The following is a 144,179-nucleotide window of genomic DNA, read 5'->3' on the forward strand; positions in this document are numbered from 1 at the left end:
TAAAAACAATTTGACCCCCCCCTTGGGGAGTGACCCTTGCCTAAGGTGTCACTCACCATGTATCAATAATAACAAAACAACAACAAAATAATCCCTGGTGTCTAGAGGTTTCTGCCCCCCCCGGGGGCAGATCGGCTAATAACAATAGGCCGATCTGCTCCCTGGACGGGCAGAAAAGGCCTTAAAAAAAATGTGCCTCCTGGGGACGACCCATGCTCAAGGCGTCGCTCCCCTCATGTCAAATTCAAACAAAAACAAACATCTCTGGTGTCTAGTGGGCATTTCTGCAGCCCGATCACTTCACGAATGGCTGCTGAAATGCTCAAGGAGACATGAAAGTTAAGGCCTTTCCTTTCATGCCTCTGCCTGCCCCCACCCCTTGATTGGAAGAGATATGCTTTGCTGAGCTTCCAGCGCGATGGGAGGGGAACTCTGATGAGGTCAACAGATGTCACTTGGGTGGGAGGGTCGGGGTGGAAGAAGAAGTGATTCCCCTTCCATCCCTGCCCATGGGATGGGGTGGGAGGCCCTAGGGGGAGCGCTAGCACTCCCCGTGAGCCCGTGAGCCGGTCCTAGGACAAGGTGGTTACGTCCCTGGCGCCTGAGCGCCATGGCCGAAGACAAGACCACCTCGTCCTGGGCACCCAAGGGGTTAAGGATCAAATGCTAAGGGAGTGTATTGGGTGCTCAACTTTGGGTCTGTGACGGTAAGAATGACCCAAGTGAACGGAGGCAAAAAGCCCCTTTTCCGTTGTACTGTTTCCTCAAGCAGCATTTATTTTTGAGAGGGGTAAATTTGAAGTCCACACCCTTGCAGTTATTACATAGTGAGCCAGATTTCCTAAGGATTTGCATTGGGGCAAAATCACGGCAAGTAAAAAAAAGTGGGGTAAACTCTTGCAAGTGTATTTACTTTCCAGCACAAAAGGTATTCTGAACTAAAAAAAACATGCTACTTTCTCAGCATAAACAGCACTTTGCGTTGCTTCATCAACTTTGGTCTAAGACGGCTTTGGTTGGGTGTAACTTGGGTGGATCAGCACAAGCAGCCATACTTGTGAAGCAAAGCCAACTGGATGTTGAATCAAAATTTCATCTCCTTGAAGTAGGCACTAACAAGGCGAAATATTTTCATTTAATTTTTCCAAACATTACATACAGTACCAATGTGATGAACTATATAGCACAAAAACAATGTATGGAATGCTTCAGAATTTGTATAAGCATAGGTTTTTGTAATAGGTATACCCAAAGGAAAAAATAATTTACTAGACAGCACATACACACCTCTGCACTGTGGTGCAAAGTTTAAGCATGGACCTAGGCTGCATAGTTGTGCATCAAAGTTGGGGTACTGATCAGCAGCACACCATTTGATAGTAAATATGGCCATGTTGATTTATTTACCTTGCAGAATGCAGAGTAGCGATTTTGATAGCTCTGCTGTGTTGTACTAAAAAGTAACAAATGTGCCCTAGCGAGGGTTATGCAAGCACATGTTTAGTACTGCTAGTCTTTGGTGCCTACATTAAATAAAGACAGTTCGAGTAGAAAGAAACACTTTTCCAGATTAAAACAAGTGTGCAACTTGGATAACAGTTGCAGTAGCTCTGTTGTTGCTAAGGGCCAGATGTAGCCATTTCCGATTTTGCGAATCGCAATGGGGTCGCAAAGACCCACCTCATTAATATTAATGAGGTGGGTCGCATTTTGCGACCCCATAGCGATTCCCTGCACTCACAGGGATGGTGGCCTGCTGGAGACAGCAGACCTCCATGTCTGTGACTGCTTTTTAAATAAAGCAGTTTTTTTTTTTTGTATTGCAGCCCGTTTTCCTTAAAGGAAAACAAGTTGCAATACAAATAAAATAACGAAACCATTTGGTTTCGTTTTTTCAGAGTAGGCAGTGGTCCACTGGACCACTGCCTGCTCTGAAAAAACATTTCTGGCAACATTCACAAAGTGGAAGGGGTCCCATGGGGACACCTTCCCTTTTGCGAATGGGTTACCACCAGTGTGACACTGGTGGCAACTGCGAATTGCTTTGCGACCGCGTTCGCGGTCACAAAGCAATTTAGCATTGCGCTGCGAGCTGCAAATAGGAAGGGAACACCCCTTCCTATTTGCGAGTCGCATTCCCATTTTGCGAGTTTGCACCATGCAAAATGCTACATACATCTGACCCTATATGTTGTAAAAATAGAAGTAAAAACTATAAGGTGTTGCATATGAGAGGGATCAAATTTTATTAATAAATTAGTGACATAGAAGTTAGCATTGGTGATGAATCAACCTGCATTTAGAAGCCTAAGACAGAAAATAACATGAGTTGTGAGATGTGGACGTCTGAGTTATGGTGAGCCATGTGGCCACCATTTGTATTGTGCACCACGTTTTAACAAAAGAGTTTTGCATTTTAGTAAATAAAGGTATTAAACTGAGCTAACATTAAGAATGTTTTATTAAACTGAAGATTAATAATTGAAGTGTTAATTTTTTTTAAATTAATCGTACTTATATTTCAACAAATGGATTTCATTATTATAAATTATGTGTATGTAGAAAAATAACTGCACACTTAGATATGTTCTAATCTGTTTTGAATAATGTTTGCAATTAAAATAATTTTCTTTGCATATATGAATTGTAAGGTGCGCAGCAGGGTTATTAATGTATTAAATGTCTTAATGTGTATTAAGGCTTTCTTAACTTAACTAGGCCTGGAATATTCACTTTGAAGCAGTTATGGAAAATCACTTGTTTATTGTGTTCCCTCTGTCCTGAATTCTTTCCCTACGCTGCTAATGTGAATGTTGTGTGTCCCTTTGTATTGTAGGCAAAAGACATGTTTTAGATGCAGTAATGTAAAACTATTTGTTCTAGCTGTCGAGCAGGACAGGAAATCAGCAGTACCCATGTGAAATGAATTAGCTTAATTTATGGTGTGCTGTGTGAAAAGATCTCAAGTAACAAATAACTAGAGAATGTAATATTTTTAGTCACATGTAAAGTTACCCGATGAGAACACACTTTTGCTGAGAGGATATTTGAAAGTATCAGAATTTGTGGTACCATCTGCAATGATTGGATGCTGAAATTGACACCCAGAGTGTGCCTACCTGAAGGACCAATCAAATGGATTTGGTTATTTTAATTAGTGAGAAACTTTGAAGTTGAAGTCAGTCTTCCCTTAGTCCTATCTGTCTCTCAAAACTGTCCAGAACTCTGCCCACGTATGTTTTAATATAAGAAAAAATGTTTTGGTCCCTCTGGCCAAAGGATATGAATTAACCTCCACAACAGTGGTTGTACTATAAGGAACTTTCTGCCTATTTGAGACCTCATGCTTTTAACCACAGTTTGTTTTTAGTTTTCATGTAAATATATCCTTGCCCCAGAGGGACCGAAACATTTTTTCTTATATTATTCACTTACCCTGGTCCCAGGGAACTGGGTTGCCCCATTTTTTCAAAATAAACATGTGTGTTTTAAGTCTGCTCTCTCACACTCCTATTCTCTGTGTTCCCTGATGAGTTTTCTCATTGTAGTCTTAACTGCCCTATTCTATTATGTGGTTCAGTATTAATAAAGGAAACTAATTTTGAACTGCTGATTGTCCCATGTGCAGTCTGTGTTCTGCACTGTCGTGATGTGGCTGTCAACTGATGCCAGAAGAAAGTGATCATCCTGCCTGAAGAATCATCGCTGTATGCTGTCCCATGAGGAGAGGTATAACTAAAGGTGTTTTTTGTTTTCTTTAGTTAGTGACTTACACCAGCATATTTTTTTTTGTAAGTTGCCTTAGTTAGATGCTTTTACAAATTATTTTTGTCTTTCTTTTAATTTTGCTTTTGCCAGCATGTGTTAGCCCGTTCCCACACATTCAGGTTAGTGTTAGAAATGGCCCAGCTTTGAAATCTGAAATAAGAAATTAAATGTCAAATTGTATTTTGATGATTTACTGACGTCATGATCGGCTGCTTTGAACGTTAATAGTCATGCGCATTTTGTATAGTTGTTCATCTAAATTAATCTTTTAGAGTGTCTAAATGTATTGCTGTTTAGTAGGTTGAATCTTTTCAGATGTTTTATTCAGCCTATGGTTTCCATTTTATAAGTTTGTTTTGCGCACCATATATCTGACATTGATTTTGGGATTGTAATAAAGCTTTGAAACTTTATTCGGTTTCGGAGTTTGATCTAGTATTAAATTGTTTATGGTGTCTAGAATTGTGAATGGTATAATGTAATTGATTTGTTATTAAATGATTTTGACTACTACACTCTTTGCCAAGTCCAAAGATTCAGTCGACCTCAGTAGGTGAGATTAGTGATGGTGTCTCACCAGCGCAATGGTTGTTGTTGAACTGGAATCGGGGGTAAATTCTTCCCGGACCATTGCGTGTCAGCACATGGAAGCTGAGGCCTCACCAAGAGGTTGATTGAAGTCTTTATAAATTGCGCCTGTGTTAAGCCACATCTTGCAAATTGCAACATATCAGTATTTAGTATATTGTTTTCAGACGTACGATTGGAAGCATGTGTTAAACTACTTTTCACCAAAGTGCCAGTTTTCTAAGAGCTTTGCGACATGTTTATAAAAGTTTACTTGTTAGCTCTAAATCAGCAGTGTTTTAAGGGTCATCATAGGGAAGGATATTTTTTAATTACTTTTATCTCACCCAGTGAAATTTAGATCTCTATGGGTGTTGCAGACTACCAGACCCATGCCTTTACTTATAAATTGGAATGTGGTATATTCTTTACCTCTCAGATTAATGTTCACAAAACAATAATTACTCATTGCTTCATCATTTTATACTGTAGCAAGGAAAACGTTTATGCTGAAAGAGGATTTAATCATTACCATTCTGCAGTCTAGTTAATGTTGTAAGCTGGGATTTCTAAGTGTCATGGCGAGGAGGGCCAGCAAAGCCCTGCTAAAAACGATTACGTTGGTTTAACCTCGTTCCCAAATGACACAGTTTGTCAGTCTGTCCGGTGTCTTATAGGCCTACAGCTAGAGAACAAGTGGGATCCAAACATCGTTGACTTTAAACATAGCCCCTATGGACTCTGTATTACATTAACAGGTACTGTAGCATTTCTCTTTCACTGGATAATACTTTAAATGGGGTCAATGAATCTTTGGACCCAGATTAAGGGTGTTAGAAATTGGATCTCTAGTTGACAGCCAGTTTACACCCTGTCCAAGTAGGGGCCCTCACTCTAGTCAGTGCAAGGGAGTCACACACTTAAGATAACCCCTGCTCACCCCCTTAAGTAGTTTGGCACACGCAGAAAGGCTTATCTCAGAGGCAATGTGTTACGTATTTGTACAAACACACACAGTAACACAGTGAAAACACACAAAACACAAAAAGGATACCACAACAGTTTAGAAAAATAGCCAAAATTTATCTAAACCAAACAAGACCAAAAAGAACAAAAATCCAACATACACAAGTAAAGATATCAAATTTTAAAAGGAAAAAGAGTCTTAATCAATAGAAATCAATGGATGTATTGTTTTAGTACAAAGTGCATCAAAAATAAAGACACAGGGGTGAGCGTGCATCAGAAAAGCAAGCAATGTGCGGATTCCTTTCTCGCAAGTGGGGCCCTGCATTGATTCTTTCTCCACCGGGTAAGCAATGCGTGGATTCCTCGCAAGGAAGGGATGCGTCGATTTCCAGTCAAGCAGCCTCAGGTCCGTGCTGTGTTATTAATGATTTGATGCTCAGGGACGATGTGTAGAAAATCTGGATGCACGGTAACAATGAGGTCGTGCTGAGCTGGCGATGCTTTGATTTTTGAAGCTGCAAGGTGGGTGCTTTGTTGATTTTTCTGCTGCTCGTCTCCGGTGCTTGGATTTTCACTCTGGTTCTGCCAGCGTCTCCTTCCAGGGGCCCGGGGACTGGATGTGGCACCACTTGGCAAGTTATGGGTTCTCAGCAAGAGAGCCCAGGTGTTGGCAGATGAAGTCTTTGATGTCCCTGAGACTTCGTAACAGGAGGCAAGCTTGGTCCAAGCCCTTGGATAAACTTTACAAGCAGGATACACAGCAAAGTCCAGTCTTTGTCATCTCTAAGGCAGAAGCAGCAACTGCAGGCCAACCCAGCAAAGCACACACAACCAAGGGGCAATACTACTCTTCAGATCTTCTCCTTGGAAGAGGCTCCTCTTGATCCAAAAGTGTTCTGAAGTTGTGGGGTCAGAAGTTCAATACTTATACTCATTTCTACCTTTGAAGTAGGCAAACTTCAAAGGAGAGTCTTTGTATTGCAAAGTAGGCAAACTTTAAAGGAAAGTCTTTGTAATGCACAAGGCCCTGCCTCTCCCTGTCCTTGCCCCAAACACACCCTAGGGGGTTGGAGACTGTATTGTGTGAGGTCAAGAATAGCCCTTTCAGGTGCAGGTGTCAGCTCCTCCTTCCCACTCTAGCCCAGGAAGACTCATCAGGATATGCAGGACACACCTCAGCTCCCTTTGTGTGACTGTCTAGGGGGAATTCACAAACAAACAGACCAACTGTCAGTCTGACCCGGACATAGATTCAGTAGCCAAGCAGAGGCACCGAATTGTTAAGCAAGAAAATACCCACTTTCTAAAAATGGCATTTTCAAACTCACAATCTAAAAACTAACTTTACTAAAAGATCTATTTTGTGAGTTCAGAGACCCCAATTTCCATATTTCTATCTGCTCCCAATGGGATACTACACTTAATAGATATTAAAGGGCAATCCACATGTTAACCTATGGGGGGGATAGGCCTTTGCAATAGTGAAAACCAAATTTGGCAGTATTTCACTACCAGGACATGTAAGACACCCCAGCGCATGTCCTGCCTTTTAAATACACTGCACCCTGTCCATGGGGCTACCTATGGCCTACCTTAGGGATGACTTACATGTGGTAAAAGGGAAGGTTTGGGCCTGGCAAGTAGGTACACTTGTCAGGTCGAAGTGGCAGTTCCGACTGCCGACACAGACGGTGCAGTGGCAGGCCTGAGACATGTTTACAGGACTACTGAGTGGGTGGTACAATCAGTGCTGCCAGCCTATTAGTAGCATTTGTTTTACAGGCCGTTGGCACCTCTAGTGCACTTTTTGCTAGTAAATCAAATAGGCCAATCATGGATAAACCAATGACAAAAACAATTTAGACAGAGAGCACTTGCACTTTAGCACTGGTCAGCAGTGGTAAAGTGCCCAGAGTCCTAAAACCAAAAACATTTCAGAACAAATAGGAGGAAGAAGGCAAAAAGTTTGGGGATCCCTACAAAAAGGGTCGGGTCCAACAAAGGGTGTGGAGGAGAAGTCATTAAGTTTCACAACAAATCAATTCAAATAAAAGAGTATGATCAATGTGGCCACTTCTGAAATAAAGTTAAGGGGCTTTATCACAAACTCAAAGACATGTAGACACTTCTCAAAACAGAGTTAGAAAGATACAGAATCACCAAGTGTTGACCAAGATGATGAAAAAGCTTCAAACAAACTAGCATTAGCAGAACTAATCAATCAACAAAACCAATACAGAACATCAGATGAATCTGGTGTACAGAGAAGTGCTGTTCAGTTCTCACAAGCATTAAAACAATTTAAAATCATCTACATTAAGCTAGTTTGGGCAAGGGAAACCCTACAGATTAGCCATTCAAGGATTAACATATGCTGGGCTAAGTACATGCAAGCAAAAAGACAAAAAAGCATCAAAAGAAGAAAAAGAATTTTGAAAAAGGAAATCTAGGATAGCACATTACTAACTAAAGTGGGCAAAAAAGTAAGTAAAAAGGGAAGGTGTCAGAATTTCGGAAGCTCAGTCAAGAGTCTCCTTCTCTGGGTCAGGGGAAAAATCTCTACGTTTCAGAAAGGCATTTCACAGGGGCAAGGGTAGAGAGGTCTATGGGCCACATGTACAAAATTCAGGTTTTGCGACTCGCAATTTGCGAGTCACAAAACCTGATGCACAACAGTGTCAATGACACTGTATGCGATTCCCAATGGGGTCACAAATGACCTACCTCATGAATATTCATGAGGTAGGTATCAATTTACGACCCCGTTGGGAATGACCACCCTCACATGGATGGTGGCATGCTGGAGACAGCAGACCACCATATCTGTGACTGCTTTTAAATAAAGCATTTTGTTTTTTTGAAATGCAGCCCGTTTTCCTTAAAGGAAAATGAGATGCATTTCAAAAACAAAAGTGAAAAGCTTTCTTTTAATTTTTTCAGAGCTCTGAAAAAATATTTTTGCTGCCATTCACAAAGGGAAAGGGGTCCCATGCGGGTTTGAAACTGGTGCTAACTGCAATTGTTTTGGAACCGCATTCGCGGTCACAAAACAATCATACATACCATCTGGATTCGGTATTAGGAAGGGACGCCCTTGTCACGCCCCTTCCTAATACCAAATCGCAAAACCCAAACTGCGATTTGGTAACAAGTTACCGAATCGCAGTTTGGGCTTTGTACATCCCAAATAGCATTTTTCAAGTCAGAAACGGCAAGATTTTCCGATTGCTACTTGAAAAATGCTTTGTACATCTGGCCATATATCTCTCAAAATCCACGAGGTTCATCAAGTAATGAAGAATGGAAAGGATTCTGCTCTGTGGGGTCTGGAGTGGGACTCTGCTGCAAATTCATCTGAAGAATGGTATATTAACGTTCACAGGGCAAAATGATTCACCAATCCATCACCCCATATAACAAAGAAGATGTAACATCCAATAGACATCAATCATGCAACACAGACTGCAACATCGCCGAAGAATTCTCATTACCAACAAATAGAAAATATTTCATCTGGTCTCTTCCATGCAAGTTGAAACATTTGTATATGTTACCAGTTCCACAGTTCTGAATGTACTGAACTCAAGGCAAGGTTCCCAAACTCTCCGTGCATAAAACAATAGAATATCTATTACTAAGCTAGCTTTCTCATGAGAACGATGTCTGAAAGAAAGGTTCACATTAGCTAGAATGACTAAACGTTTTCTGCACAATCACAAAACAGGGCCTTGCGGGCCTCATTCAAGCTAATGCAACAGCACATTAATTTATGCATTTAATCACATTTAGCATCCTAAATCCTAAATCACTATTAGTAAGCTACCAGATGTGTTCATGTTACAACATATTCAAAACAAAAAAAGACTCTTTTTACCTTTCATGGGACTATTTAGTGAACACTATTAGTTTTCATCATGATTTAGAACATAATGACAAATGAACTCCTTAAACATTGAGTTAGCGCTATACCACATGCTTTTCGTCTACTGACCTAGGGTGAATGCACATCACCATGGCTTTTCAGTGCACCACTTTACAACTGAATTATAAGTACATTGATTAACACAATGCATAAACTGTCACTTATAGATGATCACTGTGCCATGAGGGACAGTGTTAAAATTTCTGCTACATCACTGGCCATGTGATTCCTATTCTATTGATACACATACTGATCACAATTTATCACTTGTGTGAATTATGTATAAGGGAACACAAAGTATGTTTCTGCACTAATAACCCACTTTGTGATAAGCTGGTGCAAACACCTTTTACCATAATGTGATGAAAGTATATTTCTACAGGTGGTAATGTGTGCCAAATGTGAATATTTCTTAGGTGGCATTGTGTAGTATGGGTGGTTTTTTTCCAATTTTTATTTTGCTATTTTGGATTTGTGCTGCATTATTGCAATGTGTTTAGTAATACTGTGGCTGTTGTGTTGTTTGCTGTTTTATTTTGTTGTGTCCTGTAATGTTTAAATTGTGCTATTATGTTGCTTAGTGTATTTAATTGTGTTGTGTTATATTGTGAACATTAAAAATGTCAACAAATGCTGCTACATTTTTAGCTTAAAAACAACACATGCGTTTACAGCTCCTGTGACAAACAACCATTTATCGCTTGCAAAAGTGGGAAATACTGCTTAAATTAGGACTTCCAGCGGTATCTTCATTTGATAGGGGCAAACACAGCTTAGGGGTGATTTGAAACTATCATTAGTCATAATGTAATCATCAGCAAGATTCTGGCAATTAAAGGCATGTGATATTTATATATTTATTTCATTGCACATTCCTTTTAGTAAATTTCCCAAGAGCTTCTTTGTGGCACTCTCCATAGGATGGGATTGGAGTCAGAAAGACTGCAGCTGCGAATTTACCATATTCAACCTCCAGCTTCTACCTCTATCCCACAAATATATTCCTCCTTTAGCCAATTTCAATTAAAATTTGACAGTAATAAATGTAATAGTTGTAGTTTAAATTGCCACTTCAGTTCCATCAATTGTGACTTCAATAATCACTGAATGAGGAAAAGCACCAATTAATCTGTGGAAGTACACATATGTATATTTGTAAACCATATGAGTAGCACATAGGAGAGTGCTTAAGTGAACAGAAAGAGAAAAAGTAATGGAGGTGCCTATTGAAATTATTGTACAGATACAATGTGGTATAGAAATTAGCTGAACCGTTTGATCAACAGCCTTAACAAGCACTGACAAAGCCAATAGGTCGCGGCAATGGCCGAGCTTTTGAGGTTGTCAATGTGAAAGTTTTTAACCTTATGTTTGTGAGGTTGCGGATGTGTGATGTGTGCCTGTGTTCAAATGTGTGTGTTATTACTTTTGAGAGGGTGCTTGTGGCTGTTTGTTAGGTGTGGCAAAGCCAATGGGTTTTGCCTATGCAAGCGCTATTGGCTTTGCCAATGTGTTTTAGCCACATGTAGTGTGGAGCGGCATGGCATAGAGTGGAGTTGCCTGGAGTGGAGTGGAGTGGCATTGCATTGAGTGGAATGGTGTTGCGTGGAGTGGTGTTGAGTGGAATGGAACTGCATAGAGTGTTGTATAGAGCAGAGTGGCATTGTGTGGAGTGGAGTGGTGTTGCGTAGAGTGGAGTGGTGTTGCATTGAATGGAGTGGAATGGTGTTGCGTGGAGTGGTGTTGAGTGGAATGGAACTGCATAGAGTGTTGTATAGAGCAGAGTGGCATTGTGTGGAGTGGAGTGGTGTTGCGTAGAGTGGAGTGGTGTTGCATTGAATGGAGTGGCTCTGTGCATAGTGACGTGTAGAGCAGAGTGGTGCTGCATGGCATTGCATGGAGTGGTGTGGTGTAGAGTGGCATGGTGTAGAGTGTAGTGCAATTGTGTGGAGTAGTATGACATTGTGTAAAGTGGAGTGGTGTTGCATAGAGTGGAGTGGCATTGTGAGGAGTGATGTTTTGCGGAGTGGTGTTGTGTAGGGTGGTGTTGGGTGAAGTGGTGTGGTGTAGAGTGGATTGGGGTAGAGTGGTATGGCATAAAGTGGCATGGTGTAGAGTGGAGTAGCATTGTGTAGAGTGGCATTGCATGGGGTAGCATTTTGTGGAGTGGAGTGGAGTGGTGTAGAGTGGCTTTGCATGGAGTGGTGTTGTGTTGCATGGAGTGGCATGGCATAGAGTGGATTGCAGTTGCATGGAGTTGTGTAGAGTGGAGTGGAGTGGCCTTGCATGAAGCAGAGTGGCTTTGCATAGATTGGAGTGTCATTGCCTAGAGCGAAGTGGTGTAGAGTACAGTGGTGTTGCGTAGAGTGGGGAGGCATAGAGTGGAGTGACATAGAGTGGAGTGGTGTGGCATTGCATAGAGTGGAGTGGCGTTGCGTGCAGTTGAGTTCCTTGGAGTGGTGTTTCATGAAGTGAAAGGCTGTTCCATGAACTGGAGTGTGTGTTGCCCAGAGTAGAGTGGTGTTGTGTGGAGTAGTGTTTGCATAGAGTGGAGTGATGTGGTGTGGCATAGAGTGGAGTGGTGTTGCATAGAGTGGAGTGCCGTTGTATGGAGTGCAGTTGAGTGGAGTGGTGTTGCGTAGAGTGGAGTGGCATTGTGTAGAGTGGAATGCAGTTCCATGCAGTGGCAGTGCATGGAGTGGAGTGGTGTTGCATAGAGTGCAGTAGTGTTGTGTAGAGTGGAGTGCAGTTGCATGGAGTGGCAATGTGTAGAATGGCATGGCATAGAGTGGTGTTGCATGGAGTAGCATTGCATGGAATGGTATTGCGTGGAGTGGTGTTGCATGGACTGACACGGCACAGAGTGAAGTGGTGTAGAGTAGGATTCAGTTGCTTGGAGTGGTGTTGCGTAGAATGGAGTGGCATTGCGTGGAGCAGAGTGGCAATGCATAGAGTGGAGTGGAGTGGCGTTGCATAGAGTAAAGTGGCATAGAGTGGAGTGGGGTGACATAGAGTGAAGTGGTGTAGAGTGACATGGCGTAGAGTGGAGTGGCCTAGAGTGAATAGTGTGGAGTTGTGTAGAGTGGAGTAGAGTGAAGTGGTGTTGCGTTAAGTGGCGTGCCGTTGCATGGAGTGGCGCTGCATGGACTGGCACGGCATCGAGTGGAGTGGTGTAGAGTGGGATTCAGTTGCTTGGAGTGGTGTTACATAGAATGGAGTGCACTGCATCGAGCAGAATGGCAATGCATAGAGTGGCATGGCGTTGCATAGAATGGAGTGGTGTAGAGTGGAGTGTGGTGACATAGAGTGGGGTGGCATAGAGTAAAGTGGCATAGAGTGGACTGGCCTATAGTGGAGTGGTATGGTGTTGGGTAGAGTGGAGTAGAGTGGAATGGTGTTGTGCTGAGTGGAGTGCCATTGCATGAAGTGCTTTGCATAGAGCGGAGTGGCATGGGGTAGAGTCGAGTGGCATTGAGTGGAGTGCAGTTGTGTGGAGTGCAGTTACATATAGTGGAGTAGCCTTGCATAGAATGGAGTGGCATTGCAAAGAGTCGAGTACAGTTGTGTGCGGTGGTGGTGCATAGAGTGAGTGGAGTGGTGTACAGTGGCATTGCGTATAGTGGAGTGGCGTTGTGTAGAGTGAAGTGGCATTGCGTGGAGTAGAGTGCGTTCCTTAGCACGTATTGTCCTGTTAGTTGCCATTAACTCATATTTGCCCATGTCATGTATTTGCTGTCCCTGGCTGTGATGGTTCCTGCAGTTCATTTAAATGTTGCCTTGTGCTAGAAAAAAACTCTCCATCTTTGAATGAACAGAAAATGTGACTTTACAGAAAGTGACAGAGACTGAGGTACCTTAGCAACAAGAGGAGGAAGGTAGGTTTCAGTAACAAGACATGAAGAAGCATGCAGATTGCTGCTGGGGTTTCTGGTGGGAATGTAAATGGGTGTGATTAGCATGGAGCCAATAGCCATATATTGTGAATGCATTAGGAAACACACAGTAGCATGGGCCAAAACCTGTGTCTGGGGAGCTGCCGAGCTCTTGCAAAAGAAACGAGGATGGCTGGGGGCATGAGTATTTTTGACAGCAGCAAACCCTGTGAGCAAGATTGAATAACAGCCACTTTGAAATGCCTGTAAAACCTGAGCTCCAAAATATTTTTGAATGTAGACTTAAAATGTGTCTTTCTAAAAAGGCATGGAAAATAGACCAACAGATATTTAATATTTTAAAAAACATTGGATGTTAGTTAAAATATTGCTCTTGGTTCTTTAGGAACAGCTTGATAGAACTAGATGATCTCAAACAAAACAAGCAACACCGGGACATTAAGTAAACATGTGCCCTCGGAAAACAGCATCTGACATTTGATCTCGGTCTTTGAATGCACAGCAAATGTGGTGAGATAAGAAATACATTTAAAGGCCTGCATTCAGAAAAGGAGCAAATCTTTGAGGGAGTGAAAATAGGACCGATTGAGTGGATTGCTTTTCAAAAAATAAAAAAGTAGTCTCTGAAACAGATGTTAAAATAGTGACCAGTGGATGGATATGGTACTTAATCCTTGCTCTCGGGGACAGCCAAACACAGCAAGAGGTACAACAAATTCCTGCCATTGGCAAATGGGGAGAAAGAATATGAGACCAATGATGGAATCAGCAAATGGGAAGCCTGTGGATGGGCTGAAGCCCACTAAGTATATACAACATGTCTCGAAAAGACAGTGCAAGCTCTGTCTAGCCGAGGCCTAAAAAGGGCACAGATGCTGCAAGACCACCAAGTCACAGTTTGGCTTCATATTATGTTCAGCGCGTCTGCTATACTGAAAATTGACTCCCAATGTCATCAATAAAAATTATCCTCACCAGACATCAATTAAGCAGTTGCTAAGCAAATAAACATTTAGCCTGACCATTAAGGCCTGCTGTTCAGCTTCCACAAGGCACAAACTGCTGGCAACCATTCTGTGTGCACTCTTCATTTCTTCCCTCATCTTCAACTTCTCTGATTCTGCATTATCAATAAACCGCTAATTAGTCATATTAATGTAAGTAATATAGTAATAAGTAATATTACTCCAATTAGGGCAATAACAAAAGAGACAACTATGATTATGGTCTGGCCTGATTGGCAGTTGTCACTAGAAAATTATATGAACACCACTAGAGAGGGGCTTTGACTCCATCTACACTTTGGGAGCCAGAAGTGCATGTTTGTTTGGGTAGAAGTTGTGTGCGTCCACAAAATAAGTGCTTGCCCCCCACACAGATGTGATAATTTTCTTTATATATCCAGCTGGCTGAGCTCGAACTTTCAGGGGGCTTAGACATAACATTGTAGTGCTATTGAACTGTCTTAGGTAATTACATAGTTTAAGGTGCTTTTCTCTGGCAGCGGCACAGAGGGAGGACAGTCATTAATCTACCTGGATGTTTACCTCTGGTTTGACAGTGCAACTATTACCTGACCTTTTAACCTACACCAACAGTTCTTTGCTTCCATGCAAAAAACATCCATTTCCATTCTACTTACTTTAATTACTGGTAGTGCTTCACATTGCCATACAACATTCTTTTAAAGACAGACCTTTTGCCAATGCTTGTTTTAAGTTCTGGAGGTACCTAAGGATCCCAACCAATGCCTTCTTCCATGGAAGCTACAGACAAACTATTAAGATAAAAATGCAGTGAGCTCTCTTCGTAAAAATTAGACTCAATTTGTTTAAGACAAGTGCTTTTCAGTGTATAAAAAAAGAGGTTTCACTGATAGATACTGACGTTGTCAGCCTCACACAGTAGACTAATCTGATAGAAAAGTGGCAGAACTGGAGCAAACAACTTCAAAAAACAAGCCCTTCAGAACTGACAATAGGAAAGATGGAAGACCTTCCTCTATGCGGGCATGGACATCATTTAGGGGCTGTTAGGGGTCATATCCCCTGCCACTGCCTTTGCTACCGCTGGCCCCAGAGGTGACCAAAGCAGTCCCAAGAGCAGAAACTAAAAAGTGACCTGATGAACTCTGTTTACTTTCTGCAGCTCAAACCGAGGTCCAAATCTATCAAATAAGTAAATTCAGCAGAATAATGTGCACGCTGTTGAATAAACACACATTGTTGAATAATGTTTCATAAAACAATTTATCTTTTTTCATTAGAAAGCATATGTGAAAGATTAGCTGAACAAAACATTCACCTATGTGGAGTGACAGTGCCTTTTATGTGATCATAAATTAAAACGTTCTAATAATGAAAAGAAATAGTGTAAACCAACACCAGTTAGGTGTGATAAAAATATCTGTTTTTAACAAAAACCTTAGAAATTCACTGAAGAAATCAAAGGTTAAAGTGACATGATAGTTATGTGAATAAGTCAGTGACAATATTAACACACAACACAACTCCCTTAGGTGTAGCAACACTGACCCTATACCATACATTTCACAGGTAACCTAGTATGCATTAACAATCAACCACATTTATATGGGAATCCTTTTTCCACACAGTGCTCAATGTGTATACAACTGTTCTGAGAAAGCCATATTTCTGAAGACACTCAAAATCAGTTTCAAAAGTAATGCCGTACTATAGATAGCTTTTATCTGTATCTGCAGGTGCATTTTTAAAGCTCCTGCCTCTGGGAGCAGACTTTGTGTTTGCTCCCATTGGTCAGAGTTTTAAAAATGCTCCAACCAGGATGGAGCAACCACGTTTCCTTGCCTGCATTGGCGCAGGCAGGTAAACTGCTATGTCCCACGGGTGGGCTCTCCGGGACACAGCAAGTGAGCTGGCCCCAGAGGATGGAGTCCCCAAGGCATTTTAAGGTCTTGGGCAGGGGCTGCCTCGCAGCCACCCTCCCCTCACAATATAAATTGGGCCCGTGGGGATGCGGTCTCCAGGCCTGAATACTGAGTGAGGAGAGGAGGGTCATGCATATCTCCACACACCTATTTATTTGGGCTCCAGGGAATGGGGTCCCTGGGCTCGAATGTGGCTCATGAGGTCCTCCCTAAATTAATAAATTGATTGCCAGAGGATGGGGTTCCAGAGGCCAAATATGGCTTAGGGAGTGAGGGCTACGCACCAACCTCCTCAAATTAATTATGTGGGGCCCTGGGAGGTGGGGTCCCCAAAGGTCAAAAACAGCATGGTGAGGGGTGCATGCCCATTCCCCATTAACTAAAGAATGCATTGGTGAAGTTGTCCTAACATCCTCATGAACACACAAGCAAAATTGATCGGACATGGACTCGGGTCCCTTTGGTAAATTGGTCTGTGCATCAGCCAGGAAAATGGTGGGAACAGTGTTTTTATTTTAAAGGTGAGGGGTGCTGGGTGAACCCCTCCCTTTGAGTCTATTTTGTTCCCAGGAACCCATTCTCTAAGGCCCGCATTATTTAAAGGTGGATGCCCTTATGCCCACCAGGAGCACACGCCCATTCGGCACCCTCCCTTTTTCAAAAAGAGATGGCCCCGGCAGATGCAGTCCCCAGGGCCTTTTAAAGGCTTGGGGATCGGGGAACGCATGGCTCCCCTCCCTTAAAAAATACATCGGGTCTTGGGGGTGAAGTCCCCAGGGCAGAATATGGATCAGGAAGGGGTTTTTCATTGCACTAAGCAATCCATTTCTTCTCTTTTTGGAAATATACCCTGTGGTGGTTTGCCTTTGGTGCAGGAGCTCTATCCCCTTGGTGTTGTATGCTACTCACTCTAGTGACTGTCTCAAGTTCTGTCTCAGGTTCAAGGATAGATTATATGGAAACCTCAAGTGGTGTTGATGGTGATTGTGTTGAGGGACCCATTCCATTCACAGCTGCCTCTTGCAGGAAACCCTCTTCAAAGTTTTGGAGAGCATGCCACACCACCTTTTGCATATTTCGTTGATGCTGCAACTGGCTATTCCCAACATATTTAAATCTTTCATAACTTTTTTACTAGATATGTCGATTTGTTGCCTCTGGCACAGTAAGGGAGGATTTGCCAAAGAGTGTGTAATTGTTTGCAACACACTCTTCAACTATGATCTCTTCCTCTGCCTCACTGAATTTCATTTTTTTCTTTTCCTGCTTTCTTCCACTTTGTAGCCCAACTCAGTGGTAATTTCCAAACTTTTCTAGTACTTTAAAGAAACAGAAGTATTGTCCAAACATTTCGTCTATGATCTTCTGTTGTACACATGGTTCAATTTCTACTTGTGCTGTCACTAAAGGGAACCACAGCCTAATTCACTGTTTCCAATGTGTGAATCAAAACTTTGTGACAAACCTAGATAAACAACTTGGTAATTGCAATTTGGATGTAGCAGCCATTTAAAAGCTGCAAAGTTAACAATTCTAAGGCACATACATCTCCATTTTTAAAGTGGTGTCTGCAAATTGCTACCATTCATATTCATAAACTTGCAAAAACATTTGTTGTAGATCGGACTCGAATTCCCCTACTTAATCATAGTTTTACCATTACAAGCTTGGCAAAAATGTTAGTAAAGTACTTTAAAGAGTGGCACAAGTTGGATTTCTCAAGAGATACCAAGCAAACAACAATTTAAGATAATGCTGCTAGACAATTCAGACAGAGAGACAGCCCAAAATTGGCTGCTGCACTAGCCCGTGCTGGAGACAAAGCATTGGTAAGGATTCCCAGGCTTCTGTTAGAAAGATAATGGAGTAGTTCAAGTCCTATGTACTGTTCAGTCACATGCTAGTGATCCTATAGAGGAACTCTAAGACTTCTGTTTCAATAAACAATATCACTTCTTCTTCTTTTGTTTACTCATCACTGACACTGATTCTTTTCATGAAGGGGGTAATAACAGATCTGAAAACCCTAGGTCATACCATCAAACAATGGAATATTCTAGAATCCCTATTGTTAGTAATGTAGGCCTGGGTAAAGAGAACTGTTTTTGTTCTGTAGTGGATGGCTCCTTTATCAGTGCTACAAATTTTGGCATATGCAATTTGACAAACACTAGCTGCAATATCTCTTGCAATCTACATAGCAGACTGCAGATACAAATGTTGAAATTGTTGCTGATACCAGGACCATACCACACCTTCAGGATAACATACAATGCAGTTCATATCAGAACTAAGATAATGGAAGAACACATTGGAAATCCAAACATTTCTTCAGAGGCCTACACAACACTTGTAGAAAACACTGCAATACACACCTGACAATTTTTTCATTATGGCACTTTACTTCATTTTACATTATGCAGCTATAAACATGGTAATCGATTTACAACTGACAAGTAAGATATCCATGACGTCGATGAGAAGGATGATAGCTAGCAACAGGAGGTGGCAAACAAAATATAAAAGTCATGAATCATGATATAATGATTAACGTTTTCAATGTACCACTCCTGTGGAATCTCTCACTCTCTTTCTCTTTCTCTCTCTCTCTCCCTCTCTCTCTCTCTCCCTCTACCTCAATCTCTCTCTCCCTCCATCCTTCCCTAAGTGACAGGGACCAGTTTGCATGTTTCTGCTCAGAGCCTTTCTCAGTTTGGTGGTTCCATGCTAGCTGTTGCTCTCATCACAATGCCCAGACCAGGCCTCTAGCCTGGTTAATGCACAAATATCAGAGATCTGTAATCTTTCCGAAAAGACAACCTAGAAAACTATTTTTTGTTAGTAAAAAGACAAGGATTTTGTTTTTTAGTTATTAAGGGCCAGACTTATGTGAAGTGACGCAAAGCTGCATTACGTCAAAAAGACTTGTGCTTTGGTGCACCACCACCTGTAACATGGATGCGCCATATCTATGGAACAGTGCACCATGTTGCAAGCCCTAAGCTGCGCCAAAAATGTTGATGCATGAAAAAAATGACTCAACAACTTGTAAGGCAACTGGTCCTCCTTACATGATGTAAAGCTGATTTGCATGTCGTGAACCACTTGGAAGTGCTGCAAATCTGAATTGCAACTCGTAGGAGTGCATTGCATCGTGGGGTGCGTAACAAAAAACACACATTTCAAACATTTGAACAGCTAACCACAACAAATGCAGAAAATGGAGACACTAGCATCTACCAGTTAGGAGGGCAACCGTCCCAAACCCAGCCAAGATGATCAGACAGCAAGCTGGGGGAGGAAGAAGAGGGAAATAAATTTAAGTGAGGAGAAGAAACAAATATTAATAGACAAGGTGACAAAAAATGAACACCTTCTCTTTGTCACCTTCAAATTGCCATTAGAGAAGAAGGAAGCCATTTGGCAGTTCATAGTGGGTAGGACCAGTAGTGTTGGCCAAGCAAAAAGGACAGTGATGGGGCTGAAAAAAAGTGGCATGACTATAAGTGTAGGGCCAAGGAGAAACTGGCCAAGAACCTGAAGGCAGCCACATGGACCAGAGCAGGAACAGAGGACCAGGAGGAGTTGGACCCACTGGAGGAGCAGGTGGCATCACTTATCCCAACTAAGTTGGTGGCAGGGGTTTCTGAACAGGACTGTGCTGTGGTTGAGGAGCAGGATGATATTCAAGGTATGAGTATTCAAGGAACAATATGGTTAAACATATCATGCAGTGTACTGCAGCAACACACTTTGCTGTGCTGCACTGCACTGTGTGCAAGGGAAAGGGCAGGATAGCCTAACATGTCAAACCATTCATCACATAAATGTTAGCTTTTTTTCCCAGCAACAATTTGTCCTTTCCAGTCCAGCTCAGCCACGTCTCCCATGTTCATGCATGATGTGCTGCCCTAGTCCAAGCTGTCATTTGAATACTGCAATTTGTGGGCATACCAGTCCCATAATACAAAGGAATTAAACCTGGACTGGAAAAGCACATCATGTACCAACATGAGAAACCTGCCCAACCTTACTGTGACAATAGAGGCCCCCTTGCACCATGAGGCAGATGTGTTTGTCTTGGGGCTACACAGCCCAAAGTGGAGTGTGAACTAATGGAATTGAATGGGGTTACCAGAGGATAGACATTTCATCTGAGAGGGGGTCCAGGAGCTGAGTATGAAGTTTTTCTCCAAGTTGGATCATGTGAAGAGCCATGTGTCTAGTCACTAGCTTGAAACCACATTGCAAGCAGCTGTGCTGGTGTGTTGGTTCAGATCTCACAAGTGTTGTCTGCCATGTTAGAGACCACACTACCTCCTGTCTTGTACAAAATAATATAGAGGGTAAGTATGAACTCAGGTGATACACACCAGAGATCCTTGAGGCTTTGCTGGAAGCATAGATGGTGTGTGTGCTTGGTGCGATCCTGGTAGTGTAGTGTCATGTAAGTGTGTCTGAGTACATTATAGTGGCAGTGTCTCATAATTGGGAACCTTTTGGATGTCAAGGAGGAGAGGGGTGATGTTTGTGCCTCAAGGTAGCCTGAGTGACAGTCACCCTCTGCTGATTTAGTGCACTACACTTGACATGTGATGTGGGCCTGGTAGAAGGTGTAGCAGATGTTAGGAGGAAGGCATAAGCAGAAAAGGGTGACTATGCTACATATGGATGAGTCTGGTTTCTAGGATGATGGGCAGGTGTTTGGCATTGTTGGAGAGTGATGCATCTGGGCCTAGTCATGTGGGCAACCAGAGTAGGTAAATGTTACAGATTATCATCACTACCCTCTTGTGAGATTCATCATGAGCCATAGCTCTCACATACAGGTAGGCATGTTGGGCCATTGTAAATTGTAACTAATGCAGGTTGTATCCATGTCTCCTGAGAGTCAATGTATGATCTGGGTGTCATAAGTGTCTGAGAATAAGCCCTAGCTGTGGGCCTAAATGATGATTAACAAAGGAATCTTGCACAGGTACAAGTGAGCAGGGCTGAGTGAAGAGATCTGTGGTACTTTGCAGAGGGCCAACTTGGGTAATGACAAAGTGTCAGTGTTTGCGTATTTACAAGTGTAACAGTGCTTATCCCCTTCAGAGATGGCTTACAGTGCCTATTGGTCTGGGCTCTGGAGGTGACTGTGTGTGCTAGGAAATCACAGGAGTACACCCAAATAAGTAAATCATGGACAGTACATGCTGTTACCCATTCCTGAAGTGAAGCAAGGCTGCTTACTGTGTTGAGTTGTGTGGAAGTATAAACCCTTGGCTACATGAATGTATAAATTGCATGCAATACAGCACTGCAAGGCATATTGGCGTGGTGTAATGTGTGAAAGGCAGGGTGATGGACCAAAAGTAATAGATGACCAAACTAACATCACTTTGTTATGACTATGGGCTAAGTAATGGCTAGATGGAATGCAGGCACCCCAGTGACATGGTGCAATATTCTCATTAGTAGTGTCAATAAGTGAAGCTTACATCAATATAGCCACACTATGAAAATAAGTCAAGCAACATGCTAAATGGGGCCTTTACATGCACTTACCCTTTTAGCCAGGAGAGGTCAGCAAGCTAACTGCCTTGCAGTGTGTGCTATGACACAACAAAGCCCGCCTTGTCACATAGTGGTTGAGGGAACAATGCACAGATATTAACATTTGCAAATCAAAAATTGTCTAACTTTGTTTCATTTACTCATAGTAAAACGTATTCATCACATCTATGTGCAACGTAAACTGAATTCGCAAAAAGTCTGTTTGTGACAGAATGTGAAATCATTGTCTATACATTGCTGTAATTTGTTCCTGCTATGCGCACATGGCAGTAGAGGTCAGATATTTGACAAAGTGGCACAGTGCAGCACAGCAAGTCACCTTGCTGTGCTGCACTGCATCACTAGCAAAGGGCAGGAATGCCATATGGTACATTCCTGTACTTTCACCATGCAGTAGCATACAATGGTCTGCCTAGTAGAAACACAGGCACACTTGTATTGCTATTATGTCATAGTCTCAACATGTTTGTTGGCATGTTGCATACTGATTAACTTACCAACATTCAAGGCCAATCCCCTATTGGCCATTCTGGAAGTGCTTGTTGATAATACTGAGCCGAAAGATGTAGGTATCATGAGCACTTCCAGGTACCTGGCCAGAACATTGGTGAATATCCCCAGATGATCCACAATGGCTTGGACGTTGATAGAGTACATATGTTTTCCATTCCAGAACATGTGAGCTGTTTCTGCTGGGGGAACGAATTGCACATGTGTGCAATCCATAGCACCCAAGACATGTGGAAGCCTTGCAATGGCAGAAGCCTTGCTTGGTCTCCAGCTGTTGTTGTTTCCTGGCGAAGAGGATGTACTGGGGTATGAGGCAAATGACGGTGTCCAGGACAGTGGGCAAGCAGGCAGAAAATGATACCTGGGATATTCCCACCCCTCTTGTTGTTGTGACCTGGAATGACCCAGAGGCCAGCATGTGGAATACAGCCATCAGTTTCACCTGGGGAAGAATGTTGTTGGGCCTAGCATTTGGTGGCAGCAGACTTGGCCCAATCTTGTGGAGCAATTCTATTATGGACTCCCTCCTGAGCCTATAGAATTTGATAGTCATATCCTCCCTGAGGTTGATGAGGGAGATGCTCTGCCGAAACACATGCTCCCTTCTTCTTCACTGCCTATGTGGTGGAGGTGGTTTCCTTGTGACTGAGTTGCAGGATCTCAACCTCCATGGCATAGTTGAGCTTGCCAAAGTGTTTTTGGATGTTCAGGTTTTTAAGCCACAGCCACTGTATCATTTCCTATGCCTAAGTTACTAATGTACAGAAATTCTGGGGCACTTCAGGCTTTGCGTGCTGCAGCCATATGATGCGTTATGTATCGTCAAAGCAATGAACACCACTGTTTTAGTTTTGTGTGATATTTGATGGGGAAACGCGTACCTTGCATATTTTAATTTCTGCATGGTGCAGCTGATTTAGGCATTGCTTTTGCCCGATGCAAGCCTTAAAAAACAACACATTTAGACAAATGCATCATCTCATAAATATGGAGTAGTGCTTGTGCCGCCATTGAGTCAACACCTTTGGCTCAACGGTATCGCAAGCCTCTCATAAATATGCCCCTGAGTGCCTTGTTGGCAAATTTATCTCCTTTTTGCAAGTTCTTGCACCAAATGTTTCAAAAGGAGGAAGGAATCTCATCTGTTAAGCTTTACTGGCTGACCTTTGCCTGTGACACTAATCTGAAAATGCCTCTTACACCTAGTAACATCAAAATATAGGGCCCGCAGACTAGGGCAATAGTGTTAGAAATGGGGACTATTGACAGTCAGGTTACCCCCTGTTCAAGCAAGGACCCTCACTCTAGTCAGGGTAAAAGAGAATCACCCTCAGCTAACCCCTGCTTACCCCCTTGGTAGCTTGGCAGAGCAGTAGGCTTAACTTCAGAGTGCTAGGTGTAAAGTATTTGTACCAACACACACAGTAACTCAATGAAAACACTACAAAATGACACCAGTTTCGAAAAATAGGAAATATTTATCTAAACAAAACAAGACCAAAACGACAAACATCCAACATACACAAGTCAAGTTATGAATTTTTAAAGATTAAACTCAAAAATAGCGCTTAGAAACAAAAATGCTTCGATGAGATGTTAACACGGCGTCGTGACGGAGTCGTTCCCAACAAGCCGACACCAGCAGCGCCGGACACGGAGTCGTGTAGACCCCCAAGTACAGTACCGTTGGTGAAGAGTGAAAACAAGCTGATGCGCGAAGTCGGGGATCGCGGCGTCTGGGCGAAATGTTGAATCCGTGCACTTCGGGCGGCGTCGGTCACGACGTAGTGCGGCGACTTCCACGGAGTCGTGGACTTCAGCGGGGCTGCAGCGGCATCGGGCCTGCAAAGAGCGTCGCATTCCAGCGAGGGTCACGGCGTCGGGTGCAGGCGGCGTTACCGGATTCAGCAGCGGCGTCGGTCCGGAGTCGTCCGAAGTCGGTTTCCTTGGATTTCCACCAGCTTTCCTTTCAAGGGCCCAGGGACTGGATAGGGCACCACTTGTCAGAGCAGGAGTCTCTCCAGAGACTCCAGGTGCTGGCAGAGAGAAGTCTTTGCTGTCCCTGAGACTTCAAACAACAGGAGGCAAGCTCTAACTCAAGCCCTTGGAGATTTCTTCACAAAATGGAAGGCACACAAAGTCCAGTCTTTGCCCTCTTACTCTGGCAGAAGCAGCACTGCAGGAAAGCTCCACAAAGCACAGTCACAGGCAGGGCAGCACTTCTTCCTCAGCTATCAGCTCTTCTCCAGGCAGAGGTTCCTCTTGGTTCCAGAAGTGTTTCTCAAGTCTGTGGATTTGGGTGCCCTTCTTATACCCATTTTAGTCTTTTTTTAGTTCTTCAAAGGGGACTCACACCTACTTGTGAAATCCTGCCTTGCCCAGGCAAGGCCTCAGACACACACCAGGGGGTCGGAGACTGCATTGTGTGAGGACAGGCACAACCCTTTCAGGTGTAAGTGACCACTCCTCCCCTCCCTCCTAGCACAGATGGCTCATCAGGAAATGCAGACTACACCCCAGCTCCCTTTGTGGCACTGTCTAGTGTGAGGTGCAACCAGCCCAACTGTCAAACTGACCCAGACAGGGAATCCACAAACAGGCAGAGTCACAGAAATGGTATAAGCAAGAAAATGCTCACTTTCTAAAAGTGCCATTTTCAAACGCACAATCTTAAAATCGACTTTACTAAAAGATGTATTTTTAAATTGTGAGCTCAGAGACCCCAAACTCCACATGTCCATCCGCTCCCAAAGGGAATCTACACTTTAATCAGATTTAAAGGTAGCCCCCATCTTAACCTATGAGAGGGACAGGCCTTGCAACAGTGAAAAACGAATTTAGCAATATTTCACTGTCAGGACATATAAAACACATTACTATATGTTCTACCTTAACCATACACTGCACCCTGCCCTTGGGGCTACCTAGGACCTACCTTAGGGGTGTCTGACATGTAAGAAAAGGGAAAGTTTAGGCCTGGCAAGTGGGTACACTTGCCAAGTTGAATTTACAGTTAAAACTGCACACACAGGCACTGCAGTGGCAGGTCTGAGACATGATTACAGAGCTACTTATGTGGGTGGCACAACCAGTGCTGCAGGTCCACTAGTAGCATTTGATTTACAGGCCCTGGCACCTCTAGTGCACTTTACTAGGGACTTACTAATAAATCAAATATGCCAATCATGGATAAACCAATCAACAATACAATTTACACAGAGAGCATATGCACTTTAGCACTGGTTAGCAGTAGTAAAGTGCTCAGAGTTCAAACACCAACAGCAACAGGTCAGAAAAAAAAGGAGGCAGGAGGCAAAATGATTGGGGATGACCCTGCATAAGCAAAAATGTCCCACAAATAGAATACCTCCTTTTTGGTATCTCCGTATAAGCAATGTTCTGCTTTTGATCTATCATCAAACACCTTCAGATAATGCCTCGCAGTGTCAGAAACGGAGTCCACTACTGATGTTACTGGATGCCAAAAGCGTTGCATTGTATCTACACCATGAAGCTTCTAACCATGTTTGGTCTCCATGATGTGTGGTCCTCTTTTTGCTCCTTTGAGTGGCCCTTGTAATTGAACTTCACCATATGAAGAGTTCCAGAACCTACTTGCTATAGGACAGCCAATCCTGTAAAAAAAATATTTAGGAAATATCACAGAAACATTTATTCAAGAGACAGATATGAGGAGAATAAGCTAGGCCTCCAAGTAACTTCGATTCCTTACTTCCCTTCATAATTTTAAATGAGTATGGAGGAACGTCATGTTGTTTTCTTCTTAGTCCATGCTACGGCCTGTTGAATAAAATGAAACATCAACTTTGCTCTCTCCAGTCTAGGATTTCCGGGCCGTACAGGACTTCCTGCTTAGCGAAAAAGAAAGTCACCGAATACTTGCTGATAATTTTCAAAGGCCACTCTAAATCTTATTTTGAGCACTACTAATGATCATTCACATGACCACTGTTCAGCTTAATGACATGTAAAGTCACCTCATAAATAACTGTGGAAATTCTGAATACCAAAGTACCCTTTCAATAAATGCTCCTTTTCCACGATTTAACTCTGAAAAATTATCAGCGGCTCAGATTAATTCGAGCATTCCGCCCATCACTTTCTGGTTTTCTTCAGTGAAACACCGAAAGTGTAATGAGTATGCACAGGCGTGGGTTAAGTGTGTACTGTGCCAAAGGACTCAAGATATATCTCACTAATGAGGCTTAAGTAGACTAAAACTGGTCTGTGATTGCTCGCGTTCCTGTTTGGAGGGCACTGGCTTGACAGTTTGTGCTGGACATTTCCTGTTAGAGCGGAACAAAGGCTGTTTTGCAAACGTCTGAGGTGGCATTGTGGGCAAAAGAACGATAGATTGGGATTGGTAATTACCAGTGAATGAAAATAATTGTATTCTACCCATTACTTTTTTGCTTTCCTTTTTTGCTTTTAAGCTCAGATTCAAGGTTATCCAATGCTCCAGGCGAAATGATATTTGCCATTTTACTGCTCACTTTCTCCTAATAAAAAAGCCATTTTAGGTCATTTTTTGCAACTTGGTATACTCTTTGGATGATTTGTGTTATCCTACAGTGGCATTACAGCAAAGCCTGCCCATCCCTATTCAATTTCACTTGAGTTCACTTTTATCCAATCAAGGACACAACTTATTGAAAGCAGACCACTATTGGGTGCTTAGCAATTGAGGCCTAAAAATGGAATTTCACAGAGACAACTCTGAGTGTAAAAACAATTAAATTAAATGTAGATCTCCAATCAAGCTATTTTCACCAATACTTTAATTGCCATGGAATTTGTTAGAAATTGAGTTTCTAGTTCACAGTCAGTTCACACCCTGTTCAAGTAGGGACCCTCACTCTAGTCAGTGTAAGGGAGTCACACTCCTAAGATAACCCCTGCTCATCCCCATGGTAGCTTGGCTCAAGTAGTCAGGCTTATCTCAGAGGCAAAGTGTTAAATATTTGCAACTACATAGAGTAACACAGTGAAAAGACCACAAGTGGACAACACACCGGTTTTGAAAAATAGCCAATATTTATCTAAATAAAACAAGACCAAAATGACAAAAATCCAACATCTACAAAGAGATTTCACTTTTTAAAGTTAAAGAGAGTCCAAATCCATTAAAGTCAATGGATGCGTTGTTTTCGCACAAATTACCTAGTATGCATCAAAAATATAGCAGGAGGAGAGGTGATGTGGCAGAAAAGCAAGCGTGTTGATTCCTTACTCACAAGTGAGGCCGTGCGTCGATTATTTCCCCACCGGGTAAAGCAATGCATCGATTCTTGCCCCGCAGGAGAACGATGTGTCAATTTCGAGACACACAACCTCAATTCATGCTGCAATCTTGAAGCTTTGACGCCCGGTGGTGATGAGTGAAAAATCCAGATGCACACCAACGATGGATCTGCACTGAAGCAGGTGATGCATTGATTTAGTAGCCGCAAGACAGGCACTGTGTCGATTTTTCAGCTGCTGTGCAGGTGCTGCATTGATTTTTCTACTGCAATGGCTCTGGCTTATGGATGTTTCACTCAAGTTAGCAGCTTCCACTTCCAAAGGCCCAGGTACTGGATTTGGCACCACTTGGCAAAGCAGCACATTCAACAGAAGAGCCCAGGGCGCTGGCAAATGTAGTCTTTGATGTCCCTGAGACTTCACAACAGGAGGCAAGCTCAGTTCAAACCCTTGGGGAAACTTCAAAAGCAGGATACACAGTAAAGTCCCATTTTTGTCCTCTCCAAAGCAGTATCAGCAACTGCAGACCAACCCAGCAAAGCACACACAGCAAAGGGGCCATACTCCTCCACACAGATCTTCAGCTCTTCTCCTTGACAGAGTCTCCTCTTGATTCAGAAGTGTTCTACAAATCTGGGGTTTTGTGTGGGCAAACTTCAAAGGAAAGCATGAGCACAAGACCCTGCCTTTCCTGCCCTCGTCCCAGACACACTGTAGGGGGTTGGAAACTGCATTGTGTGAGAACAGTCACAGTCCTATTCAAGTGCAGGTGTCAGGTCCTCCCATCACTCTATCCTAGGACAACCCATCAAGATATGCAGAACACACCTCCCCTCCCTTTGTGTGACTGTCTAGAGTGAAGCCCAACTGTCAGTCTGACCCAGACGTATATTCACCAGCCAGGCAGAGGCACAGAATGGCTAAGCAAGAAAATGCCCACTTTCTAAAAGTGGCATTTTCAAACTTACAATCTAAAAACCAACTTTACCAAAAGGTGTATTTTTAAATTGTGAGCTCAGAGACCCCAACCTCCACATCTCCATCTGCTCCCAATGGGAAATTGCACTTAAATATTTACCTATTTCAAGGCAATCCCCGTGTTAGCCCATGGGGGAGATAGGCCTTGTAATAGTGAAAAGCAAATTTAGCAGTATATCACTGTCGGAACATGTAAAACACACCAGTACATGTCCTACCTTTTAAATACACTGCACCATGCCAATGGGGCGGCCTACCTCATGGGTTACTTACATGTAGTAAAACTGAAGGATTGGGGTCGAACTGGTAGGTCAAAACTGCACATGCAGACACTGAGTGGCCGGTCTGAGACATGTTTACAGGGCTACTCATGTGGGTGGCACAAACAGTGCTGCAGGCCCACTAGTAGGTAGCATTTGATTTACAGGCCCAGGGCACCTCTAGTGCACTTTATTAGGGACGCAAGGTCTAACAGCAATATAATATGCCAGCCTGTAATACGCAACACAGATGCAGCATGGTTGCTGAAGAGCAGTGCAAATTTGCTCATAGATATCTTTAGGAGCATCCCCCTTATTGACACTCTAGCACTTGTGCAAAACCACCATAGATGTGGTTGTTTTTAGTTTGTATTACATCTTGGATGTGTTGTTTAAGGTGCACTTTTAAACCCGGTTTTAAACCTGGTTGGTGTCCATGATCAAGACCTTCCTTCTTTGGTACTGCACATCACATACAGATAGTTTGCAGTATGTACGCAAAGGGTATGTGGCAAACACACACTCAAGTATATTGAAAAGCACACTACACATAGGCAGAACTGTAACACACCTCCTAAAGTATAACCCCAGTGCAAATTGGATTTCAGGACTGCTTTTTTCCTTTTCAATAGCATACACACAAAAGGCGATGGGAAACTTGCTTGCAAATAGTTTAAACCACTGGCAATTGCTCTGGGTAGCATTCCAACCCACTACTTTTCACCCACCATGCCTCTCTCAACAGGGGCACCCAATATGTCATACAAATATCAGTGTCAACCCTGTACCCAATGGGAACAGTCCTCCTCAAAATCCTAGACGAGGCCCCCTCCAAATTGAAACACAAGCAACACCCCCCCACTGTTTTTAAACTCAATAAGGTATAACTTGTAACATGTGGCACAGTTGGCAAGGAACCCATGTCTTGGCATCTCCTTGGCCTCTTCGAGCCAGATTAACCAGCATTTGGCACAATGCAATGCAGCAAGACAACTTGCTGCACTGCATCAAATGGAGAGAGCAGGAATGTGCCAAATGTAAGGGGCATTCCTGCTCTCTCTCACTCTGCGCTGGCGCATTTATGGCTGCCAAGAGCCAATGCAGGCACCCTTGAGCCATAGTGCAAGGGTGCCTACACTATAGGAAGGTTTGTTTTTGTGCAGGAAGGGACGCCTTCCTGCACAAAAACAGTCTACAAAGGCATTTTCTTCTTTCCTTGTGTGTTTTTACCCACTGTTTCACTCCAGACAGAGGTCTGCCTCATTAAAAGCAGTACTGATCTTACTCCTCAAAGAAAGGGTCTGTCTTAAACTGCTAGGCAATGTCCCCTCTATTTCCTATGCTAATTTTTAACTCTGTCAAAGTGTAGGCATTGAGATAGATGTCGTCAAGAAGATTCTCACTGGGTATCCACTTTGGGAATTATAAAGGAGTATATAAGCTTATGTGCATTGATGGACTAACTTGCATGTTATCTACTTGTACACAGAAGGTATTTCATGCATATATTGTTTTCCACCACTCCTTTTAGTTGCTTTAACTTTCTGATCAATTTTACACTTTGCTAAAATCCACAAAGTTTGACTGATGATGGATGTGTTTTGGAACCTGTATTGGTGTTGTTAGTTCATGAGGTACTTGTGCTGATGAGGCAAAGCTTTAGGTATGATGGACCACAGGCATGCTCCAACTCACTCTTTCTCCTTCTCCTTCTCTTTCTTTCTCTTTCTCTCAACTTCTCTATCTCTCTCTTCTCTCTCTATTTCTCTCCTCTCTCACATACTCACTCATGCACACAAATGCATGGGTTTACATAGGTTCCATTGTTAGAATACTAGTCCCAACAACAGCATCAGCACTGCAATTAAAATTAAGTGAACCAGTTATTTTGTCTGGCCCATGTAGGATAAATTCATGTGTGCTCCCTGCTTGCTGTGTATTGCCCCAACCAGTTGTTGGATTACTACACCCATGCAAGGCCCATGGAACACCTCCCTTCCGCAGAGTAATTCAACGCAGCGATCTGCACTCCATTGCAGTACTCTAGATTATTGAAGCCATTCAAAGCCATGCAAAGTGGTTTTGTGTGATTTTGTACAGTTTCAAAAATCTGACTTAAGGTTTGCGTCGCACTTGCACCACATTGCGTGATGCAAGGTCATAAATATGGCCCTCACTGGGTTTGTCTAAACATAGGAAACTGTACTGGCTAAGTATACTTCATGTATACTTCCTGTATAAAAAACATGATAAACAGCTCACACTGCCCTCTGTGAGGCTGTGTGTCACGTGAGCCAGCCTCTACGAGCACCAGCACACGGTTTGACAGCAGCAGCAACATATCTTAATAGAGATGGAGATGTGTTTTTTTTTTGCTCCTTGCTCAATATAGCAGAGCAAATTTGAAAAATGTGTAACTCTGCCCCGGAATTTCGTAGCTTCACTTAACAAAGACACAGCAAAGTGTGCAGGGACACTGAGATAAGGGACATTTAGGCCCATATTTATACTCTGTTTGCGCCGGATTTGCGTCATTTCTTTTGACGCAAATCTGGCGCACACCTAACTCCATATTTATACTTTGGCGCTAGACCTGTCTAGCGCCAAAGTTATGGAGTTAGAGTCATTTTTTTACAGTGGCAACCTACCTTGCATCAATGAGATGCAAGGTAGGCATTCCCGGGCAAAAAATGACTCAAAGGCATGTGTGCCTTATTTATACTCCTGTGCAAAAATGACGCACGGGAGGAGGAGGGCCTTAAAAAAAGGCTCTAAGCCTGCTTAGAATCATTTTTTAACGCCTCGGTCAGGGCAGGCGTTAGAGGACCTGTGGGCTCATTTACATGGTCTCTGACCATGGAAGCAGTCCACAGGTGCCCTTCCCTGCACCCAGGGACACCCCCTGCCACCCTCGCCCACCCCTGGAGGACACCCATGGATGGGGGCCCATCTACGGTAAATACAGTTAAGTAGAGGTAAGTATTATTTTTTTTTAATGTGCATGGGGGGCCTAACTTGGGCCCCACCTACATGCCACAGTGCCCAATGGCCATGCCTAGCGTTATTTTTTTGACGCATAACCCCCATGGAAATGAACCCTGTCTTAGCAAAGACAGGAGTCATGCCCCCCTGCCCAATGGCCATGCCCAGGGGACACAGTGGGCATGGCCATTGGGCAGGGGGGCATGACTCCTGTCTTTGCTAAGACAGGGTTCATTTCCATGGGGGTTATGCGTCAAAAAAATAACGCTAGTCAGGTTAGAGTCAATATTTTTGACTCTAACCTGACTTGCACCATTCTTTGACGCACAATCCCCAGTATTCCCTACGCCTCCGCTGCCCGGTTAGCGTCAATTATTTTGGCGCTAACCAGGCCGCAGCGCCGGCTACTGTCATTCATTAAATATGACGCCCAGCTGGCGCGTTGGAATGGCGGTAGCCGGTGTTAAACTTTTTGATGCAAACCTGCGCAGATTTGCGTCAAAAAGTATAAATATGGGCCTGAGTGTTTTCTTTCTCAAATAGTGTTTAGCGCTTTTGAAAACTTGGTAAATATTGCTTTCTAACTGCACTAACTCTAATTTCCTTTGTGCAGGTTCTCCAAACAACAGAAATAACGTTAAGGGGTAGATTTACTAACTTTTCACTGTAGTGCAAGATTGTGTGCGTTCTGTTAAATATAGGTTTTGTACTGGAAGGGGCCCCTTCCAGAACACAAAGCTTATGTTTTAATATGTTTCCCACTTTGTAGTATGCTATAGATTGCGGAACAAATGCAAAGTTGGAAAAATGTGGAGATTTTTAAAGGTCACTCCACGGTTAAAACTGTCCTGAAGAGGCAAATTTTGGGGGCCAAATCCCCGTCTACAAATGTTAGTTGCTTGCTTGGGAACGCCCATTTAGCACCCATGTTACGTTTCCATTTTATATAAAGAAGCACAAAGTACTGCATAGCATTACTTTGAGTTACTTTAGGCAACTTTACATGATTTGCTTTGGAAAGTAAACATGACCACAACAGAGGATTAGCAAATCTGGCCCAGAGTTTCCAACAATGAAGATGGATATCGCTGAAGAAAATAATTGAACATTCCAATAGGTCTGCGACCACATATAATAAAAAGCAGTGAAGAAATAACAGTACAAAGATGCGTCACGCAACATTTCTGATTTTCTCTCCAAATACTTGCCAACCTATGATTTTCACAACTGGAAGTTTTTTGCTAAAATTAAGGGGCATATTTATACTCCGTTTGCGCCGAATTTGCGTCGTTTTTTTCGACGCAAATTCGACGCAAAACTAACTCCATATTTATACTTTGGCGTTAGACGCGTCTAGCGCCAAAGTTCATGGAGTTAGCGTCATTTTTTTGCGTGAACACCTTCCTTGCGTTAATGATATGCAAGGTAGGCGTTCCCGTCTTAAAAAATTACTGCGATGCATATGCGTCGTATTTATACTCCCGGGCAAAAATGACGCCCGGGAGTGGGCGGGTCTAAAAAACCCGCATTTGTGCCGGATTTTAGCGCCTGGGTCAGGGCAGGTGTTAAGGGACCTGTGGGCTCAGAATGAGCCCAGAGGTGCCCTCCCCTGCCCCCAGGGACACCCCCTGCCACCCTTGCCCACCCCAGGAGGACACCCAAGGATGGAGGGACCCACCCCAGGGACATTAAGGTAAGTCCAGGTAAGTATTTTTTTTTTTTTAAATTGCGGCATAGGGAGGCCTGATTTGTGCCCCCCTACATGCCACTATGCCCAATGACCATGCCCAGGGGACAGAAGTCCCCTGGGCATGGCCATTGGGCAAGGGGGCATGACTCCTGTCTTTGCTAAGACAGGAGTCATTTCAATGGGGGATGGGCGTCGTTAAAAAATGGCGCAAATCGGGTTGTGGCGATTTTTTTGCCTCAGCCTGACTTGCACCATTTGTGGACGCCCATACGCCATTTTCCCCCTACATCGGCGCTGCCTGGTGTACGTCGTTTTTTTTAACGCGAACCAGACAGCGCCGGCGGCTAACGCCGGCTAACGTCATTGAATAAATACGGCGCACGCATGGCGCTTCAGAATGGCGTTAGCCGGCGCTAATTTTTTTGACGCAAAACTGCATTGGCGCAGTTTTGCGTCAAAAAGTATAAATATGGGCCCCAGTGCGCGTGGAGTAAAAAAGTGTTTCCTAAGTAGCAGATTAGACACAGTATAGGAATGAAAGAATTGTATTTGACTTTAAATCATCTCTTGGTAAGGTGCACTGATAAATGCCTTTCTTGGGTTATACGGATGAAATGCCCTTCCAATATTCACTTAGCAAAAAAGCATAAAACATACAAAGGCAGCGCTTCCCTCTCACATTCTGAAATCAAAGAAGATATTTCTTATTCACCAACAAGGTTCTCAGGTGAGGAGACGAAAAGGAATCCGGGAATATAATGTTCCAAAAATGTTCACACTTCAGAGATAGCTGTAAATAGAAAGAATGCCACGTGGAAACGACTGAAACATTTTCTGGCTGTCTTTTTCAGCACAGTTCGGCCGTGACAAGCATAGGCAATAAAGCCAAGCATGCAGTTTAAAGTATTTGACGTGACAGCTAGCTATGTTTCTAATTAAAAGCTGTACTGCATTCAGACCCGATTCTCAGGCAAAGAATGCTAAGAAACTTCGTTCACGGTGTGCTTCTGCCATCTCTCGGTAAGTACGATTAAGTGCAGCTCAGACTTCTTTGCCTACTGCAGACTTACACGTTTTTAACCTACTAACTGATTCGCTTGTTGCATGAATAGACATACAAATACCTTTCAACTGTATCACTGTAGCCAACCAAGTTGTGAACCGTGGTCAGTTTACGAGTCATGTACTTAAAGTTTCCACGTAAGAAAGAGTGGACAACGTACAATGCACCTCTACTGGACCGTTAGCCCTTCGAATTTCATGTGTTCTCATCCTTAGCATCCTCTAAACAAAACATTCTCAGTGACTGAAACAGATTAACATATACACTTTAACTTTTTAATAAAAATTTTCTTTGCATTTGGATATATTGTAGAATCAAAGCACCGCAGTCTTGTTCATCGGTACGTTACAACAAAGTATCATCGGAAAAAACGAAAGGTATTGAATAAAGACGAAAAAGATAAGGGTTATAATTGGCTATGTGTATAAAATCTGTACAATATGTTACATTTCCGAATTCATTAAACAAGTTAGGGTCGTTAAACTTATAAAATGTATTGGAGAGTGAGTTCCAAAGCACAGTTCCAACTTTCAGGTACAACCCTACAACACTACGGTCCAGATGTGTGAATATGAAAGCTACAAAAACCTGTCGCAATTCGTGACCAGCATTTTTGCTTCCAGTGTGTAATTGTGTGAATCGACCTTTATACCAACAAGTTGTTCTAAAAATACCAAATCAGAGCAGGTTGTAATCTGACCTACCTCAGTAAAATTCATGAGGTAGGTTACCAAAATGCGTCTCAGTCTGATTGGCGACTTATCCTTATGTTTGTGCTTTTTAAAGGCTCTAGCTTTCCAGCGGTGTAACAAAAGTCCTTGCATCCCCCGCGGTGCGGGTGGGCCCACGAGCTCCAGCATGCCCCCTCTGGCACGGTGCACGGACGGCGGGCCTCTGGCTAAGTGCTTTTGACTGGGTCCGGAGCTTGGAGGTCCCCTTCCATGTATTTTGCAGAGGGGACCCCTCCCCCAAAATTTTGTTACACCATTGTACCTCTCTCATCATTATTCCCTGTACCAGTATCTTGCAATCACACATTTCTAGAAGGCTCTGATTGGCACGCTAAACATTCCATTTGACAAAGAGATGAGGATAAAGTACCCTCTGCTGTACATGGTAAGGGTATTGCAAGTCACCGAGAAGTTCCATACCATACAGAGAAATGAGGCTGAAGACTGGGTTCCTTTATAAGGTGATGGAACTCTGAGGTGACTTACAATATCCTCATCATGTATGCCGGGGGTACATTAGCCTGTATACTTTATGGTCACACCATCATCTTTCCCACTAACCACTGAAAACCTTGGTGTGTAGCACTTTCATATGAAAAAGTGAGCACGTTTGCAAACATGAGGAATACAAATAAATCCTCTAGTGCAAAATTCAACACATCAAAAACCTGTTAGATATTTTTTTCAGATATTAGAAACAGTTCAGTACAAGTCAGCAGTAGCTCATAATGTGTAGAAACAAGCAGAAAAATTCCAGCTTTTCTCTATCAACAAGAGCAAAAAATAAACATATTCTCTCTGCTTCTCATTGAAAGCTATTAAAATAGAACAGAAGAAACAGCTGCTTCAAATATGCTTCATTACTAGAGCTGCCCATCACATCGGCTGCTGGCTCTGGAAGCAGGCATTGTGACATAAGAACTCAATTGTAACAACCTTTTAATTGTCGAGTTCTGGCATCTTTTCATAATAATCGGTAACTGGGTGCATCAGGTGTTTACACAGGGATTGCAGAATCCTGTGTATTATAAAGAAGTTAGTGACTGCTGTTTGTACAGGGATTACAGAGTCCTATGTATTATTAATGTTGCACTAAAACATGAGCAACACAGGGAGATTTGTGTCTCTGGTAGGATGTAGCGAGGGATGTGCAATGTCCTTTAATGAACACGACTTGCTATGAACCACTTACCGGGAATTCTAACACATTAAATGCTGACTTTACTGTTGGCATCAATGTAGACCAAATAAAATGATTTATTCAAGACTGTTGGTCAATCACGAGACAGAACAGATGGTACTAAAAATATATGAATCAGTTTAAGGATTTGAAGAGAGCCAGTTCTTTATGGGTATTTTTGAAAAGTGCGTTTTTAGAATGGTGTTAGAATGTAAACAATGGGGAAATCATGGAGCCATTTTACTTAAAAGATTATTTTATAAATAAATTATGTTTTATATCATCTTTTCCCCCCTGTCTAAAATACTCATCATAGTTTGATAGGCTGTAGTAACATGTATTGCCCCTGACCTCTAGGCTTTATAGGGAGTAACCAGGGGGTTCAAAGGTAGATAGGGTAGACTTGCGCCAGATGTCCAGATGCCTGGCGTGGATGCCTTGCTTTCCATGATTCCAGAGACAGTGTGTCAGAAAATAAAGTCCATGAAGTGGTCATTGCTCAATCCACTATCATAGGAACGCTGAGAGGTAAAGTCATGCCCAGTATAAACTAAAAGAAAGAAAAGACTGCTGGATGGAAGCCAAATCCTTCGATAATGTCTGAAGGAAAGGCAGAATGCCTTATGCTGTTCTGGATTTAACAAGGGTAAGCCCACATGGGGGCACTTTTTAATTAAAGTCAAATAGCAGCATAGTGCAACTGTGTTTTTTTAATTCAGTCTTTTATAGCCTGGACCGAGTCCAAAACGGCAATAAAGTGCATTACTTAGGCCAGAGAGATCCAATTTGTGTTGAGATGTAAATGTTACTGATGAATTGACGGATAATTACAAAGTGAGCAGATAATGCATAAATGATTATGATCATAAAACATAATCATTCATGCGTATGGTGAGTAGTAACACTATTTGACCATTGTGGATTTGAATGGAGGCAGGCTAATGCACACCACTGTCTGTTGACTACTCAGAATCCCATGATGTATAGGGTTTGTTAAACTCCATCTACCGAAACATACCGGTGGTTGATTTACCACAAGGCTGCTTAAACTTAGCAGAGGGTGCTTGGACCCACATTGTCTAAACTGACTAGTCATTACTTTTACATGAGGCTGCTAAAACTTACTGGCTGTTGATTGACACATCGTTGGCTAAACTTCATGGTGGTTGACTAAACACCAGGCTACATAACCTGTTTTGGGGGCAACAGATCATCAGACTGCGTAGATGTTACTGGGGGGGTTTGTGCAGAAAACTGACACAAGTTACTCAAGGTTGTTTGAGCACAATTCTGTGTAAACTCTCCCAGGGTTGTCTGAGAACAAGGCAGTGTGAACTAAATGGTGAATATTTGTGAAGATGGACCCCTATTGAATGCACTTCCATAACTAATTTACAATGATGGCTTATTCGTTGTGCTTTCATCCAATTTAGCTGTATTGATTGTTTTAGTTTCCCTTTCAAGTTCTGCCCTCTGTGAAAAATCTATTTGTCTTTTGCTCTCCGTTGTTTGATCCATCCATCAAGAGATGTTTTGCCACCATGACCACTTTTCGTGTGTTTAACTACCACAGATTGTCAGCTACAGCTATCTATCTATTCCTTCTTCACACATTGGGCCATATTTATGAGGCTCATGTGCAGCCGCTGTGTCACTTTTTGTGATGCAGTGGCAGCGCAAACCTTTAAATCATAATTATGAGGCCACACAAAGCCACTTCTCTGCCAAAATCTCTGCCTTGCCTTACTCTGCTTTAGGGAGGTGTTCCCATGCAACACCCATAGATTTTGATGCATCCACATATTTACAAGTTCTTGCCTTCCCCTGGGGAGGTGCCAAAACCTTACACCTTCCCATGGGAGGCACAACATGGCAAAATATCACTATTTCTCCTAGTTCTTTTCTCTTTTGTATGTGTGTTGCACTCTTCAGCACACATAGAAAGAGGAAAAAGACTCCCAGGAATGTTTTTGTGCAGGAAGGTGCCCCTTCACTGCACAAAAGCAATCCTGCATGCAATGCAGGCACCCTTTCCCCAATGGTGCAAGGGTGCATGCATTGGTGCTAAGATGCCAAAATGGCACCAGCACAGGGCAAAAGAACAGGAATGCACCGTATGGCATAGATATGGCACCTTCCTGCCCTTCCCTCTGACACAGGGCAGCACAACAAGGTGACTTGCTGCACTGCCCTGCACCCCTAAATATGCCCCATTGTTTCCATTCACTTGCTAGTTCTATTATTTTGGAATTCTTGGAAAGTGGCTGCCAGCAGTGTCTGTTACTTTAAAGACTTTATGCCTCCATTGCTGCGTCCCTCTATAGGGTACATATTTCACTGTGATGCTCAAAATACTCTCTGTCAAATTGAATTTTTAGCCTGCCTGTCAGGCGTTCTAGCAATGTTACACTGCATGAGGCGGTTTTCTATCAGGTCATGAAATTCAATACTGGCATATCTTTTGACAATAAATCCATGTTAGAGGACTGTAATAAAAAAAAGATAGTGAATCAATCCGTAGACTAGCTAGCCATGGTATGCTGGTGGTGGCAATACCCAATCTTAAGAGTCTTTACTGACTGTGTGGCAGGGACGGGGCTTGCAAACAGATTACCTGACAATACCTTCAAGTACATAACAGACACTTAGGACCTGATTATGACCTTAGCAGATGGGATACTCTGTCACAAACGTGTTGGACATCCTGTCCGCCATATTACAAGTGGGATTCCTGGGGTGGGGCGGGGCAGGGTGGGGTGGTGCGCGGGGGGTAACAATGAACATTTAAAAAATAAATAAAAACTTACCTTTGCTCCTGAGCTGTGCTGCTCCACTGCTCTACGCAGGCACAGGCTCACAGGCTCCCAGCCTGCCCTGCAGCCAATCCTGATGCTGCTCAAAGCAGTGTCAGGATTGGCTGGGAGCACCCAGCAAGGCAGATCCCAGACAGACTGGGAGCTTGTGCAGGCTCTCTCCATCCTAGCAACTGTGTTGCTGGACTGGAGAGAGCCTTTGTGTGCATGTGTGTTTAGCAGGCCTGAGACGGACAGCCAAACACACATACGCTCTGAGGGGAGTGCACAGTGCACTTCCCTCTGCTCGTCACCCGAGGGCCCTGTCCCTTTGATAAGGAAAGGATAATAAACAGAGTTTATTATCCCTTCCTTGTGAAATGATTTACAAAGGTTACTGCTGGTGGGGGAGTGACGTTCCTCCGCCCTTATGGAGGACCCGCCCCTGATTCTACAGACCTTGTAAAATGGTGGGTGGGATATCTGTCACATTTGTGATGGAGTATCCCATCTGCCAAGGTCGTAATCAGGCCCTTAAGTCTACCTTGCCCTGGCCAAACCTTTTTAATCCATGTGTACCAAGTGAGATGCTGGAAGGGGACTATGGATCTTATCTTTAATGTACACCACTGAATACTAGATCTTTAAATGTGCACTGTTTGGATGAATGTAGTTCGATAGTCAAAATTATGGCTATTACTGAGACCTGGTTTCATAAGACAGAGGGTCGTGCCCTAGCAACAGCAGTATTTGAGGATTATTCTATTTTCAAAGCTGACAGACAAGATAACACAAATGATTTCAAGGCCTTTGCTTTACAGGTCAGATATAACAGCCTACAATGTAAATACATGATTTTATGCATCTGCTGCAGCGCCACATAAACCTAGCTATTATTTACACTGAATAGTGGATTCTGCGCTAGAGAACAATGGATTGAAGCGACATAGGTTTGAGGGGATATCATCAATGAGTAATGTGAGCATCAATATAATCAACATAATCAATTATATTAAACCTCAGTTAATAACCACACATGTTTATTAAGAAGAATTATAAAATGTATTTCCCTAGATTAACAATGCTAATGTTACGAAAATATCTCTCAAACACAAATGGTAAGCATATAGGATTAATAACGATTGATTAGAATGTCTTATATATCTCAATTTAATTTAGACAACCAAACAAATAATCTCCAAGAGAATTACACTTATTAGTAATATCAAGACTGGTAATAATGGCAAAGTATACATTAGTACAACACTCAAAAGATGTCAATATAAGTCATGAGCATTTCAAGTTAATTCCCTCACTAACCACAAAGTAGCATCAACATGTTGGCTTCATGTGAAAAGAATTTAGTACCACAAATTTAGAAAAAAACTTTAACTCAGGTTAATAAAAAAAGAATATTCATATGCAGCAATCAGATTATAAATTGCAGCTGGTACCTGGAAAGCAAAAGAGACACATATAACATTACATACTTTACCCCAAAAATCGAAAGCAACAAGCACTCTACTTAAGCTAGGGGACACCAACAGTTATGTCTTACGAAGAATTGGGCCTAACAACAGCGAAACCCACACTGCTATGGGAACACTGGAAACGGCAATCTCATCTTGACTCTAATCATCTGAACTCTGGTCATCTGCATGACATCACATCTGCCCTTCCTCTGACTCTACCTACGTTGTTAAACTAAGTTCTAAAAAGCTTATGATTGGTCAGTCTATGGGGTGGTTACTCTTCAGCCAATCAACAACTAAATTGATAACCTAAAATACGACAATACTACATTAACTAGAATCTTTTCCTCTTCTGCCTCGTCTGTAGCTCTATTGTTCCATCTCCGTCCAAACACCTCTCTTCAGGAAGAAACTTTTACAGTAGACTTTACTTCCATGCTCGGGATAGCTCTGGAAACATCTACTAAAGCTCAGAATGCACTTTTATTTAAGCATTGAATTATGGAAAATAACCACATTTAATTATAGTTTTGCTCAGGTAGGAACAGAAAATGAACTGTGGCAACCATTTTCAAAAGTCACCCATTTTACATGTTAATTCATAATACATTTAGTTACACCAAAATCATTAATAAACATATTAGAAAATTCATACTCTCACACATCCTTTCAGCAACTGAGCAGTAAAGTGCAGCTGACACACCTCCAGTCTCTCATGCTTATGCCATTCACTCAAAGGTCAGACCACCCGGGGAATTGAATGAATGAATAAGAACATTTATTTATGGCAACCCCCACACCAATAGAAGGGGTGAGAGAAATTCATGTAATTTATTTTTTGAGTAACCATGTAAAATTTCTGAAACAAAATGCACAATCATGTGAAATGCAAATATAGCCTTTTGTATTAAAAATAGTGCATACAAACAAATGCTACAAACAACAACCATGTTACATGACCATGTTCGGAGTTACCATTGTGACGCTACATATAGGTATTGGCCTATATGTAGTTCACGAGTGTAATGGTGTCCCCGCACTCACAAAGTCCGGGGAAATTGCCCTGAACAATGTGGGGGCACCTTGGCTAGTGCCAGGGTGCCCTCACACTAAGTAACTTTGCACCTAACCTTCACTAAGTGAGGGTTAGACATATAGGTGACTTATAAGTTACTTAAGTGCAGTGTAAAATGGCTGTGAATTTACGTGGACGTTATTTCACTCAGGCTGAAGTGGCAGTCCTGTGTAAGAATTGTCTGAGCTCCCTATGGGTGGCAAAAGAAATGCTGCAGCCCATAGGGATCTCCTGGAACCCCAACACCCTGGGTACCTAGGTACCATATACTAGGGAATTATAAGGGTGTTCCAGTGTGCCAATCAGAATTTGTAAAAATTAGTCACTAGCCTGCAGTGACAATTTTAAAAGCAGAGAGCACATAAACACTGAGGTTCTGGTTAGCAGAGCCTCAGTGATACAGTTAAGCACCACACAGGGAACACATATAGGCCACAAACCTATGAGCACTGGGGTCCTGGCTAGCAGGATCCCAGTGACACATATCAACCACACTGCCAACATAGGGGTTCCACTATGAGCACTGGGGCCCTGGCTAGCAGGATCCCAGTGAGACAGTAAAAACACCCTGACATATACTCACAAACAGGCCAAAAGTGGGGGTAACAAGGCAAGAAAGAGGCTACCTTCCTACTTTCAGGTTTCTCCCATCTTCAGTTTTGTTCAACATCTACATGGCCTTTATTTTTTATATTTTTTCTTGATGATACACATTTGTACCATGGCCAACAACTACATTGCCATGCACTATAGGATCTACTGACCAACATTAAAAAGGCAGGTCCAGTTAAACAGCACCAAAATTAGTTTATTATCTTTTTAAGCAGTTCCTTTGGACACCTGAGCTCCTTCTAATGCCAATATTGGGTGAATCTCTAAATCTTGCCAGCTCCGTAAAGAATCAGGGCTTCACTTTCAGCCATGGTAAGCCACTGAATACAGAAAATCAAAAGTCGATAGGTAACTGGCTTTTCCAGCTGACTAACCTGATTAAATATATGGTCCCCCTGATACCAAACACGCATAGATGACTTGTAGTAGGTGCCACAGTTAAATCTAAGCTACACTATATTAACAACCTTTATCTGTGCATAGCGCCCCTACACAATTTCCAGGTTACAAATGTTCCAAAAACCTGCAGACTGGGTTCCAGAGAATATGTATGTAAGGCCAGGCAACCTATTTATTGGTTTCTAGTCAAAGTCTGTATTAATTTTGAAATGGCTTATATTACCTCCAGCAATGTCCATGTGCTCTTAGTTGTTGTATCTCACATAAAAAGCCAGGCTGCACACTAAGAAGGCCAGATAAACAACTGTTCTCTATACCTAGATAAAGATGTACATCCACGAGCAGTAAAGCTGTATCTATTGGATATCCAACTTTGTGTAACTCCTTCCCTCTTGATAGAAGAGAGTTAGTCATTTTCACCCCTTAGCAGTAAAAACCTGGGTGTACTCTTCCTACGCTGTTAGTTTCATATACAAGTTAGACTTATGGTCTTTGAGAAGAAAATTAAGGGTTAATTGCCCATTTACTAGTCACAGGATGAGGGATTGGGCAAAACCATGCAATCGAAAATTAGTTAGGAAATTGACAGATCAGATTGCTGGGAAGACATCTTTTGCAGAGACGTGCCTTGCTAAAGCTGCGCTCAAAGTGTGGCCTATGTTGAAACTACAATTATTTGTGTAAACCCCACGTCATTCGGAGAAGCAAGGAGTAAAGATGTTAGCGAGTCAGAGTAAACTTCTAATAAAACATTGAAAACGACTAGAAATATCACTGTAGGGCAGTGTAATGTAGTGTCACAAAATCAAGAAGTTTGTTGATTGCGTTGATGTCCTGCCAAGTGGGCGATAGCATAGAATGAAGATCATAGTATATTCAGAGGAAACAAAATGGTCCTTGATCATGGATTCCCCAGTGGCTCCAGCTAGTTTATTGGAAGTGTGCTGATGGCCAAAGAGTGTTTGTAAATCACCACAACGCCTCTTCCTTGCGCTCTGTCCGAGTACAATGAAATAGCCGCAAGGGGTCATGCTGCAATAGCCTCACTGCTATGAACAGTACCCAGGACTATGTAAGGAACAGAAAATGTGGACTATGCTGGGCTATCAAATCATGGATTTGAAGTTTTTTTTAAAGTAAACCTATGTTTATTGAATTTGTCAGTTTGCAATTATTTGCCACAGCATTACGTTGTATATGCATACCTTACACCGACAGTGATGAAACAGAACTATATCACTTTTACACATTTCTGTTTTTTTTTTTAAACTGTAAATTTGTGCATTTTTCTCATTCTGGTGTTAGCATTTTGCTATCATTTATTTTTTTGTACTTTATTTATAGTGTTTTATAAAGTGCGGGCATGACGTTCATGGCATCAGAGCGTTGTACAGAGAGCTTAATGATGGTAGCAGTACAGAAAACACACCTGTCACTTAAGAGATGCTGTACATAGAGTCTGAATAACAAGGTATAAAACAAATGTGTGCAATATTGACTCAGATGAATGACAGATTCAGAAGGGTTCTCATGTATAGAGTTCGTGGAGCGAGGCATAAAAACAGTAGTATACAATATGGAATAGGATGACTAAAAGTTTCATAAGAATTCACTTATATAACACGTGTTTCCAGCAGTAAGGCTTTAACTTCCTTCTTGGAATGTCTGAATGAGGTATTTGCTTTCGTTGCAGGTGGTGGGGAGGCCCATATGTCTGGAGCAGTTCAGGCAAAAGTGCTGCCGTGGGGTTTCCTTTTTTGAGTCCGGCTGGTTCTAGTATGAGGGATTTAGCACTTCTAGAATGTTTTCAACATCGAAAAATTAACAAACAACTTAGGGCCGCATGTATCAAAGCTTTTTGCATTCGCAAACGGTGCGAATGCAAAAAGCCATTTCAGAATGTATCAAAGGCATTCTGAATGCAATTTTAAGGAATCGCTAAAATAGCGATTCCTTAAAATTGCGACCCTGTTTAGAGAGTCACAAATTGCGACTCTCTAAATAAGAAATCACAAATAAGGAGTCCTTATTTGCGATTTCTAAAGCACATGTAACAAGCAATTCCTTAATGCGAATTGGGCATTAAGGAATCACTATTTACCACCAATTTGAACTTGGTGGTACCCATGTGCAAATGTTAAAAATGCATTTAAAATGCATTTTTAAAATTTACATGTAAAGCACACATGCCCTTTTGTCATGTGTGCACCTTACATGTTGTAAAAAAATATTTTGGGGTGTGGCAGAGGGGGCCTAAGGCCCCCAGCACCCTGGACTTTGCATTTCCAAAAATTGCGAATTCCAGTTAGGAATTCGCAATTTTGGAAATGCAAAACAATTAGCAACTATGGGCCTACAGGTTCATAGGTGCGAATGGGGGCCAGTATCACAATTTGCGATTCGGTAATAGCATTTGCGATTTTTAAGAAATCGCTATTACCGAATCGCAAATGTGATACATTGCACTTTGCGAATCAGAAATAGCGATTTCTTAAAAATCGCTATTTCCGATTCACAAAGGCCTTATTCATACATCTGGCCCTTAGTAACTTAACAGAAACATTTTCCCACGGCCTATATAGTCTAGTAGGATAATTCTAAAACTATATCACTTTTATTTTCCACTTCGCGCATCTGTCTCAGGCAGGTTCTTTGTTTTCTAAGAAGGGACACAGTGTGACTGTGAATCATATTTCATATTTAATTCTGTGCTATCTCCCACCTCTGAGGGCGCTACAGGTATACTTCTGCTACACTTCTATACTTCCGCAGTTGTCCATTTTCCACACTCTGATTTCCATCATCATGGATTTGGAGTTGATATGCCTCTTCAGAGCAAGAATGTCATTCTCAGCAATACAGTTTAGAGGGGACTGTCTCAGTACCATTGATGATTTTACTTTTGGATAGAGTCTATCAGAGTGATATACCTAGAACCGTGGTAGACACCTGCATTTTTTCACTATGGTTGAAAGTGTGTCCGAAGACACAGAATAGCTAATATAATAAGCTTTGTGCCAGTGAAGTTTAAAAAAAACAGCTACGGAGAAGATGTGCCAGCAGCAAATTGCAGCAAATAGCAGTTAAATGCACCCTCTAAGTCTAGGGTCCCATCAAGTACAAATACATCTCCATGTTTGAACATCTCCATGTCCTGAACGGGGAAACAATGTTACTACTCTATGCTATTCCAGGCAACATGTTTTGCTCTGGTAACATGGGTCAGTTAGAAGGGGAGGATTGATAATATTCAATCTGTGGACCTAAATATACATCTAACTCGCTGCAGGCACCCTCTGTTCTTCCAGCATAACTTGTATTTAGGAGAGATTCCCCCTGATGTCACAGCTTTCCCAAATAGTTCAGTAGCAATGTGCCCCTTAACTAAAGAAACAATCTTTAAATTCTACTGAGCATTACCCCATCACCAGTCTCCCATTTCTACTAAAGACACTGGACAAGGCTCCAGGAGGTACATTTTCTATATTTGCAGGCTCGTGAAGTCTTAAATGATTTCCATCAAGACCAGGGAGCAGAGGCTTCTCTATTAAATGTTTCACCCTGTATGTGTAGATGGATGGGACATAGCGAAGATCATTTTGATGGAATTTTCAGCCACGTTTGACAGTCTGGTGTCCAGAATCTGAGAGACATTGTGGGTGTCAGTTGTATTGAGCAGCTTGTTTGCTGAGAAGGAGATAGTTTCAGGTAAGTGGGGCGTATTTCTTCTCCTCGAGCCACTGTTAGTTGGGGGATCCCATTTCGGTTTGCCTTTTTATCATTTGTGGACAATTACTCTCATATTTGCTAAAACACTAGGGCATGTCTTTTACAAGTCTGTTGATGACACAAAAGGCCTGATGATGAGCCAGGTGGAGAGGAATTACCCTGGTATTTCCAGGAGCACAAACATCGTACCTGATTTTACCAGCCACAAATTCTGACCAGTAAAAACACACAAGGTTTTGCCTGCAAAATTGGACTAGACTCCTTCTCTGGTCTCTGACAAACTTTTTCTTTGGAAAGGGAGAAGCATGCACTGGTCTTTTTTTTTCAAAATATGCCAGAATTATTTTCCCTCTCCCTACCCTCACAGCCCACATCCCTCTATCCCTACACCACCGGAAAGCCACTTCCCACATTTATTACCTACTCAGTGCAGGTGGTAAGAAGGAGTGTTAAACCCCTCGGAATAGGGGCTAACGGAATTCTGAATGGTATTTCCATGTTCGCATATGGGGCCAGATGTAGGAAAATCCAATTTTGCGACTTGCAAATTGCGAGTCTGACCAACTCGCAATTTGCAAGTCGCAAAATTGGATGCAGAATGGTGTCTCAGACACCTTCTGCGACTCGCTATGGGGTCGCAAAGACCCACCTCATCAATATTCATGAGGTGGGTCGCATTTTGCGACCCCATAGCGAGTCCCTGCACTCACAGGGATGGTGGCCTGCTGTAGTCAGCAGACCTCCATGTCTGTGACTGCTTTATAAATAAAGCAGTTTTTTTTTTTCATTGGGCAGCCCGTTTTCCTTAAAGGAAAACGAGTTGCAAAATGGAAAGTAAACCGAAACCATTTGTTTTTGTTTTTTTCAGAGTAGGCAGTGGTCCATAGGATCACTGCCTGCTCTGAAAAAATATTTTTTTCGACATTCACAAAGGGGAAGGGGTCCCATAGGGACCCCTTCCCTTTTGCGAATGAGTTACCACCAGTGTGACACTGGTGGTAACTGCGAGTTGGTTTGCGACCGCATTCGTGGTCACAAAGCAACTCTGAATTGCGATGCGAGTCGCAAATAGGAAGGGAACACCCCTTCCTATTTGAGAGTCGCATTCCCAAATTGCGAGTCGGTACCGACTCGCAATTTGGGAATGAGCATTGCGTTCGGCCGTTTGCATGCCGCAAACTGCGATTTTTGCAGTTTGCGAAATGCAAACGGCTTACTACATCTGGCCCTTAGTTATTCTCCATGCCGCGGGTCTTACTCTTAATAGGTGGCATTCCATGCAGAAGCTTTGATCGCTAATGTCGGTTTTGACATCTGGGAGTCTCTGCATGGAACTGAGCCTAAACTGTAATATTGGCCTGAGATTTTGTATCTCAACAAACAGTCCAGACCATTGATTTGTCTTTATACAGGGAGTTTTTAGGAGGTATAAGTATGAATCAAATTAATTTGATTAGGTCTAAATTACAATACCATTATATTTAAAAACATTATAGAAAATACAGCTATTACTTTTCCAGGATCCCAGCTAGAAAGCTGTTCCGAGTCATGGTTGACTCAATATGTCCACTCCCTATCGTCTTCCGTTATCCGCAAATGCATCTGGCCAATCCACTATGGGTGCCCCACACAGCCAATACTGGAAGAGTAATCAAACCTAATATGGCAATGCTACAATAAAAAAACTATCAAAATACTGTCAAAAAATAAACTGCAATTAATACAAGTCTTCGCAGCACCTGCCTAACACTCGTTCCTACGCTCAGAAGTGAACACTGGCCTCCTTTACAATCAAGAATGGAATTTAAAGCTTTCACGCTGGCTCAGCAGATTTTCTTATGATTAAACACCTTACTAGTATGAGAAAGTAAAACTAACTTTACACCTGGCAGCCACAGTGCGTGCTCAGAGGGAAGCTGCTCCTGATAATAGCAGGAATTAAACGTCTCCTTAAATCACTTTATCCTCTCCTTTGCTAACGTACGTGAGATGTCACTCTTCTGCTATTTAAATAGAAAGCACTGCTGGTCTAGCTCTCTATCTTTTGACTTTACAGAGCACTTTGATGCCCATTATTGCATTAGTAGAGTGCTATGTAAGAACCTGTTGATGATGATAGATATTTACTTAGTGCAACATGATGCACACTGATAGGAGTTTCACTAGCATTCAAAGTGTGAACATCAATGTTTAACGTGACTCTATACACAAATTAATTTTTGAGGTTTCCGAGTGTTCCTCTATGAGCCATTCTGACATCAAAGTCTAATTATGAGCTAAATCTCTGCATGTCCCTTGGACACTTACAGGTGAATATTGATCACTCTCCAATGCACAGCCATTAAGGACCGATGGATGTATCTAATGTATGGTGTTAACATTGGGAAACCACACATGTGCCAGTGAAGTGCATAAAACAGGATATGGTATCAAAGAGCATGCCCGGCATCTCTGTCTGCCTTGGAATTCAGGGCAGTTCTGTCCCTGAAGATGTTGTTACAGTGGGTGTTCTTGTGAATTTATTTGTTTGATTCAATGATTCAAAAAGGCAAGTGTTAGAAATGGGGTCTCTGGTTGGCAGTCAGTTTGCACTCTGTCCAAGCAAGGACCCTCACAGTAGTCAGGGAAATGGAGATACACACTCAAGATAACCCCTGCTCACCACTTGGTAGCTTGGCACAAGCAGTCAGGCTTATCTCAGAGGCAATGTGTAAAATATTTGTTCCAACACACAGTAATACAGTGAAAACACTACAAAATGGACACCACACCAGTTTAGAAAAATAGGTAATATTTATCTAAATCAAACAAGCCCAAAACGACAAAAACCAACATACACAAGTCAAGATATTAATTTTCAAAAGAATATGAGTCTTTCTCCATATAGAAAACAATGGAAACATTGATTTTACACAAAGTACTTGGCTTGCGTCAAAAATAAAACTGCACGGGCGAGCGTGCATCAGAAAAGTCAGCGATGCATCAATTCCTTACTTGCAAGTGAGGCCGTGCGTCCTTTCTTCTCTGGTCAGGTAGGCGATGCGTTGTTTTCCTCCCACGCAAGAGCAATGCGTCGATTTCCGGACATGGCACCCCAGATCCGCGCAGGTTCTCGATGACTTTGATGCCCAGCGACGATGCATGAGAAATCTGGTCGCACGGTGTTGGAAAACCGCACTGCATGGGGTTTGAATCACTATCAGTAGCCGCAAGCGGGTGTTGCGTCATTTCTCCAGCCACGATGCGTCGATCTCCCAGCCGCGAAGCAGGTGGCTCGTCATTTTTCAGCCGCGTTGCACATGGTGTGTCAAATATTTCCCCGCTCGGTGTTCTGTAGTCGATTTCAGTCCTTGTGCTGCCAACGTCACCTTTCGAGGGCCCAGGGACTGGATGGGGCACCACTTGGCAAGGCAGGAGTCTCAGCAGAGAGTCCTGGTACTGGCAGAGGAAGTCTTTGATGTCCCTGAGACTTCAGAATGGGGGGCAAGCTTAGTCCAAGCCCTTGGAGATTCTTCCCAAGCAGGAATCCACAACAAAGTCCAGTCTTTGTCCCCTTTCACAGCAGAAGCAGCATCTGCAGGATAGCCCAACAAAGCACAGTCACAGGCAAGGGCAACACTTCTCCTCACATGTTCATCTTTTCTCCTTGGCAGAGGTTCCTCTTGAATCCAGAAGTGATCTTGAAGTAATCTAAGGTATGGGGTTTTGGGTACAATACTTATACCACTTTCTGCCTCTATTGTTCACAAGATCCTTCCTTGCCCAGGCCTGGCCCACGACACACACCAGGGGGTAGGAGACTTCATTGTGTGGGGGCAGGGACAGCCCATTCAGGTTTAAGTGAACACTCCTCCCTCCACTCTAGCCCAGATGGCTCATCAGTATATGGAGGCTACACCCCAGCTCCCCTTATGTCACTGTCCAGTGGAGATTCACAAACAGCCCAACTGTCAGTCTGATCCAGACAGGGAACACACAAGCAGGCAGAGTCACAGAATGGTTTAAGCAAGAAAGTGCCCACTTTCTAAAAGTGGCATTTTCAAACAGACAATTTGAAAAACAACTTTACCAAAATATATATTTTAAAATTGTGAGTTCAGAGACCCCAAACTCCAGATTTCTATTCGCTCTCAAAGGGAAACTACACTTTGAGAATATTTAAAGGCATCCCCCATGTTAACCTATGAGACTTATACCTTATACTAGGTCCAGGTATCCCCCTCTTAGTGAAGTGTAGACAGTGTCTAGAAGCCAGGCTCTCTAGAGGTAGCTGTGGATGAGCAGCCAAGGCTTATCTTGGAGACATGCAAAATTCATGCAATACCACTGCAGTCACACATCACTTACACACATGAAAGAAACACTCATTTGTACAAAAATAAAGGCACTTTATTTTTGGAACAAATCACCACAAAATACTAGAAAGGTAACCCACCCTTAGGAAGTAAGTAATACACTAAATATATACACTATTAATCAGAAACAGGTATAGAAAAGGTTAGAAAACAGTACAAAGAGCAATAACCAATTTTGACCCTGGGGTGAGCACACACCATATACCAAAAAAATGGAATGCAAATAAGATACCCCCACCTAGGTAAGTAAAATGTGTAGAGGGGAGGTGGGAGTACTAGAAAACCACAGAGGTAAGTAACACAGAACCCCCCAGCGACCAGGAATGCAGGAGTAAAACACTGGGTTTTCCCCAAATGACCCAAAAGGAGGAAAAGAGGCAAAATAAGACACCCAGACAAGACTGCAATAAAATCAGCAGTGGATTCCTGAAGAAAGAAGACCTGTGGACAGAGGGGACTAAGTCCAAGCATGACAGTAGATTCCAGGAGGAGTAGGAGCTACTAGTCGGTCAACGGTGATGAAGAAGAGGTCAGCACTGCAGCCCTGGAGCCAGAGAAGATTTCCTGATGGATGCAGATGAAGTCCCATGCTGGAAGGAAGATTGCAGACGGGTGTCGGTGCAGGAATTCCACCAACAAGCCTTGGCAAACTTGCAGTTCGTAGAAAAGAGGTGCTGCCAGGGATCAGCAAGACCCTGGAGGGCTCAGTCCAGGAGGGGAAGTCACAGGGGACCCTCAGTGTCACAGAGAGTCCACAGGAGCAGAGGCAGCACCCACAGGAGTCCCACATGACGGGGACACAGGAGTTGCAGAAGAAGCCCATGCAGCACTACAAAAGAGGATCCCACGGTGCAGGAGAACCACGCAGGAGGCTGTGCTTTGCAGTATGGAGTGCTGGGGCTTGAGCTACACGTTGCCTGAAGATCCCTCAGAAGAGATGCAAACAAGCTTTGGCAGCTGCAAGAGACGTGGTGCATGGGAGTACTGTCCTGCGTGGGAGGGCAAGGGCTCACTTTCACCAAAATTGGATAGCTGGCAGAGAGGACAGATGGGACTACTCTGGACCACCACCTGTGGAGGATCCATGCACCTCAAGATGAGAGGAGATCCACGCAGCTGGTCATTGCTTGTTGTAGGTGCCTGCGGTTGCAGGGAAGTGACTCCTTCACTCCAAGGGAGACCCCTTCTTCTTCTTGTGCAGGCTCAAGAGTTGCAGTCTTCAGAGGATGCATGGCTGGGGAAATGTTGCAAAGCTGGCAGGAGACATGGAAACAAAGTTGCAGAAGAGTCTTCTTCATTGTAGCAGAGTTTGTCGGTTCCAGGATGGTCCAGTTGCGGTTCCAGTGGCAAGAAGTCAAAGCAGAAGTTGCAGAGGAGTCTTGCTGGAATCTTGCAAGCTGAATCTGAGGACTCACCCAAGAGAGAGACCCTAAATAGCCCTGAAAGGGGGATTGGTCACCTAGCCAGGTTATAACCTATCAGGAGGGGGCTCTGACGTCACCTGCCTGGCCTGGCCACTCAGATGCTCCCAGAGTTCCCTGCCAACCTTGGAAACAAGATGGCAGAACCCAGGGACCCTCTGGAGTAGCTCTGGGCACCAACCCTGGGGTGGTGATGGACAGGGGAGTGGTCACTCCCCTTTCAACTGTCCAGTTTCGCACCAGAGCAGGGACTGGGGGTCCCTGAACTGGTGTGGACTGGTTTATGGATGGAGGACACCAATTGTGCCCTTGAAAGCAAACCAGTGGCTTGAGGAGGCTACCCTTCCCAAGCCAATCACACCTATTTCCAAAGGTGAAGGGTGTTACCTCTCTCTCCCAAAGAAAATTCTTTGTTCTGCCTTCCTGGCAAGCAACAGGAGGGAAGATCATATCAAGCAGCAGGAGGGAAGAAACCTGTTTAAGGGGTGGCAGCAGCTGGGCTGCCCGGAAAACCCTGTAAGACTGGTGGGAGCAATGCTGAGGGTCCTCTAAGGAGCCCCCAGAGTGCATGGAATCATACTTCTAATACTTGCAACAGTATTGGAGTATACTAAACATGCCCAGGTTCAGAGTTACCATTATGTAGCTGGAAATAGGTAGAGACCTATGTCCAGTACACGCTTATAATGGCATCCCCGCACTCACAAAGTCCTGGAAAATTGATCTGGAGTTTGTGGGGGCACCTCTGCTAGTGCAGGGGTGCCCTCACACACAGTTACCTGCACCCTGCCCTTTGGGCTGAGAGGGCCTACCATAGGGGTGACTTATTGTGACCTGGTATAGTGACCTGTAGTAAAAACGGGTGCATGCACCTGTTTCACTGAGGCCACCCACACTAGTAGCCCTGTAAACATTGCTCAGACCTGCCACTCAGTGCTTAATTTGTGCTTGTTGTTTCTGGTGCTGAGCACCAGCACTTATTTTTGAGGGCCGGCGCTTAGACCCATATTTATACTTTTTTAGCATCACATTTGCGCCGCTTTTTGACGCAAAAACGGCGCAAACGTACAAAATACAATTGTATTTTGCAAGTTTGAGTCGCTTTGGTGTCAACAAATGACGCAAATGCGGCGCTAAAAAAGTATAAATATGGGCCTTAGTCTTTTGCCTCAAGCATTTGCTGCGAGCAAAAGACACGTTTGGAAAAGACGGAGGAAGAAAAAAATGAAAAAGCGTCACAATGAGAGAAAGCAGAAAGCTGCAAGAGTGAGCTGAAGGGGCCAGGGAGGGGCTTAAATGGATTGAAGAGGCCCGCGATGGCTTCAGGATTATGCTGCCTCACTATTCCGTGTTCGCACATTGAAATGCAGCAGCCGCATGTTTAAAAGGAGGGCTTTGGCCATCGGCACCTTTTTATTTACAAATTAAGCACTGCTGCCACTGCAGTGTATATGTGTGCAGTTTTAAACGACCAATTCGATTTGGCAAGTGTACCTACTTGCCAGGCCTAAACCTTCCCTTTTTATACATATAAGGCACCCCTTAAGAAGGCCCTAGCTAGCCCCATAGGCAGGGTGTGGTGTATGTTAAAGGTGAGACATGTACTGCTGTGTTTAACATGTCCTAACAGTGAAATACTGCTAAATTCAGTCTTCACTGTTACAAGTCCTAGCTCTTTCATAGGTTAACATGGGGGCTGCCATTAAATAACTTGCATAAAGTGCAGAGTCCCTTTGAGATCAGATAGAAATGTGAAGTTTAGGGTCTCTGAACTCACATTTTAAAAATGCATCTTTTAGTGAAGTTGGTTTTTTGATTGTTAGTTTGAAAATGCCACTTTTAGAAAGTAGGCATTTTCTTGTTTCAACCATTCTGTGACTCTACCTGTTTGTGGATTGCCTGTCTGGGCCAGTTTGACAGTTGGGCTATTTGTGAATCCCCTCTTTGGGACAAAAGAAGCTGGGATGTAGCCTGCATATCCTGCTGAGCCGTCTGTGCTAGAATGGAGTGAGGAGTGGTCACTTACACCTGAATGGGCTGTGCCTGCCCTCTCATAAGTCAGTCTCCAACCCCCTAGTGTGTGTCTGGGGCCTGGCCTGGGCAAGACAGGATCTTGTGAACAACAGAGACTTTCCTTCGAATTAGACCACTTCAAAGGCAGAAAGGGGTATAAGTATTGGACCCAAACCCCCTGAAAATTAGATCACATCTGGAACCAAGATTAACTTCTACTAAGGAGAGCTGAAGAGCTGAAGAGCTGAGGAGAAGTGCTGCCTCTGCCTGTGACTGTGCTTTTTTGGGCTATCCTGCAGCTGCGGTTTCTGCCTGTGAAAGGGGACAAATACTCAACTTTGTTGTGCATTCCTGCTTGAGAAGAATCTCCAGGGGCTTGAACTGAGCTTGTCTCCTGTTTTGAAGTCTCATGGCCATCAGAGACTTCCTCTGCTAACAACTGGACTCTCTGCTGGGACTCCTGCTCTGCCAAGTGATGACCTATCTAGTCCCTGTGCCCTGGAAATGTGAAGTTAGCAGACAACAGCTGAAAATCCATGCACATAACGACGTGGGGGGAAATTTTTGATGCACCATCTGCAACGCGGCTGATAAACAATGCATCACTACCCTCGCGGCTAAAATCGACGTTCCACCTGCATCACGGCTGGGAGATCAACGCATTGTGGCTGGAGAAATGATGCGCAACACCTGCTTGCGGCTGCTGATAATGACGCAAACCCACACAGCCCAGTTTTCTAACACCCTGTGACAGGATTTTTCACGCATCGTCTCTGGGCTTCAAAGTCAACCTGATTCTGCGCGGATCCAATGTGCCCCGTCCGGAAATCGACAGATCGCTTATGAGGAAAACAAACTATGAATCTCCGACCCGACCAGAGAAGAAACAATGCATGGCCTCCCTTGCGAGGAAGGAATTGACGCATCACTGCCTTTTCCAACGCACGCTTTCCCATGCAGCTTTATTTTTTACGCTAAACAGGTTCCATCGTTTCCATTGTTTTCTATGGAGTAAGACTCTTATTCTTTTGAAAATTCATATTTTAACTTGTGTATGTTGGATTTTTGTCATTTTGGTATTGGTTGACTTAGATAAATATTACCTATTTTTCTAAACTGGTGTGGTGTCCATTTTGTAGCTGTTCCCTGTATCACTGTGTGTGTTGGTAGAAATACTTTACACATTGCTTCTGAAGATAAGCCTGCCTGCTTGTGCCAAGCTACCATGGGGTGAGCGGGGGTTAACGGAGTGTGATTCTCCTTTACCCTGACTAGAGTGAGGGTCCTTGCTTGGGCAGGGGGTAAACTGACTGACAAGCAAAGTCCTCATTTTTAACAGACATGTAAAATACATTAGTACATGCCCCACCTTTAATATACACTGCACCCTGCCCACGAGGCTACCTAGGGCCTACGTTAGGGATGTCTTACATGTATAAAAAGGGAAGGTTTGGTCCTGGCAAGTGGGTATACTTGCCAGGTTGAATTGTCAGGTTAAAACTGCACACACAGACACTGCAGTGGCAGGTCTGAGCCATGTTTACAGGGCTACTCATGTGGGTGACACAACCAGGGCTGCAGGCCCACTAGTAGCATTTGATTTACAGGCCCTGGGCACCTCTAGTGCACTTTACTAGGGACTTACTAGTAAATCAAATATACCAAACACGGAAATGCCAATTACACATATAATTTACACAGGAGCACTTGCACTTTAGCACTGGTCAGCAGTGGTAAAGTGCCCAGAGAATGAAAAAAAAAGCAAACACAAAGTCCAGCACACAGTCAAGACATGGGAAGCAGAGGCAAAAAAAGACAGGGGAGACCACGCCAAGGATGCCAGGTCTAACAGGTGTTCCCCCATCTGAAAGTGAGGAGATCTACCCACCCTCATGGGAGTTATCATTAAGGTGGAAGAATCTGGACAGACCATCATCATTGGCGTGTTCTGTTCGAGGGCGGTGTTCCACTGTAAAATCCATTCCCTGTAGGGAGATGAACCAGAACCACCTCAACAGTTTTGGATTCTCACCCCTCATCTGCATTAACCATCTGAGGGGACTGTGGTTGGTCTGAACCCGGAAGTGAGTCCCAAACAAGTAGGGTCTTAGCTTCTTCAGCGCCCAGACAACAGAAAAAGATTCACGCTCAATTGCACTCCACCTACGGTCCCTGCAAAGTAACCTCCTAGTGATGAAGGCTACAGGTTTAGACCCTCTTCATTTAGCTGTGACAATACTGCTCCTACACCATGCTCTGAAGCTCTGAAGCATCAGTCTGCATGACAAATTCTTTAGAGAAGTCAGGTGCTTTCAGCATGGGTGCCGTGCACATGGCTGCCTTCAGGGCATCAAAAGCTTTCTGTCAAGCCTCTGTCCAGATCACCTTCTTTGGCTGCTTCTTAGAAGTTAACTCAGTCAAGGGAGCAACAATTGTGCCACACCCCTTGACAAAGCTCCTATAGTAGCCTGTGAGGCCTAAAAAGGCTCTGACCTCAGTCTTGGGAGGCTCCGAAGCCAGAATGGTGTCAATCTTTGGTTGTAGGGGTGCCACCTGGCCACTCCCCACCTGGTGTCCCAAGTACACCACAGACCCCTGCCCTTTTTGGCACTTGCTTGCCTTAATAGTGAGGCCTGCCTTCTGCAGGGCCTCCAACACTTTGCAGAGGTGCTGCAAGTGTTCCTCCCAAGTGGAGATGAACACAGCAATGTCATCCAGGTAGGCTGCACTGAAATCATCCAGTCCAGCCAACACCTGGTTAACCAGCCTCTGAAAGGTGGCAGGGGCATTCTTCATTCCAAAGAGCATGACCCTAAACTGGTAGTGTCCATCTGGGGAGAAAATGCAGACCTCTCCTTGGTCCCCTCAGTCAGAGCAATGTGTCAATATCTAGACGTTAAGTCAAACGTGCTGAGATATTTGGCAGCCCCTAACTGATCAAGGAACTCATCAGCTTGGGGGACGGGGCGTACATCAGTCTTAGTGACCGCATTGAGTCCGCGGTAATCCACACAAAACCTGAGTTCTGGAGTGGCGCCTCGAGCAGCAGCCTTTGGGACCAAGACCACAGGGCTGCCCCAAGGGCTACTGGAAAACTCAATAACCCTTAATGCCAACATCTTGGACACTTCATCCTTGATGTTAGCCTTGACCTTGTCAGTCACCCTGTAATCTTATGTTTTACAGACGGACTGTCCCTAGTGTCCACATCATGTGTACACAGAAGAGTGACCAAGGAGAATAGAGAGGCAAACTGTCCAATCACGTGGCGACAGTCCCTCTGTTGCTCTGGGGTCAGTGAGGAGGAGAGGTTCACACCCTTCACAGACCTATCTTTCTCCTTAGCAGACAGGAGGTCAAGAAGAGGCTCACTCTGTTCCTCCATCCCATCATCTGTTGCTAGGAGCACTGTCACCTCTTTCCTCTCCAAATGAGGCTTGAGGCAGTTCACATGTAGGACCCTCAAAGGGTTTCTAGGAGTCTGCAAGTTCACCAGATAGGTGACATCACTTTTGCTCTCCACTACCTCAAATGGCCCAGTTCACTTATACTGGAGAGCCTTAGGCTCCAGTGGGGCCATCACCCACACTTTCTGGCCAGGCTGAAACTCAACCAGAGTGGCATTCTGGTCATACCAGCGCTTCACATCTTCCTGGCTTGTTTCCCGTTTCTCTTGGGCGAGCTTCCTGAAGCGGGCTGTCTGGTTTCTATTGGTCAGCATGTAACTGAATACACCTGAGGGAAGAGGGGATACTGGAGGCTTTCTCCATGCCTTCCCTAACCAGACTCAAAGGTCCCCTGACAGGGTGGCCATACAGTAACTCAAAAGGGCTAAATCCAAGACCCTTTTGAGGCACCTCCCAGTAGGCGAACAGAAGGCATGGCAAGAGGACTTCCCACTTATGCCTCAAGGGCTCTGACAGGCCCATAATCATGCCCTTCAAGGTGCAGTTGAATCTCTCAACAGGTCAGTTACTTTGAAGGTGGTAAGGAGTGGTAAACGTTTATGTCACCCACACTCCTTCCACAGAGACTTCATTTAAGTTGATATGAAGTTACCACCTCCTTCGGGAACTCTATGCGGGTAAAAAAAAAACATCAATGCACATCCCACCACAGGGGAGGTGATTGACCTCAAACTAATGGCTTCTGGGTACCGGATGGCATGGTCCACCAAGACCAGTATAAACCTGTTGCACATGGCTGTCTTGGGATCCAGGGGCCCCACAATGTCAATACCAACCCTTTCAAAGGGGGTTCTGACCACAGGGAAAGGTTGGAGGGGAGCCTTACATTTCCCCCCACTCTTGTCACTTGCCTGAAAAGTTTGGCAAGACCTACAGTGTGCATCTGAGTGCCTGCACATTTGGGGCCAGCAGAAGTGGGTGACAAGCTGTTCAAAGGTCTTATCCTGCCCCAAATGTCCAGCTAAAGGCACATCATGAGCCAGACCCAGTAGGAAGGCTCTGAAGCACTGGGGTACCACCAACAAATGGGCTAACCCAGGCTCAGCAGCCTTAGGCTCACTGTATAGGAGGCCTTCGCCCCAGTAGATCAAGTGTGATCCAGATTCCTTGCCAGACACCTGGTCTGCAGCCTGCTGCCGCAAACCCTCCAGAGTAGGGTATATCTGTGCCTCACAGAATGCTTCCCTGGTCCCCCTTCCTGCTGCCACAGAGTCAGCTCAGGACTCTCCCCCAGTTCAGCCACCTGTTCCCCTATAGGCTCAGGGTCATCCCCCTCAGGTGCAGCCTCCTCCCGGAACGTGGGAACTTCTGGAGTGGGTTTCCCCTTGCCTTTCCTCCTTCTAACAGACACCTGGGCCACTCTTTTAGGCTCCAGGGTCTCCTGATAACCCTGAGGGGCTGCCATTGACCGGGTCGACATATACACCCACTCAGGCAGACCCAACATCTCCAAGTGAGACCTGTGTTCCACCTCCTTCCAAGGGGAATCCTACAGGTCACTGCCAAGCAGACAATATACAGGCATGGTTGGACTCACAGCTACTCTCAAGGTAATTGAGACCCCTCCCATTCAAAGAGAACCTGCACCATTCTGCACAGGCGCTCTGAGTTGTCTACCGCAACTACTTGATGAAGTACATGGGAATCTATCTGCTCTTCAGACACCAGGTGACTTCTCAAAGTAGTCACACTGCCTTCTGCGTCTCTCAGAGTCTCCACCCTCTGTCCATTGATGGTCACCCACTGCCTGTACTTTTTAGTGTTTTAAGGCACAAGGGTTCTCTGGACCATCTCACTGTCCCCCAGTAAGACATCTCAGATGGCTCCTACCCACCGAGAACCAACTCCTCCCCATGTGCTACACTGTCCACACCATGTGACTGAGCACCAGTGGGTGCCGTTGTCCACTTGGGATATTTGGGATCCCCCCTAACATGACCCACCTGGTCACATGCATAACACTTGTGGGTACTCCCCTGCAGGTTTCCCTTTAGAAAACCATGGCTTATTTTCAACTGGGGGCTGGGAATCCTTACCCTGGGAACTAGGTTGGGGCCCTTTAGAGGACTCCCCCTGTTTACCCGTACCCCCCCTATTCTTTGAGAGGGACCCTGCCCACCCTTGGCGTGGTCTCCCCCATACCTGCTTTGGACTCTGCTGCTCTCCTAACTGTTCGCTTCCTGCGCAAGATTCCTGGGGTAAGTCAGCTTGCTGTCAATCAGGTGCTGGCACAGCTCTGGAAAACAAAGACTGTACAAGTGCTCCCAAGCAATTAAGTTGTAAAGCCCGTTATAAGTTGTTACCTGACTGCCCTTCACCCAACCATCCAGTGACCTGCAGAAAGAGTCAACACATTCTAACCATGTTTGGGGTTTCTTCTTTTTGTAGGACCTAAACTTGACCTTGCACTGCTTAGGGGGGAGACCATACCTTGTGAGTAGGGTGTCCTTCATGATAGAGTATGTGAGTCCCTGAGGATCCCTGAAGGATGTCAGAGTATCCCTCCCCTCTACCTCGAAGTGCTTCCACAGACCCGCCCCCCCAATGTGCTTCAGGGACCAAGTTCATGTGGCGAGCAGACACATACCCCTTAAACCACAAGTATATGTCATCCTCCCTCTTGTAATCCTTAACTAGGTCCTTGTGAATGCGCACCCTCCATTCAGGCTGCACTGTGGTCCTGCTGCAACCATCTCTACTAGACTGGTTCCTCTGATCTCGTTCCCTCAAACTGAGCTCATTTGTCAAGAGCATCTTTTTCTTCTCAATGGCGATCCTCCTCTCTTCCATCGCCCTCTCCATCTTAAGCTTCTCTAATTCAAACAGGTGCCAGTCTGTCCTGCAACTCTTCAGGAGTCAGACCCTTAAAGGACACACTGCTACCCACCTTGGAGACCCTCCCCCAGGCAGTACAGGTACCCCTACTATGCCCTCCTGACTGTTTTGCACCTCCTCTCCCTCATTCTCCTCCTCTGGGTGCCCCCAACCCCCTTGCCTGTCACCCAGGCCCTCAGTGCCTTTTGCAGCTCCTCCTTCCTGACGGAGCTCCTAATGGGACAGACAAGATCCTTACTGAACTGTTTCAGTTGAGCAACTGTATAACTCTCCAGCTTCTCCAACTCAAAAACAGCTCCAGCTGGCACATCTCCAGATTGAGACATGATGGCAAGTCAAAACGTGCAAAGTTCCAAGGCAGAAAAAGGAGTTCTCAATGAGAAGTTCAAAAATCAAAGACGGAAGCAGGTGAAATCCTAAAAAAGAGAAAAAGCAAAATCACAAAAACAAGTGGTATGTGGTAACATAATGGTCTGCACTGAAAATAGTAGTGTACACTTAATCACTGTATGTCAAGTACAAATACAAGTCCAGTCCTCACCACTGACCACCAATGTTAGAAATAGGGTCTCTGATTGGCAGTGAGTTTGCACTCTGTCCAAGCAGGGACCTTCACTTTAGTCAGGGAAATGGAGATACACACTCAGGATAACCCCTGCTCACCCCCTTGGTAGCTTGGGAAAACTAGTCAGGCTTATCTCAGAGGCAATGTGTAAAGTACTTGCACCAACACACACAGTACTACAGTGATAACACTACAAAATGGACAACATACCAGTTTAGAAAAATAGGTAATATTTATCTAAATCAAACAAGACCGAAATGACAAAAATCCAACATACACAAGTCAAGATATTAATTTTCAAAAGAATTAGAGTCTTGCTCCATAGAAAACAATGGGAACATTGATTTTACACAAAGTACCTGGTTTGAGTAAAAAATAAAGCAGCATAGACGAGCGTGTATAGGAAAAGTCAGCGATGCATCAATTCCTTACTCGTAAGTGAGGCCGTGCGCTGTTTCTTGTCCGGCCAGGTAGGCAATGTATAGTTTTTCTCCCTACAAGAGAGATTTGCATCGATTTCCAGACAGGGCACCTCGGATTGGCGCAGGTTCTCGATGACTTTGACGCCCAGCGACAATGCTTGAGATATCTGGTCACACAGTGTTGGAAAACATAGCTGCATGAGGTTTGTGTCATTATCAGCAGCCACAAGCGGGTGTTGTGTCGTTTCTCCAGCCGCGATGCGTCGATGTCCCAGCCACGATGCAGGGGGGGCATCGGTTTTAGCCAATAAGCAGGTGGCCCATTGTTTGTCAGCTGCATTGCAGATGGTGTGTCGAATATTTTCCCGCACGGTGCTCTGTTTGTGGATTTCAGTCCTTGTTCCGCCAAATTCACCTTTCAAGGGCCCAGGGACTGGATGGGGCACCACTTGGCATGGCAGGAGTCTCAGCAGAGAGTCCAGGTGCAGGCAGGGAAGTCTTTGATGGCTCTGAGACTTCAGAACGGGGGCAAGCTCAGTCTAAGCCCTTGGAGATACTTCTCAAGCAAGAATGCACAACAAAGTCCAGTCTTTGTCCCCTTTCACAGACAGAAGCAGTAACTGCAGGATAGACCTGTTGTGTAGCCATTTTGGCTGTAATTTTATACATGTTATTTTAGCATACCAAGCCTGTTGCTGTGCACTTTAACCTAGGTATATTTTATTCAGCTTTGTTTTATTATTTTAACATTAGCCACATTTGTGGTCTTGTTTTATTTTTTCTATCTAGCTGTTCTTCACCTAGTCAGCACTGCAATCTAAAACAAGACATTTCTTTCACTCTGTGCTTTTCACAAGGCTGCAGTAAGATAGGTTGCTGGCAAAAGTGGTACACTTTGTCCCCAATGGTCACAGAAACATACACATTCTTACGTGAGGATCCTTTCTTGGAACATCAGATGTTTTATTATAAAAACACTACTTTGATCTATGTACGTTAGAGGGAGATTCCAGCCAGGTGACCACGACTGAATGCTGATTACCAATTGCTTTGCTACAGCTGCTTATGAAGACTACAGGCCTATTGCTCAGGTATGAGGGACAATGTCTTCCCATTGGGAACCTGAATGGCAGAATTAGAGCTTAACATGCTGTTCTTTAACATAGCTTAGGTAGGAACTATCTCTACAAACCTTAGTGACAGTATAGTAGCATTACTCTTGTGTTTACTCTTCTTGTCACAATTTTAATCTTATTGTGCTTCATCGTCCTAGTTATTGCAATTCATGCTTTAATATCTAAGATGCAGTTACTTCAATACAACCTCATTGAACTATACACTATCTCTGATTGTCCTTGCATATGTGAGACTAATGTAACCGAGAGAAACAGATGAGATCTGAGTGACCACGATTCCCCTGAGGAGTCTGTTATGCACCCGGTTGCCCCAATCATCCTGCTCTAGGGTGGAGATGAGGCACTGCTAGTTAGCCGGAACAAACCTGGATTAGGCCGACAGGTGTCACATGGTTCAGGATCAGACTCAGTCCCCGTCAGTATAGGTGATTCTGCCGCCTGAATCCAGTAGTCTCATTAGGATGATGAGAACCTACGCGACAGCTCAACAAAGCTCAGTCACAGGCAGGGCCAGAACCTCTCCTCAGCTCCTCAGCTCTTCTTCTCTTTTTCTTGGCAGAGGTTCTTCTTGAATCCAGAAGTGATCTTCAAGTAATCTCAAGTCTGGGGTTTCGGGTCCAATACTTATACCACTTTCTGCCTTGGAAGTAGGCAAACTTCCAAGGAAATTCTCTGTTGTTCACAAGATCCTGCCTTGCCCAGGCCTGGCCCCAGACACTCACCAGGGGGTTGGAGACTGCATTGTGTGGAGGCAGGCACAGCCCATTTAGGTGCAAGTGACCACTGCTCCCTCCTCTGTAGCCCAGATGGCTCATCAGGATATGGAGGCTACACCCCTGCTCCCTTTGTGTCACTGTCTAGTAGAGATTCACAAACAGCCCAACTTTCAGTCTGATCCAGACAGGGAATACAAAAGCAGGCAGAGTCACCGAATGGTTTGAGCAAGAAAGTGCCCACTTTCTAAAAGTGGCATTTTCAAACAGACAATTTGAAAACCAACTTTACCAAAAGACGTATTTTTAAATTGTGAGTTCAGAAACCCCAAACTCCACATTTCTATCTGCTCTCGAAGGGAAACTGTACTTTAAGAATATTTAAAGGAAGCTCCCATGTTAACCTATGAGAGAGCTAAGCCTTGCAACAGTGAATACCGAATTTGGCAGTATTTCACTGTTAGGACGTGTAAAACACATCAGTACATGTTCCACCTTTAACATACACTGCACCCTGCCCATGGGGCTAACTAGGGCCTAAGTAGGGGTGCCTTACATGTATAAAAAGGGAAGGTTTGGGGCTGGCAAGTGGGTACACTTGCCAGGTCAAATTGGCAGGTTAAAACTGCACACACAGACACTGCAGTGGCAGGTCTGATCCCATGTTTACAGGGCTACTCATCTGGGTGGCACAACCAAGGCTGCAGGCCCACTAGTAGCATTTGATTTACAGGCACTGGGAACTTCTAGTGCACTTTACTAGGGAGTTACTAGTAAGTCAAATATGCCAATCATGGAAAAGCCAATTACACTTATAATTTACACAGGAGCACTTGCACTTTAGCACTGGTCAGGAGTGGTAAACTTCCCAGAGTATCAAAAACAGCCAAAACAGAGTCCAGCACACAGTAAAAACATGGGAAGCAGAGGCCAAAAGGACAGGGGACACCATGCCAAGGATGCCAGGTCTAACAACAAGGAAGTAGCACACCAAGTAAATATAGTGAAGAAACGTACTGCTGCGTATATATGTTGTGTCTGCATTTCAGTTATGTCCTCCATCAGCAACAGCAGCTCGGCATCAGCTATGACAGCTTGTTAGATATCTTTAAGAGTTTATATTTTTTTGGAGGGCATCTGAGCCTAGGAAAGATGCAAACCCTTGAAGTGTGCAGGAACTTGTTAGATAAAATTATGATTTCGAAAAGAAGACTGTTCAAATGTTTCATGAAGGGGATTTTATCTCTAACAAATCGAAGTGAGAGCGGAACATAGTTCCACAGCTGAGCATCCTATATTATAAAAGATGTACTTTTAAGCGGGAAAGAAGCTGAACATCTCAATTTTCTAGAGGGGATGGAATACATGATTTATCATCTCAGAAAAGGACCTTCATTGTGGAATACTTTGTTGTTAATGGAGAAAATCGCACAATCAATCTTCTGCCCCAGCGGCACCTTCTGCCGATGTTTGATAAACAGTCTCCCATGACTTAATGATAGACCGATAAGAAAAGGCAAAAGCTGAGGAGGCCATGTGTGCAATGTTCCACAGTCTGCTTTTGGCCTCAGGTCATTCAAAATGGAGGTGATGGATCAATGTGTTAAAATGCCTCCACTACTTGGGGAATTCTGTCTGCTGCATATTCTCCTGCTTTGGATTATTGCGGTTCATGGAAGGATTAGGGAGGTGATGGAAAACACCCCGAACACCGGAGACAGTTATGTTTCATTCCTCAGACCAGTGGTGTAACAAAACTTGGACGGGGCCCTTTGCAAAGTACGTGTACGGGGCCTCCCACGCTCCAGAATGAGTCAGTATCTCTCAGGCCAGGGGTCCACCCTCCATGCATAGTGCCAGTGGGGGACTGCGGGGGCTAATCCTACACCACTGTCCCAGGCACACATGCATTGGAGATTTGTGTCTGTGAAAGCTGGCAGGGATCACTTGATTGGGTGGTATGTCCCCAGCTACACAGGCATAGGCATGTGCTTTTGGTCCACCAGCGGGCTGGTGGTCCACGTGCTCAATATTACCTACTTAGTCCAGTAGCAAGAAGGCAACGATAGCTATTAAACTTAATGAATTACTAAAGCTGTTTCACTGCAGATCTCTTCAGATTTTTTTAGCAAATAGAACAAAAGGAACAGCATCGGGCAATGGGGATCAGTGTTTGAGCTTAATGACATATTAGGGCTTAAATCAGTTTTGTAAGATGTCCAACAGGCTGACAATATTGTTAAGGGTCAGTTGATCTTTTAGAAAAACCTTCTCTCCTCCAGTACAAACTGATCAGCTATTGGCTAACCTGCAAGAAGGCAGGTATGCTGGCTTTTGTAATTTCTTAAAGTTCTCTTTCCACCATATACATTTTCCTTTCTTTATTTTCCTGTAGTAAGCATAACTTGTATTTTTTTCTTTTTATATGTATTCATTAGATAATTCTTGTCTAATTTATGGAATCATTTCGCTCATTGCCTAGCTCCTGACCAAAAGCAAGCCTATAGAAGGGTTCTAGGTCTGCCCACATCAACGATTATTTTATATGGATCAATCCACCATTGGACATTGCTTGAAAGAAGTGTAATTCCTTTTTTGGATCCGACCAGAGAATTATTTCAGTCTTTCCGTTAGCTATAACTAATACTTGTGTTAAACTACCTGCCAAAAGGGTACTCCCTATTGCAATGTACAAAGTTGTGAAGTGTTCATGCGCTTCAATGGTGAAGCATTTGTACTACAAGAAGTGTTTGCACAAGGGTAATTTTGCACCTAAACGTGTTTTTACTTCTGAAATTGATGCCACAATACTGTTTACTTTGAATCAAAGACGACTTTATACCAAAATGTGATGTGTTTTATTAAAGGTTTTAAACGCTCATGCTGGTGTTGAATAAAAGGCATTTTGCTACACACTTTGCTGTCTACCAAATGTGATGTTATAGTGATGTCTTACACCTAATGTTACATCTTACAGCTGTGCTTTCTGTTTGTGATAAGTGATTTTGCATCTAACTGTGATGCCATACTTCTCCTGCTTTTGAACCAAAGGGTGGTTTGCCCCAAGTGCTATTTTGTAAGTAAACATGATTTGAACGTAAATGTATATTTTACTCCTACAAGTTTTGCAAATGTATTTTGATGCTGCATCAATGATGATCTTGCACCTACATATGATTTGCAGTCCTAAAAGAGTTTCTAGATTCCTATTAAAAAACGTGCCTTGGCATTCACCAGAATGTGATTTTGCACTAAATGTGTTTTTCTTTCCAAATATGATTTGTGTTTCTAAATGTGTTTCAGGTATTGCAGTGATTGTAATTCTGCATCTTAATATGATTTGGAATCTTTATGTAATTTCATCCTAAATATGACACCACAATGTTTCTTACTTGCTCAAAGTGTGATTTTGCACCCCTGAATATGATTCTCCTAAATAATGCCATTCATGCACCTAGAGGTATTTTATATTTTTACTGATGTTGCAGCAAAGGTGATATTGCATCCCAATGTGCTGTAAACCAAAGGTGATATACTGGTGCACACATTTTACACGTGGCATCTTACTACCATTTATTCTCTCTGTACTAAGTGATGTTGCACATAACTGTGATATCACAAAGGTTCTGGCGTTGTATTAGTTGTGATTTTGCACCTACCTGTGTAAATACTGATTTTTGCTAGTAACCAAAGTCCTATTGATGTTGTACCACGGGTGATTCCCAAGCTTGCAGGGATGTTGGTTTTTACTCCATAAACCTGCATTGATGGCTCTGTGCAGCACAGGGAAATACAATATGGGGCACAGATGTGTGGAAACACAGAAACAGGCAGGTTGCACAGGGACAAATGGTTTGTGCGCATTTTCACATCCTGTGTTTTTATGCGATATCACATTAAGGCCAGGCTATTTTGTCAATTTTTGTTTTATTTAGTTTATACAAACTACATGCTATGCCTGTGGCTGTCATGCCAGCTATCATGAAGGAACCTGAGTGGAAGACGAAGCAGAATGCACTGGAAAGCTGATATTGAAAGCTGGATGTGAACTGCAGGAGGGTCACTCAGTATGAAGAACTGATTATTCTAACACCTGACGCTGTAATGGACGCTGCCATTATTCTTAGTAATGTGACGAGTGCTGGATTTAGTGGCAGTGTCCAGGTGCATTGCCAGTGAATTGTATTCACTGGTTATAGGTCTGGCCCACTGGCACTTGTTGCTTCTTATTAGACTTTGATTCAGGGCACAAAAGAGAAAAACACAAAAGGGGAAAGAAGAAAGAAGAGAAAGACAGAAAAACAGTGACAAAGAAAGCAAGGATGAAAAAACCTTAAGAGTGAGATAAAGGGGCAGAGAGTGTCTGCTGATGGTGAAAGCAGCATGAGGTGGAACCTAGATTATGGAGCCCTAGAATTGGATAACACAGACCGCGGTCTTCTGAGCAAAACCTTGGGCACCAGCACTTATTCTTTTACAAATTAAGCACTTTAGCACTATTAGTATAAAAACAACTCTGACGTGTTATTGATTACTAAATTGCAGGTGTACATAACTATGCACATTACTTTCTTATCCTTTATCAACAAGGGGAAGGTTTACTAAAAGTTCAAACAAGGCAAGTTGCTGCGCTGCATTGTGTGAATGGGAGAGAGCTAAACAGGGCCACGTTTACAATTTAATTGTAAACTTTTGCCTTATTTAGATTCCCAGTGGCGCAGGGCAGTGCAGCAAGTGATCTTGCAAGATATGTGCATTTTTGTTCTCTCCCCCTAAGCTGGCACACTATGGGCTGCCTAGCGCCGAGGCAGTCACCCTTGCACCAAGGATGCCTGGGTCCCAAACAGGATTGTTTCTGTGCAGGAAGGGACACCTTCCTGCACAAAAAGAATCCATGCAGAATGCAACACATAGAGAAAGAGGAAAAAGCAAGGAGAAATAAAAACAGCGTAAGGTAATGCAGCAACTTAAACTGAGTTGCCTTACACCATATCTACAAAGCCATGAAAAGCCAAGTAAAGTGGCTTTGTGTGGCCTTGTAGATATGGGTCTGCACAATGTGCCACGGGTGCATCACAAAATGGGACTCGCCGGTGGCACTTGGGGCTAGTAAATAAGCCCCTTCTAACTTTGTGGCTGCCTAGAGCCAATGCAGCTTCCTTGCTCCAAAGTGCAAGGGTGTCTGCATTCTCAGTAGGATTAGGACCTTCCTATACAAAAACAATCTTAGGAGGTTTATTCCTCCTTGTATATGTGCTGCAGAAGGCAACACAAAGGCAAAGAGGACGTTACGAGGAGAAATAAAGATATTTCCCCTCGTTTCGCCGCTCTTGAATAGACTCACCATTTTGTTACAAATGCAGATTTGGTGCTTTTAGTAAATCTTGGTGCGCGTCAAAATACATGAGTGGATGAATGAAGAATGCCCATGCTCCACCCGGGTAACGCTTACCGGATTCAGTGTAATGGAACGCAGCACAGGATCCTAGATTGTTGGAATCCTGGGTCCAGGAATATTTTGTGAAGACTAGTGAAAAAGGATGTATTTTCGAATGCAAAAAAAAATAAAATTATAATATTCAGCCTTTTCGCTCGGGCTTGAATATATTTTTTAATGCAATCGGAGCTAATATTTTACACCACAGTTTTTCTGTGAACCAGATATCATTAGAATTGCACATGGTCTTCCTTTCAGTTGCCTTGCTAATTCAGGGTTCAGTTCTCTTGCTACTTTGGGACTCTCATTGACTAAAGAGATTCCCGAAGTTGGCCTGTAGAAATTCATAATTTCTCAAATTAACGATCTTTCAGCTACTGCATCCCTGCATCAATTAATCTCCAGACAGCAGTGTGCAGCCTGAAACGAACGCGCATTGCAAACGTGAGAGTAAATATTTGCCGTCAATGGAAGACGTTCCTTTGAACTATTACTTTCTTGTCAGCTAAAAGATCGGACGACTATCCTTGTCTTTTACTGCCCTCTAGTGGTACTGCTACGAATCAGTGTTCAGATCACATCTGGACCCGGACGAGCCCGAGACAATCTCTGTTCACACCTTTCAGTCTAGCACATGTATTTCAGGAAAGGCACATTTTTAGTGTCGAATTTCTGATTGGTTGTCGTTGAAACTCCTGTTAGTTGGACTCATAGAATGAACGAAAACATATTTTCAATTCTGTCCTGAAGTAAGAAAACCCCACAGCACTAGAAATCTAGAAGTTCTTAATAACAATTTTATCTCTTAAAAAGATGTTTTTTCACATTTCAGTGGAGCACAGGCTAAAATGTTGTTAAATATTGGTCTACAAACTTTCGCAGAGACTCTCTGTATTAGATGAAGCACGGTATAACTATTCTATGTTGGCCGTTCCAGGAAACACGTTATGTTATGGCAACATGAATAAGGTGGGAGGAGAGAACTGATAAATGTTGCAATTTACGCTTAAAATAAGTAATTTATTGGAGCAATTACTTTTATTACGATTTTCTGCTACCATAAGTATCTCAAAGGTAAGTAGGCTGGCTAGTTTAGTGCAATTATTCAGTGGTGACTACAGGTGATTGTTAGACCTGTCAACCTTAAGGTGGTCTTCCCCCAAACCTTTTGCCTACTTGCTTCAATCTTTTCTGTATTATTGCTTCTGTTGGCCTTAGGGCTCTATGCAGTTTACTTTGTTAACCAGTGCTAAAGTGCTTGTGCTCGCTCCCTTAAATGTGATTTTGTGAGCATATGCCTACTTAACATCTTGAATTGACTTGTAAGTCACCTGTAAAGTCGCATACAATATACTCAGGGCCAGTAAATTAAATACTAGCAGTGGACCTGAAGCACCTATTATGCCACCCACTTAGATAGCATTTCAAAACAAGTCCCAGGCCTGGCATCGCAGCCTGAATGCTGTGTTACACTGCCATGTCAACCTGGGATTTAAGGCCACTTGCCGATGCTTAAACTCCCCTTATATTACATATAAGTCACCTCTAAGATAGACTCTAAGTACCCTATTGTGCAGGGTACTGTATAATTAAAAGGTAGGACATGTACTTTTAGGTTTTACATGTCCTGGTAGTGAAAAACTCCCAAATTCGTTTTTCACTACTGTGCGGCCTACTCCTCCCTTAGGATAACATTGGTGATTCCCTATTACATTTATTAAGCTGTAATTCCTAAATGCGCAGAGGTAGATTTGCCATGTTTGGTACCTATGAAATTGTAATGGTAAACCCTTTTTAATGGTAAAGTTGGATTTATTATTACAATTTTGAAAATGCCACTTTCATAAAGTTTGGCATTTTCCAGCATTAACCCTTTGTGCCTGCAGCCTGTCTTGGGCCACATGACTGGGTGTAGCTGACAGTTAGACTTTGCAAATTCCTTCCAGAAAGTCTCACAATAGTGGGATTAGGTGTGCCTCAATGGACCACAACTTGATTGGGGGGTGGATCTAAGCAGAGACGCACTTGCTCCTGAATAAGGTGTGCCCTGTCTCCATACAATAAGCCTAACGACCCTGTATTACTACTGCAGCCAACTTGAAACCAGGGTAGGAGAGTGAGGAATTCCAACACCTTCAAGGAGCCTTTTCAGAAACTTCTCCCACCTTCTAGGAGCAGGGCACCAGATTATAAAAATAGGGCTCTCAGACCTACACTTCATGTAACTACCTGACCTGCGGAAGGACTCTCAGAGGATTGCCTGCTTTTGTGACCTGCTGTATACTCTGCCAGACCACTGTGGTACCAGGAAGAACTCTGCCTTGGGCCTGCCTTAAAACCTCAGAGGTCAACCCTGCTGTTGAGCCCTTCTTCTACACTTGCACCCAGGACTCCCAAAAGTGACTCCAAGGGATAGTTTGGTGACCTCCTGTTTGGAGCCACAGGGACACAACAGGCTTCACCATCTTGAAGCCACACACGGACCCAGCCTGACTGAGTCCTGAGCCCCAAAGAGGTCTCTATATACTTCTGGACCCTTGGTTGTGGTGCTAAATGTGACCAGATGTCTGTGGTTGGTACTGTTATCTTTTAGGCACTATTTTGAACTTTAAACTTTACAAATTCATAACTCCAGTTCTACTGGTTGAATTGTTGTCATTTTGCTGTCAAATAATTTACTAAAATGTATTCTATTTTTCTCAATTGGCTTGGGAATTTTCTTGTGTTGTGTTTTCACTTTATTACTGTTTGCGTGCTGCATAAATACTTTATACATTGCCTCTAAGTTAAGCCTGACTGCTTTATGTGCCAGGATACCTAGGGTTAAGGATAGGTTAGTTTAGTGACTATTTTGTAGTTCATCCTGCAAGGGATTGTGCCTGTTGTTTGGCCGGACTCACATCCCAGTCAACCAACAACCCACTTTCTGACAGTGATCAGAAAGGCCACTGTGGAACTGCTTTATGCTTCCATGAAGCTAGGCTTTTTAAAAGCTTTTGTGGGGCACAGCTCACATATGTAATGCAGAGACCCTTCTCTGGTTTTACGGTGACAATTAGGTGGTCATTACAACCCTGGCGGACGGTGTTAAAGCGCCGATAAGACCGCCAACAGGCTGGTGGTAAAAAAATGTGAATTACGACCGTGGCAGAAACCGCCAACAAAGACAGCCACTTTAACACTCCGACCGCCACGGCGGTACAAACAAACAGCGCAGCGGTCACCGCCAACAGACAGGCGGAGGACAAAGTACCACCCACAGTATCACAACCTACCAATCCGCCACCTTTTCCGGGGTGGATTCACCGCGGACAAAAACACGGCGGAAACAGGACTTCGAAGGGAAAACGCTCACCTCTACTCACCCCACGAGGAATCCGGACGCCATGGAACCAGAGCTGCAGATCCTGCCAGCCCTTATCTTCTTGCTCCTCTACCAGGAGCACGAACGCCGGCGGCGAAGACAACGGTGAGTACTGCACCTACGACACAGGGGAGGGAAAAAACAGGGACACACACACGCAACACGCAACACCCACACCCCCACCCTCACCCACTACAACACACACACCAATACAGCATGATACATTACAGTTACACTCCCCAACCCCCCGGAAGAATGCAAAGACAAAAGGAAATGAGTGTAACCATTGTAATATATTAAAATCAAGTACGCAAAAATATATATATATACACTATAAACAAAATATACACCAAGCTTAGTACTCCAGGTAGTGCTCCAATGAAGTCCATGGAACACTGGGCCCACACGGTATGGGCGAGGCCCACACAAGATCCCCGACCATGACGGAGAGAACACTGCAGGGACATCAGAGAGCAATAAAACAGGCACCTCAGGGGGAGGGAAAGGGGGGGCACCTCAGCCGGTTGAGTGCACAATGCCAAATCCATGAGAGGGCCACATGCCCACTGTTCTATCCTGGGGAGTGCAAAGCCACAGTCTCTCAAGTCTCTACAGTGGGTGGGTTGCCCACTGTTCCATCCTGGGGAGTGCAAAGCCACAGTCTCTCAAGTCTCTACAGTGGGTGGGTTGCCCACTGTTCCATCCTGGGGAGTGCAAAGCCACAGTCTCTCAAGTCTCACAAGTGGGTGGGTTGCCCACTGTTCCATCCGGGGGAGTGCAAAGCCACAGTCTCTCAAGTCTCTACAGTGGGTGGGTTGCCCACTGTTCCATCCTGGGGAGTGCAAAGCCACAGTCTCTCAAGTCTCTACAGTGGGTGGGTTGCCCACTGTTCCATCCTGGGGAGTGCAAAGCCACAGTCTCTCAAGTCTCTACAGTGGGTGGGTTGCCCACTGTTCCATCCTGGGGAGTGCAAAGCCACAGTCTCTCAAGTCTCACAAGTGGGTGGGTTGCCCACTGTTCCATCCGGGGGAGTGCAAAGCCACAGTCTCTCAAGTCTCTACAGTGGGTGGGTTGCCCACTGTTCCATCCCGAGGAGTGCAAAGCCACAGTCTCTCAAGTCTCTACAGTGGGTGGGTTGCCCACTGTTCCATCCTGGGGAGTGCAAAGCCACAGTCTCTCAAGTCTCACAAGTGGGTGGGTTGCCCACTGTTCCATCCTGGGGAGTGCAAAGCCACAGTCTCTCAAGCATCTACAGTGGGTGGGTTGCCCACTGTTCCATCCTGGGGAGTGCAAAGCCACAGTCTCTCAAGTCTCTACAGTGGGTGGGTTGCCCACTGTTCCATCCTGCGGAGTGCAAAGCCACAGTCTCTCAAGTCTCACAAGTGGGTGGGTTGCCCACTGTTCCATCCTGGGGAGTGCAAAGCCACAGTCTCTCAAGTCTCTACAGTGGGTGGGTTGCCCACTGTTCCATCCTAGGGAGTGCAAAGCCACAGTCTCTCAAGTCTCACAAGTGGGTGGGTTGCCCACTGTTCCATCCGGGGGAGTGCAAAGCCACAGTCTCTCAAGTCTCTACAGTGGGTGGGTTGCCCACTGTTCCATCCTGAGGAGTGCAAAGCCACAGTCTCTCAAGTCTCTACAGTGGGTGGGTTGCCCACTGTTCCATCCTGGGGAGTGCAAAGCCACAGTCTCTCAAGTCTCACAAGTGGGTGGGTTGCCCACTGTTCCATCCTGGGGAGTGCAAAGCCGCAGTCTCTCAAGCCTCTACAGTGGGTGGGTTGCCCACTGTTCCATCCTGGGGAGTGCAAAGCCACAGTCTCTCAAGTCTCTACAGTGGGTGGGTTGCCCACTGTTCCATCCTGCGGAGTGCAAAGCCACAGTCTCTCAAGTCTCACAAGTGGGTGGGTTGCCCACTGTTCCATCCTGGGGAGTGCAAAGCCACAGTCTCTCAAGTCTCACAAGTGGGTGGGTTGCCCACTGTTCCATCCTGGGGAGTGCAAAGCCACAGTCTCTCAAGTCTCTACAGTGGGTGGGTTGCCCACTGTTCCATCCTGCGGAGTGCAAAGCCACAGTCTCTCAAGTCTATACAGTGGGTGGGTTGCCCACTGTTCCATCCTGGGGAGTGCAAAGCCACAGTCTCTCAAGTGGATAACAGTCTCCACTGGTTCTGGAGGGGGCATGGTGCCCAGAGTGCTTCATCCTGCTAAGGACAGAGGTAGTGGATGACAGTCTCCACTGGTTCTGGAGGGGGCCTTGTGCCCAGAGTGCTTCATCCTGCTAAGGACAGAGATAGTGGATGACAGTCTCCACTGGTTCTGGAGGGGGCATGGTGCCCAGAGTGCTTCATCCTGCTAAGGACAGGGTTAGTGGATGACAGTCTCCACTGGTTTTGGAGTGGGCTGTGTGCCCAGAGCGCTTCATCCTGCTCGTGACGGACTCGGTAGCGTCAGTGCCCTTGGTGCTCATGGGCCAGCGGTGCTTGTGGCGGCGGTACCCTGTTCAGCGGTGCTTGAGGCGGTGGTGCCCTGTTCAGCGGTGCTTGTAGCGGAGGTGCCCTGTTCAGCGGTGCTTGTAGCGGCGGTGCCCTGTTCAGCAGTGCTTGTAGCAGCGGTGCCCTGTTCAGCAGTGCTTGTAGGACGGTACCATGTTCAGCGGTGCTTGAGGCGGCGGTGCCCTGTTCAGCGGTGCTTGTGGCGGCGGGCTCCTTTGCAGTGACTCAGCTGCTGGCGGTCCTCTCTAGCTCAGCGGGGCTTGTGCTGGCGGTCCTCTCTAGCCCAACGGGGCTTGTGCTGGCGGTCCTCTCTAGCTCAGCGGGGCTTGTGCTGGCGGTCCTCTGTAGCCCAGCGGGGCTTGTGCTGGCGGTCCTCTCTAGCTCAGCAGGGCTTGTGCTGGTGGTCCTCTCTAGCCCAGCGGGGCTTGTGCTGGCGGTGGCCACCTGGGCAGCGGGGATGATGGCGGTGGCCTCCTGGGCAGCGGGGATGATGGCGGTGGCCTCTTGGACAGCAAGGCAGGTGCTGGCAGTGGCCTCCTGGGCAGCGGGGATGATGGCGGTGGCCTCCTGGGCAGCGGGGATGATGGCGGTGGCCTCTTGGGCAGCAGGGCAGGTGCTGGCCTCCTGGGCAGCGGGGATGATGGTGGTCTTCTCCGCCGTGCTGCTCTTCCCAGACTTGCCGGGTTTCTTGTGGCCCTTCCCCACCTTGGAAGGTGTCGTAGCTGACTCCACACTTCCACCGGGACCCCTGGGAGTGGCTTTGGTGGCTGGAGTCTTCCCCCTCTCCCGCCGGGCACTGGCCAACTTTTGATTCTTGACAGGTGGGGGACTGTCCGTGCTGTAGCTCCGTGCCACACTGGCTGCCCTGGTGGCCGGGGCACTCCAGAGGACACAGGGGACGTGTGAATGGTAGTGGGGGTGGTGACTGCACGTGAGCGGGGTGTGGTGGTGTGTGTGCTGGTGATGGCAGTAGTGGCTGTAGATGTAGTGCATGCAGGTGTGAGTGTAGACGAGACTGGGAGGGAGGAGGGAGATGAGGAGGAGGGGGACACAGTGGAGGCAGTGGATGTTGGTGTGTCTGCATGTGTGTGATGCTTGCGTGAGTGCCTGTGGGATGTGTGGTGCTTATGTTTGCCTGAGCTTCCCTTGTGTGTTGACGTGTGTGCATGCTGGTCCTAAGGTGTGCTTGGGATAGGCTGGGGTACAGGGGATTGGGTCTGGGTGGAGGAAGTTGGAGGGGGGAGGATAGAGACGGGGACAATGGCTGCCATCAGTGCTGAGGCCAGAGTCTGAAAAGCTCACTGAAGGGCCGCCTGACCAGAATGAATGCCCTCCAGGAATGCATTGGTTTGTTGCAACTGCCTTTCTACACCCTGGATGACATTCGAAATGGTAGACTGCCCAACAGTGAGGGACCTGAGGAGGTCAATGGCCTCCTCACTGAGGGCAGCAGGGGTGACTGGGGCAGGGCCTGAGGTGCCTGGGGCGAAGGTGATGTCCACCCTCCTGGGTGAGCGAGCGCGGGGCAAAGGCTGAGAGGCTGCTGGGAGGGTGGTGCTGGTAGGGGGGTGGCGGCTGTACCTGTAGATGCGGGGGGCATAGATGTTGCCGCCACCACAAGGGAGCTCCCATCAGAGGACAAGTCCGTGTCACTGGTGTCAGCTCCTGTCCCCGCTGTGGAGCTCCCCTCGCCCTCCGTCCCACTGGTGAACTCCGAGTCCGTAGTGTCGCCCTCCAGGGCCATGTGGGATGCAGCTCCCTCCTGCTCCGGTGCCACTGCTCCTCCGCCTGATGATGCTAATGCACACAAGAACAGGGAGACCACAAAAAGGGGGGGGGGCGACAGAAGAAAGACATGTTGAGTGCATGCATTACCGCTACTGTTGGCGGACAGACACAGAAGCCCCCTGCACTACGCCGCGCTCTTGGGCTCCACTGTTCAATCCCTGGGACATGGCCTACAAGGCTATGGACGACATCTGCACACATGGATGACACAGGGGCATGACTAGGTGTACTTGGCACTCTACAGAGGTGGGGTGGGGTGCCACATGGCCTGCCTTATGGAGGGACCTTGCCTACTAAACTCGCCCTGGCCTAGGGAAACCCACAGCCCACCTCCCCCACCCAGACACCTCCACTGCGCACAAAATCAGCGGGATGAGAGTGTACTCACCCCCTTGTGGCTGCTGTGATGCCCTTAAGCGCCCATCCAACTCCGGGTACGCCACCGCCAGGATCCTGAACATCAGGGGGGTATTGGTGCGACGGGCACCCCTCCCACATTGGGAGGCCATCCCCAGCTCAGCCTCCACCGTCTTCTTGCTCCAGCGGCGAATGTCCTCCCATCTTTTCCGGCAGTGGGTGCTCCGTCTGTGGTAGACCCCCAGGGTCCGGACGTCCTTGGCGATGGCACGCCAAATATATTTTTTCTGGTGGTCGCTGACCTACATGAATTGTATAGGGGGAAGAGAAATTTTATTACCAACTGCACTGTCACAGTCATTGGCCCCCATCCCTACCCTTGCCATGTGGCACATGCATTCATCGTCGTTTCATGCACGCCTCAATCCCCCCCCCTATCTTTCATCCACCCCACTCCACACAGAGACACACGGAGACATAACCCATACAGCGTGATCGCAGTGCACTTACCTGCTTGTCTGGAGGACCGTAGAGTAACGTGTACTGGGGGAGGACCCCATCCACGAGTTTCTCCAACTCCTCCGATGTGAAGGCAGGGGCCCTTTCCCCAGACACACAAGCCATTGTCTTTTCCAGACCGAGGTCACAGCAGCACTTGCAGTGTAGGTCCTCTCCTGTCGAAGATCAGGTATCGAGTGATTGAACAGATAGAAAATGGCGGTCACGTCCGCGGCGGTGCATACCGTCAACGTCGGTGTACATCGTCGTTGGCTCCTGGGACCCATAGGGTCCAATGTTAACCAATGCAGCATTGCGCTGCGGTCTTCGACCGCCTACCGCTGTCGTGTGGGCTCTCATTATCCTAAATGAGACTACTGGATTTCTAGGCAGCAGGATCGATAACGGTGTGGGGGACTGAGTCTGACCCACGTGTAAGGAACTCTGTCACCCTAAATCCGTTTTTTGCTCCGGCTAACTAGCAGTGCCTCATTTCTCCCACGGGGAAGAAATGATTAGGCAGCCGAGCGCATGACATCTTTGGAACTTCTCAGGGACGTCGTGGTCACTCAGATCCAAACCAACTCTCTCATTTACAATATGATCTCATATACAAATGACAAAGACAGTATAAGTTTTATATAATGTTTTAATAAAACAACTGTATTTTAGATAATAAGGCGTGAGCCGCAATAACCAGAACAATACAACACAGTAGGATTGAAATAGTCACCAGGAGAGTAAAACATAAGAACAAAGCTATCATAGTGCCTAACAGTTTCTACTCTCCCTCTGCTTGTTCTATTTAGAGCAGAGCATGTTAAGCTTCTAGCTTGCCTTTCCAAATCACCGGGGAGACATAAGCCCTCATACCTGAGCAAAGGCCTGTGATCTGGTTCAGCATCTGCATCGAGGCAGTCAGCGTCTAGCTGTGGGTCTCTGGTCGGAATCTCCCTCTTGCATCTATTGGGACAAGGAAGTGATTTTATAATTAACATGTCATCGTGATCACAAAATGTCCCTACGCAGGAATGCCAAATCTAAACTCCTACCACGTCTATCGGCAATGTACCAGACTGTATCCTTGACTGAAGAACAGAGTGAATATGTTATGAAGAACTCCAGTGCTGAAGTAGGCAAAACAGTGTGATATGAATAAAAAACACCGTAGAACTGGCTATTTGAAAAATAACAGTACGAAGCCTAAAAAAAAGCATTTAGAGCAAAGTGCACAGAGGCTCTATGCTGTCAGCAAATGAATAAAATACATTCAGGGCAAAGTGCACAAAGGCCTAAAGCCTGAAGCTAATGCGCAAAGTATACGTAAAACTAACCACACTACACCCTCCCCTTGTCGGTAGCAAGTGGTTCCAATAACATAAAAACATGCCCCAAACATAAACAAAATATTTTGACAAGGTAAGAAGACAACAAAGTCATAAATTTAGGAAACATGTGACGATAAAGCCAAATTCAATATAGTGTCAATTTTGCCGAAGAAAAAAATCCAATTGTCAGACAGAAGCAATAGAACGTAGGAGCTCCTCCACTTCGATATATGTTAATATCGGAAGATCCACGCCACAAAGTACCATGGAGCAGGTGTGTTCCAAAGCCCCAAAACCATTCAGGGCGGCACCCCGTGCAGGGCCAATAAAAGAGACAATACCATCTTCCTCCAGGAAGGGAATCTCATAAACCGCCTCACGAAGCAAACGCAACCGTAGTGCACAAGTCTGGGAATGAGCCCTAATCGAGAACATCAACAGATCAGGATCGACCACTGGAGGGCGCTGCAGTGAGAGACAGAAAGCCAGTGCATGTTCAAATGAGCACCAAAGGCACCGAAACACGGGTTGCACACAATCCAAAACTGGTCTGAATGACAGAGACCAGTCACACTCCAAATGGCCCAGGAGTGTAGCTCCAAAATGCTGCATCATGCGTTCACGACACAGCTGCGCTGACGGGAGCAGCAATATAGGATCTCGTTGTGGCGGGACAGCCATTGCGAAAAAATAGCAACAATAGCAAGACTCCAGCCAACAAAGCCAAAGTAATCGGGAAACCCCCAAAAATGCTTCAGAAAATAGAGTGTATAGCCGAAGGTATCAAACCGAATATGGAAGAGAAGGTGTGAGCGAAACCAACACCAACGGCTTTGAAAAAATGAGCAATACCAGCAGTGCTGGATGCATTAAATATACGTCCCACAAGTTCACCGAAGTGACTTGGAAAGTTAGTATTCAAAAGGGACTGTATCTCCGCCGATGACCTTGCCACCTGAAGTGCGTAGGTCTCGCTAGCAGATGTAAGGGCCACATGCTTTTGAAACAATAAAGCTTTCAGCCGACTCAACTTGTCGAAATCAACCTTGGAAGTAGCAATATGAGGCCAGATGTCCGCTACCTCCCTAATTTGAGTGGGGGGAAACAACACATTCCCGCAGCACGTAACGGCCTTGTTGACAACGACAACGTAAACTATTCCGGCACGCATGCCACAGCAGCGTTCGCTGTTAAGAACAACGTAACTGCCGTTAGAAAGCACCTGGAAAGTGTTTTTAATAACCGGGACTGGAACACCCTTTAAATAACAATCTAAGTTAGCAATCGAAGCGTTACACGCTCCGTGCAAGGACAGCTGTTTACAAACCATGGAATGGTTGACAGAAGCTTCGCATTCGCTACCGCTAAGAAAAACCTCCCTCAAACCATTAACACATCTGTATTGAAAGGGAAGCTCCCACACCTCGTGTATGTAACTGTCTCCCAATAGTTCATATCTACCCACCGGAATGTGCTTCAAACAAGAAGTAAATTGCAGAGTGGAGATAGGCAAATTAATAACCCCATGAATCAACCACTCAGCTGACGGAATCTCAGCCACTGTGAAAGGCAGTTTCTCCAATTTCTCAATATTCAACATAACATATGTCGCTTCCTTTTTAGCCATCAACTGTTGTTGACGAGTCAAATTAAAGGAGATAAAGAGCTCTCTGGCACGAATGTGCTGCCATGGAACGCGACCCGCCTTCAAGGTCTGAAGAGTCCAACCCAGCTGCATGATGGACCGTGTCTGACTCTGCCCATGATATAAAGAAGACATGTCCGATTTAATAATGTCAATAGCAGAGGAAACAATGCTGTCAATCGTGTAAACACGGTCAGAAAGGGTATGCATGCCATTATCAACAACAGACAAAGGTGGTCATTCTAACCCTGGCGGTAAAAACCGCCAGGGCGAATGACCACGGGAGCACCGCCAACAGCCTGGCGGTGCCCCTTAGGGCATTCTGACCGCGGCGCTTTGGCCGCGGTCAGTGCAGGAAAACCGGCGGTCTCCCGCCAGTTTTCCGCTGCCCGTCAGAATCCTCCAAGGCGGCGCAGCATGCTGCGCCGCCTTGGGGATTCTGACACCCCCTACCGCCATCCTGTTCCTGGCGGTTCGCCCGCCAGGAACAGGATGGCGGTAGGGGGTGTCGCGGGGCCCCTGGGGGCCCCTGCAGTGCCCATGCCATTGGCATGGGCACTGCAGGGGCCCCCGTAAGAGGGCCCCGCTAGTATTTCACTGTCTGCATAGCAGACAGTGAAATACGCGACGGGTGCAGTAGCACCCGTCGCACCTTCCCACTCCGCCGGCTCGATTACGAGCCGGCTTCATGGTGGGAAGGTCGTTTTCCCCTGGGCTGGCGGGCGGCCTTTCGGCGGCCGCCCGCCAGCCCAGGGGAAAACTCAAAATACCCACTGCGGTCTTCCGACCGCGGTACGGTATTTTGGCGGCTCCCGCCGGGCGCGCGGTGACCGCGTCCGGCGGGAGTCAGAATGACCCCCAAAGTCTGCAGCAGATTTTCCTGATCAATCTGCCTCAACCGGGCTGCAGCCTCCTGTTGTGAAAGTTTCCAAATCTCATTATAAACTTCATATAAAAACCTTTTCTTCCGTGGTACCTTGGGACCTGACAAAAAATCTTGTAAATCAGTACCATTAGTCAGTAACTTGAGACGTGACTTAACTGCATCCAGCGTGGATGACTTCAACCATTGTTGACAAAGCTTCCCCACGCTGTACGTAGTTATAATATCAGCATGTTCTGGTGAAATGTAACGAGGGTCTGCCCTACTAATCCTGAACCCCCCTGAAGAGGTGACAAAACGTTGATGACACTGATTAGTGTCTACGGGCCATAATAACCACCCGCCCGGATGTAACGATGAAGTGTTAAGCGTACCATTCTGGACCCAATGCGTAAATTCACTAAAAGTAGCATTCACATAGTGCTGCCAGTTGTTTAATTTGGAAGGGACAGGTATACTAGGCAAATTCAACTCTCTAATCGTCGCCAAGCCCAAACAGCTAGTCTGTTGTACAGTGTCATTGAGGAAAATCATCTGCACAGGGATAAGACATGCTCTTAATAATGTATCCCTGCCTTGCATCTGCCAATTTTTCGTACCCCAAACACTTTTCAAGTCAACAGTCTTTAACCAGTATTCATACCCCTCGACCGAAAGTTTAGATACAAACAAATTTGAATATAGTAATTTAGTATCGGTCAATAAAATGTGCTTATTAGAATACGGTGCAACTTTAAAATAGTAAGACTTAGCATTCCGCTGATCATGCCCAGAAAAATATGCAAATTTATCATTAAACGTTTTCGAACTCCCTTGTGGAGGAGTCGAGCAATGTTCCCATTGCACATAATTAAATATGACTTAGGGCTACTAGCTTTATGAATAAAGTGGTGTCCATAATAGTTATAGCAAAACATGTCACCATGATTATCTCTAAATTGGTAAGCATCTTCATCGTCATAGACATTATAATATTGCAAATCCGTTAGCATAGAATCTACTGTCTTCACATCCCAATCATCAGAAACAATGCCTGGTATAACAATATCATTCATTGATAACTTGAGGACATACGGTATTTGAATCAATTTAGTGGGACCATATATATCAAACATTACTTTATCCCACACAATCCCATCCGGAATCGGTATTGCAGAAATGTTCACATTGGACAAGTCTCTTCGAACCATATGAGACGAAAAATGTGGTCTCAACACAGTCTCCACGTGCTCAATGTCAGATCGATCAGGAAGAAAATGACCATGTATTACTAGAAAAAAAGTAACTACAAATCCCAACCATAAAAAAAGAGTCATTACAGCCATAAAAAGCCACAAATAGTTCCAAGGAAAAATAAAATATGTACGTTTAAGCCAACTCAGCAGCTTACGTGGACCTTGGACAGAAGACATCGAGGACGAAGAGATGGACACTGCTTCATCAGCGTCGTTGAAGCAGCCAGAGGCAGTTCTTGCAAAAGGTGCAATTGTGAACAAAGAAGCAGATGGAGGCTCTCTCCTAGGCACGCTATAAACCACATGTTCAGAAACATCAGTAGAACGTACAGCAACTTGATCAAAAGATTCCATATTAATCGTTGTCTGTGGAACAATCGCAAGATCATCTTCCACCCTCCCCAAGCTCGGAGAGGAAACAGCGTCGGTGTAAATCACCTGCAGCTGGACTTCTTCCCCAGTAGTGAGAGGGATGCCGGAACTACTGGGTGTCCCTCTTGGTCTGCTGTGCAGAATCGGCCACATGTTGTAACTTGACATTATCAATAGAAACAAAGCGATTTCCTTTGGCCCCTTGCAGCGGCGGTAAAATCACAGTTCTCGTGCCGCTCACCCCTAACACAGGGACAGGTGCTCGATAAGAAGGACCAAATTCTTTCTTTACTTTGACCTTTTCACGCACTAGATCCCCAATCCTGGGAATCCAACCAGTAGGTGTTACTGGCTCATTCCTAATTCCTGAGGAGGCAGCACTTGCAGAAGAGTTATCTTCACGGAATTGTTGTAAATCCTGCAAAACAGTGACACGATCATTTATGTCAAAGGGCGTAACTGCCGCCTCCACACCAGGACCATCTAGATCAGGAACATACATTCGTGTTCCAAACAGGCACTCATATGAAGTACGACCCCCCAGTGACCGTCTAGGCAAGTTATTAAGTGCTCTCTGTACTCCATATAGGTGGGCTAACCAACTACGACCCGTACCTATAACTCTGGCCGTTAAGGATTGCTTTAAATCACGATTTAAACGCTCCACGACAGAATTTCCCTCGGGATGAAATGGAGACGGGAATTGGAGTTGGACCCCCAACGAACCCATGGTGTCCCTGAATGCCTTTAAGGCAAAAACAGGGCCCTGGTCCGAATGAAAAGCCGCAAATGCAAATGTATCGACAAAGATGCGCAAATCTTTAATAACAGTCCGAGCGTCAGCCGAGCGTTGTTCCCATACCCACACAAATCTGGAGCACGAATCTACAGCAACCAATATATATTTGTATGCACTATCTGGTGTCAGCGGACCACAATGATCCAAGTACACACACTGTAACGGTTTGTTTGAAATCAGAAGGGGCGTCTGCTGCGGGCGTCTAGCCGACGATGCTTTAATTTGTTGACAGACGTCACAACAAAGGACATACTGCTTCGTCTCTTTATAGAGACCAGGCCACCAGTAACGAGCCTGTAAAAGTGAAATCGTGGCAACCACACCAGCATGTGCAGATGCCACCCCCTCATGTGATGCAGAAATTAATCGAGGTCTCTCAATTCTATTGGGTAGTTCACGTACACCAAAGCCTGGAATATTAACAACAGCATTTAGCGCACTACTCAAGCAGTAACTATATTTAGAAGGAAATCCTTTAGGAAACGGCGTGCCATCAGCCGTAGCTTTTATGGCAGCCGAAATCTCTGTGTCTGGTTTGGAACTCGAACGAGTCACTGCGGCCACAGTGGCTACAGCCACTGCTGACTTTGCGGCTTCATCAGCCAAAGTATTTCCAGCAACGTGTATTCCAACACGCTGGTGTCCAAGTGTATGCACAACATGGACCTTAGGAAGCGTTTCTTTCAGATCCGCAACCTTACCCCACAACAATTTATGTTTAATGGTGTTGCCTTTAGAATCTCTGAACCCATTCAACTTCCAATAGTGCAGATATTCATTGAAAGACTGAACACAGTAGTAGGAGTCACAGACCAGCAAGGTCAAAGTCGCCGGATCCGCGTGCTCCAACGCTAACAATAGAGCTTTGAGCTCAGCCAGCTGTGCCGTGCAATCTCCCAAGGTTTTAGTATAAGTATGTCGGGGGCAGAACACTTCCCCCTCCATAGTGCCACTCACCACCGCACATGCAGCAGAATACTGTTGTTTAGTCCCAACCGCTGGTTGCGCAGAGCCATCGGTATACATGACCACATGATATTGGTCAATAGGCAATGTGCCAGCAGGAACTGGGTACTCTATTTCATATTGAAGAAATTCTTGAGTCTGCAGTTTAGGGTCAAATATGTAATCTACATCAGTGGCTGTCAAAGACGTAGCCCATTGTATCCATTGCGGGTGTAAAGCTTTCGAATTAGGAACGCTCGCTTTTGTAACAGCCTCTAAGGCCGAAATCGGGGAAACGACAATGATGCGTTGGCCCTGGGCAAGCAGTCTTTCTTTGATCACAGCCATCTGTACTGCAGTGAGTATTTTCTCAGTCTGTGCAAATCGTTGTTCTGCAGCAGAATACAAGTGGGACTTGTATGCAATCGGGACTGTCTCACCCTCATTAAAGGTGACATACGTAAACCCAACAGCCCCAGGTATCACCCTGATGACTAAATGTGTCTTATTGTCCCGTGTGTATAAGTGTTTAACTGCTAAGAGATCAGTCTGTAACTCTCGCAGTATGTGTGTATGCTCAATCGTCCAAAATCTACTCAAAAAATTCGGGCGAATCAGTTCGTATAAGGGTTTTATACGCGTAGCATAGTCAGGAATGTAAGTTCTGCCAAAATTCAGAAACCCCAACAATGACTGGAGCTTCCGAACCGTATTAGGAGGCTGCAATAAAGCACATTTCTCCCAAAAAATGTGGTGCTAGGCTCTTGCCCTCACTCGATAACTCATATCCCAGGAAAATGACGCTGAGGAAGGCAATCTTTGATTTCTTAAAATTAAACTTATAGCCAATATCAGCAAATCCCACAACAATGCGCGATACGCGCCTTAGATGTTGCAGAATCTCATTGTCTGTCAAATATATGTCATCAACATATGATAACGCTTCAGGGTCCAACTCGTGCAGCATTTCAGTCACACGAGCCGAAAACAGTCCTGGGCTATTCTTATACCCCTGAGGCAAACGACAAAAAAATTTCTGAGAGCCAAACGCACTGAAACTGGTATAGTCCCGACTTTCGGGCGCTATATTTTGGCAGAAAAATCCATTCGAGATATCCAACGTTGTTTTGTATTTTTTACGCACTATATTGTTCATAAGCGCTGCGCTATGTGAATTCTGTATTGCATATGTGCGTGTGTGACTATTCAAATGTCTGTAATCCACCACTATCCTATATGAATGGTCCGGTTTAGCAACCGGAAATAAGGGATTATTCATCGGCGAGACACAGGGCTCAATTACACCCTGGTACTCCAATTGTGTAAGAATTTTCCGAACCGATGCCCTTGCCTCAAATTTAATAGGATACTGCGGCTGTGGCTGAGGTGTACCCTTTATTGGAATTACATGATAAGGTGATTGTCTATCCCACCCCACATTATTTCTATATAGGGCGGGAGCCTGTGCTAGAGCCCATGTTTTACCATAGGATTCCGCTAGCTCTCTCGGAACAAGTGGTGAGAAGGAAGGTACTATAACATCCTCCCCAACCGGACAGTAGCGAACAAAGTCAGGTGGCCAATCCTGTTCGTCCAACAGAACATCATATGATTTTACCACATGGTCCCAAAAGATGGCGTGTATAATGCGGTCAATGTCCCCTTCTAATCGTAGAGTCACTTGATATACTCTATCAGGATCAGAGACTCGCATATCCGCCGTTTCGACTTGTATGAAGTCATCAGTTGCTTTCACCTCCAGATGCTCTTGAAGACTCCGGCGAAGTATTGTGACCTCTGCCGCGCTGTCTAACAGTGCTAATGCCCATGTCTTGTTCGTCAAGAGAACTCTCTTCTTGAGAGGCATGTCTAACTGAGACTGCTGCCACTTTTTTCTTTTTAAATTGCTGTTTTTGTTGCAGCGGTTTCTCTTCTTGTTTAACAGAAACCTCCGCTGAGCGTTGTGAATCCTGTCTCGGTTTCACGTACTCCGTCCTCCGCTCTGACCGCCCACCTCTCTCACTTCTCTTCTCTGAGGAGTCCTGAAAGGAACGAGATTGGCGTGTATCAGTATATTGATATCTATCAGGCGTCTTCAAATTATCCCTATTCCTGAGATTATACCTATTCTGCGGGGTCTCCGGTTGCGGAGACTGTCCCCCATCTTTTTTAGGTGTTTGCTGTTTCTTTTCCCAGCGCTTTTTTGTACTCTCAGGTTGCTGTTGCTTAGCATTATCTTTATTATTTTTACCCTGCAATTGGGGTTTCTGCGGTCTAGCCCCTAGGCTATAGCGACCAATACTTGAATATGTCTCAGCTATTATTCGCGGAAGTTCCCGCTCTTGATTAATCTGCGGAACATCCCGAAGACGCATTCGCACAGCTAGTGCTACTGCCTCTCCCTTGAGATTACTCAAAATAATAGAAGAAACTGCGGCAAAATTGCCCATTAACTGCATGCCCAAATCTAAGGCAGGGGCAGCCCCATATTCATCTTGAATTTGTTTAAGCACTTCCAGTAAATTAGCTAAAGTCGGCGTACCGTGTGCTGTAGTGTAGAGCGCGGCAAACACCGTGCCCCAGGTATTACAAAGGTCCACCGGAAGAACCATCCCATACGGCAAACACATCGTCAAAATTCTATGTTTATCCTGAGTTCCCGTATGGGGAAATACTGCTTCCAGCGTATTCATTTTTTGCGCCAGCCAAAATGGAGTTTCCTCACGTTTAGACGGTACCTTGCCCATAACTGAGTGTACAGTGGCCGGATTGATTCCCGGAACCACTGCTTGTGGGTGCGCCAGAGCAGCATGCACTGCATTAGTATTTAATGTCTGCATCACAAACTGAACCAGTCTTCTGTATGTTGTAGCTAAGTCTATATATAAACGACGCACATCAGCCACTGCCAAATTTGCAACCGCAGGATATGGTGTGTAAGTAGCCAATAAAGGCCAGGTCGGACCATCATTACTCAATGGACCTAACCTCACTTGTGCTACTGTATGTGGGAGGGCGCCATCAAGCCAATTATGGTGTTCTTGATAAGATAGAGGTATCTCTAAGTAAGCGTAAGCCCGGTATTGTCCAGGGACATTCGCAACAGTGTATTCGTGAAAAGTATTTGTACCCCCATCAGCTGCTGGAAATATGACCCAAGAATAAAAAAGTTCTGTTCTATAGGCTGCATAGGCGTCCACCACAAAAGTGACTGGACCCCCCTGGACTGTCAGTCCATGTGATATCAGATGTCCTGTGAGCGGGTGACGCATATTGATTGCTATATTCACTACATTAGGATTCGCCATTTGTAAAAAATAGCTCTAGGTCAGAGAAGGCACACCAATATCGGGGTTTTTCCTTTCAAAGTTCAAGCTTGAACAACCAACCACTAAGCAATAGGACGTACCTATCCCGTGGTGGCGGAAACCCTCAGCCCCACGGACGTCTCCGCGTACGGAACCGAGGAGTCAAAATATATATGAGACCGAGAGAGTCAGTCGGACCTAAACATTAGAGCCAGACCAATCGTTGGCGGCGCCATGTTGCGTGGGCTCTCATTATCCTAAATGAGACTACTGGATTTCTAGGCAGCAGGATCGATAACGGTGTGGGGGACTGAGTCTGACCCACGTGTAAGGAACTCTGTCACCCTAAATCCGGTTTTTGCTCCGGCTAACTAGCAGTGCCTCATTTCTCCCACGGGGAAGAAATGATTAGGCAGCCGAGCGCATGACATCTTTGGAACTTCTCAAGGAAGTCGTGGTCACTCAGATCCAAACCAACTCTCTCATTTACAATATGATCTCATATACAAATGACAAAGACAGTATAAGTTTTATATAATGTTTTAATAAAACGACTGTATTTTAGATAATAAGACGTGAGCCGCAATAACCAGAACAATACAACACAGTAGGATTGAAATAGTCACCAGGAGAGTAAAACATAAGAACAAAGCTATCATAGTGCCTAACAGTTTCTACTCTCCCTCTGCTTGTTCTATTTAGAGCAGAGCATGTTAAGCTTCTAGCTTGCCTTTCCAAATCACCGGGGAGACATAAGCCCTCATACCTGAGCAAAGGCCTGTGATCTGGTTCAGCATCTGCAACGAGGCAGTCAGCGTCTAGCTGTGGGTCTCTGGTCGGAATCTCCCTCTTGCATGTATTGGGACAAGGAAGTGATTTTATAACTAACATGTCATTGTGATCACAAAATGTCCCTACGCAGGAATGCCAAATCTAAACTCCTACCAGTCTATCGACAATGTACCAGACTGTATCCTTGACTGAAGAACAGAGTGAATATGTTATGAAGAACTCCAGTGCTGAAGTAGGCAAAACAGTGTGATATGAATAAAAAACAACAAGGTAGAACTGGCTATTTGAAAAATAACAGTACGAAGCCTAATAAAAAGCATTTAGAGCAAAGTGCACAGAGGCTCTATGCTGTCAGCAAATGAATAAAATACATTCAGGGCAAAGTGCACAAAGGCCTAAAGCCTGAAGCTAATGCGCAAAGTATACGTAAAAGTAACCACCCTACACCACAATGGTGTACAACGCCAGCGCAGTTACCTCACATCCCATTGTCCCACCTTAGAGGTCAGGCAGCCGCCATTTCAGGGGCCCACATGGCTTAATTTTTAACTGCGTCACACATACCTAGGCCTAGACTCAACACACATACAGGCCACTTTTCGGATTAGGATTCGTGTTCTGTGAAAGCTGTGGGTACGTACCTCTGAGTTGGTTGACTCTGTGCTCGCTGTTGTCCTTCATAGGCACCGTCCACTGGGACATGTGAGGAGATGGCGGCATCCTCCGGTGTACAGACCGCTGGTGGACCTGTCGACAATGGAGGAAAGACATGTGATCATCACCTACAGGCTTCACCGTGCCACAATCCATGAAGTGTGTACCCAGCTGGAGCCAGACCTGAAGTCAGCTATCCGCCATCCCACTGGAATCCCCCCTCAAGTGCAGGTGCTGTCAGTACTCCATTTCCTTGCAAGTGGGTCATTTCAAACAACAGTGGCCAAAGCATCAGGGATTCCCAGCCTATGTTTTCCAACGTGTTGTTCGGAGTGTTGTCTGCCCTGCTGAAACACATGCGGAGCTACATCGTTTTCCCTCAGGTGGTGGATTTGTCGACAGTGAAAGGTGATTTCTATGCCCTGGGACATATTCCCAACATCATAGGTGCCATTGATGGGACACATGTGGCTTTGGCCCCCCCCGCAGGAGTGAACAGGTGTACAGAAACCAGAAGAGTTATCATTCGATGAATGTGCAGATGGTGTGTTTGGCAGACCAGTACATCTCCCATGTGAATGCCAAGTTCCCTGGCTCAGTGCATGACGCCTACATCCTGCGGAATAGCAGCATCCCTTATGTGATGGGTCAACTCCAGAGGCACCGTGTGTGGCTATTAGGTGAGCACCTGGAAGCAAGACAGTGGGAATGGTTGTCTGGGTCTGGGGATATCCCTACATGTTAGTGTGTGTCTAACAGTTGTCCCTCGCCATTTGCAGGTGACTCTGGTTACCCCAACCTGTCACGGCCACTGACCCCAATGAGGAATCCCAGGACAAGGGCAGAGGAATGCTACAATGAGGCCCATGGGCGAACTCAGCGGATTATAGAACGGACCTTCGGCCTCCTGAAGGCCAGGTTCAGGTGCCTCCATATGACAGGTGGATCCCTATTCTACTCACCAAAGAAAGTGTGCCAGATCATCGTGGCCTGCTGAATGCTTCACAACTTAGCTTTGCGACGACAGGTGCCTTTTCTGCAGGAGGATGGTCCAGATGGTGGTGTTGTTGCAGCTGTGGAGCCTGTGGACAGTGAAGATGAGGAAGCAGAAGAAGAGGACATGGACAACAGGAACTCGGTGATCCTGCAATATTTCCAGTGAGACACAGGTAAGAGTACAGACCTGCCTATTACATGCACTTTAACACTACTACCTCTCTACTGTCTGTCGTTTTCACCCAGTGTATGGTCACTGAGTTGTCACTTTCCCTTACGATTTCACAGATGTGGGTCCCACTGTGTGACATCTGCTTTGTTTCCTCATGGACTAGAGCTGTGTGACATAGGTATGTTGACATTACAATTGAAAGAGCATTTTGTCACTGTAATTGCTAATACACAATTTCGAAATCACAGACTGACTCCAGATTGTTTTGTGCTTCAAGGGTGTTTATTTAAGTGCTAAATATTGGAGGGTGTGGTAAAATGGTCAGGGGTGATGGTGGAGGAATGTCCATGGCAGAGTCCAGTCTATTAGTCTCACAGGTGCAATGCCCAAATGGGCATAGGAAGTGGAGCTGGGGCAGTTTGAGGATGGACAAGGTGACAAAGTGGGACTGAAAGATGACATTCAGGGTGGTCTCATTTTTTGGCGGGGGTCTTGGCACCGTTCTTTGTCTTTGTCCTGGATCTCAGGGACCGTTTGCGGGGTGTTTCTCCCTCTGCAGGGGGTGGGGTGCTGGTGTGGTGGTCCTGTTGTGGGGCGTCCTGTCCGCTAGTGCGGGCGGAGGTGGTGGGCAGTTCATCGTCCATGCTAGTGTGAGGGGCCCCTTGTAGTGCCACAGTGTCCCTCCTGGTGTTCACGAGTTCCTTCAGCACCCCTATGATGGTGCCCAGGGTGGAATTGATGGTTCTGAGTTCCTCCCTGAAGCCCAAATACTGTTCCTCCTGCAGGCGCTGGGTCTCCTGAAACTTGGCCAGTACCGTTGCCATCGTCTCCTGGAGTGGTGGTAGGCTCCCATGATGGAGGAGAGGGCCTCGTGGAGAGTGGGTTCCTTTGGCCTGTCCTCCCCCTGTCGCACAGCAGCCCTCCCAGTTCCCCTGTGTTCCTGGGCCTCCGTCCCCTGGACCGTGTGCCTACTACCACTGCCCCCAGGTCCCTGTTGTTGTTGGGGTGGTGGGTTAGCCTGGGTTCCCTGTAGTGGAGGACACACTGCTGCTTGACATGTCCTGGGGACAGAGGTATGGGCCCGCTGGGTGGGTTCCCTGTAGTGGAGGACACACTGCTGCTTGACGTGTCCTGGGGACAGAGGTATGGGCCCGCTGGGTGGGTGCTGTGCTGGTGTTTCCAGAGGGAGGAAGCTCTGTAGTGGCCTGTGACTGTGTGAGGGGAACCGACTGTCCAGAGGTCCCCGATGGGTCAGGCTGGTCATCTAGATCCAGTTGGACAGAGGTGCTGTCATCACTGTGGGCCTCTTCTGTTGGTGGTGTGGACATGTGTGGACCCTCCTGTCCGGTGACGTTGGGTAGGGGTCCTGCAGGGGTATAAAAGGATGTTTATTACATCTGTGTGTGGCATGGTGTGCAATGGGTGGGTGACTGTGTACCCCAGTGCTTGCATTCCTGTGTGGGACCTTGTGTGATGATGGTTTAGGGGGGTGTATGGGTATGTGCAGTGGCCATGCTTCGGTGATGGGTGTCCATGCTTTGAGGTTGAATGCAGGGCTTTGTGTTGGGATGGGTGGTTTGTGATATTGGGACATTTGTGAGGAGTTGGAGTGATGGGGGTGAGGGTGAGGGTGGGGGTATGTGATGGCATGCAGGTAGGGTGGGGGATGTAATAGTAAAGATTTGACTTACCAGTGGTTGTGGGTAATGTGGGTGTGTGTTTTATATTGTATTGGGTGTGTGGGAGTGGTGTGTGTATGTGTATCAGGTGTGTGTATTTTGAATTGTCCAATGTGGCTGTGGTTTGTACATGTGTGTGTATTTTGAGCGCGGCGGTGTGTACCGCCAATGGAATACCGCGGTTGAAAGACCGCCACGTGGATTCGTATGTCGTGATAGTGTGGGCGTATTTCTGTTGGCATGACGGTTTTGTTTTCGCCAGTTTATCACTGACCTTTGGTGTTGCGGACCTGTGTGGGTGTCTGAATTTTGGCGGATTCCGTGCTGTTGGTCATAATAGCTGTGGTGGATTTCCGCGGCCGCGGTGGTGTGTTGGCGGTCTTCTGCACGGCGGTAAGTGGCTTTTACCGCCAATGTTGTAATGAGGGCCTTCGTGCCATCTGAGGTTGCACAGTCCTATTGAAAATATATGTCAAAAGAATGATTTTTCCAGATTTTTTTTTATCAATCTCAGCTCTACTCTGGAAAATTGTGGAGTGATCCATCACACGGGGGCTGTGAAAAAGGGATGGGGTTCCATTACACTTTTTTCCCCTTATAATATTTCCATAGAGAATATTGAAAACCAATACAGAGAAAATAGCTGAACAGAATTACACAAAATTTAGCAAAAAAAACTAAATATTTGCCCAGAAAGTATGCTTTTTATGATTTAGATTAAACCTGTTCAGCTGTTTTAGAGAAATTAAGCTTTAAAAACAGAGATATTTGTTGCCACAGGACTTGCTGGAAAAAGTGATAAAAACCAAGTTCTGATTGGGTGGTTCAGCAAGAGTCCTGCATGATAGCGATATGTGATTGGCAGGCCACACACAGCATGAAGAAAAATATTGCAGCCATGATTACAGGATTCAGGGACTCAGTCCATGTGTCCTGCAAAATGATTAAAAGAAGTTCAAAGGTTAGGGACACCTGACCCCCTAATTAAAAAAATAAGGGAACAGGTATGTGGCAACTCCAGACATACCTGCACCTCTTCTCTTACCAGTCAAAGGCCTTTCGCACCTGATCATTTTGCCTTCAACTTCTCCACCTGTGTGCTGCTGCTCTCTCTTATTTCTCTTTTTGCTCTGCTCTTAGGACAACTTTCCCTCTTCTCCTTCCCTACTCTTGTTCCATTTTTCCCCTGTTTTTATCCTCATTCTGTCTTGATTTTTATACTTTTAGTGCCCATTTCATTCTTCTCTCTCGCACTCACCCCCCAATTTTTACCCTATTGTGCCACTGTCTTTCTTTGCTCTATCTCATTCTATGTGTACTTGCTCTCCGTTTTCCGCCTATTTGCATTATTTTCTTTCTTCGCTCTTTTTCACTCTTTGTGCCTTTCTCTCCCAATTTTTGCCTCTTACTCCCACTCTCTTTACTTGTGCTCTCTCTCACTCTTTGTGCCTTTCTCCTATGTTCTTAACCTCTCTGTGACACCTTTTGTGCTGTTCCTCAGTCTCTTTCTGCTGCTTTCCGTCTGCCTTATTTGCTGCTTGTGCTGCCACACCCATTTTCCGCTTTGCACCCTGTTCTCCACTCTTGCCTGGGTCCCAATTCCAGCATCCTCCCTCACCCATCTCCCACCTTCCCCTCTCTCAGTGAAGAGGGGAAGGTGGGAAGAACCATGAGACGGGCGAGGGAGGATGCAAGGAGTGGGAGCCAAGCACAAGTGAAGAATAGGGTACGAAGCAGAAAACAGTTTTTTTCCTTCTTGCCTCTCTTACTGCGCTGCTAGCCCCGCCTACCACCACTACCCCACCAAGCTTCTCCTCCTCCCAGGATGTACATAAGGGCAGCTGCAGTGCATCAGCGCAGCACCCAACATCACCATGGCTACCATTATGGGTTACAAGATCACACAACAGGACTGCCTCCTCAAGCTAGGAGAAGAACTCATAATCATCCACACTATCAAATGCACTGCATCCATAGACATCAACATCCCCTTCATGCAACACATGCATTTCAGAATTCAAATAGAACAACAGCTTCACCCTTAAAGACACCCTTGCATATCGATGACCGGGACCACAAACCAACTTCAGGAACCTCATCATAGATTTCATTGCTCCCTTCACAATCAACTCAAAGGACTTCTACTACTCAGTGACCTCAACTTCCACCTCAAGGTCCCAACAGATCCCTGCTCCATACCCCTCCTCAAAAGCATGGCCAATATCGCCTTGCTCAGCTTGTCACAGACTCTACACACATCGCAGGATACACCTTGGAACCATTCTTCTCCACCAGCAAAAGGATCATCATACACTTCCAAATCACCACTTACAAGCACCAACCTACCAAGACATAGTTGGAGCAAAGTAACAGAGGCAGATGGTTCAACACCCTCAAAATGGACCAATTCAACACCACTTCACAACACTATCTCAACAAGGACGTAGCCATCTTCAACTAATGGAATAAGAAATGTGCAGACTGCCTTGCAACCATCAAATGAAACAAACAAAGAAGAACCAACAAACAAGCCAGACAAACAAGACGACCTTCAGAAATCTAAGTGCTTCTGAAAACAGCTAGAGAGAAAATGGAGAAACTGATACAGTGGAAGTCTGACCAGGCCACATGTTGGACTTTTTCCCTTTTGTAGGGTCATCTCCATTGTTTTTGCTTTCTCCCTCCTATTTTTTCTGACCTGGTTTTGTTGTCTTTAGGACTCTGCTTAACAGTGCTAAAGTGCATATGTTCTTTGTGTAAATTGTATTGTTGATTGGCTTTCTATGATTGACATATTTGTTTTACTAGTAAGTCCCTAGTGAAGTGCACTAGAGGTGCCTAGGGCATGTAAATCAAATGCTACTAGTGGGCCTGCAGCACTGGTTGTGCCACCCACATTAGTAGTCCTGTAAACATGCTTCAAACTGGCCACTGCAGTGTCTGTGAGTGCAGTTTTAAACTTCCAATTCGACTTGGCAAGTGTACCCGCTTGCAAGGCCTAAACCTTCCCTTTTTATACATGTAAGGCACCCCTAAGGTAGGTCCTAGGTAGCCCCTTGGGCAGGGTGTAGTGTATGTTAAAGGTGGGGTATATACTTATGTGTTTTACATGTCCTGACAGTGAAATACTGCCAAATTCGTTTTTTACTGTTGCAAGGCCTATCTCTCTCATAGGGTAACATGGGGGCTGCCTTTAAATGTTATTAAAGCACAGATTCCCTTTGGGAGCAGACAGATGTGGAGTTTGGGGTCTCTGAATTCACAATTTTAAAATACATCTTTTAGGAAAGTTGGTTCTTAGATTGTGTGTTTAAAAATGCCACCTTTAGAAAGTAGGCATATTCCTGCTTAAACCATTCTGTGACTCTGCTTGTTTGTGGATTCCCTGTCTGCGTCAGTTTGACAGTTAGTCTGTTGACACCTCTCCTCTAGACAGTGACACAAAGGGGCCATCTGGGCTGAGAGGAGGTGAGGAGTGGTCACTAACACCTAAAAGGGCTATGTCTTCCCTCACACAATACAGTCTCCGACCCCCTGGTGTGTGACTGGGGCCTGGCCTGGGCAAGGCAAGATCTTACATACGAGAGAGACTTTTCCTTGAAGTTTGCCTACTTCAAAGGCAGAAAGGAGTATAGGAAGAGGACCCAAACTCCCTGAAAATTAGAACACTTCTGGAATCAAGAGGAACCTCTGCCAAGGAGAAGAGCTGAGGAGAAGTGCTGCCCCTGCCTATGACTGTGCTTTGTTGGGCCATCCTGCAGTTGCTGCTTCTGCCTGTGAAAGGGGACAAAGACTCGACTTTGTTGTGCATTCCTGTTTGAGAAGAAGCTCCAAGGGCTTGAACTGAGCTTGCCTCCTGTTGTTGAAGTCTCAGGGCCATCAAAGACTTCCCCTGCCAGTACCTGGACTCTCTACTGAAACTCCTGCCCTGCCAGGTGATGCCCTATCCAGTCCCTGGGCGTTTGAGAGGTGAAGATGGCATCTAAGAACTGAAAATCCACGCACAGACTGTCATGCGAGGAAATTATCGACGCACCTTCCGTGACGTGGCTGATAAACGCCGCCCCACCGTTTTCGAGGCTGAAATCAATCTTCCACCTCCATAATGGCTGGAAGATCTACGCAACACAGCTTGGGAAACAATGCAACACCCGCTAACAGAGGCTGAGAATGACTCGAACACCATGCAGCATTGTTTTGTGATACAGTGCGACCAGATTTTCAACTAAACATCACTGGATGCGGAAAAACAATGCAAAACCTGCCGGACCTGAGGTGCCCGTCCAGATCGATGCATCGCTCTCTTGCGGGAGAGAAGAAACGAGGCACGCTGACACGACCGAAGGAGGAACGCTTACGAGTGAGAAATCCACACGCCGCTTTCCGACGCACACTCGCCCGTGCAGTGCTATTTTGACGCTACCCAGGCACTTTTGTGCGCTAACAGCGTTCTTAATTTTTTCTAAGGATTAAGATTTTTGTTCTTTGAAAATTCATATCTTGACTTGTGTATGTTGGATTTCATTTTGGTCTTGTTTTGTTTAGATAAATATTCCCTATTTTTCTAAATCTGTGTTGTGTCATTTTGTATTGTTTTTCCTGAGTTACTGTGTGTGTTTGTACAAATACTTTACACATTGCTTCTGAAGTTAAGCCTGCTTGCTCGTAGGCCTGCTCGTGCCAAGCTACCCAGGGTGTGAGCGGGGGTTAGCTGAGGGTGATTCTCCTTTAGCCTGACTAGAGTGAGGGTCCTAGCTTGGACAGGGGGTAACCTGACTGCCAACCAAAGTCCCCATTTCTAGCACCACACTACATAGCCACACTCTGATGGTGCCACCAACGTCTGAAACTCCAAAAAGGGCTCTAACTGAACCCATAGAGGCAAGATCCAACAGTTGCAAGGTGATCTTCTCAATCATCAAAGAATTCACTACCCCTGGGGCCAGAGCCAACACCTTCACCCCATCACAGGAACTATGTGACAACTTATCAAACTTCTTCCACAGTTAAAGAGAAAAGATCTACAGTAACTTTAAACAACAACCAGACCCCAAAGATCTCATCACCAACCTGAGTGCCACCAACCGAAATACACATCTGACTGAATGGAAAGCTCTCAATAAAGAAGACACTGCAGCAATTATGAAAAAGGTACACTCCGGGCCCCGAACAGACCCATGCCTTCACCACATCTACAACATGGGAGGACAACCAATTAGCAACACTCTGACTCACATCATGAGCACCTCCATCAAATATGCCACCTTACCAGAAGATTAAAAACATGCAGCAGTCCACGGCCTCCTCACAAAACATTGGCAGACTTGAGGGAACTGAGCAACTTCAATCCCATCTCTCTGCTCCCATACCCAGCCAAAGTAATGAAGAAGGCCATCAACAGACAACTCACCAGCCACCTCAACACCGCAACCCTCTGAATCATACACAATCAAAATTCTGGAGCAACCACAGCACAGAAACAACACTAATCGGGGCCATAGAAGACATCACACTATATTGGACCGCAGAGAAACCACAGCCCTCATCTTATGCAACCTGCAGCCTTCGACACGGCCTCCCAACACACCCTTGTCAGAAGACTGCATGATATAGGCATCCAAGGACTGGCCCTCAAACGAATAGGTACCTTCCTCACAGGAAGAACACAGCAAGTCAGACTACCACAGTGAACATCGGAATTAGGGGTGGGTGGAACTCACTGCGTTTTGCGATGCAGCATTCTGCAGAGTGACCAAAACACTCCATGAACTCCACCTAACACTGTGAACTGGCGGAGTTGTGTTCAGCTACCCACTCACGTTGGTTGGTGTGAGTAGCATGCTCCACCTTCTGAAGTGTGCGTGAACGGCACCATGCAGTCGACTGCAAGCGTGGCCATCTTGTTTTTTCTATTCTGTGCCTGGTGCTGGACCTACTTTTTAATCCACTCTATCTTTTCAATCCTAACTTCATCGTACTCATCCTCCCCTGTTTTACATTTCTTTTATTACTGTGTGTAAATTTGTGTGTGTGTGTTTTATGTTTTTGCCTCTTTTTATTAATTTTCTGTGACTTTTTTCCTTTTTTCATTTTTCCCTTATTTCCTAATTTTTTCCTCTCTATTGCTTCTGTTTTCTGTCTTTTTTTTATTCCCACCCAGAGCCATGGCAGGGCACAGGAAAGGGGGCACCAGTGGAGGTGGTGAGGCTAATCACACACCCTGTAAGTGCCAGCGCCGCCAGGGGTGCACCCTGTGCCATTTTCAGTGAGGAGGAGGTTGCCACACTGTTTTGTTTTGTGCAGCACCATCTCCCCTTCATGCTGGCAGCAGGCCGCAGGCCCAGAAGTTGGTACGACCTGTGGGAGCATCTGCTGCTATAGGGGTGGGTGCACCATTATGTGTGCAGGCTTACTGTGGTTCAGTGCACCCAGGCGAAGCTGATGCATTGCTGGGCCGACATTCTCAATCTGGAGCAGGATCTGCTCAACCTGCTGGGTGTCCAGGTTATGGGACTTGGTGAGTACTAGTAACTATAAATAATGTTGTTGTGTCCAACAATGAAATTTTTCTAAAATGCTATGCTACTCACACTCAAGGGTAAGTTAAGTTCATGTTACAAATATTATGTGATCAAATCTGAGCAAGTTAGGTGCTTGGTGCTACCTAGTTCTGCTAGTTGTTGTAGGTGCACACTTGGGCTGATTATTTAAGAAGTCATGATGACTCCTCTGTCCTCCTTTCACTAACATAGTGGTACTATGATAGTAGTAGTAATATCAATGAGTTAGCACTTTCTGTGTCTTTCTTTTTATGTAGCTCGTACAGTCCCAAGTAATCTCCCAGTGATGCGTAGTATGCATTTATGCACTGAAATGGGAAACTGACTGAGTTGGCCCATCAAAGAAGGTTGCGTTTTGTGAAGAAAAGATCATTTGTTGCAGGGCATTAGTATTTCCAAATACAGTTTAGGAAATTTGGAATATGGCTTGGGTAAGGATTCAGAAATTAGGAATAGGTCAACTCGCTAATATAAGTGATCTGATTTAGAAAACTACAATGTCAATATACTACTGCATTTGCCTGTCAAAATATTTTCTAGGAGATTAACTGTACCACTAATCTATTTTTGTTATCTTCTTTATTTCATACATCAACACCCAGAGGCAAGAAGAGAGAATCAGAGGGTCGGGCCTTGGAGGGCGTCACCACCAGTGCTGCAGTGGGTGGTAGTACCACCACCACCACCAGCATCGTGGCCACGGCTAACGCCTCTGCTGGCCCCAGTAAGTTCTCCTTCATATTATTTGTTTCTTGAACTTTTACCTCTCCCCTTTAGAATAATTTTTCCTCCTTTCTCTTATACTGTGACTTTTTTCCCAAATCATCTTCATTTTTATTCTTGTTATCTCTCCCTGCATTATCCTTTTTTCTATATTTATTGTTCATGTAGCTAACTTCCTCCTGTCTGTACGAATCTGAAGCTTAAGCTTTCTTCTGCGTGTTTATTAAGCTCTCTCGATCCTCTAACTTGTATATCCTGTGGTCTGGTACTTTATGACTAAGACAATAGATTAGGTAGTCTACTGAGAAGATAGCAGAGTTTGCAGACCCAAGCAAGCTATTCCACACTTGTTTGTAGAGAAGACTTTCTTTTTCTTGCTCATGCTCAAATGATAAGAGAGTTGCCATGGTTATGGTGACCCCATCTAATGTTGTGTTGTATTGTATGTATTATTCACTATCCCAGCAGTTTCGGTGGCAGTGCAGTATGGCAGCAAAGTAGTATAAGGATGGTTCCATTGCATTTTCCAACCAAAACCATATGTTCTTCATTGACGAATTCATTCTACCCCTTCATTGCGCTTTAAATGACTTACAGTCATCATCATACATCTGCCTCTTCATTACAGTTGGCTTGACTACTGACGTTTCTAAATTGTCAACCAATAAAATGCCCAAAGTGATATTTTAGATGGGAGAGAAGATACTGTTAACTGAACTGTATTCAGGTATTAAGTTTGTATTTTGGTTAAAAAAAAAAGAGGGAGGTGCTGCAGCAGCAGAAGGGGGAGTCTCTGTGGTGGCAGGGAAGGGCCATGGTAAGTCACATTGCTTGGTTGTTAACCATTACTAGCATATCCACTATATTTGTTACCCCGACCATCATCCATGACCTCCCTGTCCATGTCATTTCAAAACCCATGGGCCATGACCCCACCTAACTGCATGGTTCAATTTGGCAGTGCAGTGTTGGCTATGCAGTGTGTGTGTGCTTCTGTTAATGTGGCATTTACAAAGCTTTCAATGGATTTCAAACCAAAATGAAAGTAAGGTGTCTTTCCCTTCCCTCCCAGTGCCTACACAGTCACCTCCTAATACTGCATTCCTTTATTCGTTCCTAAGTTCTGTCCCAGCCTACCAAAAACATTTTTTAAAAAAAATCTGGCATGTGCCACATGTTACGGGACAAGTGGTTCATATGGCTTCCATAATCGTTGTGTGCCTGTTAAAATGTTTTATATTTAACATTCATCAGCTTTCAGTTTCAACTACAGTGACTGACTAAGCCTAAGCTTAGTCACATCATCAGTGACTCCGCCTACAATTCTATAGCAAAACCTCTACTGTACCTATCCGGCCTTTTCTCTGTATATTACCCTGCTGCAGCAGACTATGTCAAGTTTCCTTCCCTTACTGCCAAGCGAATGTGTTTGATCAAAATAATTTTGTTTGAGAGTGAGGTCAGGAAGCTACGTGGGATTAAGTGTCTGTGTTTTTGTGGTTTTTTTTTTGTTTTGCCTGTGTCATGCTCTGTGACGCACATGTCTCATAAAATCTATATATCCTGCTCCTTTCCCCGTACTGCAGTGTATCGTTTTCCCCAAAGTCTAGTTATGGCAGACAGGATGTCTATTATGTGCATATCATACATGATGTGTGTGATGTATTATTCATCTGCCTCTGTGGAGTCAGGGTAAAATTGAAAGACATTTGGAGAAGAAAAGGGCCATTGGAATCAAAGATAATTTTTGTCCATTGCAGCTGCCCCAGCTGTGGACTGCAGAGAGTAGCAAATATGTACCCGATGCACTAGCTAGCATGTCTCCATTTGGCTCAACAAGAAAAAAATCCTTGTACTCCATAGTGGATGATGCCTTACTCATTAATCAGAGTTATTTTTCTTTTTTCCACACAAAGTGTCTGTGTGGTTTACTGTTTCCTATACAAGAAAAAAAATCACTAAATTTTTAAAATCTTATGCTGCCTCCTTTCAGTCAGTCAGTGCTTTTAATGTGAGCCATGTGCTAGTAAAATCATGTCCCTTTGACTTTCCTAATAACATAAAAAATTCCAATGGCCCTAGGGGACCAGCAATGTACTTATACTGTGTCAATATATAATTTAAAACAAGTTTTGACACAGAGCATTCTTTACAATTTGTCTTTTTTCTTTTTTTCTTTCTTGATATAGCTTCTCCTGCTGGTCTACCATCGACCTGGCAGGAGATAGCAGCCTGGCTCTGGGAGCAGAGGTTGGAGGCCACCAGGGCCCAGTACCAATGGCTGGTGGATAAGGAGGGAGAGGCACATACCCATGCCCCTGCTCTGTGTTCCACCAGGGAACTGTCTGCGCCTCTTACCCAAATCAGCACCAGTGTCGCTGACAGCTTGGTGCTGCCTCTCCCTGACCCCGTACCACCATTGCTGCTACTCCATGCACAAGTGCTGAGGGAGCTGGTGCACTTGGGATGTACGATGGCACACCTCAAGGCTAGATGCAACACTTAAAGGCCTTCATCCTAAATGCCCTCTTCTAGCCCTTTTTTAAATATTTTGTTTTGATGGGAGGGAGTTTTGTTGTGGGTGGAGAGGGTGAGAATTAGGGCAGAGCTTTTGATGGTTTTGAACAGTTGGGCATTTATATTTATTTTGGACATTGGTTGGGGTTCGGGAGAGATGTGAGAGAGGGGTGGGCCTGTTGCAGGGTGCGAGAGTGGGTTTAGTTTCTCATGTTTTAGTAGAGGAAAACACTTTCTAATCTGTCTAAATAATTTTGTATGTGTTTTACTTTAACTTTGCACTGATGCCTTTTCACACAGCCTGTCTACTATCTACTTCTCAAAGTGTATGCCAGTTAGGAAAGTGTGCTGCCATTCCCTATATTGCCCACAGGAACCTACATAAATAATTACTTATCTCATCTGCAGTAGAAGTTAGTTACATACTAATTAAACTAGTTCACTACACCCCATAGTTCTCTTACCTGAATAGCTGAAGTGATAGCTGTTGGCTGTTCCCTCTGTCAATATTCCAACACCATACTGGAGGGTTTCCCAAGGTTCCTTCTTTACTGTGGTGGTAATGTGCTAACAGGGAAGGCATCACAACAAGCAAGGTCCCACTCCCACCTAGGAGATCTCCAACTGTAGGATTAATCAAAAGGATTATCCATCACGGGCAACTAAATTGAAAGAAAAACACAGAGTTAGTGGGGGTTACATATACATTTATGTTATAGCTTTAGAAAGACTGATGACTGTCTACTACCACAATGCCACATGGAAGAAGAGCATAGCACATATTATAACAAAAACTAGCAATAGTAAATTATTGTGAGCAATGGCGAGAATGCAATTTAATGAAAAGCAAAGATATGAAGTCCTCATGTCATGGAAAGTGTACTCTGTAGTCAACAAGGTTAAGCATTTATTTATCCATAACAAAGGCTTGAATGATGATGATGATGTTGAGGAATGACGTTCATATGCATGGGTGGGAAGGTGGGGCTGGTGTGGGCTATTGCTCAGGTAATAGAAGATCCAGCAGTGAGTTGGTGCCGCATTTAACCGCATTCGCCCCACCAACTGTGTGATCTATTTGGTGTAAAATGAGACACACCACAAAAAATCACACAGTCCAGGGGAAGAGGGTTAGGGGTTTGGTGAATGGATGGAAAAGAGGATTTGGGGAAAGGTGTGACAAAGACAAACACAAGAACAATATTCATCAGGGCAATGAGCAGCACATCATCATCAATCTGTCATGGAAGGAAACAAAGGAATGAGTGTGACGCAAAACACCTAAATGCATTACAAACAGTCCTTCTGCCCCAGAGACCCAAGGCACTAGACATCTAAATGTTCTGTCATCTAGGTTTGAAAAAAATTAATTATGGAGAAGTCGATTAAACCCACCCAGGTCTATAAAATGTGATTGTTAAAAGAAAAATGATAATGTATTACCGAATTGGGCAGTGCATCTGTATTTATCTCGGGAATGTCCATCACTTTTGAGTGCCTGTCTGAACTGGTCCAGTAGGTCAGCTTTCGCCTTTCATTCGTGCAGGAGAGAAGAAGGCCTGTGCATTGTAAAACAGAAACTGTATTGTAGAGTCAAAGAGAAGGACAGAAGGAAGGTACATTTCATGAGGAGTGTACCAAGAAAACTCAGAGGTAGAGCAAAATCAATAGGAGTTTTGCGTTTGCCACCAGAGCAACACACACACTCAGCAGCATTTCCCAAATCAACGCACCTTATGCAGATACTCCTGGAACATCCTCCGAATGGTCATTGGGGCTGCCACTTGCTCGACCTCTTTTGCCTTTGCCTCTGCACTGAACTTAAGACCTGCCTCTTGCAATCAATGAGAGTTAAAGGCGGCACCTCCGAACGGTGGAGTGGGGCTCTAACTTCTAGCCTTTCTTATTCCAGGTCATGGGCTTGCTCAACAATCCACCTCTTGCATTTTGAAACATCCCCTTCAGAAAAAGGAATGAAAGCGGGCAGAATTTTTTTGAAGCTTGGATCAAGTAGTGTGGCACAGATGTTATCTTTTGACAACATGATGTCATTTTGCAGCCTTGCATTACAAGTCTAGCGGAAATAAGTTCTCAACCAAGGAATGTGCTTCTGAGTTTTCATTCACACCTGTGACTGTGAACCTTTCAGATGCCTTCTTTAGCTGCTCCTGTAGCAGATGGAACAACGGGAAAGCTTGACCCATCATACTGTCCTCATTGCTAACTTCCCATTGAAAACCTCAAAAGGGAGTAGCATTAGTGTCAGGCATTTGACTAGGCCCCATTTGTCTGCATCCATGGTCATAGATTTCCAAAATACACCCCCTCCTCTTTGAAAGAAATAGTCATTGATCTGTCTATACTGCTCAAACAGATGTTACAACATGTAAAGGGTTGAGTTGCAAAGTGTCGGCACATCCTGAATCAGGGCTTCAATTTGTTCTATTTTTGCATGAATAATCCGCAACTGTTTCTGGGCTTTAAAAGAATGGCTGAAATGAGTGCAGATTCTTCTGTAGGTGGTCAGTATGTTGCTGACAATGTCTTTTTTTTTTAGAAACTCTTACACAACCAGGTTGATGCAATTGCCATCGTCTGCCATAGCCTGGACTATATGACTGCCTCTGTCCATAGCAACAAGTCCTATTTGGAGACCCCTGTGTTGCAGCCATTCAGACACATTGCTGTTAAATTCATCCAAAATGTTGCAGCTATATGTGATTTCTCCATGGCAAATATAGCTACTGTTGCATGCCGCTGAATGCTCTTAAAACATTTTTCAGGGTACAGATAGCTGTTGCCTTACCCCTACAAAAGGGGTCCAGTGTGCAGTGATGCACCTGTAATAAGACACCTGACAACTGGTTCACATGTCTGTCATCAGGTGAATAGTTTGAAAAGCACATTGCTGTAATGCTTGACCAACTGATTGCAGCACATGATGCAGTGCTGGAACAGCAATTCCGGCAAAATAGGCCCAATTTGGAACCTTTCATTTTGGACAGATGGCCACAAATGATAAAAGTTCCACTACTTCCACAAAAGAAAATTGGAGGAGATCCAGTTCTAACATTTTTTCCAGCTTCCTATTGTACAAACATGCTGTTGGGTGGTTGTGATCGTAGGACCCTCCTTACTAAACATGCCTGTAATAGTAGCATGGATTTTCTTCTTTTCTGGGGCCACTGTCACAGGAGATGTTTAAGAAGTAGGTGGTAGCAGACTCAATGTGCGTCTTGGGGCAGTCACTGTATGCCGTGGTATGTCCACTCATAGTCTTGTGCCTTCTTAGGTTATTGAGGTGGGTGATTCTGGTGCACTGCAGAGGATAGGGCTTCTTTGCATAAAGATGTCACCCTCTTCTTCCTCATGACCTCCCACCATGATTGAATTTATAGCTGATGTTTCCCGGCTCTCTTCACCTTCACCACAACCACCCTCACCAATTTTTTTAAGGAGCTCCTCTCAGCAGATTGTATGATGTTTTTTCATATGCGTTGTTTGGCCTCCAGGACCATAATGTGAACCAGGCTTACCTCAACGAACACTCGCCTGGGAAATGGGGCATATTACAATGTTCTCCTCCTGGTTGCTAAGTGTAAAAATGTCCCAAGATGGGGAGGAGTACTTTCTTAGTGGGCCACTGGCAATGCCTTAAGAAGAACTGGAGGTAGGTGGGTGTGTCATCGATTGCCTCTCTGCAGTGAATACTTTTACTGAGGTAGGGGGTTGGTGCAGGTCTCTGCTGGCCCTCTGCAAATATGGGAGCTGGTGGTGCTACCAGTGCCACATCCCTCGGAGCAGGTTGAATAAGAGGAGTAATGTCAGACTCCTCTGTGCCAGGTTCCACAATCGCTGGCTCATTGTCTTCATCCTCCTCCTCATCCCCTCAATAATTCTAAGGCATTCAGGAAATTGTATTTTCCCTTGCATCTACTGGCATCTCTATGACTCTGCTGGGGTTCATTCCATGCCCACATCATCATCAGAAGTGGTGCTTGAAGAAGATGGTGGAGTGTCTTTCTTTTTTCTTGCTGGAGATCTAGAAGCCAATGAATTTAAAGAGAAGGTTCTTGCTCGGAAGGAAGCTCAACCTCCTGTTCTGTTCCAGCTTTAGGAAGATCTGCTATTGCTGGATGTGACTGCTGTCGATTTGTGCTCTGTTTCCTGAAACAATTGGATACTTTTTTGGAAAAGGGACCATTCCAATTCAATGTCAAAACTCGTCTGCATCACCATGATTGCAGTGGCTGCCTCGCTGACAGATATGGGCTTGGGCTTATGTTGGGGTGGTGCTATTGATGCAGGAGTGCTGCTCTAGGTTCCTCCCCAGGCGCCAGTGCAGCAGGCACATGTCTTCTGAAAAAGGTTGTGGTTGGCTCACCAGTGGCGGAAAGCTACTTGATCTTACTACCACTTTCTTGGCACCACCTTTATTTGAAGCCATCTTAAAGCTCTTAATTTGCAGTGCCAGTAACTGCATAAATGGAAGAGATTGGAGGACTGATGTCACGTGTTTTATACTGGCTTTCTGTTTGGCAATACTATGGGTGATGTCTCTTCTTCTCTTGTGCACTTAAAAGTAAACAAGCAAGAAAATCATTTGGTGAAATGTGGCATTAAGCAGTTTGAATTAGCACAGACAAAATCAATATAGCTTAGTGAGGGTGGTTACTTAGGTACTAATAAACAACAATTTATCCAATCATTATGAAAGTCAAGCCACACCACCATACAGTAAAATGTAATTTCCAATCAGGAGAACACAACATACAGGTATATTTTTTAGCTTTATGTGCATCCATTCCAAAGGAGACACCTGTGACAGTTAGGGAGGTGCATTGGTAAATAGAATAGTCCTAAAAAAATGAAGGTTAATGTGCGCCTATGGTACGCAATGTGGTTTAGGGGGAAATGGAATAATCATTAAAAAAAATGAAAAACATTGATGTGTCTGTAGTGCTCTTATTTTATGGCAGGAAGGGTGTCCAGGAGGAAATGGAATTATAGCTAAGAAAATTAGGTGGTCATTACAACCCTGGCGGACGGTGTTAAAGCTGCGGTAATACCGCAAACAGGCCGGCGGACAAAAAAATTGAATTAAGACCCTGGCGGAAACCGCCAACAATGACAGCCACTTTAACACATCGCCCGCCAGGGCGGTACAGACAAACAGCGCGCGGTCACCGCCAACAGACAGGAGGAAGACAATGTACCGCCCACACTATCACAACACACCAATCCGCCACCTTTTCCGGGGCGGATTCACCGTGGATAAAAACACGGCGGAAACAGCTTTTGCAATGGGAAAACGCTCACCTCAACACATCCCACGAGGAACGAGGACTCCATGGACCCGGAACTACAAATCTTACCTGCCCTTGCATTCCTGCTCATCTACGACCAACAGCGACGTAGGTGCAGAACATACCGGTGAGTACTGCACCTATGACACGGGGAGGCAAAAGTTACGGGGACACCCACCAAACACCCCCACCCTCGCATATTAAAACATACACACCAATGCAGTCACAAAAATCACAGTAACAACCCACAACCCCCCCGGAAGAATGCAATGACAAAGCGAATAGCGCCCAAACTTTGTATTTAGCCAATATACAACTCATTCAAAAATATACGGATATATATCACAAAATCTGTCAAAAATAAATATACAAAACAAGAAGTACTGCAGATATGTACACAACAATGTCCGTGTACCAACAGTCCAAAAATGCATGGGCGACGCCCACAATAGATACCTGACCAAAATCCGAGAGAACACTGCCGGGGCATCAGCTAGAAACACTACAGGCACCTCAGGGGGAAGGGAAGGGGGGGCACCTCAGCCACATGAATGCGAAACCAGATCCACGACGGGGCTCCATGCCCATTGATGTATCCTGGGGAGTGCAAAGCCACAGTCTCTCAAGTCTCTACAGTGGGTGGGTTGCCCACTGTGCCATCCTGGGGAGTGCAAAGCCACAGTCTCTCAAGTCACTACAGTGGGTGGTTTGCCCACTGTGCCATCCTGGGGAGTGCAAAGCCACAGTCTCTCAAGTCACTACAGTGGGTGGTTTGCCCACTGTGCCATCATGGGGAGTGCAAAGCCACAGTCTCTCAAGTCTCTACAGTGGGTGGGTTGCCCACTGTGCCATCCTGGGGAGTGCAAAGCCACAGTCTCTCAAGTCTCTACAGTGGGTGGATTGCCCACTGGATTTATCCTGGGGAGTGCAAAGCCACAGTCTCTCAGGTAGATGCAGGTCTCCACTGGTTCTGGAGGGGGACTGGTGCCCAGACTGGATGAGTCTCCCTGTGAAAGTACCTGTCCTGTCACTGTCCCAGCTGCACATGGGAGAACGATGCCTGATGTGCCGGACTATTCATACGCACACGGTCTTTGCCCTGTTCAGCGGTCTTCACCATGGCGGTCTTGGCCTTGTTCAGCGGTGCTTTGCCATGGCTGCCTATGGACTGTTCAGCGGTGCTTTGCCATGGCTGCCTATGGACTGTTCAGCGGTGCTTTGCCATGGCGGTCTTTGACCTGTTCAGCAGTCTTCACCATGGCGGCCTTGGCCTTGTTCAGCGGTGCTTTGCCATGGCTGCCTATGGACTGTTCAGCGGTGCTTTGCCATGGCTGCCTCTGGACTGTTCAGCGGTGCTTTGCCATGGCGGTCTTTGCCCTGTTCAGCGGTCTTCACCATGGCGGTCTTGGCCTTGTTCAGCGGTGCTTTGCCATGGCTGCCTATGGACTGTTCAGCAGTAGCCTAAGATGGCGGTTCAGATACTGACATTGGTGTGTGGCATGACGTTCCATCATTGCCCAGCGGGCTGTGAGATTCTGGACCCTCCTGGGCTGTGACTCCGGCGGTTGCGGTGGTCTCCTGACCAGTAACGATACTTGAGCCCTCCTGGGCTATGACTCTGGCGGTGGTCTCCTGACCAGTAACGAGGGTTCTGGCGGTTGTGTCTGGACCGCCGGAAATGATGGCGTACTTCTCCGCTGTGACACTCACAACAGGTTGGGGAGACTTCCTCAGGACCTTCCCCACCTTCTTTTGAGTTACAGATGACTCACCAATCGCCTTGGATCCCATTTCACTGTTTGTACCACCAGGAGTCTTGACACGGTCCCGTCGTCCAATCTCCAATTTCGGAGCCTTCACAGGGGGTGGGCTGACAGTGCCTTGGCTCCGGGTCCTACTGCCTGCCCTGGTGGACGGGGCACTCCTAAAACCTGGAACACGCACCACTGGTACTGGAGGCATTTTGGCTGAGGCGCTACGACGGGACTGATGAATTGGAGGGGGGGAGGTGGGGGCAAAAAGGTCAATTTTACATAGGGACAGTTTCTGACGTACACTGGGATGGGTAGTTGGAGGGGCTCTGGGAGTGGAGGAAGAGGAGGTGGTTGTAGGAGGTGTCACTTTAGGTGTTTTGGGTGCAGGTGCAGGTACTGGAGGCTGTCGTGAGGTGGATGGATGTTGAGTGAGTGATTGCCGGCGTTTGTGTACTTTGGAAGGGGGCGTCACAGACACACTGGGAGAGGACACAGGGGACGTGTATATGGCAGTGGAGGTGGTGAGTGCAGGTGAGCGGCTTGTGGTGCTGGGTGTCCTGGTGCGAGTCCTAGTGCCTGTAGATGTGGTGCATGTAGGTGTGTGTGTAGACGAGACTGGGAGGGAGGAGGGAGAAGAGGAGGAGGGGGACACAGTGGAGACAGTGGATGTTGCTGTGGTGAGTGTGGTGCCTATGTTTGCTTGAGGTACTTTTGGGTGTTGACTTGTGTGCATGCTGGTCTGTAGGTGTGATTGGGATGGGCTGGGGTACAGGAGATTGGGTCTGGGTGGAGGAAGTTGGAAGGGGGAGGCTGGACACAGGGACAATGGCTGCCATCAGTGCTGAGGCCAGAGATTGCAGGGTTCGCTGAAGGACAGCCTGACCAGAATGAATGCCTTCCAGGAATGCATTACCGTGTTTCAACTCTCGTTCTACACCCTGGATGGCATTCACAATGGTAGACTGCCCAACAGTGAGTGACCTGAGGAGGTCAATGGCCTCCTCACTGAGGGCAGCAGGGGTGACAGGGGCAGGGCCTGAGGTGCCTGGGGCGAAGGTGATGCCCATCCTCCTGGGTGAGCGGGCACGGGGCGAACGCTGAGGGGCTGCTGGGAGGGCGGTGCTGGTAGGGGAGGTGGCAGCTGTACCTGTAGAAGTGGGGCGCACAGATGGTGCCACCACCACAGGGGAGCTCCCATCGGGGGACGAGTCCGTATCGCTGTTTGGTGATGCTGTGGCCGACGTGAAGCTCCCCTCGTCCTCCGTCCCACTGGTGAAATCAGAGTCTGTGGTGTGGCCCTCCATGGCCATGTGGGATGCAGCTCCCTCGTGCTCCGGTGCCACTGTACCTCCGCCTGATGATGCTGATGTACAGAAGGACAGGGAGAGCAGAAAAAGGGTGGAGACAGAAGAAAGAGAGTTTTAGTGCATGGCATACCGCTACCGTTGGCGGACAAGACAAACGCAGCAGCCCCCTGCATTACGCCGTGCTCCTGCCCTCTGCACATGCAATTCCTGGGAAATGGCCTACATGGCAATGGTAGACATCTGCCCACATGGATGGCAAAGGGGCAACTATACATCAATTTGCCTTTTTTTTTAGTTGGGGTAGAGTGCCACATGGCCTACATAACGGAGGGGCCTTGCCTACCTAACTCGCCCTGGCCTAGGGACACCCACAGCCCACCACCCCCACCCAGACAGCTCCACAGCACGCAAAGTCCATTGCATGAGGTTGAACTCACCCCCTTGTGTCTGCTGTGATGTCCCTAAGCGCCCATCCAACTCCGGGTAGGCCACCGCCAGGATCCGGAACATCAGGGGGGTCATGGTGCGACAGGCAGCCCTCCCACGTTGGGAGGCCATCCCCAGCTGAGCCTCCGCTGTCTTCTTGCTGCAGCAGCGAATGTCCTCCCATCTCTTACGGCAGTGGGTGCCCCGTCTCTGGTGGGCCCAGGGGGCCGGACCTCCTTGGCTATGGCATGCCAAATGTCCCTCTTCTGGTGGGCGCTGACATACATGACATGCACAAGGAAAGAGGAACAGTCATTACCTACTGCACCGTCGTTGTAATTGGCCCCCTCCCAACTCTATCCCTGTGGCCCATTTATCCCCATGCATGACTGTTCTATGTACTCTGCCCCCTTCCCTCATCCACCCAGCCCTCTCCACCCAGGCCTAGCCCATACAACGTGCTCCCTGTGTACTAACCTGTTGGTCTGGAGGACCATAGAGTAGCGTGTACTGGGGGAGGACCCCATCCACAAGTTTCTCCAACTCCTGTGCAGTGAAGGCAGGGGCCCTTTCCCCAGATGCAGCAGCCATCGTCGCTTCCAGACCGAGGTCACAGCAGCACTAGCAGTGTAGGTCCTCTCCTGTCGAAGGTCAGGTATCAAGTGATTGAACAGATAGAAAATGGTGGTGACGTCCGCGGCGGTGACGTCCGCGGCAGTGCGCATCATCACCGCCAGCGCACCTGTTCATTGGCTCCTGGGACCCATAGGGTCCAATGTTAACCAATGCAGCATTGCGCCGCGGTCTACGACCGCCTACTGCGACGGTGTGCAACGCCAGCGCAGTTACCCCACAATTCCATTATCCCATTTTAGAGGTCAGGCAGCCGCCATTTCAGGGTCCCACATGGCTTAATTCACTACTGCGTCACACATACCGAGGCCTACACTCAAAACCTTTCCCGGATGGGTTAATTGTCTGGTGTAGTCTTGTGCATGACTGTGGGTACATACCTGGAGGAATGCTGACAGTTTTTTCGCTGCTGTCCTTCTCAGGCACCGTCAGTTGGGGCATATTGAAGATGGCGGAATCCGCCGGTGTACCGACCGCTGGTGGACCTGTTGACAATGGAAGAGCGACATGTCATCGTGACCTACCGATTTGACCGTGCCACAATCCGGGAACTATGTACCCAGTTGGAGTCTGACCTGATGTCACCAATCCGCCATCCGACTGGAATACCCCCTGACGTGCAGGTGCTGTCAGTGCTCCATTTCTTAGCAAGTGGGTCTTTTCAGACAACAGTGGCCATGGCATCAGGGATGTCCCAGCCTATGTTTTCCAATGTCTTGTCCAGAGTGTTGGCTGCCCTGCTGAAACACGTAAGGAGATACATCATTTTCCCTGAGGTGGCGTATTTGCCTACAGTGAAAGGTGACTTCTATGCCCTTGGACATATCCCCAACGTCATAGGTGCCATTGATGGGACCCATGTAGCTCTGGTCCCCCCCGCAGGAATGAACAGGTGTACAGGAACTGGAAGAGTTATCATTCGATGAATGTCCAGTTGAACTGTTTGGCAGACCAGTACATCTCGCAGGTAAATGCAATGTTCCCTGGCTCAGTGCATGACGCCTACATCCTGCGGAATAGCAGCATCCCTGATATGATGGGTGAAATCCAGAGGCACGTGTATGGCTATTTGGGGACTCTGGTTACCCCAACCTGTCCTGGCAACTGACCCCAGTGAGGAATCCCAGGACCAGGGCAGAGGAATGCTACAATGAGGCCCATGGGCGGACTAGGAGGGTAATCGAGCGGACCTTCGGCCTCCTGAAGGCCAGGTTCAGGTGCCTCCATCTGACAGGTGGGTCCCTATTCTACTCACCGAAGAAGGTGTGCGACATCATCATCGCCTGCTCCATGCTCCATAACTTGGCATTGCGACGCTAGGTGCCTTTTCTGCAGGAGGATGATCCAGATGACGGTGTTGTTGCAGCGGGGGAGCCTGGGGAGCCTGTGGACAGTGATGAGTATGAAGCTGATGAAGATGAAAACGACAACAGGGAGTCAGTCATACAGCAATATTTTCAATGAGACACAGGTGAGTACAATTTCATGTTTCACATTATATTACATCTCACACGTCTACCTCTATCCTGTACCTACATTTCACTCCCTATTTGTTAACTGAGTTGTCCCCTTCCATTTCAGTTTCACTAATGTGTTGACCTACGTGTCACCAGCTTGCACCCTTGAAAGGCTTGTGATGTGTGACATAGGTATGTTGACCTTCCAATGGCTGACCTTTTTTAACACTGTAATTGACAATACAAAGTTCACAATCATTTACTGACTCCAATATTATTGAGGTTTCAAGGGCGTTTATTGAAGTGCATAAAAATGTAGGGGGGTTATGAAATGGGGAGAGGTCATGGTGGAATAATGTCCATGGCAGAGTCCAGTCTATTAGTCTCACAGGTACATTGCACATCTGGCCATTGGAAGTGGAGCTGGGGCAGTTCCAATCTGTACAGGGTAACAAAGTGGGACAGTGGGGGGACAATCAAGGTAGTCTTATTTCCTGGCGGGGGTCTTGCCATCTTGCTGTGTCCTGTTCCTGGATCTCAGGGCCCGCTTGCGTGGTGGTTGTCCGTCTGCTGGGGGTGGGGTGCTGGTGTGGTGGTCCTGTGGCGGGGCGTCCTGTCCACTAGCGCCGGCGGAGGTGGTGGACAGTTCGTCGTCCTGGCTAGTGTCAGGGGCCCTTTGGAGGGCCACGGTGTCCCTCAAAGTCTTTTGAATGTCCGTCAGCACCCCTACGATGGTGCCCGGGTGGAGCCGATGGTCCTGAGCTCCTCCCTGTACCCCAAATACTGCTCCTCCTGCAGGTGCAGGGTCTCCTGCAACTTGTCCAGGACCGTTGCCATCGTCTCCTGGGAGTGGTGGTATGCTCCCATGATGGAGGATAGGGCCTCGTGGAGAGTGGGTTCCCTTGGCCTGTCCTCCCTCTGTCGCACATCAGCCCTCCCAGTTCCCCTATGTTCCTGTGCCTCCGTCCCCTGGACCGTGTGCCCACTACCACTGCCCCCGGGTCCCTGTTGTTGTTGGGGTGGTGGGTTAGCCTGGGTGCCCTGCAGTGGTGGACACACCGCTGATTGACCTGTCCTGGGTAGGAAGGTATGGGTCAGCTGTGTGGGTGCTGTGCTGGTGTTCCCAGAGGGTGGCAGTTCGGTGTTGGGCTGTGGCTGGGTAAGGGGAACCGACTGTCCTGAGGCCCACGATGGTCCGGGCTGGTCATCAAGATCCAGTAGGGCAGAGCTGCTGTCGTCACTGTGGGCCTCTTCTGGGGGTGGAGTGCTGTTGTCTGGACCCTCTGGTGTGGTGACGGTCCTTCGGGTTCCTGCAGGGGTATGAGAACATGATTATTGCATGTGTGTGTTACATGGTGTGCTATGGATAGGTGTGCGTGAACCCCAGTGCAGGCATTCCTGTGTGGGGGCTTGTGTGGTGATGGTTGGGGGGTGTTGTGGGTCTGTGCAGTGGGCATGCTTTAGTGATGGGTGTCCATGCTTAGTTGTGTCATGCAGGTCTTGGGGTTGGGATGGGTGGTTGGTGTTATGGGTAGATTAGTGAGGAGTTAGGGTGATAGGGGAGGGTGTGAGGGTTGGGGTGTGTGATAGAATGCAGGTAGGGTGGGGGATATGATAGTGAAGATTAGACTTACCAGTGTCCGTTCCTTCGACGACTCCTCCGAGGCCCTCAGGATGCAAGATGGACAAGACTTGCTCCTCCCATGTTGTTAGTTGTGGGGGAGGAGGTGGGGGTCCGCCGCCAGTCCGCTGTACCGCGATGTGGTGCCTGGATACAGTTGAACGCACCTTCCCCCGTAGGTCGTTCCACCTCTTCCTGATGTCCTCCCTATTTCTTGGGTGCTGTCCCACAGCGTTGACCCTGTTGACTATTCTTTGCCATGGCTATGGATGTGTACTGTACCTGTGCGCCAAATAGCTGTGGCTCTACCCTGATGTTTTCCTCCACCATGACCCTGAGCTCCTCCTCGGAGAAGCGGGGGTGTCTTTGGCGTGACATGGGCTGGTGTGTGTGATGTGTGGGGTGGTGTATGTGTTGATGAGTGTGGTGGGTGTAGTGGTAGGTGGTGTTTTGTGCGTGGATGTTGTGTGGGTGATGGTGTAGTGTGCCTCTGTGTGATGGTGTTATCTATTCTGTGCTGTCTCTCTCTGGCCTTCGTCTCTAATTTGTGGTCGTAGGGGTTTGTGGGTGATGTGAGTGTGTGTTTTATATTGTATTGGATGTGTGGGAGTGGTGTTTGTATGTGTATCAGGTGTGTGTATTTTGAATTGTCCTATGTGGCGGTGTTTTGGAGAGGTGTGTTTATTTTGAGCGCGGCGGTGTGTACCGCCAATGGAATACCGCGGTTGAAAGACCGCTGCGTGGATTCGTGGGTCGTAATAGCATGAGTGTGTTTCTGTTGGCGTGGAGGTGGAGGATTTGTTTCCGCATATTTATCGCTGACCTTTGGTGTGGCGGACTTGTGTGGGTGTCTGAATTTCGGCGGATTCCGTGATGTGTGTCATAATAGCTGTGGCGGTCTCCCTCCGCCGCGGCGGTGTATAGGCAGTCTTCGGCACGGCGGTAAGCGCCTTTTACCGCCAATGTTGTAATGACCCCCTTAGTATTTTTGTGCGGCTGTGTACTTCTGGTGGGTGGATTGATTGAGGCAAAATGAAAAAAATTGAGACAAAACTGAAGTCAAACTAAACTTTTAAAAAAAACTAAATTAAATTAAAAAAATAGGAATACAAAATCTAAAATAATAAAATAAAAAAATAAAGTAAAATTAAAAATAAAATTAAAAAATTAAAATAAAGAAAATAAATTGTTGATGTTTGTATGTGACTATGAGAACCCTATTGTGAAGTGAGGAGATACAAGTGAAAAATGAAAAAAATGCATGCAATATAAAGCACTGATCATCATTATCATTTTCATAATATACATATATCACAATGATCCTCAAGCATATTATGAAACTGATATCACATCCATGCAAGATTATGGCAAAAGCACACTGGCTGGCTGCACAAAATGGCCACCAGCCACATGGACAAACAACAGTGAGCAAGAAGACATAGGGAACAAACAACACATGCAAACCTATGCCAAAGGCACACAGACAGGATGCAGAAAATGGCTGCTGGCCACATGGTCCTACAAACAACAACAGCAAGCAAGGAGGTATGGGGAACAAAGAACACATGCAAGCCTATGGCAAAGGCACACTGGCTGGATGCACAAAATGGCCACTAGCCACATGGGCAAACAACAACAGCAGCAAACAAGGAGGCATGGGGAACAAAAAACACATGCAAGCCTATGGCAAAGACACACTGGCTGGATGCACAAAATGGCTGCTGGCCACACGATCCTACAAACAACAATAGTGAGCAAGGATGCATGGGGAACAAAGAACACATGCAAGCCTATGGCAAAGAGACAATGGCTGGCTGCACAAAATGGCCATCAGCCACATGGACACATAACAATAGTGAGCAAGAAGGCATGGGAAAAAAGAACACATGTAAGCATATTGCAAATACACACTCGCAGAATACATGGTCAAACAACAACAGCAAGCAAGAATGCATAAGGAATAAAGAACACATCAAAGCCTATGGCAAAAGCACTCATGTTGGATAAACAAAATGGCCACCGACCACATGATCAAACAAAAACAGTGAGCAAGGAGGAATAGGGAACAAGCCTATGGCAAAAGCACGCTGGTTGGATGCACAAAATAGCAGCCAGCCATGTGGTCAAACAATAATAGGGAGCAAGGAGGTATGGGGAACACAGAACACATGCAAGCCTATGGAAAAAGTACACTGACTGACTGTACAAAAGGGCCACCAGCCACATGGTCAAACAACAACAATAAGCAAGGCAGCATGGAGAATAAGGTACCCATTCAATCCTATGGACACAGATTACAAGAAATGGCCCCTGGCCACATAGCATGGAGAACAAAGACAAATGGTGCCTGATGACAAACACACCCACAAACACACTTGCCAGTAAAAGGAGGCATTGTAACACTAAAGAAAATACTACCATAAATTCAGCAATGTAAAAAATGAAAATTAATGAGCGATAAAAATTTTACAACAAAACACATTCTCCTATGGCATAAAATATTACACCACATAAATTCTTTTTGCAGAAAATAATAAAATCCAGACAATAATCAGCAGTTTAAATTTAATCCAATACCCTCCCTGCCCTAAATGATACGTTAAAAGACATATACCACAGAAATATTTATTTCATGCACTGATGACTTGTACTGGGCATACTGTTTGGATGGCCCAATGGAGGACTCTGGCCACAAAGTAAAAAAAATGGATATTGCAAATGTAACAAATATGGAGAAAACTGTGCAATATTTTTCCTTTCCAAAAAGTGGAAAATGAAATGCTAAACAATAACTAAGGGCCAGATGTAGCAAAAATAAAAATTGCGACTCGCATTTTGCGAGTTGATGCGACTCGCAAAATGCGAGTCGCAAATTGGAATGCCAGAAAAAAAAGGGATCCGATTTTGCGACTCGCAGCCGGACTCGCAACGCTGTGTGCGAGTCCGCAGTTTGCGAGGTCGCTGTTTGCGAGTGTGCAAAAACGAACTCGCAATTAGCGAGTGGGTGTCGCAAATTGCGAATACCTTCAAAATTGCTTGCAGATGCAGCAGAACACTCCAGAAAGCATACCAGAACACCCTGGAAACACTTCCTGGCACATGATGATGACATCACAGCCAGGAAGTTAACAAATACACCTGGGAGGAGGGCTCAACAGTGAGCAGTGTCTCTGCCACTCACAGTAGGGTCCTGAGGAGTGGTAGGCACAGCACCATGGACGCAGCAGGGACCAGCCAGGCTGGCAGGAGGGGCAGGAGATCATAGATAACAGCCAGGACAGATTCATGTGGCACATGGCGTTAATGTGCCACATGACTGGTTGGCATTTTCCTGCCCATGGACAATTTCAACTTGTATATAGTTTCTTCATGACATTAATAAAACAGTTATTTTTGTTCCACTTAACAAATGGTTAATAGGTGAGTATGGTGGGAGTTGACACGTACCGTCCAGAATATTGCGTTGCAATGTGGTCCCGTCTCAGTCTGCCTTGATTAGCTAGACTCCAATCCCCATGATGGCGATGTGGTTGTTCTTGCTCTTCATCATCAGGATCTGGGTCTGCAGGGGTGAGAGGTAGCCCACGTCGGGTGGCTATGTTGTGGAGGATGGCGCATGCAACCACAATTTTGAAAGCGGTAATGGGGGTGTATTGGAGGGCGCCTCCGCTGCGGTGGAGGCATCGGAATCTTGCCTTCAGGAGTCCGAAGGTGCGCTCTATGAGGTTCCTGGTCCTCTTATGCGCACTGTTGTATTGCCTCTCTGAATCATTGCTGGGTGTTAAAAATGGAGTCATGATCCATGGCCTTAGAGCATATGCACTGTCACCTGTTGGGCACAAAAGTACACTGTTAGTAAGTCCAGATAGTCGTGCACAGTGACCTGTGTGTATGTCTGCAAGGTGTATGCAGCTCTACCTAGGAGGTATCCGTCTCCAAACTCCCCACATTCCAGGCGTTGATGTATCCCACTATGTCTAAAAATGTATGAGTCATGGGTACTGCCTGGAAACTTAGCTACGATGTCCGTTATGACGTAATGGGCATCACAAACAACCTGTATGTTGAGTGAGTGGGTACACTTTCTGTTGCGGAAAATATGTTCCAGATTAGCGGGGGCATATTTGAATGTGTGTCCCATCTACACATCCAATGACATGGGGGAAGTGGGCAATGCGGTAAAAGTCCAGCTTCGTGCTGTTAATTTCTGCCTCATTCCGTGGTAAGTATATGAACTGAGACCTGTGCGCTACTAAGGCATCTAGGAATGCCCTGAGGAACCTTGACACTGCACTTTGGGATACCCCACCTGCCACGGCAATGACCCCCTGATAGCTCCCAGATGCCAAGATGTGCAGTGCGCATAGTACTTGCACATGCGTAGGGATGGCGCAGCCACGCAGAGTCTTGTGTTCTAGCTGTGGTTTTAGTAAATCTATTTATTCTAGAATGGCAGCGCTGCTAAGGCGGTATTTATCATAGATCTCCTCTTCAGTTTGCTGGAAAAGGGTCTGCCTTGTTCTATATATCTTCTCCTGTCTGTGGCCCCTCCTCCTCCTCTGCTGGGCTGCGTAGACTCTCCTCCTCACTGCTATCAGGTATATGTCCGCCATCTTGAGTGACCCAGATGCCTTCTGGGTCTCCTTTTATACTTTGGTAATGGTTACCACCTGCTCTGAGTTAGGGGTAAATGCGACTTGCAAACTGGGCTTTTTGCGACTAGTCGCAATTTGCGAGTTGCAATTGCATAAGGTTTGCGACTCGCAAATTGCGACTTGCAATTTGCGGGTCGCAAAATGGGGTCGCAACGGATGCGACTCGCAAACGGGTCCCATCGCTTTTTGCGAGTCGGAAATGGGCTTTTTGCATCCCATTTCCGATTTTGCACTGTCGCAAATTGGGAATCGGCCCGTTTGCGAGTCGCAAACGTTTGCTACATCTGGCCCCAAGCCCCTACTTAAACTTCAGGCCACCCACCACAATGAAATTTAAAAATAAAATAAGAGTACAAAGAAATACTGGTGCAGGTCCTATCAAACAAACAACACCCTTCACAATAGTTTTTGAACTTACTTGTACAATATCACAAAAACAAAGTACTTAAATCCAAAGAAATATATCCAGCAGACAAAAAGAGTGATCCTTAAACCTTGAAATCCAAGTGAAAAGTGACCAGGATATGGACAAAGCACTGAGATGAATCTGCTGGACAGGAACAGGAAGTGTGAGACTCTGGAGCACTTCCAATTGGAAAAAAGTTTAAAAAAAGGTGCTGTTGTGGCCGGAGGTCGCACTCGCAGGCATGAAATCTCACACACACTCGCTAGTGGCATGAGAATATTGTGGCACTTGCAAGTGAGCGCCAAAAACAAACCTTCTGTGTGCAAACTAAAACAAAGAACTCCGCTTCACATAGGATAGTGGAGTTGAAGAACTCCATGCTACTTAGTGCAGTGTGGAGTGCCAGAATTCTGAAAACTCAGTGAGCAGAGTTTACCACCCAAGCCTAATCAGAATCCAAGAATTTGATCTGTGAATCCTTCAGTGTTCATTGCTCAGCTCAATCTTGTTCAGCACTTATATGACTCAGCTGGCCAACATCATCAGATCCCAAACCATTACCATCGTATCCTTTGCAAATGACACCCAACTTATCCTCCCTCTGACTGACAAGCCCACCACCACCAGAACCAATTTCTCCAACTGCATGATCATCGTAGCAGACTGAATGAGATGTAACTGCCTGAAATTCAACTCCAACAAGACAGAAGTGCTGATCTTCGGGATCAAGAACTCTCCATGGGACTCCAACTGTTGGCTATCAGAGCTTGGTGGCAGACCCACACCAACTGACCATGTCAGAAACTTGGGTATCATCCTGGATGACAAGCTTAAAATGACAGTGGAGGTGAATGCAGACAGCTACTCCTACTTCAATATTCTTTTTATGCTCTGCAAGATATTCAAATTGCTATCCTAGAAAGCCAGATGCACCGTCACACAAACCCTCATCACAAGCAGATTAGACTATGACAATACACTCTAGAACTGGATCTCGAACCCTCTCCTACACTGTCTCCAGACAATCCAGAACACTGCAGCGAGACTCATCCTTGGCCTCCCATAGTGCACCCACATCTCTCCACATCTCAAAAAGCTCTATATGCTCCTCATCCACAAACGCAACCCACTGCACAACATCGGACCAGCATACCAGAACAACTTGCTGCAGTTTCAGCGACCTGCCAGACACCTATGTTCAGCCACTTACTCACTCACTCACACAGCCTGCATCCACAAAACAGAACAGGAGGTCAAGCATTCTCCTACATCTCACCCAAGACCTGAAACAACCTCGTCCAAAACATCGTGGCCTCTACCTCACTTGTTGAATTTTGCAAGAAGCTGAATACCTGTTTTTTTGACTAACTATGTGGGGTCTGACATCCAACACCCAAACCAACACCAACACTTGTGCTTGCACGCCTGCTTCAATGCCTGGATACCCTCACGAGTGATTATCAGGTCATACAAGTCAACATAACATAACCATCCAGTGGTTTTTAGTTATTGCTGATTATTGTGTGCGATTGACTTGGGCTTACAACGCATACACCATTACCAGGCATGTATTTACTGCACATGTTTACCACAACATATATTGCATTACATTAAACTTCCCACTACTACGAATAGGTTTACCACTCATGCATTTACCACGCAAACCTTTAAAACACATTTTTAAACAAAATTAAAAAACAAAAGTAGGGCGAAATAATTAAAATATTATATACATAAACAATGTAATCATACTGTATCAATATTTTTTATACAAATTATGGTTGTGCACGTGAACACAGCAGAACACAATACAACACAACAAATTGCAACTCAGAGCAACACATCATAGTACTATGCAAATGTTTTCAACATCATATCATTACACAACACAACGCATCACATTGTAACACCGCACAATTTTTTTAACATGAACATATAACACCACAACGCAACGTAGTATAACACAATGCAAATGTTTTCAACAACATTATAATGCAATGCAGACATGAAAGTATGACCATTTGCATTCTACAGAATCTATGACTTAACCTTAACCAATATGGTAGACAAACACTGAGGAAAATCAAAAACATGATACATGTCACCTGCAAAATAATTCCAGGTTCAGTTACATTTTGCTTAAGAACAAAACACAGGTTACAACAGTTATTTTAATGTAAAGGATGGTTAAACCTTAAAAACATATAAATTCAAGCATCCATCATTTTGTAATCAGTGGCTCACTGTCTTCTGAAGTGATCACATGCACTGGAATCAGGAGTATTTGAGAGACACAGTTTGAAACACTGACATCTATCTATCATAGTATGTCTAACTCCGCCTAGTTAGGGCAGTGTGAGAGGGATGGGCAGAAATATGGCTATTGAGGCTAAATTGTTCTGTGAATTTTAGCTTTTATTTTTTTCTTGATATCAGTTGGTTTAATTATGCCTTGCACAGCAAATAAAACAAAAAACAATGTTATAGAGTTCCAGATTATGGGGATTGGGGAGTTTGCCTACATAGACTTGACAGGCGTAGTGATGATCTTCTTTTCCTTTCTTGCAGAGTTCCTGAGTATGGATGTCACCGCCAGCACCCTCAAAATAAATACGAACATGCAGTGAGTAATGTCCTTTTCCCTAGTTGCTTGAAGCACCAAAATACGTGACCTTCTTTGTCCTCTTTGTTTTTAAGGGTAACAGACTGGTGCATACTCCCTTGACCACAGGTACCCTTCAGGACTAATCCCAAAAATATCAGGTAAGCTAAATAATAAAGAAAAACACAACTAATATGAACCAAGAAGCTTGGAGTTTAAATTCAAGTCCATCTTTCCCTTTTGAGTGTCCATTAGTTATGGGGGCTATAGGTTCCTCAAATACACTTGCTTTGTGCACAAGTCATAACTTAGTGTTGTATTGACCTCAAAATCCACAGTTTGACCTCAGGGCTATTCAAATATTAGTATAGGCTCACAGCGGCTCTAGTAACTAGTGCATATGTAACACTTCAGCACCAATGGTAGCCATTCTTAGTCCCTTTCACCCCTTTGTATTTCTCTGTCCCGTTTACTCACCGCAGTGGTCACAGCCCACTTGAGCTGTGGCATGCTACTGCAACCTGTCTGGTGGTGTTCACCATCCCTCCTCGTACCAGATCTCCGGTGTCTCCTCTACCTCACTGGTTTACCTTGGTCTCTCCTCTTTTCAGTCAGCACAGGCTTATACATCTTCCTCTCTGCTCTCAACTCCTAGAATACCACTTCCCTGGCGTGCTGTGGCAGCATCCTCCTCTCCTCTCCTGAACCCAGAAGTCTGCTCTCGGTCTAGATCGGTCTCACTATCCTGTAACAAGGCCCTGCCTCCTCCCTCCTATAGGGGGAAGTCCTTCACAAATGTTGGGCCGGGTGAGCTCCCTGCCTGCCACCTTTCCTCTTGCAGTCTGTTTTTTTTTTCTAGGTCCAGGCGCCCGTGGTGCAGCAAGGAAAGGGCAGGAGAATTGCAGTCTTGCTTTTCAGGTAAGGAGACAGGCTGGGAGGATGGCCTGTCACACGCAGGTGCTGGGCAGTGATTGTAGGGTCTGAGTTACTATCCTAACTCCGCCAACTGCCTGTTCAGGGCAGGTTCTAGCTTGTGATTGGGAGGCAGATTTCCTATTCTGAATCTACCAAGTGCCTACTCAGGGCAGCTGCTGGAGTGTGACTGGAGGGGCAGATTTACTGTTCTAACTCTCCCAAGTGCCTGGTCAGGTGCTGGACAGTGACTGGAGGGGCAGATTTACAATTCTAACTCTGCCAAGTGCCTCATCGGGGTAAGTGACTGGCAGTTAGTGGTGGAGGGGCACAGGTTTGCTTTTCGAACTTTGCTAAGTGCCTAGTCAGGGCAGGTGCTGGCCAGTGACTGAAGTGTAGATTTTCTATTCTAACTCTACCAAGTGCCTTGTCAGGGCAGGTGCTGGACAGTGACTGGAAGGGACAATTTGCTATTCCAACTCTGCCAATTGCCCAGTCAGGGAAGGTGCTGGCCAGTGAGTGGGACGGGCAAATTTAAACACTTTTTTCTTTTATTCTTAGTTCAATACAAAACACAAAACACATCTTAGAAAGAGGAGAACCTTTATACTGTCAAAAAAGGACCTGAAATCATCTATCCATTCCTAAAGAAAAGCAACAAAATTAAGATGAACAATTGAAAAGTATAAGGTAAACACATATATTTGAAAAATGCATAAAACACAGAAAATAATATAAAAATATCTTTCTAACCTTCCTCAGGTAATCTAGAAAGGGAAACATATTTTACTATGCAGACTTACAACCCACCACAAAGAAACAATGACCACACCTGATCTGAACTCCTTTAAAATCCAAGAGTACCATCTTACCAACCCTGCCAACAAAAGCACTAAGAACAATTAAATAGGCAAATGTTTTCACATGGACTGTAAATGTAACTTAATAACCACACTCATTTTTCAAAACAGAAAACTAACATAGAATTCATTTCTCCAGTTTGAACAGTGTTAAATACTCCATCAGTTAACTCTACATTTTTTTTTCTTTTTCAGCTGGGACATACAGGAAAATGAAATAACACAATATCATCCTCATATATGTTATTTTCTGTTTGTTTTTCAGACCATGTTAAAATGGAAAATACTCTTCAGGCCAGATAATTCCCCTCCAAAAGAGAATAGACTTCTGAAATATGGTGGGTACCTTCATTGTGGGATGTGATTAACTGAGCCGAGGAGTCATTTGAGGTGCGTTGAATATTTCTCATCCCATTGCAAAGACAGAGCGATTATTCTTAGTGATCCCGTGGAAAGAACCACAGAGTATAATTACTCCGCCTCTGCATTGGTGATTGAAGTAAGAGAACATATTCCACAAATTAGGTCACTTGCAGCCACCTCCCATTAGCACTGTGGCTCAGTTTTGAGAAAGGTAACACAGAACATTCCTATTCACGTTGCCTGTAATATGCCCACAATCATAAATTGAAAAAGAATGGTGCAACAACAAGAATCAGGCAGGTAATTCCCAAAGAGTAACTCTTCAAAGCATCTCAGATATTAACATACACCCAGATCCAACTGAAGCTTTTAATCATGAACGATTTTACTCTACAATAATGAGAACCCTTACAAACAAATACTAATTTATAGTACAGTTCAAAACACAATAGCCCTAGAAAATAGTGAAATGTAGATGATAGCTGAAATTTTTTAATCTACTCCCCACCCATTACCCAAATTTATACTAGTCATGCACACAAACAACTACACTCCCACTAGTTTATGGTTTGCTGCCTGACAAACCGTCCTTAACTGAATTTATATCAGTTGTAAAATCTAAAATAGGTAATGAAAGATCTAGGAAAATCATAATTTACTTTCATTTACAAATGGTTAATACTATTTACTTTTCACTTTTTCCAGCCATAATGGTGACAAATGCAAAACAAAAACACCCTTAGCATTGGATTCTATGTCAAATAGTGAACTTCAGTTTGAACTGCAAAAACGAATGAATTGTGTAGTGCTCCTCCTGTGTGTGTGGATGACTTCTACATTTCAATTGTACAATTGGAATATTAAGTTAAAAGACACATTGATTGGCCATCTATTTATGGTGGAACTGTTACTTCACCTGTGTAGAGGAAGGAGAAAAAAATAATAATGCCATTGAGGGTTGGCATAATTCTTTTAACAATTCTATTGGGAAAAGTCAGCCCAACTTCTTTCATATCCTGGACATGTTTGCAGAAGAACTGCGAATCAGAATGACACAGTCACTGTCAGGTAGTCTGAACCTTTGAATAGTTAAAAAAAAAAGATGCCAGAAAGACTATTGTCAAAAATCCATCAATTTCCACTGATGGGAGTTTCAGACTACTTGGATAATATTGTGTACATTCTACACCACTATTACTATCTAATACCTACTAAAATTACTCTCTTGTTTTAATTATACAACTTAGTTCAATTGCTATTTTTAAATTATTTTAGACCACAGTATTACGATGTACACAGGCAGAACCGTTGCCTGCTAATCCAAAGTGCTGACCGTCAGCAGCACAGCAGTTTGCTTGCTTAGCGGTCTGTACTCCGGCACTGTCAGCGCTGCAGCCAACCGCCAAGCCTATTACAAACACACAGTCAACATGGCTGTCCCCATGCAGCAGCTAGCCAATGGCAGGCGACCGCCATGGTGTGTGTTTAACAAGCAACAGACAAATGCCCATTGGATGAATTAAGAAAATAACACAGCTGACAATCATTGGCCCAATAGACACACCTGAAAAGCACACTATAAAACACACCCCTTCACAGACCATGATCCTTTGCATCTCCGCTGCAACCGGGAGTTGATTTCTGATCAGAGAGATGAGGTACCCCTTTTTTCACTATCCCTAAACCCTCTTTCACACACTTTTCTTCATTTATTCCCCACATCACTTCATTTTGTAAGTAACTCCCTGTCACCCACTTTAATTCTCCACCATGTCACATCTTAAAAATCCCTGTTTTTCAGAGGATGAGTTGAGAATCATGGTGGATGAAATCATAAGAGTAGGGCCACAATTGTTTGGAGCCCAAGTCCAGCACACTCCTCTCAGTAGGAAAATGGGACTGTGGCAAAGGATTGTTGACAGAGTGAATGATGTAGGCACCACCCTGTGCACAAAGTAGGACATTAGGAAGAGGTGGAACGACCTGAGGGGCAAGGTGCGTACCCTGGCCTTCAGGCAACAGATGGAGGCCAACAAGACTGGCGGTGGCCCTTCCAGAGCCCCATTACAACTCTTTCCCTCGGAGGAGAAGGTCTTGGCCATCCTGCATCCTGAGGGTTTGACTGGAATACCTGGGGGAGCAGGGTCTGGTAAGTTACAACACACAAATTGTCACAAAACTGCAATTTCATGCATGTTCACAGTTCAGCTTTTGCCACTGTGTCATTCATTGACTCCAACAATATTCAATACCCAGAATATCTGAGATGTAAAACTGTCAATGTGTATTCATGGACTTAATATCACAGCTATCAAAGCCCATCACATGCCATATGTTGGAATGGGGCCTGTAAGTGGTATGTCTCAACATGTAAAAGTATGCTCCAACCTAAATGCAACCTGACAACATATATGTAACCTGACTGCAACTCCCAGGAGGCCCTGTTTCTGTAACTCCAACCACCAGCTCAGTGTCCATTTGCCCAGTGAACACTCAAATGAGGTTATCTCACCTGGAAGTATACCATTTGTCAAGTGTTGGGGAGTAGAGGGAGTGACCTGAGTGCAAAACCCAATAGGCCCTGTTTCTGTAACTCCATCCATCGCTCAGTGTTCACTTGCACAAATACATGTGTAGTGAACTCTCAAATGAAGTTTACTTAGCTGGGAATTTACCATTTGTCAAGTTTGGGAAGTTGAGGGAGTAATCTAACTGCAACTCCCAGGAAGCCCAGTTTCTTTAACTCAAAACACCAGCCCAGTGTCCACTTGCCCAAATACATCTGTTAGTGAGCTCGCAAATGAAGTTTACCCACCTGGGAGTATACCATTTGCCAAGTGTTGGGAAGTAGAGGGAGTGGCCTGACTGCAATTCCCAGGAGGCCCTGTTTCTGTAACTCCAACCACCAGCCCAGTGTCCACTTGCCCAAATACATCTGTTACTGAACTCTCAAATGAAGCTTACTCACCTGGGAGTATAGCATTTGTCGAGTGTTGGTAAGTAGAGAGGGTGACCTAACTGCAAAGCCCAAATAGGCCCTTTTTTTTTAAACCCCAAACACCAGGCCCGTGTCCATTTCCCCCTTATATATCTGTTAGTGAACTCTCAAGTAAAGTTTACTCACCTGGGAGTGAGCAATACACAGATCATGCTCAACTCAGAGCTGTCTGTGTACCTTGATACATTTTCACCTGCTATCCCAAGATTAAATCATTGAGGAAAGGAATGATAACTTACCAAGTGTGTACACCAAGTATACCTAATGCCACAAGCTGGATCAGCAGATTGGTAGCAGCAGCAAACACATTGACACAGCACTGCACACATGATAACTGCAGATACAAAAAAGTTGTGTGTTTGCCTGCGTCACACTCAACTAGTCCTCGGAATATCAAATGCACATGTGGCCTCTCCGCTGTGCTGGCTTCCCTGTTGGTAAAATGCCACTTTCACTCCTGCATACAAAGCGCAACTGATCAGCACATCTAATGAGCTGCTTGAGTCTAATAGTTTAGGCAAGCTTCCCGCATGTCATGTCAAATACTCCTAAACCATGGTAACATAGCACATTATGCTAACATACCACTAAGGAATCTCCTGTGTCTCTAATTGCTATAGCATAAAAGCTTTGGAGGTGGATGTGACACTTCAACTAATAAAAATGTACCCTCTTACTCTGTTTTACCTGTCTTACTCAACAGGTCAAGCTGGCACAGCCTCTGGGCAGACCTCGTCCACCGACCCGACTCACACTCTACCACTGGATGAAGCCCTCAGGGATGATGACACCCTGGACTTGTGCATGTGGAGGACCGTCCTGGCACATCAAATAACCTGGTCAGATGGCAACAGTGAGCCTCAGTGTGTCCACAACAACACCTCCAAGCCCTGTTGCATCAACATCACAGGCAACAATGCACCCCCAAACCTGTGTACCAAGCACTGTTCCAACCATCTTGTGCCCCCTAGGTCTGGATCCTGAGGGGCAACCCACCACTCCTGACACTGAGGGTCCAGGACCCATTTGGAGATGGCACCCTGTGCCAAGGGCACAAGCTGGCTCATGGAGGGTAGAGTGCATGGGAGTGATGCTGTGGGCAAGTGGAGTGAGGCCACTGAGGCTGCTGTCAACCAGGATACCATCAGCCATATCTTGGGGGTCTATCAGGATCAATGTGAACCATATGATGAAGATACAAGCTACTTATGCAAGCAGGGATGTGTTGTATGTACAATTTGTCTAGCTCAGGATTACAAGCATTATACACCAACACATACATACAAGTATTTTGTTTCAAAAGAGATTGTATTACTTTGTTTAGCACATAGGCTGTCAAGATATCAGAAACACAGAAATTCAGACATGGCCATATCAGACCGTGTGGGTCACCTAATACACCAGTTCACAGAGTCATCACAATCCAGTGGTACTGCATCTGATGGTATGACTATGAGCAAAGGCCTCTTTTGTCATAGCTAGTCCCCACTTTTTGCCTGGTATTTGATGTGGTCTCAAAGTTGTTAGTGCCAAGGGACCCTGCTAACCAGGTTCCCTGGGCCAGAAGTATTGCTCAAAACTGTTGTGATGTTTTGGCACAATTGGCAACACCTTTAGCTTCCACTATAAGTCCCTAGTAGATGGTACTTAGGTACCCAAGGTGTGGGGTACTATGGGTAGGCCCCTGAGGGCAACAGCACAGATTGTGCCACCCTCAAGGGTCACGGATTCAGTGCATCTAGCACTGCCATTGCAGCCTGAATGTCCTAGTGCAATCCTAAAACGTAAACACGACATGGCACATGCCCTGTGTTTCCTGTCCCCTACACACTGCATGCAGTATAGGTAAGTCACCCCTCTGGCAGGCCTTCCAGCCCTAAGGCTGGCAGATGGCCACCCCCAGTGCAAACCCCTACTTTTGGCAGGAGCAACAGCAGAAAAACACACACAGGACAGTAGGAGAGGTAAGACCCAGCTTGCACCACCCCAAAGGTGTTGCATGCGAGGTGAACCCTCCATTTAATTTTCCTCCATATTGTATTCAAGGACGATAGCCGATCAGGTGTATGGAAGTGACCCCTAAGGTAGACGACCCATTGGTCACTACGAGATACTCTCTTAAACGTCCACTAAATACAGTATTTAGTGGGCACCTCCAGTCGAAGTAAGATGTCACATTGATCTTTCATTGATCTTTCCTCTTCACTAAACTCTGTTCAGGCTTCAGGGTCCCCAAGCGCTCTAGCGACCTACTGCCACATGGGCCACTATGTTCTCCCACCAAAAGGTCCAAGCTATCACTATTTTAGCACATTGCTGTCCTGTGCCAAGGGCCCCCATCTCCCCCTGAAGATTGGGGATGGGCCATGTGTGACTCACAAGATGAGTAATTGTTTGTGGAGGTATGGAAGTTATTACATGCTGATGTGCCTTGCCTATTGGCCCAGTGACCTAGGACACAACGGTGTACAGTCCGCAGCCAATTTGCTCTCCAGGGCCAACACATGACTGAGTACAGTGATCAATCAGGCCATGTTGTTTGTTGTTGTGGGTGTCATTTGTACCCCACAATCCATGTGTGTTCATTGTGTCAGTCCCAACAACATACAACCTCAACAGCCAACGTACTCAACTATATGTCTGCTCAAGTGGGTATATTGGCATCTGCCCCTCATTGGCATCTGTCCCCCATGTCTTCAGTGTGTCACAAGTGCTGGTGCCTCACTACTGACTCTCATGTGAAGGTGGCCATCATATATGTGACGCACCATACATTGCCGTTCAGGTGCAGTCACAGTTCAACACTTTCCCTTGGTAAGTAGTGAACATCCAACGACATGATTTTGGTAACATCACTGTTGCCATCATTCCTTGCGCCTATATGTGATGGGCCTACAGTTCATGTGGTGCCACAGACAGGAGTGTGCCACCATTGCTTGGTGGCTCACACATACATTCACCCATCATTCCACGTAATTTGGCACTGCACAATTGCAGACGCAGTGAAGGAAATGACAGGTAGGACTACAGTTTTTACTCACAAGGTGCATGTCCATGCCAGTGATGTAGAATAATTTGGCAAAGTGCTTAGCACATGTTAAATGGTGAAGGTTCATTACCTAACTGTTGACATGTATCAAGGAGTGACTTGCAGGAATGTGGGAATCATACATGGTTTTGTACAGTCATTCATCCGAGGGAATCTGTGTTTGCATGACAAAAAGTGAGAGTGATGTGCCTTTTTATTGAGCAACATGTTAAGGGCCTTCTATAACTACTGGAGAATCCATGAACTTTCACAACAATCAATGGACTATTGTCTTTTACTTATGCAATCTGAGTAGGTTATTCCAGCAGTGCCAAACAAGACAGGTTATTTTTCCTTAGGCTAGCTGATTCATTGTGGTGTGGAAATTTGTAAACAAATCTCCCAGTCATTTTGGCCAAATTGTCTCCAGTGTACCTTTGTGTGCAAGATGTGTTACCTATCAGAGCAACATTGGTACAACTTTCATGAGTCTATTTTGACAGTGTACATATTGTGAAGTTACAATTGAGGATATTTAACATCTTTGACTTATGCGTTTCCCTGTCACCTTCTTCCAGCTACTGTACCTCTTGCTGCAACATGGCTGGAATATTTGGCCATCATTTCATCATGATGTGGTATTGGGTATATGAAGATTAGCTGGATGCATGATCTTGTGTGGGATCTGTGGGACTGAACTTGGCATTGCCATACTATTTTGTGACTACAGGTTACTGGAGGATGCTACATAAACCAAGCCATTCAAGGTGATAAGGTCTGCTACTTGTTCCATAGGTATGGTGATTGTACAACTTCACCTATGCAATTGGAGTTGTCTGTGATTCTAATTTTCCTGTGGGCAACTGTTCACAGTTCATGTAGCATGCATGAATATGGTGTTGCAAACGTTGGGACTACTTAACTGAAGCTTGTGGCTGGGGGCTACTGTACATTATGGTGATGTTTGGTAATCAAAGCAGTTCAAGTGTGCTCAGGCACATTTAGTGATCCTTGTCTTTGTAATTTCAGTAATCAGCACAGGCCAGGGGAGGAGACAGGGCTGAAACCAGTGGAAGAGCAGCTGGCCACAGTACCTCCAGTCAAGAGACATCAGGCATGGTGGGACCCAGTGGTCCAGAGAGTGAGGGGAGTGCCACAGAGGACACAGGATCAACATCTTCATCTTTGGAATTTTCCTCCAGTGGCCAGTCTCTAGTGGTGAAGGACCCATCAGGACCTGTACCTGTTTCATCCTTGTTTGCTAGCCCCAGTTCTATCTCCACCCTGCCTGTTGCTCCCCACTCAGTTGGCCATGCCCACTCACCCAAGAAGGTAGGCATCTCCTTCACACCAGGCACCTCACCCCTTCCCCCCCGTTACCCCTGCTACCCTGAGTGAGGAGGCTATTGACCTCCTGAGGAATATCTCTGTGGGTCAGAATGCCATTCTGAAGCCATCCAGGTACAAGGCACCCAGCTTCAGGTGGTTGTGTACCAGGAAGCCTTCATTATGCCATGTCTGGCCTACAGAGATCTCTTCAGGCTCTGGCCTCCTCATTGACAGCAGCCTTCCACCCCCACAATCCTACCCCCACCACCTACCTCTTCCACATCCAATTTCCCTCTTCCCCTACCTGTCCAAATCACACACACACATCCGCATGCACCCAACTCTTGACACACAAGTAGTATACATAAACACAGGCACCACAAGACAGACTGGCTCACAAGCACTCAGCAGTCACTCACACAGACCACCACACCCACCATTCCCACAGATACCACCCCACCCCACCGACTAGCACACTTCATCAACCATACCCACAGACACCACCACAACACCCACAGACACACACACCACATCCACCATACCCCCAGATACCAACCCACCCCACCCCAAAGACCCACACACCATACACACTATGCCCCCAGACACTACCCAAACACCCACAGACACACCCACTACATCCACCATACTCCCAGACACCACTCCTACCCACACAGAACCACACACCATACTCACAGACACCACCACAACACCCACAGACACACACACCATATCCAGCAATCCCACAGATACCACCCCACCCCACCGACTCACACACTACACCCACCATACCCACAGACACCACCACAACACCCACTGACACACACATCACATACACCATACATAACATAGAAAAAGACACCACCCCACGACCCATCCACACCACACACAATACCCCTAGAAACCACCCAAACACTTGCACACACCACACACACCATACCCCCAGACACCACCCCAACACCTGCAGACACAGTCACCACATACACCAAACCCCCAGACACCACCCCGGTACCCAAAGACACAGTTACCACACCTACCTTAGCCATCACCTCCACCCTCACAACCCCCCAAGAAATGCAATTGCCCACACTCACACAAAACAGACACCCCCAAATTCAAGCACCCCCACACACCAGCAACAGCAACACCACAGCCAAGACTAGCACTTCCTCAATCTCCCAACCCCTAATTCTTCTGCAAGCCCTACCTGTTTTCCCAAAGGAATTTTCCTGTTTGACCTTGCCCCCCAAAAAACAAAAGGACCCCGCCGACATTCTCAACCCATTCCTTGCAAAGCCTTGTACTCCCCTGTCACACCTGCCCCCATCCACCCTAAAACCAGCCATACCCCTCCCACCCCCAAGAAGAATCCCACCACTCTCAAAATGAAGCCAATCCCTCCCAAAACCAAACCCACCCATCCTAAATTTGATCCCACCCAAGGAGGATCATTAAGGTGCCTGGCATAGTCACTGGATGCTCCTTCCTGTCGAGGTTCCCATGCCAGTGGTCAGTGATCAGTGAGTCAAGTTGTGGTACACAGCAGTGCGCATGGACTTCTATTTGTAGACTGGTCATTGGCCTTAATGCATATTTAAAGTTATGTTAATAAACACAAGCTGTTTTGGGGCACACATTTTTCCTGCCATTACTTTTATACCTTCTTGCTGTTCCTAGGTAATTTGTGATGTATGCATACAGTTGTGTTTGATTCACCCTGATTGCTGATCCAATTGCTGTGGTTGGCAAGATCTGACTTTGGGACCAGTGCTGGTGTCACCCAGGACAAGGGAGGATGTTCAGTGGATGGATATGTGGGTGATAATCCAATTGGGTTGTCATTGCATTGAATGTTGTTTGATATGGTCACTATTTCATCTTGGCTTGGCCAATGCGAACATGTATTGGGTTAAATTTGTCCCCCAGATGTAGATTGAACATTCATATAATGTGTGCAAACTAGGGTTTTGTTTGTCCACACATGAAGGGTATTCAATTGTGCTACCTTCCTATACATTTGACTGACCATGTGTCCATTTTCATGTGTGTACCTTCCAGCTACTTAAGCTACATGTGTGACACATGCTGTTGTATCATTTTTTCGCAATCCTGAAGCAGCTTCTGATCATTGTATCAATCAGAGGTCTCATTTTTCTGATTTGGGCCATAACAAGGCAGCCTCCCCCATTCAATTTAGTTTAAGGTCATTTTTTCTTCACTTAAAACTACAAATCTACATCTTGAGCACTTGTTCCACCAACTTACTTCTAAGCAAATTAAAAGATTTCCGACAAAGTACCCCATTGAGGGGGCCGTTGGGCTCTCCATCGCTGGCCCAAAGAGAAGATAGCCTGAGGATGAAGCATGACACCCAACTGAGTGTGTGGGGGCTCTTGCTCCTGTTCAACAGGACCCCCACTCGATCTTGAAGATCTCCCTATTACCGACCACTTACTCTTTTTTGCCCTTTTCCCTTCCTGTTTAGTTTTTTCTTGGTTCCCCTCTTCGAACCATTCATAATAGGAACTGCATGCTCTTTGGATTAAAATATGCATGGTAAAGGCATGCATAGTAAAGCTATGCACGGCAAAGACGTGTGGTAAAGACGTGAGTGGTGAAGACTGCATGAAAATGGTATTGGATGGTAAATTCTGCGTGGTGAAGGATCTTTCCCCACTAAATTGAATTAAATTAACCACATTGCACTCAGACGGCAGAGGAGAGCCAAGGGAATGTAAATGAAACATTGATAGAAAGTATGACAGAATAATGACTTCACTAGCACGGAAACTGCCATTGTTGATATTGGTAAAATCAGGAATCAGACCAGAACTCACAGTAGAATTTTCCTACCCATCAAAGTAACTAGCATTCATGTAGTTGAAACACTCAACATGTAAAGATTTGTTTATTTAACATTGTAAGCCTATGTGCATGTACTCTCTAGAGGTGACCGATGGGAAAAAAATGCAGGCTAAACCACCACAAAAGGACAACACCAACGTGCTTAAAAGAACGAAAATACTTTATTACGTCCACTAGTACAAAGATGACATCCAACTGTCTTAGCATTTCCACATTCGAAGGCATCCACCAAAAGAATACTTCAGCCTAACATGAATATGCAGGACCAAAGTCAAGTAAACCCCCACTAAATTAAATATATCACAGGAACAATACACAAGCCTGAATACAGGATTTACTCTCCATCAATCACGATTGTGGCACCCAAACTCTCCTAAAATGCTACATGCAGTCGCGGCTCGCGAGGCGCGAAAGGGGTGGGGCGGCGCGTGGAGGGGAGGGGATTAACAATAATTTAATTTTAATTGTTTTTTTTTTTTTTTCCCGTGCCCCCACCCCTTTACAAGAAAACGATAATAAACATAGTTTACTCTTGTAAAGGTTTTGCAGCTGCCACTGCTGGCGGGAAAGCAACACACCTCCGTCCTCTCTACAGGTCTTACACTGGATGGAGTTAATGTCTTGGTGCTAACCACTGGCTGCTCTGAAGAGCATCCTAAGCAAATATAAACATCAATCAGAAATTCAGCGATGCATTCATTCCTAACCTAAAGGTTATCAAAGTCTGCAGCTGTCTTACCGTTTTGTATTCTCCTACAAATTCCGCTGCAAATCACGAACTTGGTTCAGAGGCCGCCATTTTCGTTCTCGCCAGGCCTATTTGATCTATGCACCCTCTTGTGGGCAGCGCAATAGGAAGTGGAGGGGAACGCGTAATTTGACTGATAAAAGAACAAAAACAGTGAGATGTGAGAAAGGTAATGTCAACAACGATATGGGAGCGAAGCACAATGAACACGATCAAATTATTTTCCGATGATCAAACCCTCTTGTGATGTGAATTTGCTGTAATTATATGTTTTTAGTTTAAACGGTTTAATTGGTTGTAATAATGGTAATACAGAACACATTTAAAATGGATAGGTTGCGCTAAAAATACTTATATATCCAAACTGTACAGCGGCAAGGTTTCGGAATACACCAGGGGATGCATATAAAGCAGGACTTCGCGTTGCTGGTTTATAAATTTCATCATAATGCGCATGAGTCGTCTGACCTTTCCTCTGCAAGGGGCTATAGCTCAGCCGATGGAAATGGCTTCTTAAAAATACATGCCCTTTGAAAATGTATCTTAGAAAAGTGCTGTTTGTTCTCATGAGCATTTGACATATAATGGCTATAATTCAGCAGCAATTTTCACGCTAATACGGTCTCAATAATGTAGCTTTAAGTGCACATTATTCCAAAGTCAGCTTTAGCTGATTGCAGGCACTCGGCTAACCACTGATTTTAGCACTAATGGCATTAACAAGAGCAGTAATAACTATTATAACAATGATCCCATGAATGACGGGCCTTTCCGTGTGTTCCTGCAACCTTCTGCAGGAGTGCCCAATTCTACTGTCTCTCAAACTGAGTAAGCATACATAGAACAGGTCATTAATGCAAATGTATGATGTCAAAGTGTCGAAAGTATAAGTTCAGGGCTGTTTCGGATTTTACTTTCTTTATACTGAAAAACGATAGCAGATATTACGAGCAGCATGTTTCTGTTCTCTGTTTGGACTGTAATGTCATGTTCTGCAGCATGGTCTAGGCTGTCTTGTCAATGTTGAGAGATGCAACTACATGGCACCGACATTTCTGTATACGGTTGGTGAGAGAGAGCATTATCTTTCCAAGAAGTAGTGCTAGCGCAGGTGTTTTAATACAAATTATTAAAGAGTGTTCATGTATTGTGAATAAGTGTTTGTGTAGAAAATATAATAATGTAGAAAAATAATGCACGCATTTGAAAATGTGATTACGAAGAGTGGCTGTCAATGTTCACAAAGTGTACTTACTGGCAGATTAATATTGTGAAATGTTGAATATGTGTTTGACTAATGTAGTAATACGTCATATAAAAGGTTATGCTCTAGCATTATTTATTGTATGCCTTAACTTACCGAATGTCTTGGCCTAGTTGCCAGGCTTCATGTCAAAGCTGTATTTCTTAACGTTTAATAAATGGCTGTCCTAGAGAGTTAAAACTGTGATTTTCCATTTTGTATTGTTTAAATGTGTTCATAACGGAAGTTTCTTATGGGAACCGACTGCTAGAAGATGCTGTTCTTGCTAATGTAACATTTTGTGTGTAATGCGTGTGAGCCTGACTTTCAGAAGAACAATGGAGATACTGACTGGAGTGGAAGCTGCAACAGTATTGTTACCTGACAAGCCTGACGATGAGGACACTGCAGGACAAAGCAATCAATGACTTGTGAACACAGTAATGGTAGAATTCATAGATTTGGAATTTTTGTTTTATTGGACAAAGTATGAACATGCGATTAATTGATCAATAGGGAGTTGGGAAATAGTTCAGTGGGTTTTAATTTAACAGAACTGCACTGAGAAAACCCCAGCATTCTACATTTGTCTTAGCACATTCATTGCCCATTTTCTTGCTGGCCGAAAGGTCAATATTTTCTTATGCGTCTTGACACAAGACGTGCCTAACTTTAACGATTAAAGACTTTGCATTTTCTGAACTTTGATGCTGAATCCTTATGCCTTGCTGATCTACTGATGTCCTGACGACGAAGACTGACTTTGCTTGCTGATCCACATTGAGGATAGGTATTATGAATTAGACTGTTGATTATTATGCATATTTGCTTTTCCTTTCTGGGTACCAACTGCACTGTTTTGATAGGGCCATAGTTAGATGTTTTTCCAAATTGGTATTACAAAATTATTTTGCATGAAGCCCAACATGCTGATGCTAATCTGATGTTAGTTAAGGATCCTCACTAACAAAATTAGGCTAAGAGGGAATAATGCTTGATGAATTTCTCTGCTGAATTCGAATGTACGTAATTACTCAGACGTAGTTAACTTTGTTATTAATTTGCACTGTAACCTTAGAATGCGGAATAGTTCAAGATTTAATTGGATTACGTTTCTTCCGGCCGCTTTGGACAGCTAGTATTGTTTCTATATATGTTTCATTTGATTTTGAGATTAATCTACATGACCTTAACATTGTTAATATAGGGAATAAATATTCTAACTTTTACTAAATGGTGTGGTTATTCATGACTGAAAGGTCATGCTGTGTGACAATTACTGACTCCATTGATGATTATTACTGTTATTGATTGTTGTTGATTATTGACATTGTGTATTGGTTGTACTCGAGCTATGGTAAGAACATCTTAATTGCGAATCAAAAGGTTCATCGACCTATTCGTTTCTCCTTGTAAATTTGCTTATTAAGGTCAGATGCGCTAACAGTAGTTGTAGTGAATAGCCTGCTACCTGGAGTGAAAGAAGTACGTGCAGAGCCTACCTGCTGCCACACGCCATGTCTACATTGTTTGATCCCTAGTGAAGAAAGCCACAGGCCCTTGTGCGGGAACTCCCTTGAAGTAGCATTGGATGCACTAACAAGACTTGTAACCCTCTTGTTTATTCTTTTGATTACAAACCCACATCATTCAGTGTAATGTGATGAAACAGAGAGTTATTAAAGTGGACGTGAATCCTATTGTGCTTTTACTCAGGAATGTCCATTTCAATGTAGCGTTCTTCATCTGTGCAAACCATTTTTAGGGTTAAGCGCATGTGAGCTCTCTGGCCCCTGTTGTAATCTCTTATGGGCTTTTACCCACGCCCATAAGTTTGGTTGGCTTGTGAGCTTGCCTTTTAAAATTTGCTTGATTTCATTAGTGAAAGGCATGCATACCTCATACCCTTTCCAGTGTTTGTCCCTCCTCTACAGCACCAGTAAACTACTGAAACCATGCGAGACTCTGGGGGTCATTCTAATCTTGGCGGGCGGCGGGAGCCGCCCGCCAAGCGGGAACCGCCAGAAGACCGTACCGCGGTCAAAAGACCGCAGCGGTCATTCTGAGTTTCCCGCTGGGCTGGCGGGTGACCGCCAGAAGGCGGCCCGCCCGCCCAGCGGGAAACCCCCTTCCATGGGGATGCCGGCTCCGAATGGAGCCGGCGGAGTGGAAAGGGTGCGACGGGTGCAGTTGCACCCGTCGCGATTTTCAGTGTCTGCTATGCAGACACTGAAAATCTTTGTGGAGCCCTGTTAGGGTGCCCCTGCAGTGCCCATGCCATTGGCATGGGCACTGCAGGGGCCCCCAGGGGCCCCACGACACCCGTTCCCGCCAGCCAGGTTCTGGCGGTCACAACCGCCAGAACCAGGCTGGCGGGAAGGGGGTCGGAATCCCCATGGCGGCGCTGCCTGCAGCGCCGCCATGGAGGATTCTTCAGGCCAGGGGAAAACCCCTTTTCTGACCGCGGCTTTACTGCCGCGGTCAGAATTGGCCTGGATGCACCGCCAGCCTGTTGGCGGTGCATCCGCGGTCCCCGGCCCTGGCGGTCCATGACCGCCAGGGTCGGAATGACCCCCTCTGTGTTTTCCGAATGGCTTCCGCACTATTTGTTTTTATTTCCTATGCGGTGTGATCTCACTGGGAGGTAGTCGAGTGCTTTCCATGACATTGACCCTGTTACATGGATAATTCTCCCTTTGCTGGTTATATTGATAATTCTAGTTTTGCCGGTTACATGGATAATTGCACTTTTGCCAATATGTTTCAATGCAAGAAAACTTCTGTTTCCTTTTCTGTGTCTCCATCAGCTCGTATATGTGAAACTGTTTTACTTTTCATTATCGGTTTATATAGCAAGAAAAGTCTGGTTAGGAGTTTACAACGCTAATAGCTCTAACTTGAGCAAATGTGAGACCCATTGCACTGCAAATGCTTGTTAAAGTAGTGAAGTTGATGAGGACACTTAAAGAAAGGGTGTACCCTGCCCTCTCCTCAGGTGGCTCTTCATTTGTAAAGAATTGGTGGGATAGGGCATCTACTATTACCTGCCTTGTGATGTCATACAGGCCTTAACCATGCCATTGGAGGTGGAGCAAAATCTCTGACAGTGCTCCTTGGTTGGTGGTTGGACGAGTGAATCACTTACATTAAAATACATTGGTGATCAGTGGGGCCTTTGCTCTTAGGCAGAAATCATCTCCATTTGGAATCCCACACAGACCAGAAAAAATCCCTGATGATGAGAGCAGTGATTGATCACATAACTATGATGTATGGGAATCCATTTTTTGTAGCTGTCGCTGGTGGGCTGATTGTCACAAGTTGTAGAGGATGGTGTCATAATCAAACTGAATTGAACAATATGTGACTTTTCTTTGCACATTCCTACCATTACTTTTATAGTTGTAGGAAGAATTCACAGAAGTAATTCTCTAGAGCCCATATCTAAAATTCAGGGGATACCTCACAAATTAATCTTAAGTCCTACATATTTTCCGGGACCTCTGGTATCTGGAAATGCTAAATGTTATCCTCACACTACACCTTCAGTGAGGTATGATTAATTGCTTTTGGAGGCTATGTATCTTCCTTTCAAATGTTTGCATCAAGTGTTCTTGTTGAATTTGGACTTCAACCACTCTCTGTCCTCATTTTCTACTCAGAACCCAACTAATTCCCATATAGAGGGGTGCATTTGAAAAGTCCAGATATAGGCCTTATTCTGTTCCCATTGGAAGGGACATGCTAGAAGTAATTATTTGGGGGAACTGGGGAGTGTAGAGTGATGTATGTCTAAATAAAGGCATTTCCACATCTTTCTAGCCAGCTGAGTTGTAAGTGGCTGTATCTGTATGGATATGCAGCACAGTCTCTATCATAAATATGCTTTCCCTAACAAGCATCTGTTAGACTTTTCATCCTTGGTGTGGTTTTCCCTAACGTTTTGCCTCTGTTTCCCAGGTTGCTGATGTTTGCTGGACTCTGTTTTGCTGTTTTGTTACTCTGGGCACTGTACCCCTGCTTTCCAGTGCTAAAGTGCAAGTGCTCATGTACAAAATGTGTATGTAATTGGCTTTCCATGATTGTCATATTTGATTTATTGGTAAGTCCCTAGTACAGTGCACTGGGGGTGCCCAGGGCCTGTAAATCAAATGCTACTAGTGGGCCTGCAGCACTGGTTGTGCCACCCATGAGTAGCTCTGTAAACAGGGCTCAGACCTGCCACTGCATTGTCTGTGTGTGCAGTTTTAAACTGTAAATTCGACTTGGCAAGTGTACCCACTTGCTAGGCCTAAAGCTTCCCTTTTCTTACATGTAAGACACCCCTAAGGTGGGCCTTAGGTAGCCACCTGGGCAGGGTGCAGTGTATGTTTAAGGTAGGACATATACTAATGTGTTTTATATGTCCTGACAGTGAAATACTGCCGAATTTGGTTTTCCCTGTTGCAAGGCCTATCTCTCTCATAGGTTAACATGGCGGCTACCTTTAAAAATGATTAAAGTGTAGATTCCCTTTGGGAGCAGATAGACATGTGGACTTTTAGAAAGTGGGCATTTTCTTGCTTAAACCATTTCTGTGACTTCTACTTCAAAGGGCAAAATGGGTATAAGAAGGGCACCCAAAACCACAAACTTTAGATCACTTCTGGACATCAAGAGGAACCTCTGCCTGGAGAAGAGCTGAAGAACTGAGAAGAAGTGCTGCCCTGCCTGTGCTTTGTGGAGCTATCCTGAAGTTGCTGCTTCTGCCTGTGGAAGAGGACAAAAACTGGACTTTGTGTGCCTTCCTGCTTGTGAAGAAATCTCCAAGGGCTTGTCCCTAGCTTGCCTCCTGTTGTTGAAGTCTCAGGGCCATCAAAGACTTCTCCTGCCAGCACCTGGACTCTCTGCTGAGACTCCTGCCCTGCCAAGTTGTGCCCTATCCAGTTCCTTGGGCCTTGGAAGGTGAAGCTGGCAGACCAAGACTGAAAATCCACGCACAGAACGGCATGCGGGGAAACATTTGACACACCTTCCGAGACGCGGCTGAACAACGATGCGCTGCAGGCTTCGCAGCGGAAATCGACGCCCCATCAGCATCGCAGTTGGAAAATCGACACACGGAGCTGGAAGAACGACGGTCACACCCGCTGACGGAGGCTGTTAACGTTGCAACCCACATTACGCGGTTTTGCTGAGACTGTACAGCAGGATTTTCGATGAAAACCTTGCTGGGTGCAGAAAAATGACGCAATGCTTGCCCGGCCCGAGTGCTGCCCAGATCAGTGCGTCGCTCCCCTGCGGGGGGGCATGCTGACCCAACTGGAGAAGGAGAAACGTCGCATGAGCTCGATTGTGAGTGAGAAATCGACGCACTGCTTCCCTTGCTCACCCGTGTGTGTTATTTTGATGCAACCCAGGTACATTTTCATGCTAACAGCGTTACCGTTGTGTTTAAAAGGACATGAAGAATCTTTTTGCATTTAAATTAATAACTTGACTTGTGTATGGTGGATGTTTGTCGTTTTGGTCTTATTTTGTTTAGATACATATTTTCTATTTTTTTCTAAACCTGTGTTGTGTCATTTTGTAGTGTTTTCATTACGTTACTGTGTGTGTTGGTACAAATACTTTACACCTAGCACTCTGAAGTTAAGCCTGCCTGCTCATGCCAAGCTACCAAGGGTGTGAGTGGGGGTTTGCTGAGGGTGGTTCCCCTTTACCCTGACTAGAGAGAGGGTCCTTGCTTGGACAGGGGGAAACCTGACTGCCAACTATAGACCCCATTTCTAAAAGCATCCCATTCTTAGGGTTCTTAAAAACACTCCATGATTAAGCTAACCTGGGCATTGCTCCGGCTGCTAAAAGAGGCTTATGTTAGCTAATGGCAAGTTTTGAAGTATGTGGTTCACTTATACTATTCTTCCCACAAATTGGTCTGGAGACAATGATCTGTTATGTAACACAGTGATTGCATATTGAATGTCTAGCGGAAAATGTTTGTCCTTACCAGTCAGAGGCACTAGGTCACACTCACAATCCACAGGCATGCGACCATACCCAACATATTTTGTGTGATGAGTGTTTTTAATTTTGTATCTTCTATAAATGATATAACTCTGATTTACTCTGTGACCTTTTCTTTACATGTAATGTACTGATTCACAGTCAGAAAATGTTCACTAGTGGGTGATTTTGATGAGACAGGGATTTTATGAACAGCTGCCATGAGGTGTCTATGTTCTGTTATATTATGTGTATTAGTATAACACATGACTCACTAGGGAGGATGTCCTGGTGCTGAAGCAGGAGTTTATGGGACAAGCCACGGTCAAGGCTAGTTAAAGAGCCAGGTCTTCAGTTTCATGCGGAACTGAGGAGGTGGTTCTGATGTTTGGGACCAGGTCTTGCCAGGCTGTAGGAGCAAGGTAGGAGAAGGCTGTTTCTGTGTATGGGGGGGAGGGGCAAGAAAGAGGCTAGCTGAGCCATAGGTTGGTGGAAGTTTATGCAGTTGTTCAAACCCAGGAGGGGCTCAAACTCCATCCATGGGCCCCAGGATATTGCGAGCGTAGGGGGAAGTGCAACTGCACTTACTCCATCAAGGAAGGAGCTGAAGGCTGCGGGGTCCTGTGGCAACACTCAGTTGTGCTGCCGGCATGGGGAGCCAACGAGGGCAGCCAGAGGTGGGCTCCTCATGCTGCCGTACATAAGAGGAAATCTTTGGGGTGCCAGGGTGGGACCAGGCACCCCCACCAAGGGAAAAATGAGAAGCGCAGCTTGAGGCCACATCCTAAAGAAAAAAACAGAAGAAGGAAAACATCATCCCAGCTCTCCGAGGCACATTGGGAGAGTCGCTGCTATAATATTGACTGCTTTACGAAGAATCGTCCCATAATGGTTGCGGGGCCTTTTAGTTTAAACACATTTTCACCCATAACTCAACCTGTGGGGGTCCCAGGACAATGGGACCACCACCAACCTGCTCAGCACGATGTGCTCTTTCTTCTCAGGTCATCTTCTGGGTCCCATCCTTTTTTGGAGGGGCAAAATCATCGCCATTCCTACTGTGCAATGCATTTTCAAGCCCTCTCATGGCTGGAGCCGGGAGAAATTTTCCCTCTAGGGGCCTTGCGTATGGTAACATTTTAGAAGACCCAGAAGGCCCAACAATGTGTAATGCACTGTTCAGTTAGTTACGCCCTTTAGGGGCTGATTGTATGGCTACATTGCAATGCTTTTTAATCATGGTGTGTTACTATGATGCCCCCTAGGGGTTATTCTGATCACAATAGTTCAATGGTAAATATATGAAAAAATAAACAAACACAAAGTTTATTCCTGATCAATGTTTTATTGGGTTTTGAAGATGATTGCACATGGCTTATTGATGCATCATTATCACAATTATGACAATGATTCATGGCAAAAAAAGTCTGTTATTGCACAATGCCTGTTGAATCTCACTTGATATGTTTGAGTCCCCCTTCTAGGGTCATCTATGTTATGTTCCATCTGGCAATGTATATTTGTAATTTATTACGTAGTATTTAGTAGTGTGTGCATAATAAATGTACTTCTTTTCCTATAGAGAAAGTATTGACTGGACAATCATTTATTGAGTGTTATTATTGTGTGCAAGAGATTGGTGATTACTAGCTCACACCACTTCCCTTGAGTAGGCCTTAGACTGCTTCGCCTTGCTACCCTGTGAGAGTCAAGCAGTACAATGGGGTGTTTGGTTCCCAATAAGGACAACTGAGGAATGATTATTTGTGCTGGCCACACAACTAATAGCCAAATTTCCAACAATGCGTCTGAGCAAATCGTGTCTCAGGCCATAGTAGCGAGAGAGCCGGGCAAGGCCAAGACGCCAATTGGTTTGGTCGTGCAAGGTGATAGAAA

This window comes from Pleurodeles waltl, chromosome 4_1, assembly GCF_031143425.1.
Source record: "Pleurodeles waltl isolate 20211129_DDA chromosome 4_1, aPleWal1.hap1.20221129, whole genome shotgun sequence".
In the NCBI taxonomy this organism is placed as follows: Eukaryota; Metazoa; Chordata; class Amphibia; order Caudata; family Salamandridae; genus Pleurodeles; species Pleurodeles waltl.